The 123,165-nt window shown below is 44.0% G+C and overlaps 1 protein-coding gene across 2 annotated transcripts; it reads right to left on the bottom strand.

The window, feature by feature from the left end:
• Positions 1-2,397: 2,397 nt before the first annotated feature.
• Positions 2,398-105,356, bottom strand: IL2RB (interleukin 2 receptor subunit beta). Of its 2 annotated transcripts, XM_040359430.1 has the most exons (12): positions 105,268-105,356; positions 104,726-104,811; positions 100,272-100,352; positions 73,316-73,433; positions 60,892-60,973; positions 57,419-57,527; positions 36,205-36,344; positions 18,287-18,461; positions 13,117-13,143; positions 12,683-12,764; positions 11,068-11,152; positions 2,398-5,123 (listed from the first exon to the last, which is right to left on the bottom strand). In XM_040359430.1, the coding sequence occupies exons 3-12, from the start codon at positions 100,333-100,335 to the stop codon at positions 4,497-4,499; spliced, it is 1,509 nt and encodes a 502-aa protein (XP_040215364.1). In that variant the 5' UTR covers positions 100,336-100,352; positions 104,726-104,811; positions 105,268-105,356; the 3' UTR covers positions 2,398-4,496. The 2 variants fall into 2 exon arrangements, with proteins under 2 accessions (XP_040215364.1, XP_040215365.1); XM_040359431.1 differs by lacking the exon at positions 13,117-13,143.
• Positions 105,357-123,165: the final 17,809 nt, after the last annotated feature.

The following is a 123,165-nucleotide window of genomic DNA, read 5'->3' as shown; positions in this document are numbered from 1 at the left end:
AGAAGAATATTTTATATACATGGGACATACTATATACACACATATATATATATATGGGAAATACAGTACTTTTTTTATACAGAAAATCAAATCCTACATCATGCAGCAAGGAACCAGAGTATACAGCCACATCATCTTTTCTCAACCATGGAACCTTAGGATTCCTCCAGAGGCTGCTAGAGAGCAATGAGCAATTTCATCCTCTAAGGCCCCGTACACACGGCCGAGGAACTCGACGTGCCAAACACATCGAGTTCCTCGGCCAGTTCAGCCCTGAAGCCGCCGAGGAGCTCGGCGGGCCGAGAGCTCCCATAGAACAACGAGGAAATAGAGAACATGTTCTCTATTTCCTCGCCGAGGTCCTCGTCGGCTTCCTCGGCCGAAAGTGTACACACGGCCGGGTTTCTCGGCAGAATTCAGCCAGAAACTCGGTCGGAAGCTGAATTCTGCCGAGGAAACTGGTCGTGTGTACGGGGCCTTAGATAAGTAACTGCTGACACCAATTTTATTCATCTGTGAGGAGGAATCCTGTCCTATGACTTCAAGGACATGACACATTGTTCCCAGTGTCCATCACGCTAATGTACCATGAGCTGTAAACATAGTAATTATTTACAGGGGTTCCTTGAGACCAGAATGTTAATTAAATGGTTGCTACATGTTAAAAATGTTGAGAAAGGCTGTTCTATATAGTCATTCCAAAGCTTTTGCAGTATATGAATACAAAAACTTTATCCAGAAGTTGTATTACATTCAAATAAAACCATGTTTTTAGTACGCACAGAGTCCTTTATCAAGAAATTTATAGATAATAATTGATAAAGCAACCACCTATAACAGTCATATTGGTTTTTCCATATGCAATAAAACTTTGTTAATAATAAAGACTCTTTTGAGGTGCTGGTTCTCATTACTTACATACATACAATGGTGCCATGTGTTTGGTGCTCAGAGCTCATATTAGTGGCTTTTTTAGATTAAGGTGTATAGTATAGACCAGGGATATGCAATTAGCGGACCTCCAGCTGTTGCCAAACTACAAGTCCCATGAGGCATAGCGAGACTCTGACAGCATCAAGTATGACACCCAGAGGCAGAGGCATGATGGGACTTGTAGTTTGGCAACAGCTGGAGGTCTGCTAATTGCTTATCCCTGGTATAGACTGTTATATTACCTAGTAGACACGTGCAACGTGCAGAATCCAATATCCGAAAGATCCGACATTAAAAAATGCTTTATTTTCGTTTTCATTGCTACAACAGTTTGGTATAGATAAGAGATTCGACATGACGCTGACAATAGCAATCTGTGTCTATCGAACCTGTGGTCGAATGTGCGCAACCTTAACTCTATTAGTCTAAGATTATTCTACATAGAGAGGAAAGAGACAGTGTTGGGGTAGACTATTCGACGTGAACGACCAAGATTCGAAGTAGCGAAAAACATACAAACGTCATATCCATTATTGAAGGCTTATGGTGTCTGTCGAAAGTTCTAAGAAGATTCTACAAGCAGCTAAACTGTACGACGCCGCAATCGTACATTTCCGGTCAAATGCTCAGTCCATAGGCTATAGAAGAATTTGAATGTTGGTTGACTAGCAATAATAATTTATAAATATAATTATTACTAGTGTCATACAACATTAGAATTCTATTAGAATTCTACTATAGCTTGTAGGCGGAACATTCGACCGGAAATATACGATTGTGGCGTTGTACAGTTTAGCCTGTAAGGTTTCAGGGAACGCATTGACAATAAAAAAAACTCCCAGAGGTTCTAATCCTTTCCGATTCAATAACACTCACATTGGTATTTAAAGAAACAAGAAAAAAAGATGCAAGAAATGTGGATCCAATAGTAAACCTTGAACAATAATATTGTATGCAGTTTTGGTGCGAATGTGTTTTCCAAACCAATAAAATAAGTCTTTAGTGATCAGTTTGAAATCCTCCTGAATGTGCAAATGCTAAATGCCCATTAGATTAGACATGTTTCAGAAGGCAAGGTTTAGTGCATAACAGTATATCTCCTCAAATTATTTATTATCAAATTTATTCCATTTATGTTTGTACAGGAGTGAATGCTTTTTCAGCACATTGCCTATTTGCTATTGCTTTTCACAAGCTGGTATTGGCTACATCTTTTGTCTGGGAAGGAAAATATCACAGTCTGGATTTGGTGATTCATAAGTCCATACTCTATTATATTGCCTTTACTGTATAGAGATATAACTCCTAGAGCAGGGGTCTTCAAACTACGGCCCTCCAGTTGTTAAGGAACTACAATTCCCATCATGCCTAGTCATGTCTGTGAATGTCAGTGTGTTACAATGCCTCATGGGATGTGTAGTTCTACAACAGCTGGAGGGCCGTAGTTTGAGGATCCCTGTCCTAGAGTAATAGGTCTCTCCTGGATGCCTTAACTTGACTCACTGTTTCAAAACACAGAAACAATTAACTTCTCAAGCTGTGCCAACCATTCAAGCCTGCAGTAATGTATATTCTTTGGATACCGCTGAGCTAGATTTATCATTCGGGTATGATAGGGAGTTCTATTTTGGATGTCAAAAGGTGGTGCATCTTGACATGGTTCAGACGGTGTAATGCCTTGAAGATGACAGTCCTCCCGAGGATTTTGTATATACTCCAAGCTATGCCAATCCCTATCCCTTTGGTATTTTTCAAACAGCTTAGAGCATTAATTAGGGACTTTATTTGGTCCCATAAGTCACCAAGGATTAAAATGCAATTATTATCTATGCCGAAGGAGAAAGGGGGCATTGGTGTCCCCGACTTCTTCAAGTACTACAGGGCGGTGCACCTTTCGAGGGTCATGGATTGGCATTGCAATGCGGACTCCAAACAGTTGGTGGGGATGGAGATTGAGGTTGCCTCCATTACTCTATTGACGTCACCATGGCTCACTTCCCCACCTCCAGAAGATATGAGAAGTCATCCCCTAATCGGTGCTACCCTTACAGTGGTTAGGTCGATCTTCTGAAACTCGGGTCTTTCATCGTTACCTTCCCCTATGACCCCCATTATAGGAAACCCTGACTTCATACCGGACTTACCAGCAGAAGTATGAGATGGCTGACTCTATCAGGGAAACATTGATTAGTTGATGTTTGGTCACAGGGGGGCTCCCCTCACTGACAGCCATTTCCAGGCTCTCGGATCCACCACTAGATAGTCTAAGCACCAACCAACTCAGACATTTTTTGCAGTCTCTGCAGAAGGCACCATATACCCCACATGATCTCACCCCTTTGAATCATTATGCAGGGTGGGGGAACCTTCTCGACACATGCTGTCTCTGCTTTATAGCTACTTGACAACCCAGACTGATGATCCGGCCCTGACATTTGTTCGCCATTGGGAAGTGGACTTAGGGATTCAGCTTCCACAACGGCAACGGCCAAAATCCTCATTTTGGTACATAAGTCCTCCATGGTGAACCAGTACCAGGAAATCGGGTACAAAATGTTATCCCAATGGTATAGAATTCCTTATATACTTCACAAAATGGATAGGGCTTCTCGCGGTGCAACGCGGAAGGTGGTACGATTTTCCACATCTTTTGGTCCTTCCCCATTCTGGGATCTTTTTGGGAGAAGGTAACAACTACTACTAAAAACTTGACTTCAGTAGAGTTGAAAAGTAACCCGGCTGCATGTCTCCTACACCTGACAGAGAGACCTATTCAGAAATACAAGAAGATGCTCACAATGCAACTCCTCAATGCAGTGAGGGCGTGTGTCCCTGCGTTGTGGAGGCAGCCTCAACCACCAACCAGGGACCTGTGGTACTCCAAAGTCAATTATATTCTCCAAATGGAGGAATTGACAGCTACTCTCCAGAATACGGAAAAAAAATTCCAAGACAATTGGAGGCCCTGGAGACATTTCACATGCACAGACGCGTACCTGCAGGAGGTGGCCAGCTTAAAGCCTAATTTTATTAATTTGCCAGCAGTTTAGAGCAATGTGTCAGGCTTTTGTTAACTTTGTGGGAGTACGACCCCCCCTCCTTTTTTTTAATTCCCCCACCCCCTCCTCTTTCTTTATTTATTTCTTTTTCTACTACTTTTCTGCACCTCAGTCGTTTCGGCTGTTATAAAATTATAGTGATCATAGAAATTTGTGGTCTTTCAGATTATATATATTACTTGATATCATTAGAGTCACTCCCTCAATTGATGAAACTTCATTGTTTGGTTAGAATGGTATATGTTTCTATGGGCCCTTTAGGCCCCTTTGTTTCAATGTTTATAAGTGCTACCGTATAGGCAAATTCATTTTTAAATTGTCAACAAACGATCTCTTAAGTCCTGTTTGTTTTCGGTTATTGGTGTATGCCGATTGAATATATCATTGTTTACGAGAATGACATGACTTGTTGTATTTGACAAACTTTGCCATAATAACAATAAAGGAATTTAAAAAAAGTGGTGTATCTAGGCTTCAGTGATGGAAAGGATTTGGGTGAGACAATCACTTCCAGTGGCCAGCATGCTTCTGATGAAGCTCATTTAAGGAGAGGTACCCTGCTGAATTATCAGATAATTTTGATGCAGGTTGAACATCATGAAACACCAAAGCAGCTGTGGAGGAAGCACCTGGTGACTCAATAAAATCTTCACTTTCTTCAATCAGTTCCTCAGTTGATGGTAAGTCTGATGAGCAATCATCTTGATTTTCTGCATTGTCTATGATTTCCTCAACAAGTATCGGCCACTGCAAGTTTCTTTTGGGTGAATCCAGCTGAAATGACTTATTGTGGAAGCCGAGACCTGCTATGGAGAACGGGGCACATAGGTAGTCATCATGAAAAAGAGGCATTTCTTCAGTTGGGGATGACAAAGGCTCATGAGGTGTACTTGTTTGAAAACTTTGGTGGTCAACATGGTCATATGTAAAACAGTTAGGGGTGAAGTACCCCCTGTTGGAGAAACTTGATCCACAATGTATGCTCTTTGCAGTCTGAGTCTCATGTGGGTAATCAAATAGAGATTTTGGATGATGTTCCTCCTTATTCCAGTTAACAGCCACAGAAGAAATATCAGGAGGACATGGTTCTGGAGAAAATGAGGAGAATGGGAAAGGAGAGGACAACCATTTCTGTAGAGATAGAATAAGAACAGACCGTTAATAATAGCTGTATTCTGTATAACCATTTGCAATCTTTCTGGTTGCTAAATCAGGGGTCTCCAATCTATAGCCCATGGGCCACATCTGTCCTGCTACAATATTATAACCAGCATGAAGCACCCCCAGTAGGTTAGCAATGGATGTGCCATCTCCATATTATAATACACAGACTGGCACATCCATTGTCATTGCCAAACCTGTACCTCCCCCAGTATGTTTTCTCCCCTCCGTCTGCCCTGGTTGCTTGATAAAACTCCTGCCTGAAAGGGTAAGGATGGTACTCATGAATGTAAGGGGGGAATCTCATGGGCACTTGGGAATGTAAGAGGGGACTCTGTTGGGTATTCCTGGATGTAAGGGTGGGGTGGGGGGAATCTGCTAAACATTTCAGAATGCAAAGGGCAGCTAAATATTTAATTTACATTTTATTCATTCATTTATAAAACTGTTTTTTTTTTGGCATGTGAATATATGTAAAATAAGTGGTGTGACCCTAATACTGAAAAGTTTGGAGACCCCTGAACTAGATTATGCATCTATATTTTAGAATTTCACAATTATGGAGTTCACCAAAGCAGACCATGATGTACCATAAGTATGTTAGCGCTTCCTAAAATAACTTACTTAATACAAACCTCTTCAAGTATAACTTTCTGATTCAACCTATGCACTGTACTATAGCTGTTGGTGAAGGAAGGTGACTGTAAAACTAGTCATGGGTTTAAAAAGGGAGTCAAGTGTGCAAGCTTAGTGCACCTAATGGAAAATCTTTTGCTGAAATGTGGTTCCATAAAAAACAATACTTACATTGTACAATTATAGGTGTAGTAGTAATAAAGGTAGTCGAATGAAAATATGCATCAGAGCCAATTATTATTTCCCCTGACATTGACTGTAGGCTGTTTCTAATGGAGCCCATAGACCCTTGTTCTTTTAGACAACATGGGTGAGGTGGATTCAAATGACTATAATAGGAAATCTTGTGGCATCCTTTTTTCACAGAACATTGAAAAGTTAAAAATGGCTGAAAGGTTCACTCATAGGAGAAATCAGCACACTTTAACAGTTTAGTATAGTTAGACTGGACCCTGCTCTGTGATTGGTTGCTGGTAATTACTGCATAACACCATGTTATTCTGGTTTTGTTAAAAATTGAGTTCATCATTCAAATTCTCACGAATCAAAAATGTTGTATTGCCCACAGCAGTTTGTCAGATTACAATTTTCTGGCTTGGACCTTAGCTTCCAGAACAGTAAATTATTTTTATTTTGTGTTTTTCAGAGTGTAATGCCGCACACTACCGTTTTTTGGGTTGTAAAAAATTACGTTTTTTTTTTAATGTCATTAAAAACGATCATGTGTGGGCTCCAGAGCATTTTTCACTATGTAAAAAATGGGCATTAAAAAGTTCGAACATGCTCTAATTTTTCACAACGTTTTTAACGTTGTCATTTTTAGTGTCGTGGGAGCACTCGTTCTGGTAAAACTACCGTTCGTAAGCACATTCATCACACTGTAACAGAAAAGTGTGAATCGTCTTTTACTAACACAAAATCAGCAAAAGCAGCCCAAAGGGTGGCGCCATCCGAATGGAACTTCCCCTTTATAGTGCCGTTGTATGTGTTGTACGTCACCGCGCTTTGCTAGAGCATTTTTTTTCACGATCGTGTGTAGGCAAGGCCGTTTTAACGATCAAGTTGAAAAAAACTTCGTTTTTTCTAGACCATTAAAAATGAAATTTTTTACAACCCGAAAAATGGTCGTGTGTACGTGGCATAACTATTGGATGTTGAAGCAAAATGTATCTGCAAAAAGTTTTGAGTAAAGCTAGGCTTGGATAGGGATCTGGACTCACTTTGCTGGGGGTTGGTAGCAGGGTCGATCCACCCTATAGGCTCACTATGCAAGCCATTTAGGGCCCCCACAAAGCTGCAGAGGGCCCCCCAAATTACTAGAGGCCCCGCCTGATGAGAAGTCATTTTTGGCCCCTCACCTCGCTTCTCAACTCGCTGGCTGCATGGGAGAAGAGGTAAGAAGACAGCACCCCCCGCTTCTCACTTCTCACTTTAATGTAAGATGTCATTTCCGACAGCAGAACACCCCCTCCCCCCCGCTTCTCAACTTTAATGTGACATGTCATTTTCGGCAGCCCCCCCCCCCTGCTTCTCAACTTTAATGTGACATGTCATTTTGCTTAGGGCCCCAGGGAGGTCAGGATCGGCATCTGGTTGGTAGAACCCAGTATGATGTATTCAAACCCCAAACATAGAGTAGAACCCCACTGAAATTTGTGTGAGGTGAACGTTATTTCATTCTGCCCATTTTCAAGGATAAAAAGGGTGTGGGTAGTTGGGAACTGCCATGGTGGAAATGTACAGATACAAAAAATAAATGGTACAGTGCTAGGAGGACAAATATATATATATATATATATATATATATATATATATATATATATATATATATATATACTGTACATCCATTGCAAATTTAAATCTGTATAGTGAATAATACATTCTATTAGTAAAGTGCTGATGTGCTTATACATTTATAATATCTTAATCATTTAAGTGTAGTAAACACAAATATGAAAAAGTCCTTCGAAATTTTTCAATGTAGTTGTAACTTTGTGATCCTTATAAATATGTTTTCTGGAAACTTTGTGATGGTGCTCCAAACTTAATCCAAACGTGCCAGCAAACTTGTGCTCCCCCTTCCTGGTTCTCCTCACCTCAGGGCGTGTGACCGCACTTTTAAGTTTGGTCACACAACGCAGCTGAACCACCTCTGGGTTCTATATTGTATAGGCTCTGCAGGATCCTGGGCTATTCAGTGATGTGATCCTCGGTACATATATGGAAGATAAGGCTGGATAGTGCTTTAACGTTTTAGACAAATTTATTAAAATATAATCATTCAGGGTACTCCAAAGCTAACATGAGCAGCTGCGGAGGAGCGGAGGGACATACGACCCTATTGGATTTTTATTATCTCTGTTGCTGAATCACCCACACTGTGTGAGTTCCCTGAATTAATATATTTTAATAAATTTGTCTAAAACGATAAAGCATTATCCAGCCTTATCTTCCATATATGTATTGAGGATCACATCACTGAATAGCCCAGGATCCTGCAGAGCCTATACAATATAGAACCCAGAGGTGGTTCAGCTGCGTTCTGAGACCAAACTGAAATGTGCGGTCACACGCCCTGAGGTGAGGAGAGCCACAAAGGGGGAGAGCACGAGTTTGCTGGCACGTTTGGATTAAATTTGGAACACCATCACAAAGTTTCCACTACAGAAAGAATATTTATAAGGATCACACTTAAATGATTACGATATTATAAATTTGTTATTAGCACGTCAGCACTTTACTAATAGAATGTATTATTCACTATATAGATTTTGATATGCAATGAATGTATTTTATATTTGTTGCACTACAGGATTTCTTTTAAGTGTACAGCGCGGCACATTGGTCTGTATTATTCACTATTGAGCACACATGTATGGGATTGTGATTAGTGCCAGCAGCTGAAATTACTGCAGTTATCTATATTATGGTTATCTGAAGTGAACATCTCTGGCAGCTCGCAAGGTTTTTTCATGGAAAGGGTGGTAGTATGGCTTGGTGACAAAATCAAGACAAGCACCAACATCCCAGAGTAGTCAACATATATATACACAAGGATTTTTAAGGGGATTTTTTGGGTGCTGAGATATTAAAACACAAATTGTTAGAAAAGGTCATTATTTTATTACAAATAGAAAACAGGTTTGTTCATAAAGGACAAACATTAAAATCAATACAGCTTGACATTCAATACAGTGTGGGATTATTTTATCATAATGGTGGTGACAATAGTGTAATTATCCCGACAGGTTTTGCCACCTTGGGTTTCCTCAGAAGATATGATTTGTAACACAATATCCGTCACCGACTCTAGCTCCCAGAGACTCTCAAAACAGGCCAATGGCAATGCGGCAAGCCCCAAGGGCGCACACAGAATGGTCAGGAAAGGCCCAGATGGAACGAGTAACAAAGCTGTTGATATTTAAAAAGATCAAGGGTGCCGTATAGTGGAAAGATCGTTCTCAGCCTCCCTTTTTCCCCCTATTTTCCCAACTGCTGCATATCAGATAATTAGTGTTCTTTACATTATACGGCACCCTTGATGTTTTTCAATATTAACAGTTTGTTACTCGGTCCATCTGGGCCTTTCCTGACTGTTCTGTGTGCGCCTTTGGGGCTTGCTGCATTGGCGTTGGCCTGTTTTGAGAGTCTCTGGGAGCTAGAGTCGGTGACGCAAATCGTGTTACAAATCATATCCCCTGAGGAAACCCAAGTTGGCGAAACAGGTAAGGTTTGTTCATATTTAGACAGTGCTAGGAGGGTCTTTTCATGCGACTAAAAGGTCAATAATGAAAATTTTCACAGACAGTATTAGCAAACGGGTGCACTAGCTGTGCATATTTGACTGTGAAATATTTTTTTTTACAACTAGTTTGATTTACACTTCTGCTCTTTGGCTGTAGCGTGGGTGCAGCACAGTATACCTGCCGTTTTTCATGTGGGTTAGCTGCACTTTCTCATTGAGTTCTATTCTATTATGTCCTGCCATTTTGGTGCGTTTTCTAAAAGTGGATAAAAGTCCTGCATTGGTCCTTCTAAGCCAGCTGCCCTGCATTGCATTAATTTATGAATTTGGACAAGGGAATTGTTGCATTGGTTTGGTGGGTCTGCGAACCATGAAAAGGCAGGGTTCGTCTTGAACCCATAGTAGACCTGAATGTGAACCTCATCCCTAGAGTTATATTATTGTCATGGTACAGGGGGTCCCCTAGTTACAAACATCCGACTTACAAAGACTCCTACTTACAAACGGATTGAGACAACAGGAAGTGAGAGGAAGTCTACCCCTAGGAAGGGAAATTCTCTCCTGTAAGAGTTATTTGGGGAAAAAGGTACCTTTACTGATGCTTTATCACCAAGGCTTGTTTCCACAACAACCCAACATTTTCAAAATCTAATTGTCACTGGGACAGAAAGTGAGGTGAAATCTTCTGAACAGGGGCACAGACAGCAAAACAAATGTTACAGGGGTGTTAACCCTTCCCTGTGCTATCTAAAAAGCTTAAAAATCGTTTTTGGGCTGGAGTTACACTTAAAAAATGGACCTGTTCCGACTTACAAATATGTTCAACTTAAATGGGTGTTCCAGTCATTTTTTATGTTTATTAAAAGTCAGCAGCTACAAAAGTGTAGCTGCTGGCTTTTAATAAACATACACTTACCTACTCCATGTTCCAGCGATGCGCCGGCCGGGGCTCCGCTCCTCTCCCCCCCTCTCCGGCCGGCGTCTTCATTCCAAGTGTGGGCACCCGGCCGTGACAGCTTTCAGCTTCACGGCCGGGCACCCACTGCACATGCGCGAGCGTCACTGCGCATGCGCGAGCGGCGTTGCGCCATCCAATTGGACAGGCGATCGCTTGGGACCTGTCACGTGTCCCAGACGATCACCTACAGGGAGGGGCTGCAGAAAAGCGATTAGACTATTCGCCTTAGCAGCCCCTCGGCGGAAGGAGGAAGTGGGACAGGAAGTCCCACTCCTCCTGAAGCCCCCACTCCCCCCCAAAAAAAATTACATGCCAAATGTGGCATGTAAGGGGGGCGAGGAGTGGATTAAGCGAAAGTTCCACTTTTGGATGGAACTCCGCTTTAAGAACAAACCTACAGACCCTATCTTGTTTGTAACCCGGGGACCCCCTGTATATGGTTGGTGGGTTAAGTTATAAGGCTGATTCAGAAGCGATATTTTTTTTCTTGTGCACCAGAAGCCCCACATTGAAGCTACCAGCATCTCAGTACTGAATGAAATGTACCACACTGACTTTATAAATGTAATTATTACCTGAAAGTTTCCTTTGTATTCAGACATTAAAGGGTCAAAAAATGAAGAAGGACTTGGTACTCCAATCCAAATGATTTTCTTAACCCTGCAAGATAAGTTTATTTTGACATGTGAGTTACAATTGTCGTGTAACATACGCTATGTACTGAAATGAACATTAGACATGAAACACATTTTCAAAAAGAAAATTTGCAGCATTATGTACAATATAAAGTGTATCTGAAGCTAGAGTTTTATTGAAAGGCTGTTGTTGCAATCTGTGAACCTACTGGGGAAATTCATCTTCTCTAATTCTCCTGGTAACTATTGTCACCGAAACAAAAAATGATGGGATTCATAATTTACAGTGTCACTAGAACAGGAATACAGAGTATATTTTCCAACTGGGACAAGTTATGGTGATAGCTTTCCAAGAGGGGATTTCTACTCACTTAGCAGAGGCTATTTTCGCACTTTCAGTTGGCTTTAGATAAATATGTTTTGTGATTTTGTTGTGCCACTGCTGTGACAGGGTGCAGTGGATTGAACCACTAAGTGCAGCAATGGACCATGATTCAGAAATTTTACATTTTAGAGTTGTCACCCAAGCAATAGGTGATATATGGAGGTTCCTATAGCAATTCTGTAAACTGAGAATTCTGTTAACTTTGGATAGATTTGTTTTAATTTCCTGTGTTACTAGGACAGGAAATAAGTAAATCTGTATGGGAGTGGTTTTATAATTATCAATCAGCTACTGCACCTGCAGGGCTCTAATGTAGAAAATTGCAGGATCCGAATGAACCCCTTTAGACTTGATTTTTTGGTAGTTCATCAAAAATGCAATTTTTGTTGCAGGGGTTGCTCAAAATCGAATTTGTATCTTAGTGCAGACTTCTGGGAAAATCAGTGAGCCAATCACACAAGCAGGAAATGACATATCAGGGGAGCGTTCTGTACACCATCTGTGCACAGAACACTTCCGGGTAGCCATATTGCATTGCATTTTATAGAAAATTACAGAGCTGCAGAATGAAAAGGAATATTGAATTACAATATGACTTGTGTCGCAATTGTATATGATATATATTTATTTTTTATTTTCAATTTATTTTTTCACCACAAAAGTGGAGTTACCATTTAACCACTTGACGACTGGCGCACGACTATGTACGTCGACAACATGGCACAGGCAGGCAGATTGGCGTACAGGTACGTCCCTTTAAGTTTGCCACCCAGCGGGCGCGCGCTCGCCTCGTGAGTGCGGCCGCGGGTCCTGGGAACTCAATTTTCCCGGTAGGCCCGCGATTGAGGTCGGCAAGGGCAGAACAGGGGAATGCCTTTGTAAACAAGGCATTCTCATATTCTGCCTAGTGACACTGTCACTGATGACCGTTCCCTGTGATCGGGAACAGTCATCAGTGACGTGTCATGTGTAGCCACGCCCCCTAACAGTAAGAATCACTCACTAGTACTAACTTAACCCCTGCAGCAACTCCTTCATTGCCAGTGTAATTTGTACAGTAATCAGTGCATTTGTATAGCAATTGACAGATATCAATCTTTGTGCAGTCATAATTGTAATATATGTTTTCAAGAAAAAAATAAATGAAAAAGGCAAAGTCTTGTTATGTACCTATTCTGGTAGAAGATGATCACCACTACTATAAACACGACCACGAGGACCATAGCCACTATCAATGATGTCATTTTTGAGTCTGTAAGATATAACAATTGACAAACATTATAATTTATATATACTGTATAAATATATATTTGTATATATACAGTGGGTAAAATAAGTATTGAATACGTCACTATTTTTCTAGGTAAATATATTTCTAAAGGTGCCATTGACATGACATTTTCACCACATGTCGGTAACAACCCATGCAATACATACATATAATGCAACCAATACAAATAGGTTCAGAATTAAGTTATGTGTAATAAAATTAAGTGTCTGTTGTGCACAACATTGTCAAGAAGTTTACAGTTCATGGGACTGTAATAATCTTCCTAGACATGGACGAAAGAGAAAAATTGATCAAAGAGTTTGCCAAAACTTACCTGAGGAAATCCTTTCTGGAGAATGTGCTGTGGACAGACGAAACAAAATTTATAGCTTTTTGGTAAAGCCCATCAATTTACTGTTTTCAAAAAAAGAAAAGAATACAATGGTTTCCTCGCCCCTTCGCTAAATCAAAAGTCATGGTGGAACAAGATCTTTCTCCTCTGGATCTCAGGGCCCTGCTTTGGGGGTACTTTCAAGATCTACCCAGACTACACTTCTCACTTCTAACCCGTGCGCAACTACATATATGGTATCGGAGAGGCCTACAGAACCTCTTGTTGTCTAAACCCCTCCCCCTTACAGCTCTCTTCGATAACCCCGCTCTCCCCCAGGGCTTGGGTTCGCCTACAATGGGTACACTGATGAGAGCCATGTGGCCAGTGGCACACGCGATTGTGCACCAGACTACTGGGCAGCCGGTTGACCTAGGGGGGTGATGTTAATTGGCTCACCGCCCTCCATCTCTCTACCTTCTGTACTAGATTATTCCACTCTACCCAGATTCACCGCCCCCTAACTGAATACAAGCGACTGTGCTCCCTTTTTCGAAATGGCCAGACATCTGTTATCAGCGATTTATCAACTACTCAACGCATTGAGCTCCCTACTTACACGAGGGTGTGGTCCAGGGACTTGGGTAGGGAACTCACGACAGCCAACTAGCAGACCTCCTTCCACTTCACCCACAAATCCACTATTTCCTGCTATGCTCAGGAAAAAAACTTTAAGCTTATGTCTAGATGGTACAGAGATCGCTCCTCCTTACATAGAATATTCTCATCCACGATTGCCAACTGTTGGAGATGTGGATCGGCAGAAGGGACCTACATACACATCTAGTGGGAGTACAGCAGGATATGACCCATTACAATGTAAGAAGAAACTCATTGATGGTTACAGGAAGCAATTGATTTGTTATTTTTTCCAAGAGGTGTGCTATTAAATATTTTATTGAGGGTGCCAATAATTTTTGTCCAGTCAATTTTTGTAGTTTTGCATGGAATGTGTCAGATTTGGCTTTTTGTGTCTCCTCTTTTTTGTGTCATATCAATACAAACAATAAACATGAGAATACCTAAACATTTGTAATTACAACAACTTTCTGGGCGAAGTGGTGCATTATCTGACAGAAATGCAGGGGTGCCAATATTTATGGCCATGACTGTATGTCAACGTGTTTGTTACCCCAGAAATTCATATTCCTGATATGTGCCTGCTGTACCATGTACTTTATATGTAACAGTATCGTGTTCTCTTTGTATTGCTACCTTTGTGTGAAATCCCTGGTGTTCCTGCCAGTCCCTATGATTTCCTATTAGAAACTGACTACACTACGCAGGAGAACACACCGTGGTCAGTTCTCTAGCTGTGCTGGGAACTCAGCCTGCTCTCCTCCAATGATCAGGTTGGGTTGTTTTACAAGGTGATCACATAAAATCACTTTAACTTTATATCCAGGTTTCCTTTTGTCCTTTTCCCACCTATACTTGAATTTTTAATGAAAGGCAAAACTTTTTTTAGTTTTGGATAGAATGGAGATGGATTAGAACCCACTCTGTTTTTTTTATTGCTGTCTGTGCCCCCTATTAGAGAGATTACCCCTCCCCTTTTGTCCCGTTTACCATTATCGTTGAACGTGAAAGGAAAAAATATAATTTTTTTGGTTGTGCCCGGAAAAGTAGGCAATATGCAATCGAGCTACTGGCTTGTTCTGCATCCAGCGTGCTTTCTGAATGCACATTCAGTGCTGCTAGAGGGTTTGTAACTGATTAAAGAGTGCGCCTGTCCACAGACTCCATTGATAGGCTCACATTTATAAAAATTCATCAGTCCTGGAGCTATCAAGCCTCTGATGCTGATGTAACTGATTGAATTTGCTAGGGATCTGGGATGCCTATGCAGGCTATCCTATTGCTGAATCTTGGTGATGCTAACTTATAAAATATTTTTGGTTTAAGGCACCACCAACACACCAATTATTCTGCATCTGTTGGATTGGGGCATGTAATTAAAAAAAATTAAATAATATTTACCAGCAGGGCCCATTCCTGTGCACAATAAGAGTAACTGTGAGGGGTTACAGTGTTCTGGCACCACCAATACCCAAGGCCTAATTTTTCAGCAGAGTATATAGTGCGGTCCGTATAGTATATATACTGCAGTTCAGAGTATATAGTGCAGTCAGTGTAGTATATATAATACTGTGCAGGGTATATAGTGCGGTGCAGAGTATATACTACAGTGTATTGAAGTGGTTAAGGGGGTCCCTATGACCCTTTGGGTCTGGCATAAATTTTAAAGGGAACTCCATGCCAAAATGTTAAAAAAATTGTTATGAGGTCTCCCAAAATCCATACCAGACCCTTATCTGAGTATATAGCCTGGAGGACAGGATGGGGGGGGGTGACGAGCGAGCGCCCCCTCCTGAACTTTACCAGGCCACATGCCCTCAACATGGGGAGGGTGCTTTGGGGGACAAGGGCCTTGACCTCGACAACCCTGGCCATTGGTTATTGGGGTCTGTGGGTGGGGGGCTTATCAGAATCTGGAAGCCCCCTTTAACAGGGGGGCCCACCCCCCTATGTGAATGGGTATGGGGTACATTGTACCCATACCAATTTACCAAAAAGGAAAAACCCCAATAGACAGTTTTTGACAAATCCTTTATTAATTGACTGACGATGGATGGACATCGCGGGACACTTTTTTTTTTAAATAAAAGAATTATCCAAAACAGTCTATTGTGGTTTTTACTTTTTGGCACTTTTTTTGGTGAATAGATCTGAAGGGCCAGGTGTGGACTGGGGGGAGGGGGAGAACCCACATCAATTTTTTCCTTGATTTTTCATCTATATTTCCAGGAGTCTGAAAAATTACATGCAAGTTTAAATTAAATTTTTTCCTTTAGAAATGTAATTTGCTGAGGCACTGTTGTACACATCACACAGATGCACCACTTTACAGGCAGACTAAGGGAACCCCCAGGGATGATATTTAAAGGAATATTTATTTTTTATTGTTTCACGTTAAGCATTATTAAAATCACTGCTCCTGAAAAAACTATTGTTTTAAAAACTTTTTTTGCATTGATACATGTCCCATTGAGCATTACTCTGGTCCCATACACTTTTTATGGCAATGACTTGCATACCAGCCTTTAAAATTTGCATTTTTAATTTTTCATGTTCATGTCCCATAGACTTTAATAGGGTTTGCATGATCATGCAATTTTTTGGCCTGTTCACATGATCTATGCAATATGGAACAATCAGCACAAACAAATGCCCTGTACACATGACCAGTTTTCCCGTTGGAAAAAGTCAGATGAGAGTATTTGGCCGGGAATCCCGACCGTGTGTATGCTCCATCAAACTTTTTCCAACAGGAAAACTGCTGGGGGAAAAAAAAAGAGCAGGATCTCTTTTTTCCCGTCAGGAAAAAATCCTAGCGGGAAAACCGTTCATCCGTATGCAATTTCTATGCGCAAAAGAATGTGCATGCTCAGAAGTCAAGTCAAAGCATGCTCAGAAGCATTGAACTTAATTTTCTTGGCTCGTCATAGTGTTGTACGTCACCGCGTTCTTGGCAGTCAAAAGTTCACTGAACTTGAGAGGAATTCCATTGGGAAAACTATCGTTTTTTTCCCGACGTGTGTACAGGGCAAAAGTTGTATCAGAAATGTTGCAAGCTGAACACTTTAGGCTAATCACATCACCTCATAGAATATACAAAATAGAAATAAGTGCAGCGCAATACTAAAAAGTCAGTGAACATAGTGTTCAGAAAAAAAATATAGGTCCCAGGCAATGCATACTAGCTCATTATAACTTTGTCTTGCAGGTTTTTTTTTTATAGGGTTTACAACCACTTTAACCTTACCAAATAGATATTATAGGATGTTGAATACCTGCGGCCATCGTAACCGAATTGCTCTCTCAGTGAGAAGGGAGAGAGAGAGAGCAGCGCCACTGCTCTCGGGAACAGCGCGAGATCGGGCTTAGGTAAGTATTTAGAGGGGGCTGGGGGGAAGCTGCACCTAAAAGTTTTTTTTTACTTTATTTACAGAGAATGCATTAGGGTAGAAACATTTTGCTTTTAGAACCACTTTAAGGCTTATATGATCATCTTGTATAAATACAGTAAATGGTTTATTTAGTAAACTTACAACAAAATTGTTCACTTTAAGATTATTGCAAATGACAAGAGGGAACTTTTTACATCTGAAGATAATAGAAGTTATTCTCTGCATATGGAAAGGCTTTTATACAGTAGAGTTGGAAAATGTGGAACTTCCACAGGAGCTAGTTCTAGCCATCTCTGTAGTTCATTTTAAAAAGTAGTTGTATTTCTAAATGTACATAATATAAGTGGCTGGTATTATTTAAGTAAGGCCTCATGTACACTGCTGCTGGTAAACGGACATTAAGGAGAAGTTGGGAGTTTTTTTCAACTGCCCCTGAACTCTCCTCTATATCTGTCCATGTACACAGCGTCGTCGTTTATAGTAATTTCTAGGCAGTTAAGTTTATTAGAGGCATTTTTTGGAACGCAAAAGAAATGTGTTCAAAAGCTGAGTTTACAGGCATTTCAAGCGCCAAATGCGGCTAAACACGGTAACTCGAGTTTAGCCGCATTTCGTTTACAGGCGTTTTTAATTTTTGGCTATTTAAAAAATATATATATAATTTTTTTTTAAACGCTTCTAAATGCAAACGCGGCAAAACGCTGCAAAACGGACGTTTTAAACGTAGGTTACTATCTGTCAAATTAAATTGTTCAGGAGAGGTTGTAAATGTCCCGTGTACATGAAGCACAATAAGACTACATATTGTTGATTCAGGGGGTATCTTTTCCTGGCTGAAGTAAATTACACCATACTTTATAAGTACTTTATACATTTTTGTATTTCTCTGGGTCAACAGTGGGTTTAGGGTCCTGTGGATGTATGTTTTTTTTTCTGTTGGTTGAATTTGATTGATGTGTTTTTTTTACCTATGTATCTTTCTGGAATTTGAAGGGTCTCATCATGATTTACAACCAGACTGTGAAGTGCTATTTAGAGTGTTTTTGTATCCACAAATGTGAAATAAGATCAGAAAAGAGGTACAATTGTGACGTATCTACTCCATGACCCTCCATCACAACAATGCATACAACACACAGTACCTTCACTAGGAGTTCTCCATTCTACAGACTTGCTCCAGTGACTCCATATGGCTCCTGGATCTTCAGTACCATCCCTTGACTTTACTCGTACCTTGGCTTCATATGATGTGTCGAGTTGGAGGCCACGCAGTAAAACGAAAAGCTCTTTTTCCCAAAGTGTGATATTGTTTGCTTCCTGAGAACAGTAAATATTTTAATTTTAATCTGTAAAAGTTAATACGCTTAATTTATCAACATGCAGGCCCATTAGTATAAAGTGTACTCAATTCCACATGCTTCCTAAAATCCTACTGCCAGTCTGCCACAGATCTTAAAATACTTGGTTGTGACAAATCCCACTACATTTTTGATTTGAAAATTAGGAAAGTTGTAGTAATATAGTGCCAAATGAAAGTATCACTCCTGGTCTTGCACAGCAGGCGTTTGTAACATATCTATTCACAATTTATTTTTTTACATTACCAGTGTCTTTTGGAATTTATTAGATGGCATTATCTAAAGATTGAGGCAGGCAACACAGATTGAACAGGTTAGAAAATATTGTTCCCTCGTAAGGTGGCATCAGTAGTGGCATCAATAATGTCTGCCTGCATCAGTCTACTCTTGTTAACTCTGTTCTTATAACTATGAATGCTCATCGAATTTCATGTTTATAGAAACCCTGGCTATATAAGGTGTAAGGGAATACACCTTATGGGCACCTTTTAGATACAGTATCTCACAAAAGTGAGTACACCCCTCACATTTTTGCAAGCATTTTATTATATCTTTTCATGTGACAACACTGAAGAAATAACACTTTGCTACAATGTAAAGTAGTGAGTGTACAGCTTGTATAACAGTGTACATTTGCTGTCCTCTCAAAACAACTCAACACAGTCATTAATGACTAAAACGCTGGGAGTAAAACTGAATACACCCCTAAGTAAAAATGTCCAAATTGGGCCCAATTAGCCATTTAACCTCCCTGATGTCATGTAACGCGTTAGTGTTACAAGGTTTCAGGTGTGAATGGGGAGCAGGTGGGTTTGGTGTTATCACTCTCATTCTCTCATACTGGTCACTGGATATTAAACATGGCACCTCATGGCAAAGAACTCTCTGAGGATCTGGAAAAAAAACAATTGTTGCTCTACATAAAGATGGCCCAGGCTACAAGAAGATTGCCAAGACCCTGAAACTGAGCTGCAGCACAGTGGTCAAGACCATACAGCGGTTTAACAGGACAGGTTCCAATCAGATCTGGCCTCGCCATGGTCGACCAAAGAAGTTGAGTGCACATGCTCAGCATCATATCCAGAGGTTGTCTTTGGGAAATAGACATATAAGTTCTGCCAGCATTGCTGCAGAGGTTGAAGGGGTGGGAGGTCAGCCTGTCAGTGATCAGACCATACGCTGCACACTGCATCAAATTGGTCTGCATTGCTGTCGTCCCAGAAGAAAGCCTCCTCTAAAGATGATGCTCAAGAAAGCCTGCAAACAGTTTGCTGAAGACAAGCCGACTAAGGACATGGATTACTGGAACCATGTCCTGTGGTCTAATGAGACCAAGATAAACTTATTTGATTCAGATGGTGTCAAGCGTGTGTGGCGGCAACCAGGTGAGGAGTACAAAGACAAGTGTTGTCTTGCCTACAGTCAAGCATGGTGGTGGGAGTGTCATGGTCTTTGAGGGAACCTTGAATGCCATCTACTGTGACATACTGAAGCCAAGTATGATCCCCTCCCATTGGAGACTGGGCCGAAGGGCAGTATTCCAACATGATAAAACCCCAAACACACCTCCAAGGCAGCCACTGCATTGCTAAAGAAGCAGAGGGTAAAGGTGATGGACTGGCCAAGCATGTCTCCAGACCTAAACCCTATCTTCAAATGGAAGGTGGAGGAGTGCAAGGTCTCCAACATCCACCAGCTTCGTGATGCCGTCATGGAGGAGTAGCAACCTGTGAAACTCTGGTGAACTCCATGACCAAATGGGTGAAGGCAGTGCTGGAAAATAATGGTGGCCACACAAAATATTGACCCTTTGGGCCCAATTTGGACAATTTGACTTAGGGGTGTACTCACTTTTCTTGCCAGCGGCTTAGACATTAATGGCTGTGTGTTGAGCTATTTTGCGGGGACAGCAAAATTACACTGTTATACATGCTGTACACGCACTACTTTACATTGTAGAAAAGTGTAATTTCTTCAGTGTTGTCACATTAAAAAATATAATAAAATATTTACAAAAATGTGAGGTGTGTACTGTATTTAAGAGTAACTGTACATTACCTCAGGGTTCGACAAATTTGCTTGGAATCTAGGAGCCAGAAGCGAACGCATTCGTGAGTAGCGCCCATACATGTAAACAGTGTTCAAACCACACATGTGAAGGTACCGCCGCGATTGGTAGAGCGAGAGCAATAATTCTAGCCCTAGACCTCCTCTGTAACTCAAAACATGCAACCTGTAGAATTTTTTCAACGTCGCCTATGGAGATTTTAAAGGGTAAAGGTTTGTTGCCGTTCCACGAGTGGACGCAATTTTGAAGCGTGACATGTTGGGTATCAATTTACTTGGCGTAATATTATCTTTCACAATATAAAAAAAAATGGGCTAACTTTACTGTTGTCTTATTTTTTAATTAAAAAAATTGTATTTTTTCCCAAAAAAGTGCGCTTGTAAGACCGCTGTGCAAATTCGGTGTGACAGAAAGTATTGCAACGACCGCCATTTTATTCTCTAGGGTATTAGAATAAAAAATATATATATTGTTTGGGGGTTCTAATTAGAGGAAAGGAGATGGCAGTGAAAACACTGGGGAAGCACCATTAGAATTGCTGTTTTACTTGTCATGTCACTGGCCACCGCAAGATGGCGCCAGATCGCAGAAGGAAGCTTAGGCCTGCAGAAGGCCGCAAAGCCGCGGCCTCAATTACCAGCCGGAGGTGCCTGCCGCGATCGCGTGGCGGGGGAGGTGGGGGCGCACAGAGACACAAGATGAAGCACGGAGACACAGGTAATTGAGGCCGCGGCTTTGCGCCCTTCTGCAGGCCTAAGCTTCCTTCCCCGGCGCCAGGTCTCTAATTCTAATCTTAATTTGCGACCGGCCGCCCAGATTTTTTCGAACCTTGCATTACATGAATTGTCCCTCTGAAGTTGAATTTTTAGCACGTGTCTTCAGGTGCAGGTAGGTATAAACCAAACCAGAAAATATAGGGGATTTAGAGGGGAGACATATATATTTAAAATTATGAAATGTATTGATGTTTTTTAATCATCATTATTTAAAAAAGGAATATTCCATCAAGGATGTGTATCCATTTATACCAGATGGGATGTGGTGCCAATATATACCAAACAGGTGGATGTGAGAAGGAAGAGAGATGGTGTTTCTAATTGGATGTGGACTTGTATTTTGCTAGGAATCCCCTCTACTTTTTAGAGTTTGATCAAGAAGAATAAAAAAGAAAAATATGTTGTGCAGTTTATTGTATCATCTACTCTTGACATGCCAGTCTGTGCCAATGTCACTATCAGTGGCGGCCCGTCCGTAGGGGGCGCACCCCCCAAGTTTTTGACGAAAAAAGTGGCCAGTCTATGAGAAGCTTCCCAGCTTGCAATCAGCTGACTGCAATCTGGGAAGCTGTTTTGCCCGTGTTTAGGGAATGTTCGGGGCGCAAGCTATGTGCCCACAAACACTCCCACTACACTCATTTGTCCCTTGCTCCTGTCCTTTTTCTTTCATTGGCCGTGATTGGAGGTGACTGGGCGTTGCATTTTCCTCACTGCGGCGTCACTTCCAGTTTCCTGGCTGGTTCACTGTGTTGTGGAGTGCAGAGACTTGACTGTAACTGTCTGGGACCCTGCGATGTGAAGCGGGGAGCAGATCACATATGCAGTGGATGGGCGCAGAGCTGGCAGTACTGAGCCTGAGTGCAGTGTTACAGAGCACCAGGTGAGTGCAGGGATCGGAGAGGATTGCAACAGCTGACCTGCCATTCTCTATTTGCTGTTGGCATATCTCTCTCCCGGCATCATGCTCCCCCCTCCTCGGACGCCTCTGCAGGGTGGCTACCAAATGACTGCTCCCCCCGTTAAATAGTGTGTTCTGCTGTGAGCCTGGCTCCCCTCCCCCCACCTCTAATCACTGGGTGGGGCTGCTAAGTGCTTTGGTGCGTGGCAGTGACTGGCAGCTGTGGGGTTCCCAAACTCCAAATCCATCCATGCAGTTCCCCTCCCTGCCCCCTCACCCTGAATCAAAATGACTCCCTCCAACACCACCCTAAACAACCCTTGCCCCAGCCTCTCCACCCTAAACGATAACCCCCCCTGCCTCTCCCCTAAAACAATAACCCCCTTCCTGCCTCTCCACCCTAAACAACAACCCCCTCCTTGCCTCTCTACCCTAAACAATAAACCCCTCCCCTTCTCTCCACCTTAAACAAAAACCCCTCTGCACCCTAAACAATAACCCCCTCCCAATCTCTCCATCCTAAACAATAAACCCCTCCCCGTCTCTCCACCTTAAACAATAACCCCTTCCCCACCCTAAGCAATAACCACCTCCTGGCCTCTCCACCCTAAACAATAACCTCTCCACCCTAAACAATAACCTCCTCCTGGCCTCTCAACCCTTGAAAAAAAAAATGCCTCAAGTCCCTCCACTCTAAACAATAACCCTCTCCCTGCCTCTCCATCCTAAGCAATAACCCCCTCCCAGCCTCTGAACCCTAAACAATAATCCCCTCTTTGCCTCTCCACCATAAACATTAACACTAAACAATAACCCCCTCCTGCCTTTTTACCCTAAATAACCCCCCTTCCCTGCCTCTCCACCCTAAACAATAACTCCCCTCCCGCCTCCCCACCCTAAACAATAACCCTCCACTCCCTGCCTTTCCACCCTAAACAATAACTCCCCTCCCTAAACAATAACCCCCCTCCTGCCTTTTTACACTAAATAACCCCCCTTCTCTGCCACCCTAAACAATAACCGCCTCTCCATCCTAAACAATAACCTCCCCTCTCTGCTTCTCCACCCTAAACAATAACCTCCCCTCCCTGCCTCTCCACCCTAAACAATAACCCCCCTTGCCTCTCCACCCTAAACAATAGTGCCTCCCTGCCTCTCCACCCTAAAAAACAACCCCCTTTCCTGCCTCTCCACCCTAAACAATAACCCCCCTTTCTGCCTATCCACCCTAAACACCCCTTCCCTCTCCACCCTAAACAATAAACCTCTGTGTTTAATGATGGGGTTAGTATAAGGGAGGGGGTCCTGTGTAACAATGGGGGGTCGTGTTGAGGAAGGGGTCCTGTGCAATGATGGGGAGAGGGATGGTGGAAGGGGGTATTGGTTTTGTTTAACCATGCCCCTTAAACCCCTTCCACTGTTAACAGACTGGCCACACCCACTTTTGGCATGATGAGCCACATGCTTACATTAGCCTCAAGTTTCCCTCATTCTTATGTTTTAAAGTTAGGAGGTATGTACTCTGCCCTGTGATTCTGGGGCTGCATACTCTGTCCTTTGATGCTGGGGCTGCATTCTCTGATCTGTGATGCTGGGGCTGTATACTCTGTCCTGTGATGCTGAGCTGTATACTCTGCCCTGTGATTATGGGGCTGTATACTCTGTCCTGTGATGCTGAGCTAAATACTCCTGAAAAGCTAGTAGATTAGAGGGGATGGAGTAGGTGGATTCTATAAGGCATGGGGCTTAGAAGAAGTGGGAGGGGTCAAAAGCGAGGGGTGTGGTCTGGCGTCCCCCATCCTAAAACATTACCAGTCACCACTGGTCAATATCACTCTCACTACTAATTATGGAGTCAGGCAGGTTATATCAAACAATATTAATTCAAGATGTGTGGTTGGTTTGAAGACTCATTGGGCCAAATTCTCAAAAACGCCGCCTAACTTAACTTTCAGCAGTTAAGTTACACAGGCGTTAAATTTCTACCTAAGTGCCCGATCCACAAAGCACTTACCTAGAAATTTCAGGCCGTGTAACTTAAGTGCCTCCGTCGCAAGGCGGTCCTCCTCTCTGGGGGGCGATTACAATTTAAATGAGGCGCGCTCCCGCGCCGGCCGTACTGCGCATGCGTGTGACGTAATTTTCCCGACGTGCAGCGCGCGAACGTAATTTACGCCGGGCTTTGTTGATTGTGACGGGACAATAAAGTTGCGACGGGTGAAAAAAAAAATACGCGCCGGGAAAAAAAATTCAAATTTAAAAAAAAATCGCGGTGAACGAAAAAAAGGTCTGGTTTTACATGGTGTACTAACTTTACACATTGTAAAACCAGCCCTAATTTAACGCGTGCAAATCGTAACTTATGCAGAAAACACAAAGCTTAAATGCTTTGTGGATCTGCTTAAGTACTCATTTGCATACGCTAGCCGGCATTTCGACTCGAAATGCCCCCAGCGGCGGATGCGGTACTGCATCCTAAGATCTGACAGTGTAAGTGTCTTACAGATGTCAGATCTTCTGCCTAACTTTGGAAAAATCCTTTTGAGCATGGGTGCTCAACCTGTGGCTCTCCAACTGTTGCAAAACTACAATTCCCATAATGCCTCAGCCTTTGGGAGACATGCTTGTACCTGTCAGCGGCTTGCAATGCCTCATGGGAATTGTAGTTCCGCAACAGCTGGAGAGCCACAGGTTGAGCACCCATGCTTTTGAGGATCGTTTCCAAAGTTAGGCACAGAGATACGCAGGCTGAACAGCAGTTCCGCCTGCGTATCTCTTTTGAGAATTTGGCCCATTGTAATTATTTATGATATTGTGAACTCACTGGAGATTTTAACTATCGCTGAAGCTTTCTTAGCATAAAGCCATTTTTGCTTTTACAAATTTAGTATCAAAATGCAACATACCATTTTCATATAGTTGTTACATATTTCCATATAGTGCATATTTTTGGGTAGAAGAAATTATACAGGAGCTTTGTCTGGTTCATCTACTTTCCTATCCAAATATAACCTACCAAAATCACACACACCTCTGATCAGAGTTTTTTCAAGTATATACAATTAAAATTGATGATGGTCCTTTCCAGTCTCTGTTCCTCCAAAGACCATTAGGCCTCGTACACACAACCGAACATGTCTGCTGAAACTGGTCCGCGGACCAGTTTCCGCGGACATGTCCGACCGTGTGTAGGGCCTACCGGACTGGATTCCTGGGCTAGCGGACAGGTTTGCAGCGGACAAAAGTTTCTTAGCATGCTAAGAAACTTGTCCGCTGGAACCATGTCCGTCGGACATGTCCGATGGTCAGTATGACTCATCGGACATGTCCGCTGGTTATGCCGTATAACCAGCGGCCCGAAATCCCGCGCATGCATCGAATTGATTTGACGCATGCGTGGAAGCATTGAACTTCCGCGTCAGAGAACGTCGGTGTTGTATACGTCACCGCGTTCTCTGTCCGCGGGGATTTTGGTCTGATGGTGTGTACACACATCAGACCAAAACCTCCCAGCAAACATGTCTGATGAAAACGGTACGTGTCTGGCCTTTTAATTTTATAGTAAAATTTATGTTTGAGAAAGCAGGCAGAAGATCCAATTACCAAAATATCATTATAACATTAGGATGGTCTTACATAAATCAAAATTTGGCAACAGGGGCTTATTAATTTCGATCCATTTGTTGCCAGTGCAGTTGAAAAAAAGTCAATATACCAATTAACTTCTGTTCAACCAGATAAAAGTCACTTGGGCATCAACTTTAGCCAATAGCTGCAGCTGCTGATCTGTGTATTCTGACAGCGGGGGAGTCTCCCCCCTGTCAAAATACAATAGCACAGCAAGAAGGATCCCCCCCATCCACCTTAAATGTGTGCATAGGGAAACAGTTCAGTCTTTTTCGTTCAGCTTGATGGCTAAATGAAAAAACTGTACGGCCTATGGCCAGCTTAAGAGCTTTCCATACACATGCAAGACTTTTTTGGCTGAAAATGCATGCTTTTGTACTAAGCAGACACCCCGAGCAACTCCTGATGTGCAACCAGGTTAGTGACACAATTGAAGGCAATGGAGCTGCATTTTTAAAATGAGAGGTCAGCAAAGGAAATCTACATGTTCCCTCAGTACTGGCTTCATTTAGGGCTTCTAAACATGGATGTTTGTTTGCTCCTGAGCTGCTGTTCTTCCTCATAAATACTCATTGTGACTGTAGAAAAAACTCAATACAGCTCCAAAGTAGCTCGTACACAGCTCAAAGCTGAACTAAAACAATCAAAAGCAACTCAAAAAAGCCTGAAAGCACACCACTTTTGAATCACTTCTGAGTTTGATGCCTGTGTATACAGGTGCATCTTATAAAATTAGAATATAAAATGTCAGTAATTCAATTTGAAAAGTGAAACTCATAGGCCTTGTACTCACGACCGGATCTGTGCGCTGGAAACTGTCTGCCCGACAGTTTCCGGCGTACAAGGCTGATTTGTGTTTGGTTCCGCTGGCGTGTACACACCAGCGGACCAAATTACCGTCGTACCGGAACGCGTGCACGTAAACTACGTACGACGTCACTATAAAGGGGAAGACCAAACTTAATGGCGCCGCCCTCTGTTCCTCTTTTGCTAGTTACGGGTTTGCTCGTGTTAGTGAAGGTTTGGTTAGAGCTGATTCGCGCTTCTCGGTCTCCAGGCTTTGACAGCGTGTATTCACGGGTTCAGTGCGTGTGCTTGCGGTAACGTAGTTGTCATTCGGCTATAGGCTAGCAGGTTGTTTCTGCTTTAGCAGTTGCATCCTGTGCGCTCGTATCTGTTTGTCACGCGTTTGTCGCAGGTAGTGCTGGATTTGCGAGTGCTTTCTGTTTCAGTGTGTTCTTGACTGACCAGCCGGCCGGTTTGAAGCCATGATGGAGCAGCAGCGTCAATTTTCGCGAGTTGGTGCTGTTTATGGGATGGCTGCTGGATATGTTCATTTGTCCAGTACTTTGGCCAGAAACAGGGGGCGGAGGCGTTTCTGGACCAAGAATTGGTTGCGCCAGCGTGACCAGTTCTCACATATGCCTCTGCTTAGGGAACTCCAGGAGAATAATCCTAATGACTTTAGGAATTTTCTCCGCATGACGGACCCCGTATTCAACAGTCTGCTGGAACTTCTGTCCCCCTATATCACGAGGCAGGACACTGTGATGCGCCAAGCCATCACGGCCGAGCAGAGGCTTATTGCCACGTTGCGGTACCTGGCGACTGGGAGGAGCCTGCAGGACCTCAAGTTCTCAACAGGCATCTCTCCGCAGGCGCTTGGGGTCATCATACCGGACACGTGTGCTGCCATCATCAAAGTTATGCATGAGGAGTATATTAAGGTAAGTTTCCTGGCTGTAATAATGTTGCTAACTAACTTAATTTTTAATTTCCCAGATATGCTGTGTGTTTAACTAACGTTCCCTTTTCTCCCTATGCATGTTGATATAAGCTTTACATGTTTTATTCTTGACCTACCTGCATATTTGTCCCTTACCCAATATTAACCTGTCCAGCATGCTATCCTAGTGACAAACCCACCTTGCCATTTTTTAAAACAGGACTTTTTGGTTTTTGTGTCCCCCCCCCCCCCTTCAAACTTTTATTGTCCCCATCAGAGGGCTGTGGAGTCTCTTAATGAAGTGGCCCTATATATTTCATTTCCCAAATTCTCCATGCACATTTTTGTAATGCAATTTTAATACTGTGAACTGTCACAAGGATGCTTGTAGAATGTTTTTGTTACAAAGTACTAAATCTATTTTTTTTGTTTGTCCCCACAGCTACCCTCCACACCACAGGAATGGCAGTCTGTGGCTTCCCAATTTGCCCAGCGGTGGGATTTTCCAAACTGCAGTGGAGCAATAGATGGGAAACACGTCCGCATAGTGCCCCCACCCCACTCGGGGTCCTACTATTATAACTACAAGGGTTATCATAGTATTGTGTTGATGGCGGTGGTGTCGGCACAGTATGAGTTTCTATATGTGGACGTGGGGAAGAACGGCCGGATGTCTGATGGGGGAGTGTTCGCACGGACTGATTTCTATGATCGTCTCCAAGCTGGTGGTCTGGCATTGCCACCAGATGAAGAGAATGTGGAAGGACTTCCGTTTGTGTTCCTAGCGGACGAGGCTTTCGGGCTTGGTCCTCACCTCATGCGGCCTTTTCCCCAGAGGACCCTCACCTCAGAGAGGAGTGTCTTTAATTTTCGGTTGGCCAGGGCTCGGAGGGTAGTCGAGAATGCCTTTGGGATACTCACCAACCGGTTCCGCCTGTTCAGGACATCGATACATCTGGCGGAATATAAATTGGACACCGTTGTATTTGCCTGCTGCATTTTGCACAACTTTTTACGCAGGCACTCCCAGACGTACCTACCCGACATCGGTTCTGAGGCAAGACTACCCTCAGATCCCCTTCCCGGGCTGGACACTGGTCGCGCTGGCTTGGCCCCCCAATCAGCTCGTGAGGTACGCGACAAATATGTTGAGTACTTCATGGGTCGGGGGGCCATTGCTATGCCAGATCATATTTCTTTCTAATTCGGCCCCCAAAGAAAGGAATATTCTCTCAAATAATAAATAATTAGACCATTGGACTTTATACAGTTGTTTGTCATTAATGCTTTTTCTCTTTTTATCTGTCTTCCTGGTTCTCTAACTAACTTCTTCAATTTTAATGCATAATTGATTTCTCCACTTTTAGTAACTAACCACATTTTGCACAGTATTCACTCATCTACAAACAGGGTATTGAGTCTAGAAATAAGAAGCAACTCCATTTGTAAATTTTGAGGTCAAGTTTTTTAATTTTTGCTTGTTCATGACCCCAAAAATTATTTTATATTTTTTTCATTACTCCCTGCTTTTGTACTTAGGAGTCTACCAAAAATTTATTTATTTTTTTTTTTTTTTCAGGTAATTCAACCAAAAATATAATGCAGATTATACATTTTTTAACAAGTTCACATTTTTGTTTATCAAATATAGTTAGATTTATTGTTTACATATATATATATATATAGACTATTTTGGGTGTGGTGTTTACCGCCTTATTTTTTTTTTTTTTCGGCATATTTTTTATGCACAAAAACCATTATTTTTTTAAACATATTTTTTTTTTTTGGGTGTGTTTTTCAATAAGAAAATTTTTTATTGAGATTTTGGAGTCAAATCTCGACTTCACTAAATTCAGTGATTAGAGAGATTTATAATTCTATATATATATATTTTAATTTTTTTGGCGTTGTTTATTCTTTATGGTCTAAACTTTATAGTATCCCAAAATTTTCAACATGGTCAAAAAGTAACAAAATCCAATTATAAAAATATAAAAACTCACAACAGCAGTCAGTCATGGTGTGCTTTCACACTGGAACACGCCAAAATTTAAAGATACACACATTCAGTGCAAACTCGCCAAATGTCATTGGTTCAACAGACAAATGGCCACATGTGCTATCTGACATCATGGGTGATCAATGTCTGTGTTCTGTGGGAGCAAACCCTTCCTCTCAACTACTTGAGGATGGAGGAGGGGGTTGGACCCACAAAGCACAGACACTAGATATTCTGTGATGGCAGATAGCACATGTTGGCACACTGTGTGTGTATCTTCAAATTTTGGCGTATTCATTATTAAAACAGTAAAAATGTTTGTGGGGGCGGGGGATGGGCGGGGGGTGTTTCAGTCTTTGACACGGCCCATCATGTCAATAATATTTTTAAAATTAGATTCGATGACCATCATTCTTTGCCGCATATTGTCCATTTCCGTGCAGCATTCCAAAAGGACATTTGTTAAATTCTCTTCCATGACAACCATCCTTTCACGCATATTGTGCATTTCAGTGCTGCACTCCATTACGTGCTGAATAATTATAGCAGCACTTGCACGTGAAAATATTGGCACACCATCCTCCTCCCCTAAAAAAAAAAAATAAAGTTTCATTTACAACATTATTTTTCGATGAGGCCTATCTACATATGTTTTTTTTTATCAAGCTAGGGTGACACTGACCTGATGGGCTTCTCCTTTCCACCTCTTCGACATCTTCTATCACTCCTCCTTCTTCCACCACCTCCCCATCATCTTCTATCACTCCTCCTTCTTCCACCACTTCCCCATCATCTTGGACTCCTCCTTCATCCATCAATCCACCTTCTTTCAATTCGCCAAATTGTTCTTCCGCCACTTGCCCTTCATCTGCTATAAATTCTAAGTCCAAAATTACTTCTTCCTCCTCTCTTCCTTCCTCCTTTCTTCCTTCCTCCTCTCCTTCCACATCCTCTTCTCCTTCCACATCCTCTTCTCCTTCCACATCCTCTTCTCCTTCCACATCCTCTTCTCCTTCCACATCCTCCTCCTCCTCCACATGTTGAGATGGAAGATTTTGGCCTTGTCTGGCCCTCTCTGCCTCCTCCAAATGCTGGCGACTTCTTTCCCCTTAAATAACCAAAAAAAAATGTAGACTCATCAGCACACAGATATTGGAGAGCATAAATCGCACACATTGCTTAGAAGATGCTTTCATTTAGTTACTTTTATCTTTCACCAAACCTACATTTTGCAATTACTTCTATATGGCAAGCTCTGATCCTGCCCCTTTTTAGCAAAGTGACACACATGGATGTCCCCCCTAAACAGTATTTCTGGGAGACCCTACCAAAACCCTTTTTTGGTTTGGGGAGACACAGGTGCTCTGCATTGCAGATGTGAAAACATCTGCTTTATTACCACTGTTTTTAGAATGAATCCTGTTTGCCTTTCCCATTCTCATAATTTTATTTTCTAGAACTAGCTTTTACACAATGTTTACAAACAAAGTTTTTGGCCAGTGAGCCATGTCCAGGTGTGTTGTTCCTGGAATAACCGAGCCTTTCTGAGAAACTATGTGATGTTACGTGGTTTACTAATAACACTATTTGTAAATATGTAGGTATTTATGTCATAAAAAATAAATGACAACATGTCTTTAAAATTACAAGCAGGCCAAGGAGGCAGATGGTGAAATATACATGGCAACACATTATTGCAGACAATCACCCACCCCCCCCCCCAACCCCAATATATATTTACTTACTTTTACGCAGAATTTTAAGTATTTTCTTCATCTGATGTGGCTCCCTCAATTTTAAGTCTGACCATCGTTTCCTCAGCTGTTCCTTGGACCTGGTGATCCCAAACATCCTCTGCATTCTCCTCGCCACCTTGTCCATAATATGTGCCTTTCGGCGGTTAGGGGTCTTGTATGGCCCTAATTCACCATCATAGTCCTTCTTTCGCATGATGTAAACTAACTCCACCATTTCCTGGAACCGCATATTAGTGGCTTTGTATCTTCTTTGCCTTGATCGGGACGTCCCTGCCTCTGTCCCTTCACTTGTGGCATGAGAGCATCGTGCCCGCTCGTGTGACATCGCCATCTTTCCTTTCCCACAGAGATTATGGGCGTGGAAAAGATGAATTCTTACGCCATGGGCGGAGAAGAGGGCGGCGTTTAATACATACGCGGAGTGTAGAGAATGCAAACAACGTGTTTACGTAGGTTACGCGGAGAATTATCGAGCGCATCCAGAACATACACAGTTAACGCCATATTTCCTAAACTCATTGATTAGGGGCCTCGCAAAGGTGACGAGGGCGGGGTTTAATAAATACGCGGAGTGTTTAAAAGGTGCACGCCGTGATTACGCATCTTACGCGGTAATTAGGCGAGCGTGAGAAACGAGGAGCGAGAGACAGGAAGGTAAGGAAATTATAAATGTGATCAGCAGAGGCCTTGAAAATGTAGACACATGGGATGAGGGTTTGGGCTGTTGGTTGCACCCTTTTTAAGCTATTCTGTCTATGGGGTACCACAATGTTATTTTGGTATCCAAATGCTTTTGGACAACTCACAAAATAGAGATGTGAACAATGCTGTACCTCATTGACACATTTTTGAATGGTGTATTCAGATCAGGCAAAGTATTGTTCAAGTGTTGGTTGTACAGAGGTCATTAGGAAGTGTCTTTTATGTCATCCATTGTCAGGGGCATGAGATTTACACATGAAAGAGTGCCTAGATGAATACTGTCATTTGTAAGCATTGTTTATTTTTCTATATTAAAAATATTTACTGCAATGTTAACAATGGCTCTGCATCTAGCAAATCAATGTTTGGTACAACCAATGCGGCCGAGCTGCCAATCATTGTTTAAACAAGAGAGACTGTGTTTGTAATTAGATATAGGTAATAAATTTGAAGACACATATTATATCAAGGTCAACGCTGATCCTTTTGAATATTTATTTTGCTGTGGTTTATGTTTTTGGAATCTAGACTCAAAAAGAAATATAATTTTTCAAACAATTCAATGGACCAACTACAAACCAAGGAAGCTATAGAGGCCTTACTCCAAAAATATCAGGAGACGCCCATCCTGTGGAATTCCAAGCACTCTTTATATTGTAATAAAGATGTACGAGCGGCAGCACTAGAAGAGCTAGCAAACTATATGCAAACTTGGGTGCCAGGATGCACTGCCAACATGGTGAAGGATAAACTTGCCAACCTCAGAAGCACATACAGGAGAGCATACAAAGCTAATAAAAGCAAAAAATCTGGAGCAGCAGCAAGACAAGCAAAGGAACCCAAACTGTGGTATTATAAACAGATGGCTTTTTTGCGGGACGAAATGGAAGGCAGGAAAACGATGTCGAGTCTTTCTTCCAACCTTTCCTCCATGCTACCTTCCAGCGGACCTTCCCCAGATGACCACAGCCCTGCAGAGTCGGAGGAAGAGGGCCTGGCTGACAGAGATGCAGATCTGCCACCCTTCGATGAGGAGGTATAGTAGTTTCCTCTATATTTCTGGCGTAAATAATTCTTGGTGGATTAATGATTTGATATTGTAAAAGAAAAGCCAAGCTGGGAAAAAGCCAAAAAAAAGGTGTACAGACAAATAGGTGTCAGAGATGACAACTGCAGGGGTCAGAAGTAGAGTGTATTCAAGTAATAATGAACAGAAAATACTAAACGAAAAACATGAAAATGAGTGTGGTTTTATTTTGCGAAATTGTAAAAAATGTCCTTTTTTTTCCACACAGGAAGAAGAGATCAGCCAGGAGGTGGCAGATCCTCAGGTGTCTGTCAGCCAGGAGGAGGCCGGGGTCAGTGGCAGCCAGGAGGAGGCCGGGGTCAGTGGCAGCCAGGAGGAGGCTGGGCCCAGTGGCCTGCAGCAGGTCCCCCCGGCCAGGAGAACCACCACCAGCCAGTCTTCTCCCCCCCAGGTGAGGCCATCAAGCCGAAGGAGGCAGTTGAGGCCTGTGGAGGAGGCAAGCCTCCGCATGATACAGGAGGCAAGCGCCATCATGAGGGCCCCCCTCAACCCCACAGAGGCCTTCAGTGCCTCATTGGCCCACGATTTAAATGAAGGGGAGGAGGACCAGAGAAGACTGGCAAAGGCCCTGATGAACCAGGTCCTTTGGTGGATGCAGAGGGGCCTGCTGACCCCAGAGACTGGGCTATGTGACCCGGCCCGGCTTGCGGAACACCATCCTCCTGCTGCCACATCGACCCCACCTGCAAGACCCCGTGTTAGATCCGCTGGAAGGCTGCCTGGAGGGAAGGCTGGAAAGAGGAGGAAACGTTGATTTTCTGCCTTCCATTTCCTTCCACATAAAGGACATATTGTTTGTACTACCACAGTTTGGGTTCCTTTGTTTGTGTGCTGCTGCTTCATATTTTTGTGTTTGGCTCCTGAGGCTTGGAAGTTTATCCTTCACCATGTTGGAAATGCAAGTTTGCATATAGTTTGCTATCTATTCTAGTGCTGCCGTTCTGTTTATTTTTTGTGATGACATTTGCCTGAATAAAAGGCTTTTTGCTTTCAGTTGAAAACATGTCTATTGTTTGTTATACTGTGGGGATTATTAGGCAGCAAACCTTTAATAAATATACAATGGGTAATTTACAAAGGACACACTCCTTGGGGGGGGGGGGACATTTGGTGTGCCAACATGGTTTAATATTCTCAAATGAAACACAAAAAATAAAAAAAATAAAAAAATAAAAAAAAATGTAAAACAAAAATTTTTTAAATGGTGACATAACTAGAAACAACAAAAAAAAAAAGAAAAGATGCACATTCCTTTACAAAAATGACTACTATAAATTATGGAGGACCACCAACCAAAACACACGTCTGGCATAGAAAACATTATTAAAGGATTACATCACAAGCAAGAAATGTGACATTTCAGTATGGGACAACTCTATTGAAATTGCATCAGTAAGAGAACGGGGTTATTCTAGCAAGAGAAGAATTAATAAAACGAGGCAAGAAAATGTGGTTTAGTGCGCCTTTTTAAGACATTGTTCTCTTGCTAGAATAAAAGGGTTCTAATGACGAATGTGCCATATCCCAAACAAACGCGAGTTTTACCTGAACGAGCGCTCCCGTCTCCTCATTTGGACTGAGCATGCGCGGGGTTTTTGTACGCTGCTTTTGTGTACAGACGACCGAACATGTCTGACGGACACGATTCCAGCAGACTGTTTTAAAGCAAGACCAGGAAACAGTTGTTCGTTGGAAAACGGTCTGGCCGACGATTGTTTGCTGGAATCCTGTACGTTACTGCCTACACACGAACGAACATGTCCGCTGAAACTGGTCCGCGGACCAGTTTCAGCAGACATGTTTGGTCGTGAGTACGGGGCCTTAGATTTTACATAGATACGTTACATACAGAGTGATATATTTCAAGCATTTCTTTCTTTTAATTTTGATGATTATGACTTACAGCTAGTGAAAACCCCAAATTTCGTATAGCTGAAAACTAGAAATTTTACATAAGACCAATAAAAAAAAGGATTTTTAATACATAAATGTTGGCTTACTGAAAAGTATGTCCATGTACAGTATAGTATGCACTCAATACTTGGTCAGGGCTCCTTTTGCATGAATTACTGCATCATTGCGGCGTGCCATGGAGGCGCTCAGCCTGTGGCACTGCTGAAGTGTTATGGAAGCCAAGGTTGCTTTGATAGTGGTTTCAGCTCATCTGCATTGTTGGGTCTGGTGGCTCTCATATTCCTCTTGGCAATACCCCACAGATTCTCTATGGGGTTTAGGTCAGGCAAATTTGCTGGCCAATCAAACACAGTGATACCATGGTTATTAAACCAGGTATTGGTACTTTTGGCAGTGTGGGTGCCAAATCCTGCTGGAAAATGAAATCAGCATCTCCATAAAGCTGGTCAGCAGAGGGAAGCATGAAGTGCTCTAGAATTTTTTGATCGAGGGCTGTGCTGACTTTGGACTTGATAAAACACAGTGGACCAATACTAGCAGATGACATGGCTCCCCAAATCATCACTGCCTGTGGAAACTTCACACTGGACCTCATACAACTTGGATTCCGTGCCTCTCCACTTTTCCTTCAGGCTCTGGCACCTTGAGTTCCAAATGAAATGCAAAATGGTCCACAGTCTGTGATGATTTAGGGAGCCATGTCATCTGCTGGTGTTGTTCCACTGTGTTTTATCAAGTCCAAAATCCTGAGCGCCTCCATGGCATGCCGCATTGATGCAGTAATTCATGCAAAGGGAGCCCTGACCAAGTATTGAGTGCATACTATACTGTACATGGACATACTTTTCAGTAAGCCAACATTTCTGTAATAAAACTTTTTTTACTTTACTTATGTAAAATTCTAATTTTTGGAGATACTGAATTTGGGGTTTTCACTAGGTGTAAGCCATAATCATCACAATTAAAAGAAAGAAATGCTTGGAATATATTACTCTGTGTATAATGCATCTATATGAAAATATATGAGTATCTCTTTTTGAATTGAATTACTGAAATAAATTAACTTTTTAATGATATTCTAATTTTATAAGACACACCTGTGTAGTCTATTAAGGTTTCGATCAAAGACAGATGCATAATTTGATTACCTGCCAGGATGCCCTTACAGGTTTATAGAGGACTTCAGTCTTTGTATAAAATATATGATGTAAAAAAATGACCCAGGTTAGATTCCATATACCATCTTTTGACATCTCAATTTTTAGAGACTCTGGTGGATCCAGGCGCACTGTAAATAATAATAATAATTATGTTAATACTTTTTGTCATATGAAAACAAAGTTGCAAACATCCTTTTAGGACCCAATGTGAAAAAGCTTAGACTGCACCTCTGTCATCCCTGACCCATGCATAGATACACCCTGAGATGAGGAGTATTTTTTGAAGTGCCACTAACAATAAAAAATATATATATATTCTCAACCAAAGAAAAAACACATTCTATTGCTCAAAGCCTCCTCCAAATTTCTTTTCATTGTTGCTGTGATCCAACTTCCTGGTAGAGGGTGGTTACGTCTGCTCTCCATGGTCATATTCTATGTAGGAACGTAGCCACTCACTCTTTCTTGCTCCTGAGATGGAACAGGGACTGTGAACTATGGCATTTCTTGTGTGCATAGAGTAGTGCAGATAACCACCACTAATGTACACTGCTTGTTCCAAAGAAAATAATAAGAGCTCACAGAGGATGTTACTAGGAGGCAGAAATATACAGTAAGAAACAATTTAATTTAAGATTACGGGGCCACCCGTCACGTGACCCGTCCCCCTTTGACGCACCTCTGACTACGTCACTGGGGAAGCCCAGGCTTTCCCTTGGGTCAGAGGGGGCAGGGTCACGTGACGGGTGGCCCCGCCTCACCTATATAAGAGCTGTCACTGACTCAAGCCGCATCATTCGCCAGGCTGTCTCCGGTGGAGACAGGCGGCCGGCAATCCGTGCGCTCTGGATCCCGGACCTGGATGGATCTTCTCATCACTGGACCCCGGCGGAGAGGAGATCACCAGTCGCTGGATACCGACAACGTTGGAGCGGGGATTGAGAGTGGATTAACAACCGCTGTATTTTTTTTTTTTTTAATAAAATACTTTTTCCACGGTGTGTGTGTTTTTTTACTATTATTTACACTTCCTTAGTGAATTGGTAGAGGTACAATGTACCCCATTACCAATTCACATAGGGGGGGCCGGGATCTGGGGGTCCCCTTTGTTAAAAGGGTCTTCCAGATTCTGATAAGCCCCCCACCCGCTGACCCCCACAACCACCGGCCAGGGTTGTGGGGATAAGGCCCTTGTCCCCATCAACATTGGGACATCCTCCCCATGTTGAGGGCATGTGGCCTGGTACGGTTCAGTAGGGGTAGCAGCTCTCTCGTCCCCCCCTCCGGCCAGGTTACGTGCTCAAAAAAGGTGTCTGGTGTGGATTTTTGGGGGAACTCCACACCATTTTTTTTTTAAATTTGGGGTGGAGTTCCCCTTAAAATCCACACCAGACCTGAAGGGTCAGGAATAGATATTTGGGGGGAACCCCACATCATTTTTTTTTTATTGACGGCTGGGTTTTGCCCTTAATATCCATACCAGACCTGAAGGGCCTGGTAATTGAATTTAGGGGAACCCCACCCCTTTTTTTTTTTTTTATGAATTTTCTCTGAATTGCCGGGAGCCGACAATTCATTATACCCGCGAGTGATTTTTAAATTACTTTTTTTCCTTCAGAATGACACTTTGTGCAGGGACAGTTCTAAGCACGGGAAACATGCACTATTTCACAGGCATACTTTATACCCCCCCAGGTACGAAATTTAAAGGAATATTTCACTTTTATTGTTTCACTTTAAGCATTATTAAATTCACTGCTCCCGAAAAAAATGCAGGTTTTTTTTTTCTACTTTTTTTTAATATAAACACTTTCACACTTTAGTTCCTTTATGCCCTCCTACCTCCCCATCTCTCCCCACCCCCCTCCCCACCCCCTGTACCTCCAGTTACCTTTCTGTATCTTATATTCGCTCTTATTTTCTATCTTGTTGCTTTCTTAAATTGTGTCCCGCCCTGGATATCTTAATTATCTTGCAAAGTCATATCCTATGCCCTATGCACCCATTAACTGAGCAAATACCATGGAATGTTTGAACTCTGACCACTTCGACCATGTCTTTTCATATTCCTCTAGGCCATCTGTGTCACTTAGCCTTAAGAATTCTAAATTTTGAATGGAGTTTATTTTGTTGCACCATTCTTTAATGGGGGGACTTTCCTTGTCTTGCCAGTGACTGGCTATCAGACTTTTAGCAGCTGTTAAAAGATGGGGTGAAATACTTTTTTGATATTGTTTCATTGGTAATCTAATCCTTTGGTGCAAACATCCCCATTGATCATCTGGAATCTCTATACCTGTTACTTTGGTGATTAACTGTCTAATCCTTCTCCAAAACCACTTAATTTTTGGACATTGCCACCATATATGCGCCAAATCTCCGATCTGTCTACATCCTCGCCAGCACAATTCTGAGGCTTCCTTCTTATATTTATGAGCCTTGTCTGGGGTGATATACCATCGCGTCAGACATTTGTAATTTAGTTCGATTATTTTGCTATTAGCTGACGAGGTATGCACTCTTCTCCATATTTGTTTTAATTCGAGTAGACTCACAGAGGATCCCAATTCTTCCTCCCATTTTTTGATATATGGTGGAATGTCCAAGTGACCCACTTCTATTAGACATTTATACATTTTTGAAATAACTCCTTTCCCTGGTTCCCCCTGACTAATTCTCTCCAGAGGACGTAGGTTTTCCACAGATCTATGTGGCTGTGGGAGAGACTCAAAAAAATGTTTTAACTGGCCATACCGCCATTCGTTTATCTCTATTACCTCCCCTCTATCCTTTAATTCCTCATAGGTACCTAATTTGTCTTGCATCATGACATCCTTCAGCTGAGCATTTTTTTTCTTAATCCATTTCCCAGAAATTTTCTCTAACCCTGGTGCAAAATATTTTGAGTCATTTAAAGGCATAAATGGTGAGTTAAAATCCCATTTTTCCCTCTTGTGAACTCTGTCCCAAGTTTTGATAGCGTGCCGTGTTATGCTATGTGATTGTTTATCTAACTCCCTATATTTATCTGGAATCCAAATAATACTCCCTAAATGAGCCTTGCTCATATGGTATTCCATGCTTACCCACCTTTTTTGCTAAGTGTCCCTAATCCAGTCTATCACTCTTGTGAGAATTATTGCTTCATAATAACTTCTAATATCTGGTGCTCCCCATCCCCCTTGTGTCTTATTTTTTTTTAAAGTTGCCCAACTGATACGCGCTTTTTTACCCTGCCAAACAAATTTTAATAAAATCGTTTGTAGGGTCTTAAAGTACTTCTGAGGTAGAGCGATCGGTAACATCTGTATCTTATACATGATTTTGGGCAAGATTACCATCTTAAAGATATTCATTCTCCCCCCCAGGATATCTGTCCTGCAGAGAGTCTACTAAGTTCTGTTTTAATATCATCCAGCAAAGGTACACAATTTTCTTTATAGATCCTGTCTTTTGAGATAGCTATTTTTACCCCTAGATATTTTATTTCCTTTTTCCCCCACACAAATGGAAACTCCTTTTGATAGGTATTTTGGTCCTTCTTAGCTATGTTGATAGAAAGAGTTTCAGATTTAGTTGGATTCATTTGCTCTCCATATTGTTTCATTAGTTTTAATAAATTTGATAACGTTGGGCCAAATTCTCAAAAGAGATACGCAGACTTAACTGCTGTTCAGCCTGCGTATCCCTGTGCCTAACTTTGGAAACGATTCTCAAAAGGCTTTTTCCAAAGTTAGGCAGAAAATCTGACATGTGTAAGACACTTACACGGTCAGATTTTAGGATGCAGTACCGCATCCGCCACTGGGGGCATTTCTCATTGAAATCCAGCTTTGCGTATGCAAATGAGGACTTAAGCAGATTTTCAAAGCATTTCAGCACTTTGATTTCTGCCTAAGTTCCGAATTTGCCGGCGCAAAATTAGGGCTGGTTTTACAATGTGGAAAGTTAGCCAAACCTTGTAAAGGCCCATTCCAGCGACGGCATTTGGTATGCATTCCTGAGGGAGAACTCCACGGCAATTTTTAAATTCAAAACCGGCATGGGTTCCCCCCCAGGAGCATACCAGGCCCTTAGGTCTGGTATGGGTTGTAAGGAGACCCCCCCACGCCGAAAAATTGACGTAGGGGGTCCCCCTACAATCCATACCAGACCCGTATCCAAAGCACGCTACCCGGCCGGCCAGGAATGGGAGTGGGGACGAGCGAGCGTCCCCCCCCCCCTCCTGAGCCGTGCCAGGCCGCATGCCCTCAACATGGGGGGGTTGGGTGCTCTGGGGCAGGGGGGCGCACTGCGGGCCCCCCCACCCCAGAGCACCCTGTCCCCATGTCGATGAGGACAGGACCTCTTCCCGACAACCCTTGCCATTGGTTGTCGGGGTATGCGGGCGGAGGCTTATCGGAATCTGGGAGTCCCCTTTAATAAGGGGGCCCCCAGATACCGGCCCCCCACCCTAAGTGAATGGATATGGGGTACATCGTACCCCTATCCATTCACCTGGAGGCAAAAAGTAAAATGTAGTAAACACACAACACAAGGCTTTTTAAAATATTTTATTATTCTGCTCCGGATGCCCCCCCTGTCTTCGTTATTAGCTCAATTACCAGGGGGGGCTTCTTCTTCCGCTCTCCGGGGGTCTTCCGCTCTCCGGGGGTCTTCTCCGCTTTCCGGGGGGGGCTTCTCCGGACTCCGGGGGGCTTCTTCCATCTTCTCCCCTCTTCCGCTGTTGACTCGGCGAACCCCGGTTCTTCTGCAGCTCTCCGGTGCCTTCTTCTTCAGCGCTGGCTGCCTGCTATGTTTGTGTGTTAGCTCGATTTCAAACAGGCAGCCAGCGCGGTCTTCTGTGGCGTCAGGGTCTTGTCTTCCTTTCTTCCGATGTTGCCTCGTCGCCTGTTGTCGCTGTAATGATGGAAGCGCGCCTTGCATCCCATTTATATAGGCATCACCGTCCCATCATGCTCCGGCAGGTACCCACGTGGTGGGTGCCTACCCACGTGCACCCACCACGTGGGTACCTACCGGAGTCCGGAGAAGCCCCCCCCGGAAAGCGGAGAAGACCCTTGGAGAGCGGAAGACCCCCGGAGAGCGGAAGAAGAAGCCCCCCTGGTAATTGAGCTAATAACGAAGACAGGGGGGGCATCCGGAGCAGAATAATAAAATATTTTAAAAAGCCTTGTGTTGTGTGTTTACTACATTTTACTTTTTGCCTCCAGGTGAATGGATAGGGGTACGATGTACCCCATATCCATTCACTTAGGGTGGGGGGCCGGTATCTGGGGGCCCCCTTATTAAAGGGGACTCCCAGATTCCGATAAGCCTCCGCCCGCATACCCCGACAACCAATGGCAAGGGTTGTCGGGAAGAGGTCCTGTCCTCATCGACATGGGGACAGGGTGCTCTGGGGTGGGGGGGCCCGCAGTGCGCCCCCCTGCCCCAGAGCACCCAACCCCCCCATGTTGAGGGCATGCGGCCTGGCACGGCTCAGGAGGGGGGGGGACGCTCGCTCGTCCCCACTCCCATTCCTGGCCGGCCGGGTAGCGTGCTTTGGATACGGGTCTGGTATGGATTGTAGGGGGACCCCCTACGTCAATTTTTCGGCGTGGGGGGGTCTCCTTACAACCCATACCAGACCTAAGGGCCTGGTATGCTCCTGGGGGGGGAACCCATGCCGTTTTTTTCTTTGAAAATTGGCATGGAGTTCTCCCTCTCAGGAATGCATACTGAGCGACGCTGACATTTTTTTTTATAATTATTTGTTTTCCCGGCGCGTCTTTTTTTTTCACCCGTCGCAACTTTAGTGTCCCGTCGAAATTCTCAAAGCCGACCGGCGTTAATTACGTTCGCGCGCTGCACGTCGGGAAAATGACGTCACACGCATGCGCAGTACGGCCGGCGCGGGAGCGCGCCTCATTTAAATTTTAAACGCCCCCAGGAGAGGAGGACCGCCTTACGACGGCGGCACTTAAGTTACACAGCGTGTAATTTCTACCTAAGTGCTTTGACGATCAGGCACTTAGGTAGAAATTTTAAGTCAGTGTAACTTAACTGCTGAAATTTAAGTTACGCAGAGTTTTTGAGAATTTGGCCCGTTGTTCTTGGGCATGTTAGGTAGAACAGGATGTCATCCGCGTATGCCGCGAGTTTGTGTTCCTCCCGTCCTACTTCTATGCCCTTTATGTCAGAGTTCTTCCTTATTCTCCTTAAAAGGGGTTCTAATGCTAGGACAAACAAAATGGGGGATAGGGGACAACCCTGTCTTGTGCCGTTGTAAAGTTCAAACGCCCCTGAGAGAGTCCCGTTAATTTTTACCCTAGCAACGGGTTTATTATACAGTACTTTGATCCAGTTTAACATTTTTGGCCCTATTCCTATTCTCTCTAGTGTCTTGTATATGAAGCCCCAGGCCACTCTATCAAACGCTTTTTCCGCGTCTACTGATAAGAGTAGGCCTGGGGCACCACCATCACTGATTTTTTGAATGGCTAACAACGTTCTTATCCCATTATCTCTCCCCTCCCGTCCTGGTACGAAACCCACCTGGTCTGGGTGGATCAGGTCCTTCATTATACCCTTCATTCTCTCTGCTAAGATTTTGGAGAAGATCTTGGTGTCACAATTCAATAAAGAGATTGGTCTATAATTCGCACATAATGTGCTATCCTTCCCCTCTTTCAAAATTAAGGTGATAGTAGCTTCAATAGCTTCTTTACTCATGTCCCACTTCTCGCCTAAGCCATTAAAATACGAACACATTTACGGGGCCAGAATGTCGATAAACTTTTTATAATATAGCACCGTTAAGCCATCCGGTCCTGGGCTCTTGCCGTTTGGCGCGTTTTTGATTATTTCTCTGATTTCCCTTTCTGAGATCGGGGCTTCGAGCTTATTGAGATTGTCTTCAGATATTTCCTCCCATTCTATTTCCTTTAAAAATTCATATGTTTTTTTTCCTTTTAAACTTTGCTCATCCTTAGTTTCCTGTTTATTAATTGAATAAAGTTTTTCGTAATATTCCTTGAAGCTCTCCACTATTTCACTAGATTTATGCACTACTTCCCCCTGACTTGTTTGTATTTTCTCGATAAAGTTAAGATTTTTTTTCTTTTTTAATAATTTTGCAAGATGTTTCCCTGGTTTATTATCCCATAGGTACCTCTCTTTCTTTACTTGATTAAATGTACTTCTAGTTTCTTGTTCTATTTCCTCTCTTAACTCTTCTCTCTTAATGTTTAATTTTAACAAAGTTTCTTTATTTCTATCTTGTTTGAGTTGCTGTTCTAAATTATAAATTTCGTTTGTGAGAGTTAATCTGTTCTCATTGTTTTTTCCGCCCCGATCTTAATTAGTACTCCGCGCACAAATGCCTTATGGGTATCCCAGACTGTAGCCTCTGAGACATCCTCTGTCAGATTAATTTAAAAAAATTCCTCCAGTTCCCTTCTTACTCTAATTTCTATATCTTTGTCCTGAAGGAGTTCTTCGTTAAGCCTCCACTTCATATTATTTACCCGTTTCTCCCCTATTTTTAATCGTATTGAAACTGGCGAATGGTCAGAAAAGGTTGCTATACCTATACTGGAATCACTTATGTTTTCCAAAAACCTATGCTCTACCAAAAAGAAATCAATCCTCGAGTAGGTCTCATGCACTGGAGAACGGAATGTATACTCCTGCTGTTTATTATGTTGTATCCTCCATACGTCAACTAATTGAGACTGGTGGAGTTTTTTTTTCAGTTTATTTCTCCAAGCCATTCCGGTCCCCTGTGCACGAGACGTACTATCTAAATCTGGATCCATATGAAAATTAAAATCCCCCCCTATTATGGCGATTCCCCGTTTAAATTCCATAAACTCCGTTATGATTTTCCTTACATAGCGGATAGGATTTTTATTTGGGGAGTATATGTTTGCCAGTGAGATCTCTGCTCCATTCAGTTTTCCTCTCAGGAACAAATATCTGCCTTCTGGATCTGCCCTTCTCTCGTCTATCATAAACCTGATCTCCTTAGCAAAACCAATAGCGACCCCTTTCGCTCGACTAATTGGGGAGTCTCCAAAATACCATATCGGATAAGATTGTGTCATATTTTTGCAATTTGCTTCTATAGTAAGATGGGTCTCCTGCAACATAATCACATCCCCCTTCAGCAAGCTAAGCTCCTTCATTATATTTGCGCGCTTAATGGGTGCATTTAGGCCTCTCACATTATAAGATATTATATTTAACTCCGACATTTTTTATAAGATATTCTTGATATTTCGTGGATTTCTGAGGTACCCTCTTCCCTACTGCCATTCTCCCCCCCCTCCTCCCCCCTCCCACCCTGCCTACACCCCCCTCTACTTCCATCCCACTCCCCCCTTCCCCCCCTCCTCCCTCCCCTCCCTCCTTTCCCTTGGAGGAAATACTGGTCTCTCTAAGACCATTGGCCGTGGCCCTCCTTTCCTTTTCCCGACCCCCGGCTTCTCCTCCTCGAGGTTGAGCTCTGAAGGAGTGCAGAAACTGATCACCCCGCCCACCCGTGTCCACCCTCTCCTACTCCATCCCTCCAAAGCGTCCTCGTATATGCTATCTCCACCTGTGTATCCCAGAACAAGCATATTACTTTTTTTTTTTTTTTTTTTTTTTTTTTATGTTTTATCTTTTTTACTACTTTTTTTTTTTCTTTCTTTCCTCCCCCTCCTCACCATTGCCCCATACCCTTTCATACCCTTTCTATCTCTCCCTACATTTTCTTTCTGCCCGGTGGTCTCTTCCAAACCGGCTGCCATTCCTGTGCTTCCTCTGAATTATCCATTTGCTCATGATTCTCCCACCATCCTGGAATCTCAATTAGATCTATGTTCAATCTCGTACATAAATTTGGGGTCTCCTCTGGAAATCTTAATGTAGCCGATCGGCCCTCCTTACGCCCCGTCAAGCAAGCAGGAAAACCCCATGTGTACTGAATATTTTTTGATCTAAGAAGCTCCAGCAGTGGCTTCAGTATTCTTCTACGCGATAGCGTTTCTCCTGATAGATCTGGGAAGATCTGTAAACTGGTCTCTCGATATTTAGTCGGTTGGTTCGCTTTCATATAGCTATTTATCTGCTCCTTGTCTTGATAATTGTGAAATCTAGCTATCACGTCTCTTGGGGCCTCTACCCCCACTTCTGGTGGCTTTCTGATCCGGTGTATCCTTTCAAACTTAATTTTTCTTGGGGCATCTTTATTTCCCAGCATATGACCAAATATCTCGTCCATTTGTTCTTGTAAGTTTTCTTCTCCTTGTTGTTCCGGTATGCCTCTAATCCTAATATTCTTTCTTCTATTCCTGTTCTCCTGGTCCTCGATTTTATATCTCATATCTCTCTGTTCTTTACATAAATCTTCCACTTGTTTCTTTAACTCTTTTAGTTCTGAACTATGGCTATCCATTCTTTCTTCTACTTCCTCCACTTTTGCCAGCATATGTTTCATGTCCTCCCGTAAACTGTTTATTTCCCCTTTTATAGAGGATTCCAATCTTAGTTCCATATTTGCTAGCATTTCTGCCATCTCCCCTTTAGTTAGTTGTTGCTTTTTTTGTCTTGTTTCCATTTCCCCGTCGTCCTCTAATTCCTCTCTCAGCAAGCTGGCCGAATCCGTATGTGTTTTAGTGCCAGCCTTATTACCAGGGCTAGCTTTTCCTCCCTCCTGTACTATATATTTCCTTATAGATCTGGGGCTCGCACTTGATCTCGGTATATTTGCCGCCGCTCCTCTCCCCGATCTCCCCCTCATTTTTAAACTCATGCAAAGAGTAACCTGTATGTACCCCTTTAGTCGGGTAGGGCTAGGGATGACGGGGGGGTGTGCAAGCCCAATATACAGAATTAGGCCTCACTTAGATTAGTCTAACGTAGACTCTTTACATTCTCCCTGCCCCTTCGTTACTCCAGTGCTGTAGAAATTTCCGCTATCTACACTTGTAAACTTACAAATTAATATATAAAAAACAGGGTGCAATCAGCGCAAATATATAGATCAAAAAATTATGATATTAAAAGTGTATTTATGTGATACAGACCCCCAGGGTTCAGATCACTGGTAATGCCAGCTGAACACTAAGGGAAAATCGCAAAAATCCTAAGCAAGTAAAAAATAAAATAGAAAAAGTGCAGCGCAAAACTCAAATATATAAATTATACTGGTATACTCAAAACCAATACCATAAGTGTGAATATGAATATGCAGAAAAAATGAAAAAAAAAAAAATATTAAAAATTAAATACAATTCAAACAAACAGTCCAAAAGTCCATAAGTGTCAGAAGATGAGTGAATTAAACGAAAATAAATCTCCACCACGTGACAATCCACCAAAATTTTGAAGTGATCCCTCCACCGTTGTAGATGGCTACTCTCACCTTCATATATGGACCACTGAGTTAACAGATGGTCAATAAAGCAAATCAAATAGGCAGGTCATGAACAGGAACCAGGCTGATGTATTAGATCCTCATAAGACAACCAAACCGCAAAGGACAGGTGCATGTAAAGAGATAATCACAGACTAAGTGCTCACTGTTGCAATGTGTGGATTTATTCTTTAAAAGAAGCAAAAGTCAGGCTACTCACATTTGGCCAGACAAAAAACGGCATGAAGTAACAATCTTTAGGAATGAACAGCAGATGAGCGACGTGATGTTTCAGGCTCCTAAACCACCGGACGCGTTACGTTATATCAACTTCCTCAGCGGGGCGGCTCTTTTACCAGGGGGAGCTTCTTCTTTGACGTCTTCGGGTGGGTGGGGGCCGCCGTCTGGTTCTCTTCCACCGCCGGGGGGGGTGGCTTTTAAAAAAGCCCCCACCCCCCTGGCGGGTTTCCTCCGGCGTCTTCGGCGGGGCTCTTCTTCTTCCGCTATCCCGATGGGTCTTCTCCGCTATCCGGGGGGTCTCCTTCAATGTTCGCCGCTCTCCGCTGTTGACCCCGGTTGTTCGTCTCGCTGTCCGGTCCCTTCTTCCGTGCTGTACGTCTTCTTCCGTGCCGTGAGTTCTTCTTCCGTGCTGTGACGTCATGTTCTTCACTTCTCTTCTTCTCCCGATGTTGACACGCCGGTCCTTCTCGCTGAAATGACGGATGCGCACCTTGCATCGGACCTATATAGGCCTCACAGTCCCATCATGCTCTGTACCTACCCATGTGATACCTACCACGTGGGTAGGTATCACATGGGTAGGTACAGCGCATGATGGGACTGTGAGGCCTATATTGGTCCGATGCAAGGCGCGCATCCGTCATTTCAGCGAGAAGAGCCGGCGTGTCAACATCGGGAGAAGAAGAGAAGTGAAGAACATGACGTCACAGCACGGAAGAAGAACTCACAGCACGGAAGAAGACGTACAGCACGGAAGAAGGGACCGGACAGCGAGACGAAGAACCGGGGTGCGACGAGTCAACAGCGGAGAGCGGCGAACATAGAAGGAGACCCCCCGGATAGCGGAGAAGACCCGTCGGGATAGCGGAAGAAGAAGAGCCCCGCCGAAGACGCCGGAGGAAACCCGCCGGGGGGGTGGGGGCTTTTTTAAAAGCCACCCCCCCCCGGCGGTGGAAGAGAACCAGACGGCGGCCCCCACCCACCCGAAGACGTCAAAGAAGAAGCTCCCCCTGGTAAAAGAGCTAATAAAGAAGACAGGGGGCGGCCTCCGGAGCAGACTAATAAAATATTTTAATACCCTGTGTGGTTTATTTGTGTTTTTACCACTTTTCTTGCAGGTGAATGGGTAGGGGTACGATGTACCCCATACTCATTCACTTAGGGTGGGGGGCCGGTATCTGGGGGCCCCCTTATTAAAGGGGGCTCCCAGATTCCGATAAGCCTCCCGCCCGCATACCCCGACAACCAACGGCCAGGGTTGTCGGGAAGGGGCCCTGTCCTCATCAACATGGGGACAGGGTGCTCTGAGGTGGGGGGGCCGCAGTGCGCCCCCCTGCACCAGAGCACCCAACCCCCCCATGTTGAGGGCATGCAGCCTGGTACGGCTCAGGAGGGGGGGGGGGCGCTCGCTCCTCCCCACTCCCTTCCTGGCTGGCCGGGTAGCGTGCTTTGGATACAGGTCTGGTATGGATTGTAGGGGGACCCCTACGCCGTTTTTTTCGGTGTAGGGGGGCTCTCCTTACAACCCATAACAGACCTAAGGGCCCGGTATGCTCCTGAGGGGGGGACCCATGCCGGATTTTTATTTAAAATCCGGCGGGGACTTCCCCCTCAGGATTCATAACAAACGCCGCACACGTGTAGAATTGGCGGGAATCCAAGTTGGATCTCCCGTCGCTTCTATGACGCGCTTGCTGGGATGTGCTGTCACTATTCCAGTGAGTGCGAGATGTCGGCGAGATCTCGGCACCATGTCGCCGAGTATCAGCGCGACGCTGTCGTGCTAAAAACACAATATCACAAACACCTACTGTAGTGCCAGTAAAAAATTTTGAGTATATACTTAGTAAATGACTTATTATGGAGTCTGCTGGCACCTATCCACCAAAATAATAAAAAATAAAAATAAATTCCTTTCCAGCAAGGGACAGGGTGGATCGATACACAATGTTCCGTGAACTAATCGGTACATAACCATATGGATCAGTGCGGATCAGCACAATACAGCATAGTTCATGAAATAAAACAAGCAAAAAAGCCCAGGCAGAAATTGTCATTGGTATCTGTCACAATCTGGCTCTGAACCTAACAGTATCTTAGTATTAGGCAATACTCTGCGGAGCTCTACCCCCAATTGATGCCGGTATCAAACAGTATCAGTCAGTCTTGCACTAAACTTCCGTATAACTTACAATTGACAATTGATTTAGGCAGTATTCTGTAGAGCTCTGAAATAAAGGATCTTAAATTGGTCTCTCTGGGTAAACCAGTGACTATAGCCGCAATAGCAACAGGAGTGGCAAAAAGTGGCAACAGTGACAAAACAGCACCCCATCAAAAAATCTCTAGCTTTAGATTCTAAATTCTAAATCTGCAACTAGGATTATAGATCGATAGGACTCACAGGGCTCACATCACCCCGCATGGCACTACTGCTACGCTCATGATTAAAGCATTCTCAGTGACCCCTGGAAATGGCTGTAACAGCAGCGGGCGCAGTGGATACATGGATGTATGGGATGTGTGGGATCCCAAGAGCAATACACAGCCCAGCCCAGACCGACCCAATCTCCCACTCTCCACCACGCGTATCCCAAGTACAATGAGCCTATGCCTGTGTCTGAGTCTGCAGCGAGCCCGCTGCGGGTTTGGGAAAAGAAAAAAAAGGGACGTGCTAGTATATGAAAGACTAAACCTGTTGCCTGGGCTTGGACACAGCGGGTACAGGGAATACAGCGTTAGGCAGAGTAAAGCATAGTTAGTTTGTCACACTGTCACACGGCTTGTCATACTGCTTATCCTCCCAGCTTATCTCATCTTATCTTACGATACCACACAGAGATAGCAGCATGGCGGCTCCTGGCTCCCAGCTCTCCCAGCTTCAGATCCCTTCTGTTCCGCCTGAAAGCCCGGACGTTGTGGAGGACGAGGAGGATGTAACACTGCGGTTACACTGCGATACAACACTGTGAGGACGCGAGGACGCCTGGACTGGGTGGCGGCGTTAGATCTCCATCCCGCCCGGAGGTGGTTAGGACACGCTCAGCAGCAGCGGCGGCGTCTCTGCTCTCTCATCAGGCCCCTCTCTCCCTCCCCGGAATTTATTTATGAATTTTCTCTGAATTGCCAGGAGCCGACAATTCATTATACCCGCAAGTGATTTTTAAATTACTTTTTTTCCTTCAGAATGACACTTTGTGCAGGGACAGTTCTAAGCACGGGAAACATGCACTATTTCACAGGCATACTTTATACCCCCCCAGGTACGAAATTTAAAGGAATATTTCACTTTAATTGTTTCACTTTAAGCATTATTAAATTCACTGCTCCCGAAAAAAATGCAGGTATTAAAAAAAAAATTGCATTGATACATGTCCCCTTGGGCAGGACCCAGGTCCCCAAACACTTTTTAGGACAATAACTATTAGCCTTTAAAATTAGCACTTTATATTTCAAACGTTCGAGTCCCATAGAACGTTTGGTCTGTTCGCAGGTTCTAGTGCGAACCGAACGGGGGTGTGTTTGGCTCATCCCTACGTGCCACCAGCATCTGCAGCTCTCCTCTCTGCTCTCCCCAGTCCTCTATCCCCTCCCCTTCCTGCCAGCTAGTGACCGTGTAATGCCACTCCAGTGGCTAAAATAACATTTACATTTTATATATTCTTCAGGTTTTTTTATCCTGTGTGCCCCTGTGTGTGCGGACCAAAAGACACACAGGGCTTTTGTGCATTTTGCACCGGAGCTGCTGCAAAGATGTTGGAACTGGCTCCATAGAGAGCCAGTCACAATCTCCTGCCATGAAAATTGGATGCAGGGAAATCCGTATCCAATTCGCATAGGTGTGAACCCAGCCTAATATTAAAGTAAAATTATCATGGTTTTTGGTCTATTTTATTATTTCTGAAGTTCATTCATTTCTAAACTGATGTTTTATATGTTTTTCATGATTAAATCGAAATACAATGGAACCTTGGATTACGAGCATAATCCGTTCCAGGAGAATGCTTGTAATCCAAAGCACTCGCATATCAAAGCGAGTGTCCCCATAGAAGTCAATGGAAACAAAGATAATTTGTTACGCATTCACTTCTATTGCATGCAATACCACATGTTGCCAGAGGTGGGGGTGCCGTAGAGCCTTGGAAATACTTGGGGACAGCTCGGCTGAACTCGGAAACTCTCGGAAAGGCTCGGGAACAGTGTATTTCTGAACGGCTCCAAACTGTTACGAGCATCACCGGCGCCCCCGCACCTCTGGCCAAATGCGGTACTGCACACCCCATTGGCTTAAATCCTGCTCATTTTGCGAGACAACAATCACAAACCGAGTCAGGATTTATTTTTTAAGTTTCTTGTCTTTAACGTTTGTTAACCATCTTACTCATTAACCAAGGTTCCACTGTAGTTATTTTACAAATCCAAGGAACTCCCATGATGCTAATGGGACAAACCATTAAATATTTTTCAAACAGCAGTAGATGTTTGCTTGCCAGCTGTCTTTCTCTAATTGACACTCTATATGGAGATGTTTTGAAAAGAGAAATATGGCAGAAAAATTAGTCATTTGATTTGTCAAAACTGCAAATCAATTGAAACATTAAATGGTGGTTTTGATTGACTGCAAGACAATGTTATCGAAACTGCTTCAATTAAACCTGCCAGGAAAAATGAATTGATTTAAATTAAATTGTCATAGGTCTTTTTATGATTTTGATTGAGCCCTGGTTCACACTGGGTACGATTTGGAACGATTTGAGATGCGATTTGACATGTCAAATCGCATCTCAAATCGGCGGCAATTGTCGGCAATGGCACTGTCCTAATCAGTGCGACGCCGCATCTGCGATTTCAAAAAGTAGTTCCTGTACTACTTTTTGCGATTTCGGGCCGCGATTTACATTAAATTGCGGCCGAAATCGCGGCAAATCGCGGCCGCGAAATCGCGGTAAAATCGCGCATTTTACCGCGATTTTGAATTCGCAGCAGTGTGAACCTAGGCTCAATCTTTCAACAAACTATATTGAAACTGTGAAGGTTTCTGCTTCACAGTAAACAGAAAATTGGTGGTCAATTGAACATGTGGATGGCAGATATCTTGGTTTCTGATGATTACGGTACTTGTGATTCTATTGGAATAAAAACCAGAGTTAAAACCAGATGTGGATCTCTTAAACTTTTCAGCAAACCAGTTAAGATTAGCTCAGTAAACTTGTGAAAGGGAGCCTAGATGGGCACCTGCTGGCTAGAAATAGTTTTTTAATGAACCATTTATATGCCATATTTCATAATTATTTCATCAAAAATGAAAGCATAATTTTAAAACTATTAATTTTAAACAAAGAAGAAAATATATATATATATATATATATATATATATATATATATATATATATATATATATATATATATATATATATATATATATATATATATATATATATTCAAACACTATACATTCCCTGTAAAGAATCTTAAAGCTCTGTCAGTTAGATTCAATATGGAAAGATGACAGTTGGCATCTGAATGTTTCTTTTTGCTTGGTGGAGTAATAACCATAGTTTCTTAGTACCGACTCTTGCATACATGAGGTCTATTCATTTATCATAGTTTCTGAAATCAAAGGTGTCAACCACTTTCAAACCTTTCATTGAAAACAGAGGGCCAAATTCTCAAAAGAGATAGGCAGGCGGAACTGCTGTTCAGCCTGCCTATCTCTGTGCCTAACTTTGGAAACGATCCTCAAAAGCCTGGGCCAAATTCTCAAAAGAGATACGCAGACTTAACTGCTATTCAGCCTGCGTATCTCTGTGCCTAACTTTGGAAACGATTCTCAAAAGGCTTTTTCCAAAGTTAGGCAGAAAATCTGACATGTGTAAGACACTTACACGGTCAGATTTTAGGATGCAGTACCGCATCCGCCACTGGGGGCATTTCTCATTGAAATCCAGCTTTGCGTATGCAAATGAGGACTTAAGCAGATTTTCAAAGCATTTCAGCACTTTGATTTCTGCCTAAGTTCCGAATTTGCTGGCGCAAAATTAGGGCTGGTTTTACAATGTGGAAAGTTAGCCAAACCTTGTAAAGGCCCATTCCAGCGACGGCATTTGGTATGCATTCCTGAGGGAGAACTCCACGGCAATTTTTAAATTCAAAACCGGCATGGGTTCCCCCCCAGGAGCATACCAGGCCCTTAGGTCTGGTATGGGTTGTAAGGAGACCCCCCCACGACGAAAAATTGACGTAGGGGGTCCCCCTACAATCCATACCAGACCCGTATCCAAAGCACGCTACCCGGCCGGCCAGGAATGGGAGTGGGGACGAGCGAGCGTCCCCCCCCTCCTGAGCCGTGCCAGGCCGCATGCCCTCAACATGGGGGGTTGGGTGCTCTGGGGCAGGGGGGCGCACTGCGGGCCCCCCACCCCAGAGCACCCTGTCCCCATGTCGATGAGGACAGGACCTCTTCCCGACAACCCTTGCCATTGGTTGTCGGGGTATGCGGGCGGGGGCTTATCGGAATCTGGGAGTCCCCTTTAATAAGGGGGCCCCCAGATACCGGCCCCCCACCCTAAGTGAATGGATATGGGGTACATCGTACCCCTATCCATTCACCTGGAGGCAAAAAGTAAAATGTAGTAAACACACAACACAAGGCTTTTTAAAATATTTTATTATTCTGCTCCGGATGCCCCCCCTGTCTTCGTTATTAGCTCAATTACCAGGGGGGGCTTCTTCTTCCGCTCTCCGGGGGTCTTCCGCTCTCCGGGGGTCTTCTCCGCTTTCCGGGGGGGGCTTCTCCGGACTCCGGGGGGCTTCTTCCATCTTCTCCCCTCTTCCGCTGTTGACTCGGCGAACCCCGGTTCTTCTGCAGCTCTCCGGTGCCTTCTTCTTCAGCGCTGGCTGCCTGCTATGTTTGTGTGTTAGCTCGATTTCAAACAGGCAGCCAGCGCGGTCTTCTGTGGCGTCAGGGTCTTGTCTTCCTTTCTTCCGATGTTGCCTCGTCGCCTGTTGTCGCTGTAATGATGGAAGCGCGCCTTGCATCCCATTTATATAGGCATCACCGTCCCATCATGCTCCGGTAGGTACCCACGTGGTGGGTGCACGTGGGTAGGCACCCACCACGTGGGTACCTGCCGGAGCATGATGGGACGGTGATGCCTATATAAATGGGATGCAAGGCGCGCTTCCATCATTACAGCGACAACAGGCGACGAGGCAACATCGGAAGAAAGGAAGACAAGACCCTGACGCCACAGAAGACCGCGCTGGCTGCCTGTTTGAAATCGAGCTAACACACAAACATAGCAGGCAGCCAGCGCTGAAGAAGAAGGCACCGGAGAGCTGCAGAAGAACCGGGGTTCGCCGAGTCAACAGCGGAAGAGGGGAGAAGATGGAAGAAGCCCCCCGGAGTCCGGAGAAGCCCCCCCCGGAAAGCGGAGAAGACCCCCGGAGAGCGGAAGACCCCCGGAGAGCGGAAGAAGAAGCCCCCCCTGGTAATTGAGCTAATAACGAAGACAGGGGGGGCATCCGGAGCAGAATAATAAAATATTTTAAAAAGCCTTGTGTTGTGTGTTTACTACATTTTACTTTTTGCCTCCAGGTGAATGGATAGGGGTACGATGTACCCCATATCCATTCACTTAGGGTGGGGGGCCGGTATCTGGGGGCCCCCTTATTAAAGGGGACTCCCAGATTCCGATAAGCCCCCGCCCGCATACCCCGACAACCAATGGCAAGGGTTGTCGGGAAGAGGTCCTGTCCTCATCGACATGGGGACAGGGTGCTCTGGGGTGGGGGGGCCCGCAGTGCGCCCCCCTGCCCCAGAGCACCCAACCCCCCCATGTTGAGGGCATGCGGCCTGGCACGGCTCAGGAGGGGGGGGGACGCTCGCTCGTCCCCACTCCCATTCCTGGCCGGCCGGGTAGCGTGCTTTGGATACGGGTCTGGTATGGATTGTAGGGGGACCCCCTACGTCAATTTTTCGGCGTGGGGGGGTCTCCTTACAACCCATACCAGACCTAAGGGCCTGGTATGCTCCTGGGGGGGGAACCCATGCCGTTTTTTTCTTTGAAAATTGGCATGGAGTTCTCCCTCTCAGGAATGCATACTGAGCGACGCTGACATTTTTTTTTATAATTATTTGTTTTCCCGGCGCGTCTTTTTTTTTCACCCGTCGCAACTTTAGTGTCCCGTCGAAATTCTCAAAGCCGACCGGCGTTAATTACGTTCGCGCGCTGCACGTCGGGAAAATGACGTCACACGCATGCGCAGTACGGCCGGCGCGGGAGCGCGCCTCATTTAAATTTTAAACGCCCCCAGGAGAGGAGGACCGCCTTACGACGGCGGCACTTAAGTTACACAGCGTGTAATTTCTACCTAAGTGCTTTGACGATCAGGCACTTAGGTAGAAATTTTAAGTCAGTGTAACTTAACTGCTGAAATTTAAGTTACGCAGAGATTTTGAGAATTTGGCCCCCTTTTTCCAAAGTTAGGCAGAAGATCTGACATGTGTAAGACACTTACACTGTCAGATCTTAGGATGCAGTACCGCATCCGCCGCTGGGGGCATTTCTCATTGAAATGCAGCTTTGCGTATGCAAATGAGGACTTAAGCAGATCCACAACGCTTTTAAGCATTGTGATTTCTGCGTAAGTTCCGATTTGCTTGCGCAAAACTAGGGCTGGTTTTACAACGTGGAAAGTTAGTAACACCATGTAAAAGCCCATTCAAGCGACGGCATTTGGTATACATTCCTGAGGGAGAACTCCACGGCAATTTGTAAAATCAAAACCGGCATGGGTTCCCCCCCAGGAGCATACCAGGCCCTTAGGTCTGGTATGGGTTGTAAGGAGACCCCCCCCTACGCCGAAAAATCGACGTAGGGGGTCCCCCTACAATCCATACCAGACCCGTATCCAAAGCACGCTACCCGGCCGGCCAGGAATGGGAGTGGGGACGAGCGAGCGCCCCCCCCCTCCTGAGCCGTGCCAGGCCGCATGCCCTCAACATGGGGGGGGTTGGGTGCTCTGTGGCAGGGGGGCGCACTCCGATAGGTACCCACGTGGTGGGTGCACGTGGGTAGGCACCCACCACGTGGGTACCTACCGGAGCATGATGAGACGGTGTTGCCTATATAAATGGGATGCAAGGCGCGCTTCCATCATTGCAGTGAGAAGAGGCGTCGAGTCAACATCGGAAGAAGGGAGAAGAGAAGAGAAGAACATGACGTCACAGAAGACCGCGCTGGCTGCCTGCTAGTAATTGAGCTAACACACGAAGATAGCAGGCAGCCAGCGCTGAAGGAGAAGGCACCGGACAGCTGGAGAAGAACCGGGGTGCGCCGAGTCAACAGCGGAGAGCGGCGAAGATAGAAGAAGACCCCCGGAGAGCAGAGAAGACCCCCGGAGAGCGGAGGAGACCCCCGGAGAGCGGAGGAAACCCCCCCTGGAGAGTGGAAGAAGAAGCCCCCCCTGGTATTAGAGCTAAAGAAGACAGGGGGGGCCTCCGGAGCAGACTAATAAATGGTTTTAAAAACCCTTGTGTTGTGTGTTTAATAACTATCACTTTGCCTCCAGGTGAATGGGTAGGGGTACGATGTACCCCATATCCATTCACTTAGGGTGGGGGGCCGGTATCTGGGGGCCCCCTTATTTGAGGGGACTCCCAGATTCCGATAAGCCCCCGCCCGCAGACCCCGACAACCAACTGGCCAGGGTTGTCGGGAAGAGGTCCTGTCCTCATCAACATGGGGACAGGGTGCTCTGGGGTGGGGGGGCCCGCAGTGCGCCCCCCTGCCCCAGAGCACCCAACCCCCCCATGTTGAGGGCATGCGGCCTGGCACGGCTCAGGAGGGGGGGGGCGCTCGCTCGTCCCCACTCCCATTCCTGGCCGGCCGGGTAGCGCGCTTTGGATACGGGTCTGGTATGGATTGTAGGGGGACCCCCTACGTCGATTTTTCGGCGTAGGGGGGGGTCTCCTTACAACCCATACCAGACCTAAGGGCCTGGTATGCCCCTGGGGGGGAACCCATGCCGGTTTTTTATTTGAAAATTGGCATGGAGTTCTCCCTCTCAGGAATGCATGCCGAGCGACGCTGTCATTTTTTTATTTTTTTTCCCGGCGCGTAGTTTTTTTTTCACCCGTCGCAACTTTATTGTCCCATCGCAATCCACAAAGCCGGGCGTAAATTACGTTCGCGCGCTGCACGTCGGGAAAATTACGTCACACGCATGCGCAGTACGGCCGGCGTGGGAGCGCGCCTCATTTAAATTGTAAACGCCCCCCGGAGAGGAGGACCGCCTTGCGACATAGGCACTTAAGTTACACGGCGTGTAATTTCTAGGTAAGTGCTTTGAAGATCGGGCACTTAGGTAGAAATTTAACGCCTGTGTAACTTAACTGCTGAAAGTTAAGTTAGGCAGCTTTTTTGAGAATTTGGCCCAGAATGTGTAGAATGAAGGTTTGAACCTGATTAGCTGTTGCTGGGCAATACAAATAATTCATTGCTTGAAAATGAAATAAAAAAATAAAGAAATACAGAAAGCATGAATACAGTACAAAAAAGAGGAAGAGTGACTTCTTACCATGATCATATGGTAAAAAACGTTTACATGTCACGATTTTCTTGGTATGCGCATCGCTACAGTCCACAGTCATGTTTACGTAATGTCCAACTGTCAAAGGATGGTCATTCTAAAACCAAGAAACAAACAGGTCAGGCACAATGCCAAAACCCCATGATGAACTGTTATTCTTTCTCACTTTATTAACCTCCCTGGTGGTATGATTCTTTCAGATTTTAGGTGCTGAAAGCGGTACATTTATTTTGCAAGGAAATTTGACGTTTTACATTGTAGGCCTGTCATTTTTAGGAATAACTCACTTAAATCTGTCCAAACAAGAGTCTAGTAGACATCTCGGGTATGATAAAGTTTGAAAAACAAAATGATAAATTATAATATAATAAATAACTATAAATAATTATAACAAATAATAATATAATTATAATAAAAATGATTCAATAATGTAATCAAATCAAAAACACTGAAATTTGCTCAGTTGCAGAATTGTCGCTGTCATTACTTTTATTTTTTTACGACGAATTTCCCCACAAATCACTATCGCTCAATTCTGCAAGTGATTATAATTTATTATCGCTGTTTTCTAGCTGCTTTAAAACCACTTTTGACATAAAGGGACAGTTTTTGGTTGCTATGGACAATCTACAGTTTACAAAAGTACATGTAGGGCACTGGGCAGACCACTAGGGACAAAGGGGGGGGGGGGTGTATTTTTTACATACAGTACTGTAATCTGTAAGATTACTGTATGTAATGTGTTTATTTACTTTTTTGAATTTGGCGCCGTTCTCCGCCGCCATGCATCGTAACGTCGCAGGAAACAGAGATCGGCGGCACACAGGCACTGTGTAAATCGAACGAGGACGCCGCTCGCTCACACAGCGGGGAGGCATCGCAGGATCCAGGGACAAGGTAAGTAAACCATGCCTGTGGACACTGCGAGGCGATCCCGAGTCTGGTTCGGGGATACCGCTTTTGGTCCTGAAATCTTACCCCGAGCCAGACTCGGGAATACCACCAGGGGGGTTAAAGAAAACCTGTGCTGATACCTTCCCTTTTAAAAATGCTAGTTGCCTGAATCCTTCTGACTTCAATATGTTGAACCAAAATGAGAAGATCATAGTGTTGTCAGCTCCAAATTTTCTCAGATAAGCCTAGAGATATGCATATCAGCCTTAGAAAATTCTGTCTTAGGACCACTGACATGGTCAAAGTGACCACATACCAGTTCACTTCCTGGCCCTCAACCAGAATTCTCTCTGCCCCCTGGAAACATCTGGTCATTTAATAGGATTCATTAGCATTATATTTTTAACAGGAGCATGACACCACTGTTTGGTGAACAGGTCAAAATTCAACAACACCACGTTTAACTATGCATTGAAAGAACAATATACCATGCCTCATGTTACTTTTTACATATTTATAAAAATACTTTAAGATGATACTTTAAGAATTCCAAGATTTAACCACTTTAAAATTTGTTGTTTACAAGTTAAAATCATTTTTTTTTGCAAGAAAATTACTTAGAACCCCCAAACATTATAAGGCCCCGTACACACGATAGAATCCATCCGCAGATAAATCCCAGCAAATGGGTTTCTGCGGATAGATCCTATGGTGTGTACACGCCAGCGGATCTGTTTCCGCGGAGAAATCTCCTCTGGGATGGATTCCAGCAGATCGGATATTTGCTGTGCTGCACAACATATCCATCTGCTGGAATCCATTCCAACGGATGGATCCGCTCGTCTGTACAGACTTACCGGATCCATTCGTCCAAAGGGATTCCCCGCACGCGTCGTAATGATTTGACGCATGCGTGGAATTCCTTATATGACAGCGTCGCGCCCGTCGCCGCGTCATAATCGCGGCGACGGCGCGACACGTCATCGGCAGAGGATTTCCGCGCGGATTTCAATGCGATGGTGTGTACACTCCATCCCATCGAAATCAGCGGATATCTTTGAGAGGATTTATCTGTGGAAACGGTCCGCTGGACCGTATCTGCGGATAAATCCTCTCGTGTGTATGGGGCCTAACACTCTAAAGAATAAAATAAGACAACAGTTAAGTTAGCCCACATTTTTTTTTATATTGTGAAAGATGATACCCAACATGTCACGCTTCAAAGTTGCTCCCGTTCGTGGAATGGCGACAAACTTTTACCCTTAAAAATCTCCATATGCAACATTTAAAAAATTCTACAGGTTGCATGTTTTATGTTACAGATGGGGTCTAGGGCTAAATTTTTTGCTCTCACTCTAATGATTACGGTGATACTTCACATTTGTGGTTTGAACACTGTTCGCTTCTACACGCAAGTTCGGCAGGAGGAGTCGTGTTTAACAAAATTATATATTTTTTTGTTATTTATTTTACCTTTTATTTCACATGTTTACACTATTCATTTAAAAAAAAATTGTGTGACTTTTATTCCTATTACAAGGAATGTAAACATCCTTTATAATAGAAACAAGCATGACAGGACCTCTTAAATATGAGATCTGGGGTCAAAAAGACCTCAGATCTCATATTTACACTAAAACGCAAAAAAAAAATCATTTGAAAAAAATAAAAATAAATGTTGCTTTAGTTTTGACGTTGCTTTAATGCCCTGCAATGGTATGGAGATGGGTGGGGGCCATCTTCCCCTCACTCAGCTCCATACCTAACAAAGAGAAGGACCTGATCACCTCCATCGCTGCCAGCGGCTCCGGTAAGCGGTGTAGGGCACCGGAGAGTGGCGGGAGGGATCTCTCCCGCTGGTGATAAAAGTAATCTTGCAGCGAATCTGCTGCAGAGACCACTTGTATATGAAAGTGGACCGCCCGCTAAAGAAGAGGATACAGAGAGGAGCTGCGGTGGCTCAACGCGATTGGCACTGCGCTGACAAGCCATTCACGTCTGCAGCTAGGGGTTCGGATCCCGGTCTCGGCTACATGTGAATTGAGTTTGGTGGTCTCAGCCCGGCTCCCGGTGGGTGTGCTATGCGAGGTAAGCCTGCGCTTAGTACGCCCACCCCCCTCCCACAAAAACCACCACACTTACACGCACTCGATATTGGGTTAACATCACGCACTTTGACCACGCGGTCTCTAAAAAGAGAGGCGAAGGACTAACGGGGCTGGTTGAGTGGGCTAATCCTCTCACTCCCTTATAGGGAGTCCCTCTGCCCCGTTGGGCTTCAAAGCGGAGCAGGTAGGGCGGGCTGTGTGGGAGGACCCCCTCACACACCTGCCATTGCCACCCGGGGCATGGAGAAAGGTGGCAGATTGCCTCTGGGGGAGGCCTGCCTACTCCCAACTCCTGCAGTCTGGCTCCTCTCTCGAGTACACGCACAAAATACACTTTAAAAAAAAAAAAGAAAAAAAAAAAAAGAAGAGGATACAGGGGTTAGCTAGCTGCTGCCATAACAACGATATCCCTCTTCAAACAGCCGCCGTAAGTGGTTAAGAAATAGCAATTATACTTACATATTTGCCATTATAGGTTAAACGAACTGCACAATTTCTTGGGTTTTCGTTGAGTGAAAGAGTGCATGATCCTGATATATCCCTGTAAGACAGATAGAAGATTGCTTTATAGGGACATGTTATATATATTCCAAGTTACTGTCACAGCTGCCAGCTCAGTGTTTAATTGCTTGTTGTTATTTCCTCCATTACACTTTTGTGCAAACCTGAAATTTACATGTGCTGAACTAAAGAAGGGGACTGTGCCAGGGAAATCGTAGACATAATCGCGCACAAAGACGTGCACGAAGATGTGCACTTGCTAATAGGAATTCTCGAATGACAACTAGAGGTTCCGTAACTCGCACGCATGCGCATAAGAAGTAGCAACTAGGCACCCATGACTCGCTAACGTATTAGCACATGTGCATTAGCGTGAGTGTGCATAAGTACTTGGCGCCCTCCTGCCTATATAAACTGGCTCCATAAACCAGAAGATCGTTGAGTGGTCTTCAGCTTCTACCGTCTGTGCTTGTTCCTGTGTATACCTGGCCTGTTTGACTCATTCTTGATACCCAATTGCTGCCCTGGCTTATGACCCAACTCTGCCTTTTGCCTACTGTTTCAGGGCCTTCTCTGTTCGCTTGATACTGACCCTGGTTTAGCCCTGACTCTTCTCTGGATCCGATTCTATATCTCTGCTGCTTGGCCGTTACCGACTTCTTCCTGCCTGGTCACCCTGCATTGGTCTGCTCACCAGCTTGGTTCCTGTATGCTGTCCTGCACCTGCTGCTCTGATACCCCTAACTAAAATTTTGTGGAACCAATTATCTTGAGAAGTCATCTAATTAACGAATAGCGTCCACCTGTGTGTAATTGAATCTCAGTATAAATACAGCTGTTCTGTGAAACCCTCAGAGGTTTGTTAGAAAAGCTCAGTAAACAAACAGAATCATGAAGGCCAAGGAACACACCAGACAGGTCAGGGATAAAGTTGTGGAGATGTTTAAAACAGGGTTAGGTAATGAAAAAACATACCAAGCTTTGAACATCTCACGGGGCACTGTTCAATCCATCATCTAAAAATGGAGAGTATGGCACAACTGCAAACCTACCAAGACATGGCTGTCCACCCAAACTGACAGGCTGGGCAAGGAGAGCATTAACAGAATAGCAGCCAAGAGGCCCATGGTGGAGGAGCTGCAGAGATCCACAGCTAAGATGGGAGAATCTGTCCACAGGACAACTATTAGTCATGCACTCCACAAATCTGGCCTTTATGGAAGAGTGGCAAGAAGAAAGCCATTGTTGAAAGAAAGCCATAAAAAGTCCCGTTTGCAGTTTGCAAGAAGCCATGTGAGGGACAGAAAACATGTGGAGAAGGTGCTCTGGTCAGATGATACCAAAATGTAACTTTTCGGCCCAAAAGCAAAACGCTATGTGTGGCGGAAAACTAACACTACACATCAGTCTGAACACACCATCCCCACTGTGAAATATGGTGGTGACAGCATCATGTTGTGGGATGCTTTTCTATAGCAGGGACAGGGAAGATGGTCAGAGTTGATGGGAAGATGGATGGAGCCAAATACAGGGCAATCTTAGAAGAAAACCTGTTAGAGTCTGCTAAAGACTTGAGACTGGGGCGGGAGTTCACCTTTCAGCAGGACAACGACCTTAAAGCAGAGTTGCGTCTGGGTAATTTTTTTTTTTTAAAGTCAGCGGCTACATGTACTGCAGCTGCTAACTTTTAATATATGGACATTTACCTGTCCAGGGAGCCCGAAATTTCACCACCCGAAGCCTGTTTCCTACTGCACATGTGCAGGTTGCTCTGTACTTTCTGAATGGTCCCTGCTGTCTTCTGGGACATGTGTGTCTCCCAGAAGGCAATGGAGGGGGAAGGTGGAGGGGAACAACATTGCGTAGTTCTCCACACAAGATTGCAGCGATCTTTCCCCAGAAGTGGGAGCAGGATTTGACAGGTATCCACTCCCCCTACCCCCTACCCCCTGAAAGGTGCCAAATGTGGCATTGGAGGGGGGAGGAACCATATATGCAGATGTTCCATTTCTGGGTTAAAAGCCACTTTAAATATACATCCAGAGCTACAATGGAATGGTTTAGATCGAAGCATATTCATATGTTAGAATGGCCCAGTCAAAGTCCAGACCAAAATCCAATTGAGAATCTGTGGCAAGACTTGAAAATTGCTGTTCACAGACGCTCCCCACCCAATCTGACAGAGCTTGAGCTATTTTGCAAAGAAGAATGGGCAAAAATGTGACTCTCTAGATGTGCAAAGCTGGTAGAGACATACCCAAAAAGACTCATGCCCTGTACACACGAGCGAAATTCCAGTCGGAAAAAAACATCAAACTTTTTTCCGACAGGAATTCCGCTCGTGTATACAGGAAATTTCGCTCAAGCCTGCCCTGCATACACATGGTCACACAAAAGTTCAGTGAACTTTTGACTGCCAAGAATGCGGTGACCTAAAAGACTACGATGAGCGGAGAAAATTAAGTTCTATGCTTCTGAGCATGCGTCGATTTGTTTCCGAACATGCGTCTGAATTTTGCGCGTCAGAATTTGTACACACGATAGGAAATTCTGATTTTTTCCTGACGGGAAAAAAGAGAACCTGCTCTCTATCTTTCTCCAGCAGTTTTGATGGAGTCTGATGGAGCATACACACGGTTGGGATTCCCGACCAAAAGCTCTCATCAGACTTTTTCCAATGGGAAAACCGATCGTGTGTACGGAGCATTACAGCTGTAATTGCAGCAAAAGTGGTTCTACAAAGTATTGACTTAGGGGGGCTGAATACAAATGCACGCCACACTTTTTACATATTTATTTGTAAAAAATGTGGAAAACCATTTATCATTCCTTCCATTTCCTTCCATTTTACAATTATGTGCCACTTTGTGTTGGTCTATCACATAAAATCCCAACAAAATTAATTTATAATTTATATTTTTGGTTGTAACATGACAAAATTTGGAAAATTTCCAGGGGTATGAATAATTTTTTAAGGCACTGACTGACATATTAAACCAGAGAGGTCATGCACTGAGCACATATCATCATAATGGATATTCCATAATGTCTCAGCTGCCACAAACAGATTGGGACAAATTCATAAATAGTATCATAGACTCTTTAGAATTCCCTTGCACCTCCACACCAAAATTATCCATGTTTGCAACAGATTTATGTACCTTTCAGGTAAATTATTTTAACTTAGGAGATGGAGGCCAGAGTGTCCATACCAGACATTCCCGTACTCAGTCAAGTTCAAACATACAGGGCCACTGCACCAATCACACAGACAGACAATCACACTCTCCCTCTAAAGTCAGCATGGAGGTCACGTGACCGCCGTGCTGGGAGCTGGACCCCTTACACTGTAGCCCTGGAACATAGTAGGAGAGCGGCCGGGAGTCATGTGACCGGCATGAAGATATATAAAATAAAGGTATTTAGAGGCTTTGTTTTTAACAAACAATTACACTGTGGATAATGGCAGCTTAAAATAGGGGGCTGGCAGCAAATGTTTGAAAACTTCAGTTTTCTACGAACAAAAGCAGGGGGGTGGAGTCATTTCACACAGACTCCCGAGCTGACAGGCAGGGAGGGAAGGGGGAGAGGATGGGGGAGAGCAGAGAGGAGAGCTGCGGATGACGGAGGCAGGTAAACTGACCACGGTGTCAGGGCTCAGCAGCCATGATAAACTGTGGTCAGTTTACAGAGGGGAGGGCAGAACCAAGCAGGATCAGTCAAGTTATTTACATCTTCCAGAGGGACAGGTTAGACAGCACAAGTACTGTGCTGTTTAACCTGCTATAAAAGAACAGGATCTCTTTTTTTATTTAGGGTTTCAACCACTTTAACTATCACCAGTTTCTTAATCTGCATACAGTATTTGCAGTAACTTTTTGAATCTGTTGCAGGTTCCTAAGGTGGTGGAACCTGATTGTGTTGCACTTGTCAGTACTGTTATCCGAACTTTTGTAAATGCTTTTCTGAATTAGGCACAGGCAAATGTTCCAGTCTTGACAGCTCATTTATTTCAATGGACTGCCAAACGAACGTAACAATGCAAAAAGTAGTGCAAGCAAATTGTGTCGCACCAAACCATATGGTACTGTAGTACCATGCAGTTTGGTGGTTGCAAACATGTTACCTTTGCTAGATGCATTTGTGGTAGCATTAATAATTAATGGCACCCGCACCAGTCTCGCATGTGCAGCGTGGTCACATGTAGTATGTGAAATGCGCACCAAACGCATCTTTCTAGCTGCAAATTCTGGTGTTATAGGGCCCTTAAAGTGAACGACTGCCAGAAACATGCAGCAAATTCTTTATTTACATAGTAACATAGTTAGTCAGGTTGAAAAAAGAAACAAGTCCATCTAGTTCAACCCCAAAAAAAATATACAATCCCATATACACAATCCTTTACCCACAGTTGATCCAGAGGAAGGCGTAAAACCCCAGCAAAGCATGCTCCAATTTGCTACAGCAGGAGAAAAAAATCCTTCCTAATCCCCCGAGAGGCAATCGGATTTTCCCTGGATCAACTTTACCTATGAAGGTTAGTACCAAGAATCCAGATCTTTTTTAAAGCAATCTACTGAACTTGCCAGAACCACCTCTGGAGGGAGTCTATTCCACATTTTCACAGCTTTTAAGGCAATGGATCGTTTTCATCGGTCCAAACTGATCATGTGTGGGCGCCACTTGCTTTAAAATTTAACAGATGGATTGCTAACCGATAGGTCGAAACCAAACGTTAGTATGCAAAACCATTGGTTAAAAACCCGCGCATACTCAGAATCAAGTCGACGCATGCTTGGAAGCATTGAACTTCGTTTTTTTTCAGCACGTCGTTGTGTTTTACGTCACCGCATTCTGATACGATCGGTTATTTAACCTATGGTGTGTACGCGTGATGGACCATTAGTCAGCTTCATCGGGTAACCTATGACAACTGTCCTTCAGACCATTCTCATCGGATGGACTGATCGTGTGTACGAGGCTTAACAGTGAAGAAACCTTTCCGTATTTGGAAATATATACCTAGATTCAAAGACGCCGCCGCAACTTTAAGGCAGCGTAGCGTATCGTATTTACGCTACGCCGCCTTAAGTTAGATAGGCAAGTACTGTATTCACAAAGTACTTGCCTCCTAACTTACGGTGGCGTAGCATAAATGTGGCCGGCGTAAGCGCGCCTAATTCAAATGAGGATGGGAGCGTGTTTTATGTTAATTACTCGTGACCCGACATGGTTTGACGTTTTTTACGAATGGCGCATGCGCCGTCCGTGTACATATCCCAGTGTGCATTGCTCCAAAGTACGTCGCAAGGACGTATTGGTTTTGACGTGAACGTAAATTACGTCCAGCCCCATTCCCGGACGCAAACAATGTAACATTTTCAAAATTCGACGCGGGAACGACGGCCATACTTAACATTGACTACGCCTCCTAGGGGCAGCTTTATCTTTACGCGGCGTATCTCATGTACGTTCGTGAATAGGTGTTTCTAGTCATTTACATATTCTACGCCGAACTCAGTGGAAGCGCCACCTAGCGGACAGCCTAAATATTGCACCCTAAGATACGATGGCGCAGACTGTCGTATCTTAGCTAGGTTTAAGTGTATCTCAGTTTGAGAATACACTTAAACTTATGACGGCGCAGATTCCGAGTTAGGTCGGCATATCTACTGATACGCCAGCCTAACTCTCTCTGAATCTAGCTATAAATCTTTTTTCCTCTAGACATAAAAAGTGCCCCTTGTCCTCTGTGATAACCTTAGACGGGAAAAACTCAACACCAAATTCACTAAATGGACCACTTATGTATTTGTACATGTTGATGATATCCCTTCTTAATCTACTCTACTCAAGATGGAATAGATTCAGTTCCTCTAATCTTTCCTCATACAGTAGCTGAGCTTCTCCATGCCTCTTATCAGTTTAGTTGCCCTTCTCTGCACTTTGTCCAGTTTCACTCTTTTTGAGAGCCGGTGCCCAAAAGTGAACTGCATATTCCAGATGCGGTCTTACTAATGATTTGTCTATTTGTACAGGGGCAAAATGATATATCTCTCTCTCTCTGGAGTCATACCTCTCCTAATACAAGAAAGAAATTTGCTTGCTTTGGAAACCACAGCTTGGCATTGCATGCTAGTATTGAGCTTATGATCTCCCAAAAAAAAACAGATCGTTCTCCACCATTAATTCCCCCCAGTTGTACTCCCCCTAGTATGTATGATGCATTCCACATTCTTAGCCCCCAAGTGCATAACTTTACATTTATCTACATTAAAACTCATTTGCCACTTAGTTGTCCATTTAGACAGAGCATTGAGGTCGGCTTGTAAATTGGAGACATCCCATAAGGACGTTATTCCACTGCATAGCTTAGTGTCATCTGCAAAGACAGAAATTTAACTTTCAATCCCAGACCCTATATCATTAGATATTAAAAAGTAAGGGTTCCCAACACTGAACCTTGGGGTACACCACCGATAACCTCTTAGACCATTCAAAGTAAGAATCATTAACCACTACTGTCTTTTAGCCAGTTTTCTATCCATTTACAAATTTATCTTTCCAAGCCTGTAGACTTTACCTTACACATGAGCCGTGTGTGGGGAACTGTGTCAAACGCTTTTTCAAAATCCAGGTCCACAGCCACCCCTCTGTCCAAGGTTTTACGTACCTCCTCATAAATTCATAAAATTGAATTCCCCAGATTATCTGTTGTACAGTGATTACTAGGATGAAACTTTCTGTCTGTACTTTATAATATATTGGCATTTACATACAATATAATAAACCCAATGAAAACCAACTGCATGAATTCTCATATGCCCTGCATGAATATGTGAGTTTGCTTGCAATGAAATGATTTTGTCTGAAGATAGGAAATAATCTAAACTCCAAGCAATGCACCTGCTCAATCATTTAATTAAACAAAAGCGACAAAAGACATGTTGTAACACAAGCCTTCACAATTAACTTCTCAGAAATGGTTCCTCAAGGGATCATCCAGAATGACGTTGTGTTCTATGAATGTTCAACACATTTGCAGCTTGATTGTGCTACATGCTTGAACATGAAGAAATATGAAAAAAAAAAAAATGGAACAGTTTGCCTGGTATAAAGCTGTTTTATTGCTATATTATTAATGTCATATTTAAAGGGGTGTTCCAGGAAATTTAATGTGACACGACAGTGGAAAGAAATTGTAATTTGTTAGAAAACAGACTTTTGCTGAAATGCAAGATCCTCATTGTGCATACGGGCAGAACAATCTATTTTTTGCCTACAGCACATGTACGTTGTACTCATGTTTACAATACAATCACCATATATACAAGCATACCTCCCAACTTTCTGAGATGGGAATGAGGGACACCTATCAGCAAAAGTATGCAGACATAGGACACACCCCTTGCCACGCCCCCTTAAAGGAGAATTGTACAAACAAATAAGATTGGTTAAACCCACAAGTGCTTTTTTTTACCACTACTTCTCCTTTATATTGGCTTTTGGAATTTACAAATGCAGCAATTTAGAAATCAGATGAAAGTTTAGTGCTGGGAAACATTTTTTGATAGATAAAAAGTGCATTTTATATACATCTATATAGATCAGACCAAAATGAGGGACAAATGAAGAGAATGATGGACAGAGGGACATTGCTCCAAATCAGGGACAGTCCCTCGAAATCAGGGACAGTTGGGAGGTATGTACAAGTACAGCATGCTTTTCATGTTAGTAAGAGGCTGCATACTGCACCTGGGCTGCTTGGATGGAGGGAATATGCTGACAATTATATTGAATAGGCTTAGCCACCCATGTGCAAGAGCCCTTACATATTGGCCTACCCTATCTAAAAATACTGAATTATACCTGTGGAGGAAAATTAGACAACATACTTAACACCCTCCTTTCGACTGTGGTACCTATGTGAGGGAAATGTTACAGCCCTTCTGGAGAGGTTTTAAAAGATCTGAGGATCCCAAATCAATAGCTCCTACAAAGACCTGAGCTACTACACACTATGATTAGCTTACACCAAGCCTGATAGAACAATGATGCAGCGTACACACGATCGGTTCATCTGATGAAAACGGACCGTTTTCATCAGACGAACCGATCGTGTGTGGGCCCCATCGTTTTTTTATCCATCGGTGAAAAACCTAGGAACTTGTTTTAAAATTATCTGATGGTTAAAAAAAACTATAGAAAAAAAAACATTGTCTGTGGGCACGTCCATCGGTTAAAAATCCATGCATGCTCAGAATCAAGTAAACGCATGCTTGGAAGCATTGAACTTCATTTTTCTCAGCATGTCGTTGTGTTTTACGTCACCGCATTCTGACACGATTGTTTTTTTAACTGATGGTGTGTAGGTACGACTGATGAAAGTCGGCTTCATCGGATATCTGATGAAAAAATCCATCAGTCCGTTTTCATCGGATGAACCGATCGTGTGTACAGGGCATGACTGTTGTTTCAACAAGGACATCGTCATGATTATTCAGGAGTATATTTGTGGGTTGTCAGGAGTGGGTTGTGTGTTGTAAAAGCATATAGACAATTCATACCTTGCAAAGTTTTTAAAATAGTGTCTGTCTGGTTGTTTTTTGTTAATCAATTTATAATAAAAATATTTTTAATTTTAACATTGTCTATCTCAGTGATTATAAAGTTCTGTACCAAACCCTCCAATAGTAGCTTCTACAACTCCAGTGAGGCCCGAAGTGGACAGAAGCAAAGTGACAAATAAGGGAGGGCCGGGCATGACAAGGTGTAAAGGAAGCAAACAAGGGATTAAAAAGTCAGAGTGGTGTGAAGAAGAGGTGACAGGATGGAAACTGTTGAGGAAGGGGAGGAGTGGTATAAAGAAAGGGGCGGGGATTCCCGAGAGTGTCAGTTCAGCAAGAAGGACACAGGAAGAGGCAGTTTTTACACGCTGCTCCTCAGACAATGGGGGACATTGACCTTATTTTTCGCGTGCTTGTGAGCCACTGCAGCAACTCGGGGAACGGACTGGTTGGAGGCACAGGTGGGGGCGTTGATCCAGGACCAGGCAGGGGGTCGTAGGCCAAGGGTGAGCCGTCATCACGCGCTCAGATGTCTAGGCCTCCGGAGCGTTGTTCTCCCGGCCCATCATGCAGAGCACAGCACCACCCTAGGAGCCCACATGTGGACCCGTCGCCCCCTCCTGCTAAGCGAGCATCTGCTTCAGTCGGCAGGGGGTCCTGACGGAATCCTCAGCAACGGCGGAGCACGGGGCGGGGCTACGGGCCGTAATGGCGCCCGGTCCTCACCCGCAGTATGCCTGCCATGCCTGGTACAACGGGGGGTATTCAGGAATTGTTGGGGGTTACGGGACCTAGTGCAGCATTTTGCAGGGGGGACAGTTGCACCCTCGCAGGTGGCGTTGTGGGTGGGGGAGATAAGGGTGCAGGTACCCCCGCGGTGGTGGTGGACATCCCCCTTGCCACTGGGGTGGGTGCAGTTTCAGGGAGCAGTACGTCGGGGGACAAAGGGGGGGAGCAGCCGGCTTCCACTAGAGCAAATATAGCCAGAATTTCAGATGCAGCTAAGTGTGAAGTTTATGTGTGCTTTGAGGGGCCGTTAGGGGCACATTTGAAACAAGAGGTGCGGGACAAGATCGGAAAGGGTGAGTACGTAGAATTTTTTTCCTTACTCTCGCTTGAAAAATTCAGTCTTGATAGGGTCAAGCCCGATGACTCAAAAAAGAAGGATGAGGAGAAGAGGAGGTACAGGTTAATCCCCCAGACATTTGGGAACTGGCTACAGGCATTCACTATAATGGCCAGCGTCATAGGCACCGAGTCAGTTTCTTCGGGGGGGCGGGGGGACGGGGGGACATCCGCCTCTGGACTGCCGGCCGGAAAGAAATGGGGGGTGTTTTGGCAATTTAACGTGAGCTCCTGCAAGTTTGGGGGAGCCTGTCGTTTCAAGCATGAGTGCTCCGGATGCGGGGGTAGTCATCCCTTGTCCCATTGCTTCAAGAAAGGGGCGTATGGGGGGACCATTTAAGGAAAAGCCGTTGCATGACTTAGTGGTATCTCCTCTGGGAGTGGTGCCCAAAAAAGAACCAAATAAGTTTTGGCTCATTCATCACCTTTTCTTTCCTAAGGGGGGTCGGTGAATGATGCCATAGACCCGGAAGCGTGTACAGTGCCCTACACATCATTTGATGCCGCAGTGCTTTGGGTGCGGCGTTATGGGCATGAGACGCTCATGGCGACGATGGATATTTAGTGTGAGTTTCGCCTGTTACCGGTACACCCAGACAGCTTTTGGCTGCTGGGTGCTGTTGGCAGGAGGAATTTTATGTGGATCAGTGTTTGCCCATGGGTTGCTCCATTTCGTGTGCCATGTTTGAAACATTCAGTTCCTTTCTGGAATGGGTGGTTAGGGACGTGTCAGGCTTGGATTTGGTTATCCATTATTTGGATGACTTCTTATGTTTGGGGCCTCCTTCCTCTAATGTGTGTACGATTCTCCTAGCTACATTTGCAGCACATTACGGGTAGGTTCAGCTTGCCACTGGCAGCTGAAAAAACGGAGGGCCCAACCACGGAACTTAGTTTCCTGGGGATAGTGATCGATACCATGGCAATGGAATGCAGGCTGCCTAGGGACAAGGTAAAGAATATTCTGCTGGAGATTAGGGGGTTGTTGGGACACAGCAATGTGCAGCTCAGGTCCTTACAATCCCTGTTAGGCAAGTTGAATTTTGCCTGTAGAATCATTCCCATGGGCAGGGTGTTCTGCCGACGGCTGTCGGCAGCTACGTCAGGACATTCGCTTTGGATGGAAGGGCTGGTGAGTAACTTTGATCTAGATTTGGGTCACGGACGCGGTTGGGTCCATGGGTTATGGGGCTTTCTTCCAGGGGCGATGGAGCGTAGAAGCTTGGCACAGCTCCTGGGTGGAGGCGAGGTTTGCGCGGAACCTGGTATTACTGGAGATCTTTCCGGTGGTATTGGCTATGGAGCTGTGGGGGGAGTAATGCAAGAATTTGAAGATCAGACTGAACTGTGATAACATGGGGGTGGTTCAAGTCATCAACCGTATTTCTGCATCATCAATGCCGGTGGTTCGGTTGCTGTGCCACCTAGTATTGCGATGTTTACAGTTTAACATCTTTTTGTATGCTGTTGACAACAGGCCTGCTGATTCCTTATCTCGGTTTCAGTGGGACAAGTTCAGGGAGCTAGCCCCGCATGCAGAAAAAGAAGTGATGCTTTGCCCAGGGTGGATGTGGGAGATTGCATTGGAGTCGCCGCAGGGTGGATCAGGAGGTCGGTGAGTGGGCCGACATGGGTGGCATACGCCAGGGTATGGGAAGAATGGTCTGAGTTCTTACGGCTAGCGGATGCTGAGCTGGGGGAGGCAGAGACAGGATGGATGGTTGTGTATTTCATTGCCAGGCACATGGAGGGTGGTGGGTCTGTATCGGCCATTGATAGGAAGTTGGCGGGTTTAGTGTTTTTGTTCAAACTGCAGGACAGAACTGATTTCACAAAGGGATTTTAAAAAGTATTGGAAATTATCTAATCATTTAATTATTTAATCAATTGTTAATAAATAGGCTGTTATGGCCATTTATACTCCAAAATCTGTGTGTCTCTTCTCTTTGTTAATGGTAGGGTAAAGGTTATGGGAGAAAAGGTAAAAGGGAAAAGGTTGGGTTATCTGGACTACACTAGTCATGATGCATGCATTTTGTTTGGAGGTAACCTGAGCACCTAATCTGGTCTTTGGCCATACCAAGAAAACTGCATGCATCGTTCAAATGGCTTGCAGATATCTTATCACCAATTCATTCTCAGTGGTATACTCTTTTGTCTATGGCCACTGTAATGCTGCGTACACACGACCATTTTACATGACAAGAAAAATGCAATTTTTTTAATTGGTTATTAAAAACGATCGTGTGTAGGCTCCAGAGCATTTTTCTCGATGTGAAAAATGTCCATTAAAAATTTAGAACATGCTCTATTTTTTACGTTTTTAACGTCGTCGTTTTTTACGTCGTGACAAATGGTTGTGTGTAGGCTTTAATGACAGGGGAAAAAAACGTGCATGCTCAGAAGCAAGTTATGAGAAGGGAAATTTGTGTAATTAAGCCCAAAGGGTGGCGCCATTCGAATGGAATTTTCCCTTTATAGTGCTGTCGTACGTTTTGTACGTCACCGTGCTTTGCTCAAGCATTTTTTTTTCACGATCGTGTGTATGCAAGGCAGGCTTGACAAGAATCATGACATTAAAAACAGTCAGGTGTACACGGCATAAGACTCTTACACAAAAATAAACTCTACTCTGCAAAGATTTCGAGGTCACCCTCCTGCAACCTTTCGCAAACTGTGCACTGATTTACCTACGTCTGTCCTCAGCTTTGGCCGACACATTGCACGGGGCTGTGTTGTACTGGCTGTCTGCATTCCATGAACAGAACAAAATTCCTCTGGTATTGTATGAACAGTCCAGATCTGCTGCTGCAATTTAAGATAAAAAGTGTTATGTATCTGATACCTTTTGAAAGCATATGAAACATTGTTTTGTTGTGTATGTGATGTATAAAGAGTTAATGGCTTAAATGGCACATTTAAATTACCAGAATTAAACAATGGGCTAGATTCAGATAGCCCGCCTTAACTTTGTGCGGGCGTAGCATATCTATCTGTATTCACCAAGAACCTGCGCCCTAAGTTACGGCGGCGTAGCGTAAATCTGCCGGCGTAAGCGCGCCTAATTCAAATTGTGAAGAGGTGGGCGTTTTTTATGTAAATAAAACATGACCCCACGTAAATGACGTCTCTAACGAACAGCGCATGCGCCGTCCGTGAATGTATCCCAGTGCGCATGCTCCTAATCACGTCGCAAATAGTCAATGCTTTCGACGTGAACGTAATTTACGCTAAGCCCTATGCGCGAACGACTTACACAAAGGACGTAAACAACGTAAAATTTGACGCTGTCCCGACGTTCATACTTAACATTGGCTATGCCTCATATAGCAGGCATAACTTTACGCCGGAAAAAGTCTTACGTAAAGGACGTAAAAAAATCCGACGGGCGCACGTACGTTTCTGAATCGGCGTATCTAGCTCATTTGCATATTCTACGCGGAAATCAGTGGAAGCGCCACCTAGCGGCCAGCGTAAATATGCACCCTAAGATACGATGGCGTAGGAGACTTACGCCAGTCGTATCTTAGCAACATTTAAGTGTATCTCAGTTTGAGCATACGCTTAAAGTTGCGACGGCGCAGATTCAGACTTACAACGGCGTATCTACTGATACGCTCGTCGTAAATGTTACTGAATCTAGCCCATTGTGTTGTTTCAGAAAAAGTCTAAGTGATCCTTAAAACTAAGCAAAACTATTTTGAGTGTGTGTTGACTGCCATGCATGACTGTAGGTAGAGGTGTAAAGAGGAATTACAGCAGGTAATCAGAGGATCAGGCAGAATCATATGACACATATACTTACATAGAGATAGGTTGCATTTACTATGTTGTATAAGACATTACTCATTACATATGGGGGAAAACTTCAAACTGTCTTTATTTGGCATGGGTTATATATTTTCATTTATGAAACCTCTATATGATAACTGGAACTGTATGGTAGAGATGTGGCAGTTGTTTTTACATCAGATTTTAGAGCATACCAGTTGGAAATTGTTGTTTCAGATTGGATACATCAGGGTGTGTATGAATATGTACTGTATATGTATTTTTGAAGGTTTCTTGACTATGCTTTTACACATCCGCTGCTTCTCACAGTAGCTAGAATTGATACTATGAAACCAAAAACATTGCATATAATAATTATGTAGTATTCTATTCATCCAGCAGATGGAGCTAGTATGTCCTTTTCGCATGTTTTCTGGGACTCTAAACCTTTTTTTTTGTAAAAAGGCTATTGCTCACAGAGCTGTATAACTTGAGCTAAAATCTATGCACCACAGACATTCCTTATTCCGTATCTTTAGAGGTAAAGCTAGTTATTAGGCATGTTGCTTCTGCTTTTTTTTCTGACTAGTCTATTGTGTTCAATAATCCTTTATCATTAGCATTTTTATCATTTATTAAATAATATATATATATATATATATATATATATATATATATATATATATATATATATATAAAATTAAAATATAAACATCAGTTTTGAAAGATAAGCCCTGTCTTTGATCAGCTGATGTATTGATAAAGCTATCGGATTGATATCAGAAAGAGAGAGCGAGAGCTATGTGTCAGAGACAGCTGTTTCTCTGATCATTGACTGGATATCAATCCTGAATATTTACAGGTATCTGTGCTTCTTGAGTCTGTGCAGCTTTCTTCTATTGAGTGAGAGTTTAAAATAAAAAGGTACCAAAAATGCCAGTTTCGTAATACAGATTTTTAAAGTGGTTGTAAACCCCTCCTTACAAATTGCACCTACAGGTAAGCCTAGATTAAGGCTTACCTGTAGGTGCAAGAAATATCTCCTTAAAGGGGTTGTAAAGACAAAAATATTTTCCTCTTATATTGAAGTCTGACAGTAGCTGATAAAGTAAAAAGTAATGTTTTGCATTATAACTAGTTTGATACCTGTTGAAATCGAGCCGTTTTATCCACCTCCAGCACTCCTGAATCGTTATTCTCACTGACTTCCTGGTTTGCGGTGCGCATTCATTCTTGCTACATCACGGCCTAATAGGAACTACAGTTCCCATTAGGCTTAGCCTCCATGCCTGTGACGGATAAGAGAGCATCTTCATGCAGGGCTGTAGTCATAGGGAGGGGGTGAGCACATTCTGCTTTCCACCATGCAAAACGGCTCAGATGCTGGTGGAAAGCATAAAGAGGAGAGACAGGAAATGGCATTTTCAAACCTGGATTACTGTATTTTGGAGGTCAAAAGGAAAAACGAGGTAAGTGATATTTAAATGCTCTAGCTTACAGCAATCAATTGATCTAATAAAAAACGAACCTTTAGTGTTCCTTTAACCTACACGGTTAAGGAGATATTTGCAGTAAGGACTGCACCGATGTTTACGGCGCATGCGTGCCGTAGACAACGGCGCAGGCACGCTGAGCTTGCTGTTTTTGTGAATGGGAACATGGGGGGTTAATGCCGTAATCCCGCGCATGCGCAGGGATCTGCCGGTCCCACGCGCATGTGTCGTCATCGCCGCTCCGGCCAGTCACAGTGCCGGAGCGGCGATACAAGAAAGAAGATCGGAGGAGACATGGCGGCGGCAGAGGGGACTGAGGAGAACTTCAGGGGCTTCGATCTCAGGTAAGTCAATCATAATGAGCTAGTATGCTATGCATACTAGCTCATCATGACTTTTGCTTGCAGAGTTTTTTTTTTTTTTTATTCTTGAGGGTTTACTTCCTCTTTAAAGAAATGGTTGCTAAAATATGAACCAGAAGTTTTCCTCTAAGGCAGGGGTTTTCAAACTTTTCAAACCATGGGCCAGTTTACTGTTCTTCAGACTTTAGGAGGGCCGGAATGTGGCCAGCCGGGCAGAAAATGTCCTGAGCCCAGCATCAGTGAGAATAAATATGGCCTTGAGGTTGGTGGTCAGTAGGAGGAATAGTAGTACCCCTATTGGTAATTCATTGGCTGTATTCATTCCTATAGTAAGCCATACCTCCAGCTGTCCTGTCCTGGGGGGAGTAAAGCTCCCCCCATAAAAAAATAGATCCACTGCAAATGCACAAGGCAAAAAGGATTCAGTGCGGATGATTTCCCAAAAAAGGAAGATCGATGGAATGAGGGCAGGTATATCAGTCCCGGTGGGCTGCATTAAGGGGGGTAGAGGAAATACCCTAAAGTACAACTTGTACCAGAGGTACAGTTGTCCTTCAAAATGTAAAAGTAAGAGCAATGTATATGTTATTTCAATATGTTCTACAACCTTTTGCATATATGACACATGCCTTTTACAGTAAACTCTGTTTTTTTTTTTGCCACATGACCAGTACCCAGTAAAGAAAATTAAAGCATTTCAGTTGATAAGCCTTTTATTTATACCAAGATTTATGTAGCAGCATATTGTTAGGCTGCATATGATGAGTTCACTGATTTACAAAAATGATATCTGCGATATCTGTCAAACGTCATCCATCTCTGGACCACATTTTCACTGAAGGAATTATATTCCTTCTTTCATTATCTGCTGAATTTCAGTTTCACAGGATTGTAAGAAAACATTTTGAAATGCATTTACTTGAAAGTTTAGGGCAAATAGTTGGGTTATCTAGGCAGGCAAACGTGCTTAGCTGAACCTGATAATAATAAATATGCCCCATGGTTTTAAGTTAAAGGGTCACTAAAGGAAAACATTTTTTTTAGCTGAAATGACTGTTTACAGGGTATAGAGACATAATAGTTAACTGATTCCTTTTAAAAATGATTAAAAATAGATAAAAATCAATCATATAATGTACCTACCGTTTAGTTTCGTTTTTGCTGTTGTTTCCTGGTTCTCTGATGTACAGAGAGCCAATAGAGGGCAGTGAGCCAATAGAGGGCAGTGATACTTTGTCTAAAACTCCTCAGCACCAATCCAGTTTCGTTTTACACACAGTAATCGCAACTCCTTGATTGGTCACCACAGTGAGAAATCTCCCAGACATAAATCCAGGACTGCAGTAAGGTAAAGAAAGCTATTTAGCTAAAAAAAAATTCCTTTAGTGACCCTTTAACTTTTGAGTAATAGTCTAAAAGATAAAATCTGCCTATCATGTTTTCTTTAAATATTTTTTTGTTTCCTAGAGTAAACAAGAGACACTTGGATCCTACAAATTACAGTGGTTGACTATAACCACAATGGGTCAAAAGGAAAACATACTCCCACCCTATCACTCCTTCCACCCCATTACAGAATGTACATAAATTAATAGATTCATGTTTGGTTATGCTTTCTTTTCCTTTTAGCATCTGTCAAGTTTTCTTTCAGTACTTGTCCATTTACAAATTGCAGTACACGCTGCACTGATTTTACATTAATTATGTTCTCGCAGTAAATCAAAACAGAAAAAAGAAGACTAAAAACTCAAATTACAACATATGTGCATAAAAGCATATTAAATGCCACATATCTGCATAAACGTATAACGTATAATTTCAGTGCCCTTTGTTTAATATGTAAATGTAGCGCCCTGCTCCTGTTGGGTAGGCGCTATTTGTAAATTTAAGTTATCCGAGCTGCAGTTTAGCTCGGAATGATTATGTCAAATTATTGGTTTCTGTTCCAGTTCAGCTGCGTTGCACATTTTCCACTTGACTGTAGGTGTCGCTGTCACCACGGGTCTAGGTTGGAAATGCAGCGGGCTGGGTGTATTGAGTATTCTTTGCCCAGAAGCAGCCTAGTGGGCGTGGTCCCGCTGCGGTGCATTCTGGGAGAGGGTACTTAAGGGACAGACACCATTCTGGCGGGGCCTTCCGATCCTGACCTGATGGCCCTCCTGGCCTCAGGGATGTGTTAGCAGTTTTTTTCCGGCCTCTGGGCCTGCTGGCCCGAGGCTCAGCTACTGAGAGTAGGCCCAGGAGTTTCTGGGGCCTACTGGTCCAGGGGTGGTCCTGTGCTGTCTTGCTTGCACTAAGAAGCCGAACAATTAGGCACTCAATTGGAGGACGCATCCTGGCCAATCTACTACACAGTGCTGCTGGCTGGCTGAAAGATCCCAGTACTGTGTAGCTGTGTCTTTGGAACTTTGCAAAGTGTGTGTGTGGTTACACAGTCTGGTGGCAGAGGACTGTGCAACAACTCGACTGCACACATTTCCCCATAGGGGAGAGCGGAGCAGAGACAGGGCGGTCTCTGCACTGTGTACGGGGACTGCCCTATGCGCCGACAGCTCAGCGGGGATGACGGATGATCCCCGCTGAGCTTTTGCGGACACACGGAGCGGACACAAAAACGGTCCGCTCCGTGTGAAAGGACCCTAAGTGTTGGTGCAGACATTTGTGAATAACTCTTCAAGGATGACCCCTAAGACGAACGTGGTGAACGGTGAGGTAACGGCAGGCCCAACTTTAATCCAGCAGCTCCTTCAGGGGTAGTGCTACATTAATATATAGGTTTCAGAAACGTTTGCACATAATGAATGGGGGGAGGGTTCTGGGGGCACATACTCCAAGTTTTTCAACCAGCCAGGGTTGTGAACATAATAGATAACGACCAAAATGTGAACATCTACAGAGGGGAAAACAGCAGTGTCCAGTTCAAAACTAAACAGGTGACAACTTCACCTACATTCATTTTTGCACAAGAGGCTGGCTGGTGTCTGAGCTGTGGCCCAGCATTATCAATGTCTTTGGAGACACCTGCTATGTGATACATTCATACCAGAAGTTTCTAGTGACAAATTCAGCATTCAATTTTTTTTCCAAGTGGATAGCATAATGTTTATTATGCTTTTGTTATGGATAGCAAGGTGCTCTTGGAGTAAATGGGTGAATGGTAAATCTTGTGTTTAAGCTATATTTTTTTTCCATACAGAAAATTAATAGTAAGATCTAGAAATGCATACAGTATGTACAGATTCCTTATTCATGAATAAATACAGTGGAATTAATGATTTCCATCAAGATGTTTTATATACTGTAAGGTTGAGGTTTAAAACATCAATATGGTTTTTATGCAATAATGTGAACAGACAGGAGTCAGGAAGTCAACTGCAGGCCAGCAGAAAACAGTGTAAATGTCTCATTGTGGCCTTAATTGGATAATCAAACTGCCAACCTCTATAAAACTTTGGGGACATTACAGTGTTATTGGGCCATTTTGATGTCACACAATAAAAAATATTTTACAAGGTTTAATAAGAGGGACTGGCAGCTGGGCCCAGAGCCTCTAATAGAGGCCTTGCCTGGACACCTGCTAGTCAAACAGGAGGGGGGGGGGGGGTCTGGTGGTTTCCCAACCATGGTGGTGCTGTGATCAATATGTGGTACAATAGAAATTCCTACTCTGGTGCTCTGTAGTGCCTAAAGTAGCATCACTTCCTCTCTCTAACAAGAACACAGGTTTTTATTTTATTTTTTTATGACATTTGTGGTCTTCTAGTGTAACAGGGCATATGGGCAGTAGCATTAACCCGTCACTCGCTGCCGCAGGCCAACACTTGTTAACCTGTAGTCCCTTATAGAGTGGGACCCTCCCAGGGTCCCCTCTATAGACAGAGTGGCACACAGGGAGGCTTACACTGTTTGAAAAACACTAAGGGTAATCCAGCCTGACATAGCCAGAGTGGAGAACTTTTATTTTCCCACAGCTGGTCCTCCCTATGCCCCGTTTGCTTTCCCTGCAAGCATCCATGTCTCGGGAGATATCCCCCAGTAGAGCAGATTAACTCAACTCCACACAGAGAATAATGTTTATTGCTCTTTACTAACAAACTAATAAAGATACTGTTTGTGGGCGGTACTCAGACTGACTTGCACATGACAGCTGCGAGCAGGTGGGTTACACTCAAAATTCACAGGTCCAGGGCCCCTAATAAAGTTCTCCACCTAAGCTCTACTATCCAGTTAGTGAATGGTGTCCAGAGGCCAGATAAACTCACTAAGTTCCAGGAGTACTCACATATAAAGTCTAAACACCAACTTCCAGGACTCAGCAGCCAGGTCTGCACTGACACTCACTTCTCTGGTTTTCCCAACCCGACATTTCTCTCTCTTATACACTGCTCAAAAAAATTAAAGGAACACTTTGAGAACATATCAGATCTCAACGAGCAAAAATCTCATGCTGGATATCTATACTGATATGGACTTGGTAATGTGTTTGGAATGAAAGGATGGCACATCATTTGATGGAAATGAAAATTATCCACCTGCAGAGGGCTGAATTCAAAGACACCCCGAAAATCAAAGTGAAAAAATTATGCAGCAAGCTAGTCCCTTTATTCATGACATTTCATTGCAACAACTCAAAATGGTCCTCAGTAGTTTGTATGGCCCCCAAGTGCTTGTATGCATGCCTGACAACATCAAGGCATGCTCCTAATGAGACGACAGATGGTGTCCTGGGGTATTTCCTCCCAGATCTGGACCAGAGCATCACTGAGCTCCTGAAAAGACTGAAGTGCAACCTGGCGGCACCGTATGGACTGAAATACCAGTGGCCTGCTGGAGGTCATTTTGTAGGGCTCTGGCAGTGCTGATGGGTTAAGCACCTTCTAAGGCTCTGTCCAGCTCTCCTAGAGTAACTGCCTGTCTCCTGGAATCTCCTCCATGCTCATGAGACTGTGCTGGGAGACACAGCAAACCTTCTGGCAATGACACGTATTGATGTGCCATTCTGGAGGAGTTGGAAAGCTTGTGCAACCTTTATATGGTCCAAGTATCGCCTCGTGCTACCAGTAGTGACACTGACCCTAGCCAAATGCAAAACTAGTGAAAAACAGTCAGAAAAGATGAGTAGGGAAATAAAATGTCAGACACCGCCACCTGAAAAAACATTCCTGTTTTGGAGGTCGTCTCATTGTTGCCCATTTAGTGCACCTGTTGTTAATCAGTTTAAGCTGCTTTGCTGTTAATTGAAATTAACAACCCCTTCTGTATACACCCCTCCCCCTCTGCTACTTAACTGACCAGATCAATATCCCAGGAGTTCTGATTCAAAAGTGTTCCTTTAATTTTTTTGAGCAGTGTATATTCACATGGATGCCAAATCTTGCAATAAACTTTTTTTACTTGCTTAGTTTAGAAATAAAGAAAAAGAGTCCACTAAATGGTAATGTTACAGTCCAAATAATTGTTTGGATCAAGGAGTATTGTAGCAATCAGGAGGCATGAGGTATCTTGTGGCTCACCCAGATGATATACAGTCCTTTTATCTGCCCCTTTTCCTCACTGATGGAACTCCACAATTTTCAGAGGAGACAGAGGGGAGAATGATGGGAAAATCCAAGTTTCCTTCTCCTTCAGCCGTCATAGTTCCAGTCTGGGAACCCAAGAAGCACCTCCAGCAAGCCTTTTTCTAGGCAGAAGATTCAGTGACCAGCACCACTCACTTTTAATAGGGACTCCTATAATACTCCAAAATTAGGAGTAGCAGACCTCGAAGGGAACCTGACCCAACTCCACCTGCTTAGAGGTTGACTATAGCATATTAGGCGACACATAGTTTGAAAAAGGTTACAAAAATCTCTACATGCAGTAGTAACGAGATGACAATAGTAAATGGAAGGGAGAGCTGAGACCTGCACCCAGAGCCTTGGTAAAACCTAGTTCCTTTCTTTCCACCAATCAACCAAAAATATTTCACTGAAATTCACAGGGTGAGGAGGAGACTTGCGGGTGTTACTTAACTGCAGCAGAGAAAAATCAGGTATTTTACCATGGCAGATAAGGCTGTGATTTGTAGAAGAGCTATGTAGATCTTAGCATTGGATGGACAGTGCAAATATAAAAAAAAAATCTGCGCCAAAAAAAATATTTATTTATATTATTAAACAATAATTTGGGTGCCCATGTAAAGGTCCCAAACACACAATGTGTGCTAAGCTGCTCCCCTAGAAAGTGATGAAGTGTATGTGACTTCTATCTGATGCGTGCTAGAAAGTGTACTTTGGGCGCTATGGAGTAATATGTAATTACACAACTTATTCTATAATATGCAATAACAAGTAAATTAATAAAATGATGTCCTGTTGTTGCGTTCCACCAGCTGCTGACACTATCCAGACGATCTGGAAGTGACGTAGGACATAGTACACGTGACCAGGTTCCGCCGCCGACGTACATTTTGTATAGTTACGTTTTCAAGGGGCTTACCTGGTCACTAAGCATCACGATATATGTAGACTAAATAAGGGGAGTGGTTTCAGATCCACACCTAATTGGCCAATCAGAAGAGAGCAGCCTCAGTGCCGGTTTACATTCCAGTTTCTCTACAAAGGGCTGGCATATTATAAATCGTAACATAATCTGTTAAAATTGAAACATAATCTGTTAAAATTAGCATCTTCAAATCTCCACCAAGATAGGTAAACATTAAAGAATCTCTCTCCTTTTCGCTATATTATCTCCCACTCTTCATAAGCTAAATGATGTATGCTGAGAGGAAGATTAAGGGGCTAATAAAATGAATTCCTTCAAAATTGTAAAGGACAAAAAAACAGAGTTAAAATATTAAGTACATCACATAAAAATGAGTGTGAGTACACAAGGATTTATAAGGAATGAAAGTTGTCATACCCTAATTCATGACTAAAGTGGATTTAATAGATCCATTGCATGATAATGGATTCGGCAATAACAAACTTGGTAGTCAATAAGTGTATTAGCGGGTTTCTCAAAGAGGAGCACCCACATCTTACCACTCCAATAGTAAACAATAGAAGGAAGGCTTAAGGAAAAATAATTGGGACCAATGAATTAATCATTAGACAAAAAACAATTGAGATCGAGTTCTATATTCATACCTCTAGGCTGCATACTCTGCAATTTGTACAGCCATCTGGTTTAATTTCATTGGGAAATAGCTTGTCTCATATGGGTCCCCCTCCAGTGCTGGGTTATCTTATCTATCCCATAAAAGGTACACAAACTGCGATCACTATTTTGATGACTTTTAAAGTGTCTAGATACACTGTGGTTGGGGAACTCCTTTTTATATTTGTAAGATGCTCATTTATTCTTGTTTTAGGTTTCCGTGTCGTCCGACCTACATATTGGAGTTGGCAGGGACACTCCAAAACGTAGGTGACATTCTGACTTCTTCTTCAGATCTCCCGACCTCCTAGTAATTTTACAAGCCTTGCATCTAATGCAATGGTGGAACCCGGCTCCGTCTAGAAAAGTGCCAAGTTTCTTAGGGGGGTCTGGTACGTTATGGCAATCCGATTTCGCAATCCTGGTGCCCCCCTATATATAAACTTGGGTTTGGACGAAATGGCGCATTGAAAATCTATGTCTTTAAGGAGTATAGGCCAGAATTTTTTGAAAACTGCTTCTACCTGCCTTTTATTGTTTGTGAAATCCTGATACAAAAGCTACCTCACCTCCAAATTCCTTTTTTGGCTTGGTTGCCAACAACATTTGTCTATCCATTGATGACACTTGGCACAGTACCTTAGTTAATATTTCTAGAGGGTAACCTTTTTCTACAAATTTTGATCTTAGAATATTGGCTTGTAATAAGAAGTCATCAGTGTTACCACAGTTACGCCTGAGTTGCATATACTGTCCTTCGGGGACCGCCCCTATCCACTGAGGGTGATGGCAACTGTGGGTAGGCACAAAGCCATTCCGATCAGTGGCTTTAAAGTACGTTTTCGTCTCAAACACATTGTCTTTTTTAACAATGGTTAAGTCCAAATAATTCACAAACGTGTGACTCACTTCTGCTGTTAATTTGAGACCATACTCATTTGTATTCATTTGTACTAAAAAAATCTCCAAATTTGCCTCTGTTCCTTCCCAAAATAGGATCACGTCATCTATATATCTCCGATATAGAATGAGTGATTTGTTCCTCTTTTTGAAGATGGTTTCCTGTTCCCATCTATTTAATACTACATTCGCCACACTTGGGGCATAACATGCCCCCATCGCCACTCCTCCAATTTGATTGTAAAATTGATTATTCGCCCAAAAAAAGTTGTTAGTCATGGCTAATTCAAGGCCTTTAATCAAATGTTTGATCTGCACTTTTTTGACCTTGGATTCTTTAACTAGGGCCCATTGAAGTGCCTCAAGGGCATCAGTGTGGCGGATGTTGGTATACAATGACTCAATGTCTATTGTCACCATCAGTGTGGTTTCAGAAGCACTAACATTTTGCAATGTTAATATTAGATATCTGCTGTCTTTGAGATATGACGGACTTGGGGAGACCAATGGTCTGAAAAAAACGTCCAAATATTCTCCCAGTCTGGAAAATAGGGAATTACTTAATAAGAAAGAAGCCGAATATATGATCTTACACGCCCCAAATGTCCCTGTAATGTATATTTTGCCCAAGATACACAAGAATAGAAGAGTTCCCACCAGGAAGACCTATAATTAGTAGGATTGAATCTCTATTAACTAATAACACACAAAGAAATGTTACCATGTTTTTATTGCACACACCATGTAAACATTCACAGTGCAGGTGGTAAAAGTATGTGAACCCCTAGACTAATGATATCTCCAAGAGCTAATTGGAGTGAGGTGTCAGCCAACTAGAGTCCAATCAATGAGATGAGATTGGAGGTGTTGGTTACAGCTGCCCTGCCCTTTAAAAAACACACACCAGTTCTGGGTTTGCTTTTCACAAGAAGCATTGCCTGATGTGAATGATGCCCCGCACAAAAGAGCTCTCAGAAGACCTACGATTTAGGCCACGTACAGATGAGCATACATGTACGATGAAACCCGTCCGCCGGACCGTTTTCACCGTACATGTCTGCCCGGGGATTTCTGTATGGTGGCTGTACTCACCATCATACAGAAATCCGCGCGTAAAAAATACGCGGGGCGTGTCCGCGCCTGGCCGTGGCGATGACGCAGCGACGTGGGCGGCCCTGCCAGTTCAATGCTTCCACTCATGCGTCAAAGTCATTCGATGCATGCGAGGGATGGCGGGCGCTCTGACATGTACGGTAGGTCTGTACAGACGACCGAACATGTCCGAGCGGGCAGGATTTCAGCGGGCTGTTTTAAAACAAGTCCAGAAATATTTGCCCGCTGGAAAAAGGCCCGGCGGGCAAATGTATGCTGGAATCCTGTCCGCTCGGGCCTACACACGACCGAACATGTCTGCTGAAACTGGTCCACGGACCAGTTTCAGCAGACATGTTCGTTCGTGTGTACGGCCCATAAGGGTTATAAAAGTATCTCCAAAAGCCTTGCTGTTCATCAGTCCACGGTAAGACAAATTGTCTATAAATGGAGAAAGTTCAGCACTGCTGCTACTCTCCTTAGGAGTGGCCACCCTGTAAAGATGACTGCAAGAGCACAGCACAGACTGCTCAATGAAGTGAAGAAGAATCCTTGAGTGTTAGCTAAAGACTTACAAAAGTCTCTGGCATATGCTAACATCCCTGTTAGCGAATCTACGATATGTAAACCACTAAACAAGAATGAATTTCATGGGAGGATACCACAGAGGAAGCCACTGCTGTCCAAAAAAAAACATTGCTGCACGTTTACAGTTTGCACAAGAGCACCTGGATGTTCCACAGCAGTACTGGAAAAATATTCTGTGGACAGATGAAACCAAAGTTGAGTCGTTTGAAAGAAACACACAACACTATGTGTGGAGAAAAAGAGGCACAGCACACCAACATCAAAACCTCATCCCAACTATGAAGTATGGTGGTGGGGGCATCATGGTTTGGGGCTGCTTTGCTGCATCAGGGCCTGGACAGCTTGCTATCATCGAAGGAAAAATGAATTCCCAAGTTTATCAAAACATTTTGCAGGAGAACTTAAGGCCATTTGTCCACCAGCTGAAGCTCAACAGAAGATGGGTGTTGCAACAGGACAACGACCCAAAGCATAGAAGTAAATCAACAACAGAATGGCTTAAACAGAAGAAAATACGCCTTCTGGAGTGGCCCAGTCAGAGTCCTGACCTCAACCCGATTGTGATGCTGTGGCATGATCTCAAGAAAACGATTCACACCAGACATCCCAAGAATATTGCTGAACTGAAACAGTTCTGTAAAGAGGAATGGTCAAGAATTACTCCTGACCGTTGTGCACGTCTGATCTGCAACTACAGGAAAAGTTTGGTTGGAGTTATTGCTGCCAAAGGAGGTTCAACTAGTTATTAAATCCAAGGGCTCACATACTTTTTCCACCTGCACTGTGAATGTTTACATGGCGTGTTCAATTAAAACATGGTAACATTTAATTCTTTGTGTGTTATTAGTTTAAGCAGACTGTGATTGTCTATTGTTGTGACTTAAATGAAGATCAGATCACATTTTAAGACCAATTTGTGCAAAAATCCATATAACTCCAAAAGGGTTCACATACTTTTTATTGCAACTGTAACTGACTTCACCAGGTAAGGAAAAGTTATCAGCTGGCAGGGTGGAGTGGGAGGGAGAGATGGGAAAATAATTTTGTGGAGTTGGGCTTTAAGATAGCCTTGATATTAGCAAACACCTTTTTGTGATCCTTGGATATTTTATTTTGTCTAGTATTGATATAATATTTATTGGAAATACATTTTAAAGTAGATTTAATGATTGCCCTTAGTACAATTTGGCTCACTAGATACAGTTTTCTGAATCATCCGGAGATAGATTCATGACCCCACTGGGTGGCAGCATGCATCTCTATGATTTTGTAAACTTATTCCATAGCTCAATCCTCTTCTGTACCAGGGTAATCTTCAAAGTATTCTTCAGGCAATACATTTATAAATTCAAAAATGATTGTACAGGAGCAAAGCTGCAAGCTTCACGTTTGACGGATTACATTTTCTGCTGTCAGGGTGCCTATTATAATAGCTGTTGTTGGAAAATATGAGTGCTGGTCATTGAGCAGCATCATAAAATATACAATGCAAACATTAGATGCCATCCTAGACAATGGGCTTGACCTTCAAAATGGTCAGCCTCTGGGCGATGGGTGTAGGTGGTGGGTAGGGACCTACTTGTATAATATATGCCCTTGACCCAATTTAAACATCTAGTAATTAATATTGCCATGGGTCTTCCTGAGGTGAATAAAGCAGAAAAGAAACACATCAAAAAAGCCTTCCTATTAGACATGTGCACAACAAAAAAAAAATCGTTTTTTTTTTTTGGTTTGTTTCGTCTCGTTCTGTAGATTCGTAAAGATTCGTAATTTCGTAAGACGCAAGTTTTCCTATTCGGAACCGTTCGTATTTTCATAACAGTTTTATTTTCGTTTATACTGAATGATTCGTAAGTCTGTCTAATTTATTTTCGTTGATTCGAAATTCGTAATTTTGTTAGATAATAATTTTCGTTTAATGGATTCATAATTTTGTACTTTTGTAAATACATTGCAGCGTGGCCATTCGCAATCTCGTATTTTAGTTTCATTTTCAACACGCGGCTAAGCTATATTAAAGCCTCGTACACACGGTCTGACTTTTTGCCAACGAACTTCAAAATTAGCATGTTTTCAAAAAAATCCGAGCGTGTCTACGCTCCATCGGACAAACTGTTTCGGTTTTCATCGGACAAAAGTTCGCTCTGCAAACAGACAAACTTTTCGGCAGCAAAAGTCCAGTCAACTCCCTTCAGACAAAAATCCATGGAAAAGTTTGTTTGAAGTCTGATCGTGTTTACGAGGCTTTACACTGTCTAATGTGACTCAGCACAAAAGGGATAAGCTGATTGGCTAAGGCCGCGTATACGCGGTCGGTCAAAACCGATGAAAACGGACTGAAGGACCGTTTCATCGGTCCAAACGGATCGTGTGTGGGCCCCATCGGTCAGTTATCCTTCGGTCAAAAAAAAAAGAACTTGCTTTAAAATTTAACCGATGGACTAATAACCGATAGGTCAAAACTGATGGTTAGTATGCAAAAGCATGTTAAAAACCCGTGCATGCTCAGAATCAAGTCGACACATGCTTGGAAGCATTGAACTTAGTTTTTTTCTGCACGACGTTGTGTTTTACGTCACCGCGTTCTGACACAATCAGTTTTTTAACTGATGGTGTGTAGGCACATCAGACCATCAGTCAGCTTCATCGGTTAACCGATGACAACAGTCCTTCGGACCGTTGTCATCGGATGGACCGATCGTGTGTACGCGGCCTAAGATATTAAGTAAGATACATCACTCACTAACTACACTGCCCAGTGCCCATTCGAAAGAACGATTTGAGTACACAAATTAAGGAACAAAGAAACGGATTTACAAAACACACAAATGAAAATACGAACGTACGAATGAAAATACGAATATACGAAATTACAAACAGACAAAGGATTTAAAATACGGAATGCAAATCGTTCGTTATGTCATTTTCGTTCTTTTGCTGTTTCGGTGTTTCGTATTTTAGTAAGTTTGTCCAATCGTACGTTCGCATTTTCGCTTGTTCGTTATTTTGCTTATTCGTAATTCCGCAATTTTCGTATTTTAGTACTTTCAGCTATTCGGATGTTCGAATTGATCCGAATGTACGAATACTAACAAATTTGTACGAAAATCCATTAGTTACGAACGGAAACCCACATGTCTACTTCCTATTGCAAGTTGTAAAGTGCTAAAGCTGAACTGCAGGAAAAGTAAACATCTTCCCTTGCAGCGGTGCTGTCCCTGCATTGCAAGTTTTAACTGCTTGTTTATCTCTTGTGGGCAGGAAATGCACTTATACCTACCTTGTTCTCCGCTCCCACAGACTCTTCCATGTTACAGACTAGTTCCCACAGACTCTTTCCCTATGATATGGCATTTGGATTCCCTCTGACATCATCAAGCCTGATGCAGAGCCCATATGGACTTGAGGGCTCTAAGGGAAAGTCCCCTGCTGGAGTATAGGAGGGCACTGTCTGCCAGGGGAGTGTAGGATGGGATAAGTAAAGCCTGGGCATAAACAAGCAGTTAACTTTTGAAGCCCCCCCACCCAGTTAACCTCTTGCAGTTTGTTCTATTCAATCTTGTCACTGCAAATTTTGTTTTTAATGCAGTTTGGCACAACTGCAGTCCCTACCACAGACAAACAATAATATTAATGCCAGGCTGTATTGCCCTAAGAAGGGTCAAAAAGTAACCTTCAGCATCGGCATTGCAAGCACATATGGTAAGGTTACCAAAATATGAAAATTAAATTTAAGGACACCCCACTGACAATCGACCATTTGTACCCAAGAAAATATGCTTGTATTTTTAATATGCTCTCCAAAAATAGGTCACAGAACTAAAATGATACATTAAACTACCGGTATATGTGATACACAAATTATGAGTGGCCATATTGCAGTAAGAGTAAGAGGGGCTTAAACAGGTATGCTTAATGAGGAAGTGAACCCCCAAGTTTTTATTCTTTTTTTTTTTAAATATTATCAAATAACTAATTATTTACACGTCTCCCACATTTATATGCATTTAAAAACTGCTTTGCAAGAACCTTTTTATTCATTTTTGAAACTAAATCCTCTTCCCGGATTCGGCAACACCATCTTTACTCTTGTTTTCTTTCTCTGGTGTGGAGGGCATTTCTGCCCTTCCTTTGTTCCCCTGCCTAAATCTTGCGCATGCGCGATCGCATGCACAAGGGGAGAACCAAGATGCTGAGGAGGAAGTGACTGATCTGGCATGCTGTTAACCCTGAAATGGCACACATAGAATACTGCGAATTAAGCGGTGGACTGCGCACGCGCCAGTAACATCATTAGAGATTGAAGTAAGGATTGCAAGAAGAATGTCCAAGTAAGTGAGATTTCACAGGCACTGATCAGTAGAGTTTTCAATGTAGCTTACAATGAGCTAAAGTTTAATGAGAGAGTTTACAACCACTTTAAAGCGGTGGTTCACCCTAAAATGAAAGTTTCTACCATGAAATACAGCATAGTAGCGTGAGCTACAGTATGCCTTTATTTATTTATTTTTGCGCCATACTCACTGTTTAATCCCGGAGATAAGTTTCAGACTCCCCGCGGGGAATGGGCGTTCCTATGCAGAGGGGACAATGATTGACGGCCAGCAATGGCGCGTCACGCTTCCCGAGTAGGACTCAGCTCTTCACGGCGCTTTACGGCGCCTGCACACAGACTAGGAGCTGACTGCGCAGGTGCCGTGAAGAGCCAAGTCCTATTTCGACTATTTCCATGAAGCGTGACGCGCCATAGCTGGCCAACAATCATGTTCCCCTCTGCATAGGAACGCCTACTAGACTGAAACTTAACTACGGGATTAAACAGTGAGTGCGGCGCAAAAAAATAAAATAAAGGCATACTGTAGCTCGCGCTAGTATGCTAGATGGCATGTTAGAATTTTTTTTTTTTTTTAGGGTGAACCCCCGCTTTAAGTAGCGCTTCTTCCGTAAGAGCAGCAGGAATACTGTCCAAGTATTGCCCACTAGCTTCTCCACCCAGCCAGGAACACAGGCTCATTCACACGTTCCTTCAGTGATCAATCTAGGGGTGTTGTTTTTTTTGTTTTTTGAGAACTTGCATAGGGTTAAGGGAATTGAATGGGATACTCCAAAAACAGGAACTATGTACAACTTGAGGACTTAGGTATTCTTTCTGAACAAGCTATATTAAAGACTGTGCTTGTAGCAAACAGTAAATTTCAGCTTTCAGGTAGCAGTAGTAGTAATTAACTGTAATCTCCTTTCTTAGAGCCATAGGAGCAGATCCTCACGACACCAGACATAGCAGCATTGCCTGGGAGGCATAATTTAATCCTCTATCATCCATAAACTTCTCAAGCTTTCTGGATGCAGAGCAAGCTAGCAGACTGGCAGCAGCTGAGAACACTGAGCAGATCTAACTAACAGAATGCAGATGCACAGATTACAGTGAGCAAACTATGCTTTTCCCTAACAAACAATTACAACCACACTGCCTACAGGGTGGCAACTAAATGTACCTATCAAAAGACATACTAATTCAATCTATCTAATCCTAGCACCTTTCTAGGAGGGTACTACATGCAAAAAATAGAAGTTTTGGCTCATGCTGTGATTTAAAGCGGTGGTTCACCCTCAGTGACACGATTTTACCATCGAGACAGGCATTGTAGCGCGAGCTACAGTATGCCTGTCCCGATTTTTTTACCCCCGTACTCACTGTGTACTCGTACATTATAGATTTCGGCTCCCGCGGGGAATGGGCGTGCCTATGGAGAGGGAGGATGATTGACGGCCGGCCCTGGCACGTCACTCTCCCCGAAGACAGCCGGAGTAGGTCTCGGCTCTTCACGGCGCCTGCGCACAGGCTATGCGCAGGCGCCGTGAAGAGCCAAGCCTATTTCGGCTATTTCCGGAGAAGCGTGACGCGCCAGAGCCGGCCGTCAATCATCCTCCGTCTCCTTAAGGCACGCCCATTCCCCGAGGGGAGTCGGTATCTTCGATGTACGAGTACACGGTGAGTACGGGGATAAAAAAATCGGGACAGGCATACTGTAGCTCGCGCTACAATGCCTGATTTTATGGTAGAAGAATTTTTTTTTTTCTTTGGGTTTATAGGGTGAACCCCCGCTTTAAATACTTTGATCTCTTTGGGAAAAGTATGAGAGTGTAATACTTCTTCTGGGCCTAATTTCTGAAGTGAAATCTACGGTCCGGATTCACAAAGCACTTGCGCCGACGTATCTCGAGATATGCTGCGTAAGTGCAAATATGCGCCGTCGTATCTGTGCGCCGTGCCCACAAAACTAAGATACGCCTAAAAACAGGCTTCATTCCACCAACGTAACTTGCCTACGCCGGCGTAGAGTTGGCGCATATTTACGCTGGACGCATGTGGCGCTCCCATTGATTTTCTATTCCAATATGCAAATGAGGGACATACGCCGATTCACGATCGTACTAACGCCTAACGCAGACTACGACTGGTGCGCGTAAGTTGTACGTACGGCATAAAGTTATGCCCCATAAAGGAGGTGTAACTCAGCAGCATCCATGCAAAGGGCTGCACCAGGGAACACAAGCCTGCGTATTTTAAGTAGTTTACATTGGACATGAATATGACTAGGCGTAGGTTACGTTCACGCTGTAGGCAGTGATCCGGCGTATCTTAGGCAGTTGTTCCGACGTGATTGTGAGCATGCGCACTGAGATGCGTCCACGGGATGGCGCATGCGGCGTTCTTTATGTCTGGCGTTATGTCTGGCGCTCGGCCCATCATTTGCATGGGGTCACGCCTCATTTGCATGGCTCACGTCCACTTCCACCTACGCCGGCTTACGCCTAGGAAACCCAGCGCAGTTTTGGGAGGAAGTGCTTTGTGAATTCCATGCTTGCCTCTCTGCGCTGCGTCGGCGTAGCGTAAAGGAGATACACTACGGCTGTATAAATGTGCGCCGCTGTCTGTGAAAACGGGCCTACGTGTTTTGTTAGAAATTAACATATACTGTACATATTTTGGACAACGATTATTCAGTATCAACACTGGTGACAAGGGTGAACTCTCTATTGAGGTCAGTGACCAGGACTTATTATTTCTATCTGGTTGGATTGAATAGAGATAGGACTTTTGGTCCCCAAAACCAAAGACAGAGAAAACGGGGCAGTTGGACTATTGCAGTACAGGTAAATAGATCAACTCAAATATGTGGATACATATATGAAAAGGTATAATTTTTTTATTAAAACACAAACAAAAATATACAATATAAAAATGTTGTGACAGACCATACGTGTCACCAAACGAATGATCCCCAAGAGGCGAAAATCACGGTGGAGGTAGGAGTCACAGCAAATGTAGTTTTGCGGCCAGTTGCCGCTTCGTTAGGAGAAATTCTAAAACCCTGTCAGTTCAAAAGGCCAGGGGCCACCGGTGAGGGTCTCCCACAGTGACCAAGGGGGACGTATGTGGAGATGGACCTACCAGCTGTGAGGATAAGGAGCAAAAGTAAGGGCTCCCAGGAGAGGGGACCCAGCTTGAGCTGGTGCTTCAACACATGGAAAAAAGTTACAAAGGGCAGCAATTGCTGCTGGTGAGGTGGGGTCAGATACAATCTATCGCACTTGAGCCAAAGAAGGTGGTAGCGGGTCCTGGGACCCAGCATCCATCAGGATATCTGTTGCTTCACCGAGCACTGAGCTACCATTTGGCTACCTCCTTCTTTGGCTCAAGTAGGATAGATTGCATCTGACCCCCACCTCACCAGCAGCAATTGCTGCCCTTTGTAACTATTTGCCATGTGCTGAAGCACCAGCTCAAGCTGGGTTCCTGTCCTGGGACCACTTACTTTTGCTCCTTATCCTCACAGCTGGTAGGTCCATCTCCACATACGTCCCCCTTGGTCGCTGTGGGAGACCCCCACTGGTGGCCCCTGGCCTTTTGAACTGACGGGGTATTTTAGAATTTCTCCTGACAAAGCGGCAACTGGCCACAAAACTAGTGTCTCCTACTTCCACCTTGATTTCCCCTCTTGGGGATCATTAGTTTGGTGATACATATGGTCTGTCACAACGTTTTTATATTGTATATTTTTGTTTGTGTTTTACTTGATGTTTTATACTTTTTCATATATCTATCCACATATTTGAGTTTATGTATTTACCTTTTGTCGCAATAGTCCAACTGCACGTTTTCTCGGTCTTATTGGTTTTGGGGACCAAAAGTCCTATCTCTATTCAATTCAAATTTTTGGATGATGGTACTATTAGTTAACAATGTTATGCGCTTTTCCTAGAGGCTAAAATTCAATCCATCTGGTTGGCGTTAAAAAGTATGTAGCAAAGCATATAAGTACACATGACAAAATTAGGCTGATGGATCGCCATTTGACCTGGATTGCTTATTTCTATTTGTGATATGTTCACATCATGTTTTCTTACATATCTGTTCTTCATTAAGAAAATATACCGTTAATGTTTTTTTAACATGGAAATAATGTGGAGGTAACCTACACGCAGATATGAGTGAACTTTGAAAACTGGCTGTGCTTCCAAACAAGCTAACCAGGCAACTCTAATAACTCTAGATGAGGTGAGAAAAGGTATTAATTTTTGAAGTGATAAATACTGTACAAGCCAGTAAAGATCTTAATGAGAGCTGGATGTTCATCATAGGTAGCAATGCCAGTGTTGTCATGGAGTAGAATGGTGGATATAGAAACTAATTTACCATTTATTAGTTTGTATTTTATTGTATTAATATAGATGTCTGATGATAACTACGGTGGCCGTGTGTCTAGTCTTGTTTCTATTTGTGATATGTTAACATCATGTTTTCTTACATATCTGTTCTTCATTAAGAAAATATATCGTTAATGTTTTTTTAATATGGAAATAATGTGGAGGTAACCTACATGTAGATATGAAGCCTCGTACACGCGACCGAGGAACTCGACGGGCGAAACACATCGTTTTCCTCGTCGAGTTCCTTGTTAGGCTGTCGAGAAACTCGACAAGCCAATTTTCTCCATTCCCGTCAAGGAAATAGAGAACATGCTCTCTTTTTGGCTCGTCGAGTTTCTCGACAGTTTCCTCGACGAAAATGTACACACGACCGGTTTCCTCGGCAAAAAAATATCTCCCAGCAAGTTTCTTGCTGGTTTTTGCCGAGAAACTCGGTGGTGTGTACGAGGCCTGAGTGAACTTTGAAAACTGTCTGTGCTACTGATTTCCAAACAAGCTAACCAGGCAACTCTAATAAAAATCCTAATTAGCTGTGATCAGTTTCATTGTCTCCTCTCATTATAATTTCTTAGCGGAGATGAGTGAACTGTTGTCTGCCAGACAGAATACCAGAGCAATCCAGGTCAAATGCGGATACATCAGCCTAATTTTGTCATGTGTACTTATCTGCTTTGCTACACAGATACCAAAATGAAGCTTCTGGACTGTTTATTAGTGTCCCATGTGCACTGCTATGCTTATATGAATAGCTTACTTTCCATTGGCCAATCCTTATGCACCTTTGCCTTTCTTTGATAGTTCTTACATACTAGCAGAATATAGATTATTAACACATGTAAAAGAAAATCTAGCTCTGAAAGACCAGTTGATGACCCATGACCCCTATCTTTAATTCAGGGATTAAATTGGCCACAAGACGTATGAGAATCTGTATTTGCATTCAATATTTAGGGGGCTGTAGTTGCACATACAAGGAGAAGTACAGTAGATAGCTAATGCTAATATGTGTCAGCAAAGGGTGCCTGTTAACATTTTATTTAGTAGTAAATGCTGCAATATACGCTTGAAGTTCTTAGGTTTGTAGAGGTTGTGTTTTATAACCTTATATCTTTTGAAAACGTAAAAACTCAAAATAGAAATGAATCGCAAAATGTTAACATGGAGATTTTCAAATCCCATTGGACTTTGTGAATATTGGATCTCATTGGGATGTCGAAAATATAAAGTAATTTTCTGTGTGGGCGCTTTGTGAATAGAGCCTAATGATTAACAGTGTCTTTTGTTGAAAGTTGAAAGAAAGAAAGCCATAAACAAATTAAAGCTCTTTTGAGGAGCAAATCTCTGACAAGGGAACTATTTTATTTTTTGATTAGAACCGCACAGGGTATAATTTTCGAACAGCAGACAACCCTCCAAACCCTTTCTGTGACCTGTATCTTGTAAAAAAAAAAAAGACTTTTTGGAAAGTTTTATATGGTTCATTTGTTACTGAGCAGAACAATTTATAATTTTTTGGCTAATTAGTCCAGTAGCAGAAGACCAGAAACCAACAAAATTTTCTATAGAGCAGTGGTCATCAACCCTGTCCTCAGGGCCCAATAACAGGCCAGGTTTTATGTATTACCTTGGGGAGATGCAGACTAGAATACTGCAATCACTGAGAAGCAAATGATATCACCTGTGATGTATTTCAGTTATCTTGCAAACCTGGCCTGTCAATGGGCCCTGAGGACAGGGTTGATGACCACGGCTATAGACTATTCTGGTCTAGTCCAGACCTTTTCAAATACCTCTAGGCTGATCATTCTCAGAGGAAGAATAGCCAGCTTGAATTTCTCTGGCTGGTCTTCATTGTTTTTCTGATATAAGACTATCAAATGAGGCAGTGAATATACAAGGCAAGAACATGAACACTTGACTGGTGAAAGTATGCTCATTTTAGCGATTATCATTCAATAGAATGAAAACCTTACCAATGTCTTATGTAACCCTAAGGCCCCGTACACACGACCAAACATGTATGCTGAAACTGGTCCGCGGGCCAGTTTCAGCATACATGTTCGGTCGTGTGTAGGCGCGAGCGGGCCGAATTCCAGCAAACATTTGCCTGCCGGGCCTTTTCCCAGCGGGCAAATATTCATGGACGTGTTTTAAAACCGTCCGCTGGAATCCTGCCCACTCGGACATGTACGGTCGTCAGTACAGACCTACCGTACATGTCCAGGCGCCCGCCGTCCCTCGCATGCGTCGAATGACTTCGACGCATGCGTGGAAGCCTTTAAATGGCAGGCCCGCCCACGTCTCCGCGTCATCGCCGCGTCATCGTCGCGGCGACGACGCGGACACGCCCCGCGTATTGTTTACGCGCGGACTTCTGTACGATGGTGTGTACAACCATCGTACAGAAGCCCTCTGGCAGGCATGTACGGTGAAAACGGTCCGACGGACCGCTTTCACCGTACATGTTTGTTCGTGTGTACCTGGCCTAACAGTTATCCCAGTCTGTAAACCAGGGGTGCCCAACCAGTGGCCCGCGGAGCCCTCTGATGTGGCCTGTGACCTCCTGCTCTGGCATGGAATAGAATAAAATACAGTTATTAAAGGTAATTTTATTACTAAAATCACAGTGTATAGTGGGCTGTGCATATGCAGAGCGGACATCCCGTCCACCCGATCTGCTCATTGTGGCTCGCGACCGTTTACCAAGTTGCTTAAGTGGCCCTCGCTCTATAAAAGGTTGGGCACCCCTGCTGTAAATAGTGTTTTTTGAAGTTGGGAAAACTCCATAAAGAATATGGGCCCGGATTCACAGACACTGGCGTATATTTATGCCGCCGTAGCGTATCTCCTTTACGCTACGCCGACGCATCGCAGAGAGGCAAGCACTGAATTCACAACGCACTTCCTCCCAAATCTGCGCTGGGTTTCTCAGGCGTAAGTCGGTGTAAGTGGAAGTGGGTGTGAGCCATGCTAATGAGGCGTGACCCCATGCAAATGATGGGCCGAGCGTCAGACAGATACGTATCGCCAACTGCGCATGCGCCGTCCCGTGGGTGCATCTCAGTGCGCATGCTCACAATCACTTTGGAACTACTGCCTAAGATACGTCAGATCACTGCCTACAGCGTGAACATAACCTACACCTAGTCATATTCATGTTTTACATAAACTACGTAAAATACATCGGCTTGTGTTCCCTGGTGCAGCCCTTTGCATGGATGCTGCTGAGTTACACCTCCTTTATGGGGCATAACTTTACGCCGGACTTATGACTTTACGCGCACTGCGTCAGATGGACGTACGTTCGTGGAACAGCGTATCTCCCTCATTTGCATATGTGAATAGAAAATCAATGGGAGCGCCAAATACGTCCAGCGTAAATATGCGCCCACTCTACGCCGGCGTAGGCAAGTTACATCGGTCGGATGAAGCCTATTTTCAGGCGTATCTTAGTTTCTGAGTCCGGCGCATAGATACGACGGCGCATATTTGCACTTACGCGGTGTATCTCGAGATACGTCGGCGCAAGTGCTTTGTGAATCCGGGCCATGGTCTATACCCAATAATGCAGTATATATCCAATAATATTGTGGAATTACCGTAGTTAAAGGAAAGTAACATTTAAGTGAATGAACAAAGGATCTAGCAGAAGATAGGTAAAGGTATTTTTAAATTTGCTTAAGGAACCAGTACAGTAGATGACACCAAAAGCCTTTAGATAAATTCACCTAACCATGCACCTTCTGATCAGAAAAAAGACATCAGACAGACATATTGGCATCTCATAGCCAATATGTATCTCTCCACCAAGATATGGCTGGTTCTGGGGGTTTGTTTAGAGCAGGGGTCCCCAAACTGTTCAGTAGGAGGGACAATTTGTATATTTTACAGATATTTGCAGACTGAAAAAATAATAAGAAATTAAATTGAAATGTGCTCCAAGAATAAAGGGCCAGATCCTCAAAAGGGATACGCCGGCGTAACTGCTGTTACGTCGTCGTATCCCTGTTTCTAACTATGGAACTGATCCACAGAATCAGTTTTCCATAGTTAGGGAGAAGATCTGGCATGTATAAGGGACTTACACTGCCGGATCTTAGGATGCAGTACCGCATTCCCCGCCGGGGGCATTTCGCGTCGAAATGCCGCCTCGGGTATGCAAATTAGCACTTACGGAGATCCACAAAGCTTTTCAGCTTCGTTTTTTCTCCGTAAGTTTTAGTTTGCAAACGCAAAATTAGGGCTGCTTTTACAAAGTGTAAACTGTTTACACCTTGTAAAAACAGACCCTTCTGTCCAGCGACGCGATTTTTTTTTTGTTTTGAATTTTTTTTTTTGCGCCGTATCTTTTTTTTTTCCCGACGCAACTTTATTGACCCGTTGCAATCCACAAAGCTCGGCGTAACGTAATTTCGCGCTATGCACGTCGGGAAAATGACGTCACGAGCATGCGCAGTATGGCCGGCGCAGGAGCGCGCCTAATTTAAATGGGAATCGCCCCCATGAAAATAGGAACGCCTTGCGCCGGCGGAATTTAAGTTACACAGCCAAAAATTTCTAGGTAAGTGCTTTGTGGATCGGGCACTTAGGTAGAAATTTTAAGGCAGTGTAACTTAAATGGAAAAAATTAAGTTACGCCGGATCTTTGTGGATTACCCCCAAACTTCCTATCAGAAGCCCCCATCACATCTGGAGTTCCCCCTTCACATCAAAAGCCTCCCTATCATTTCATAGCCCCTCTTACATATCAAACTTCCCCTTACATCAAGGTACCTCTAATGCCCTGTACACACGATCGGAATTTCCGATGGAAAAAGTCAGACGGAAATTTTTCATCGGATATTTCGACCGTGTGTGTGCCCCATCTGAGTTTTTCCATCGGAAATTCTGACGGACTCAGAAAGAGAACATGTTCTCTTTTTTTCCGATGAAAAAAATGTATATTTTAAAATTCCTTTCGTCTGTATGAAACTCACATGGAGAAAAAAAACAAGCATGCTCAGAATCAAGTCGACGCATGCTCGGAAGCATTGAATAACATTTTTTCCCGGATCGTCGTAGTGTTGTACGTCACTGCGTTTTGGACGGTCGGAATCTGGTGTGACAGTGTGTATGCAAGACAGCTTGAACGAAATTCTGTCAGAAAAATTTGTCTGAGTTTATCCGATCGTCTGTACGAGGCATTAGAGTTTCCCCATATGTAAGGGTCCCCACCAGAGTTCCCCCTCACATCGGGGACCCCATCAGAAGCGGAGATCAGCTGGCCTGAATCGCCAGTCTGTGCAATGAATCTGAGTATGCTGACTCTGACCCTAGCTATGGGTTGGATAAAACCTTTTAATGTGCCAGCTGTGGCCCACGGGCCATAGTTTGGATACCCTTGGCTTAGAGTATAAATATAACAGTCAAAATGATTTTCCATATTTAGCAATATAACTGTTTAAAATAATAATCTTATGGTTTTATTCAACTGCCATATTATGTCTATGTCCAATTTTTCATTCCACCAAAGCGATCTCTTTAGTTTAGAGTGGAGTTACAAATGCATGTATGCAATGTGTGTCTGCAGATAATGGGATACTTACCAAGTACAAGAGTCTGTGGGAAGAGAATGAGGAAATGTACCCAAGCATGAGATGGAACTGACATCCTGCAATGTGCAGATCCTTTAAAAAAAAAAAGGTTATTCAAAAACTGAATTTTAATTATTACATAGGAAAGAGATTAACATAGCTTATCATTTAGCTGTTCAAATGCAGCACACAAATACTTCCTTGCAAGTCATCTCAGTCTCTACCTTTCTATAATACATGTCACATTTCTCAGTCTGACTCAGATCAATGGCTGTTAAGTGCTATACATCCTAACCGACCTTTATCCTTCCCATAAGAGTGACTTCAGTGATCGGACAAATCATGTTTCTGTTAAGTCTTTTGGTTAACCTCTCTCTTATCTTATTCATCTGTTTTCATAATCTTTTATCATATTACTCCCCTCACTTTTTTCCCTTCCCACTACATGTATCACCAAAATGTCCCTGCTACCCATAATTCAGTGTGCACACATCATTGATCTGTAGCACTAATTTCAAGTTTGTGATCTGTGGGTAATATTTAGTTCCTCTAGCATTTCTTTCGAGAATGTTTTTGGTTCCATTAACACCTCCATCTCCTTTCTCTCCATTTTTAAAGGGGTTGTAAAGGTAAAATGTTTTTCCCTAAATAGCTTCCTTTACCTTAGTGCAGTCCTCCTTCACTTACCTCATCCTTCGATTTTGCTTTTAAATGTCCTTATTTCTTCTGAGAAATCCTCACTTCCTGTTCTTCTGTCTGTAACTCAACACAGTAATGCAAGGCTTTCTCCCTGGTGTGGAGTGTCGTGCTCACCCCCTCCCTTGGACTACATGAGAGTCTGGACGCCCACTAACACACAGCGCCTTTCTCTATCTGCAATGTAGAGAGCGTCCTGACTCTCCTGTAGTCCAAGGGAGGGGGCGAGCACGACAATCCACAACAGGGAGAAAGCCTTGCATTACTGTGTGGAGTTACAGACAGAAGAACAGGAAGTGAGGATTTCTCAGAAGAAATAAGGACATTTAAAAGCAAAATCGAAGGATGAGGTAAGTGAAGGAGGACTGCACTGAGGTAAAGGAAGCTATTTAGGAAAAAAAATTGTACCTTTACAACCACTTTAAGGATGGATCAGTAAATAAGGTGGAAACTTCAGCACCGAACATTAAATAAACCTTATATAAACCTGTTTTAATTCTATGACTGGGTTTTAGTAGGGTTCCTAGTTCATTACCAAGCATTAGACATATTAGTGACATCTAACATAAAGCGGGGGTTCACCCAAAAAACACATTTTTAACATTAGATTCAGGCGAGTTGTTAGAAGCACATTCGGGTGTTTTTTTTTAAATCATTGCCGTACATACCGTTTTAGAAATAGATGTTCTCCGCGGCTTCCGGGTATAATCTGCGGGGACTGGGCATTCCTAATTTATTGACAGGCTTCCAACCGTCGCATACAGCGCGTCACGAGTTGCCAAAAGAAGCCGAACGTCGGTGCGCAGGCGCCGTATAGAGCCGACTCGCAGTCCGGCTTCTTTTGGCAACTCGTGACGCGCTGTATGCGACGGTCAGAAGCCTGTCAATCAATTAGGAACGCCCAGTCCCGCAGATTATACCCGGAAGCCGCGGAGAACATATATCTATAAAACGGTATGTACTGCAATGATTTAAATAAAAACACCCGATTGTGCTTCTAACAACTCGCCTGAATCTAATGTTAAAAAAAAAAAAATTCGGGTGAAATCCCGCTTTAAAGTGGCTAAAAAGCATGTGTGCTACATTCCATACATATTTCACATATTGAAGATCCTGCAAGGACAAAAATAAAAAAAAATGTTGATCTGCACTTATCTTGTCCTGTTGTGGGCTGACAACACAACATTCTTGTAGACTGAATGGTGTCAGCCCTGCCCAGTTGTCTTTTTTAAATTTCATCAAAAGTATTTAACTTCTCTACAACATAGAGATTTATGTAAATATTTTGTAGTCAATGATAAGTAGGGAACCCAAGACAGCGCTGAATTTCTATAATGATCAACAGGTATTATTTTGCACCTATTGAGCAGGTAAAACAATACGCTTTTAATGGTATATTTTCTAGACAAAAAGGTTGCAAATGAGAGAAGTTAATTGTTATGCCGCGCACACACGATCGTTTTTCATGACGTGTAAAATTACATTTTTTTAAATGGTCATTAAAAATGATCATGTGTAGGCTCCAGAGCATTTTTCATGACTTTAAAAATAAAAAATTAGGAACATGCTCTATTTTTTCACGTCGTTTTTCACGTTGCCGTTTTGCACGTCACGAAAAACGGTCGTGTTTAGGCTTTAACAACGTGAAAAAAACGTGCATTCTCAGAAGCAAGTTATGAGACGGGAGCGCTCGTTCTGGTAAAACTAGCGTTCCTAATGGAGATAGCACATTTGTCACTCTGTAACAGACTGAAAAGCACGAAGACTGAAAAGCGTCTCTCACCAAACTTTTACTAACACAAAATCAGCAAAAGCAGCCCCAATGGTGGTGCCATCTGAATGGAACTTCCCCTTTATAGTGTCGTCGTATGTGTTGTACGTCAACGCACTTTTCTCGAGCATTTTTTTTTCACGATCGTGTGTAGGCAAGACAGGCTTGACAAGAAAAACTTTGTTTTTTCTAGACCATTAAAAACGGTTGTCCTTGTGGATGCTAACATGTAACGTTCAATCGTGGCATATGGGCATCCTTGATATCAAGGGGAAGTGAGTGAACTAGCTGCCCATTGATCAGTGAAGAGACAAACTCTATAAATCTTGTAATGTATGAATTTTTTACCAAGATTAAAGCCATTTTTGAAAAAGTTAAAACTTTGTCAAGTATGTATGTGTTGTCTCCAATTCTGTAGGGATGATTTTCCATCACTTTTTCATTCTTATGCCGCGTACAGACGATCGGAATTTCCAATGAAATGTCAGACAGATTTATTTCATCGGATATTCCGACCGTGTGTGTGCTGCATCTGAGTTTTTTCTTTGGAAATTCCAACGGACTTAGAAAGAGAAAATCCGTTCGAACTCTGATGATGGTCGGAATTTGGTGTGACTGTGTGTATGCAAGACATCTTGAACGGAATTCCATCTGAAAAAGCCATCAAAGTTTATCCCGACAGAAATTCCGAACGTGTGTACAAAGCATAATGACTCCAGGACAAGAAATAATGAAATTGGGGGCCTTGGGACAGGAAGGCATACACTGCGATAAAAAGCCAAACTCTTCACTACCCCTCTAAAAAAGTGTATTGTTACTGTCTCTATGCCAGATTCACGTAGAATCGCGGTGGCGTAACGTATCGTAGATACGTTACACTGCCGCAAGTTTTCATCGCAAGTGCCTGATTCACAAAGCACTTGCGATGAAAACTACGCCGGCGGCCTCCGACGCAAGGCGGGCCAATTCAAATGGGCGTGTGCCATTTAAATTAGGCGCGCTCCCGCGCCGGACCTACTGCGCATGCTCCGTTTCGCAATTCCCGTCGTGCTTTGCGCGCCGTGACGTAATTTTTTCGAACGGCGACGCGCGTAGCGTACTTCCGTATTCCCGGACGTGTTACGCAAACGACGTTAAATTTTAAATTTCGACGCGATTTCGATACTTTAGACAGCAATACGATTGCTGACTAAAGTTAGGGCACCCAAAACGACGACTAAATTTGTGACGGGAAACTAGACGTAGCGAACGCGAAAATCCGTCGTGGATCGCCGTAACTCCTAATTTGCATACCCAACGCTGGTTTACGACGCGAACTCCCCCCATCGGCGGCCGCGGTACTGCATCCTAAGATCCGACAGTGTAAAACAATTACACCTGTCGGATCTTATGGATATCTATGCGTAACTGATTCTATGAATCAGTCGCATAGATAGAAACAGAGATACGACGGCGTATCAGCAGATACGCTGTCGTATTCCCTTTGTGAATCTGGCCCTCTGTTCCCACTGGACATATTGAATATCAATTCCTGTCTCATGGATTTGCTGTAACCAAGACTGAAAGTGAGGGGAAATAACTTTAACGAGCATACACGCAGTAATAATAGATGGCAAAAATTGTAACACTTCCCCACTCCATCCAAAACCAAGAGAACACTTTTAGCTACTGTAGGGTTGGGCTTTAATAGTACTGCCACAGATGCCCATACAATGCAGCATCACAGCAACCATAGTGGATGCTAATGCATTTTGATTCTCCCTTTTTCCATGTGCTAAAAGCAGTTTTTAAAGACTATAGTAAGCTGGTTGGGGGGCATTATATTTCAGCTGCTGCACATGAATCATCCATGTCAGTGGTTGATCAAGGCTCAGTCAGCAAACCAAGAGATGTTTTTGCCTTTTTTTATTTAAAGTACTCCTAAATAGAATTTTCAAAACGTATTTTTTAACTCAAATAATAGGAAAACAGCAAAAGCAAAGCAGGGATAACGACTTACCACTTCATTCCACTGATGTTGCCAATTCAGAACGATGCCAGGATTTCAGCTGCCGTTTGTTCTCCACTTCTCAAGAGAACCTAAGGCTGGGAAACAAAAAGTTGAGCTTTGATTTTTTACCAGAGCTCCCCCTGGTTTAACCTCTTTAATTCTTTCCACAGTTTCTAGCCAAGCTTGGACAGGCATTCAATCAGGGGCACATGGATATTTTCTAAATCGGCCAAAAAATCAGAAAGATGGATACATGGTAATTATCCATTGTGCTAGTGTAATTTTTTTTTTCTTTATTTTTAATGATATACAAAATTAACACTGCACCTCAACCTATGTCTCTTGTTGTAATTTTCCCTCTTATATACAATACCTGTTTCACAACCATTTCACATCTGAGTCCTCCTCACTCTGATATGCCTGGCTGCTTTGTGCTGTCAATTACGGTATCTGTCAAAAATCTATTTATTTCAGCTTTTCCCCTGCTATTCAGCGTAGACTTTCTGTGTCTAATTCTGTGAGTTCTCAGAAGTCACAGTTAGTTTCCTTACCAGTTCCCGCACACAGCTGGTGACGTTGTCTTTTGTTGTCCAGTGTTCTCTATGTGTCTGTCCCCTTACTTGGGGACCTAAGTCATAAATGTCACAGTTAAACCTAGCTCACTATCACAGGAAACTGTGGGGAGGAGGAGCACCACACGTGTGTATTTTGGGGAGCTGTGGCCAAAAATACTAACACTGTCACTTGTAGCTCTGCTTAAAAAAATGATATACATATATATATATATATATATATATATATATATATATATATATATATATATATATAATGCTTCACTTAAACAACACATATTACAGAAATTAATATATTTATGATTAGAAAATAAAATAATCTGTTAATAGTTCAAAACAATAGCATCAGTATGTGTTTAAAAAATACTTTTTCCTTTGATGGTACCATGAAGCTTCCCCTGTGATTCCCCCACTGTTCTACAGTTTACTATTAAGGGGGAATATCCAATCACTGAGAGGGGCAGCAGGAAAATGAACAGCAAGATTTAAAATTTCCCAAAGGATTTTTAAATTGGGGCTGCAAAGGAAAATATAATTTTACATATAGATTGTAGTCTCCATTCTGCCCTTTATCACCCTTCTCGGATAGTTTTTTTATGCAATAATTCAAGTGACCATATGTATGACCCTTTAAAAGGAAACAAAAGTGATTTGGGGCAATTTTACATTTCTTTAATTTATTTATTTTCTATGTTTTTTATATCTGTTTCTTACTATCTACTGTACATACAGTATACAATCAACAGTATATAAAGTCCTCTGTCTCAATAAGGTTTGTATGTAAATATTAGATTTGGCTATTGAGCTCAGTAAACCAAAATAGCTATTAATAAACAGGTAAACACTTGAAAAGAAACCCAGAGCACCATCTGGATAGAAAAGAGCATATACATAAGCAATATTTCATATGTATTTCAGTAAACAAATAAATAAGAAGTGTCTTTATTTAGTCCTGACTATACTTAAAAAGTACATATATACAGAACCACCATATAATACCTTTACAGCTAAATGCCAGGCAGATATAAAAAGATCAACTAGATGCAGCTCTATATTGATAATTAATGCATCATTAAATGTATGTTGTATTTTCTTAAATGCAAGCAGTATAAGTACCTGAATTTGACTCAGTATCAGTCTCTTGCAATGTTGATAGGAGAGAGTAGGGTGACAAAATGTTGATCTTATCAGTCTGCTACTTCTCCTGTCCAGTCAGAGAAAGAGAAGGGATGAAACCTGTATTAGTATGGGTTTCCAAAAAAAAAAAAAAATGATACTCACCTAGGCAGGGCTATCTATATTAATGTTGATTAGACCATGGGCAAAAAAATTCTTTGGGTTCCCCCCCATGCAATTTTGCTCTCCACCTGTTCTGAGACATACAATAAATATCAGCTAGACTTAAAATCAGTTTACTGTATTAGATCAGGCAGTGATTGGTTGCCATAGGTTACAGCATATCATTACCACTTACTGACTGGTTGCTAGAGGTTATAGCCCACGTTACAGCTCACTGATTGGTTGCTAGAGATTACAGCACATCATCTCTTCACTGCAGAGGGGCATGATATACATACGAATGCCGCATTTATTTACATATGAATGCTGCCGGCCTCAACTATTTACATATGAATGCCATCCCTATTTACATATGCATGCTCCTGTTATTGTACTGTACACAACAATAGGGCAAAGCTGCGCAGCATTATTAGCAGCACTTCACACTGAGATATCAGGACACAACACAGGACTAAAACCTCAAGGGACAAGGGAATTTAAACTGGGATAGTTGGCAAGTATGAGGCAGCTGCTTTGGGCCCCACAACAATGACAGTGCCCCTTTTTCCCTGCCTGAAAGACAGCCCTGCACTTAGGTGGATGCAGCATTGATACAATATGTTGCAGCATCGATATGATGCTGCATCTGTCCCCCACTGGCTTTCCACTCAGAATTGAGTGATGAAACACTGCTGATCACTCAGTTCTCCCCTCTGCTCTGAGCAGAGAGTGATGACTGTCAGGCCTGGTACACACGATAGGATTGATCCGCGGATACGGTCCGCCGGACCGTATCCGCGGATAAATCCTCTGAGGATTTTGATCCGATGGAGTGTACACACCATCGGATCGAAATCCGCGCCAAATTCCTTTTGCGGTGACGTGTCGCGCCGTCGCTGCGATGATGACGTGGCGACGTGCGCGACGCTGTCATATAAGGATATCCACGCATGCGTCAAATCATTACGACGCATGCGAGGGATGGGTTCGGACGGATCGATCCGGTGAGTCTGTACAGACCACCGGATCGATCCGCTGGAGCCGATTCCAGCGGATAGATTTGTTAGCATGCTTACAAATTTTTATCTGCTGGAATTCGGAAATATCCGCGGATAAATATCCGCTGGAACGTACACACCAGGGGATGTATCCGCTGAAACCGATCCGCTGAGATTTTTCAGCGGATGGATCCTCTCGTGTGTACGGGGCCTCAGTCACTGGCTTTCTGCTCTGCCCCTCCAGTGCACACTGGAGCAACAGACTGTGCAGGGGCAGGAGTGGTTGGCTCAGTCTACCAGCAGCTCGCTGAGACAACTGCATGTCCAGGCAAAATTTGGGATCAATCCAATGCCTGGATCAGATGAGTGACGTCAGCGACAGCAGACTTTAGCATGCTGTCAACTGAAAACAGGTCACGGGAATGCAGAATGAACTGCACTCCAATGAACTGCACTCCTGTGATCTTTAGCATCCCAATTTTTTAAAATGGGAACAAGGGACACCTATTTGCAAAAGTATGCAGGCATAAGACACACCCCCTGCCACGCCCTCTTAAAGAATAATTATACAAAAAAAGATTAGTTAAACCCACCAGTGCTTTTTTTTTACTACTACTATTCCTCTATATTGGTTTTGAAATTTACATATGTAGCAATTCTGAAATTGGATGAAAGGTTCAGTTCTGGGAATCACTTTTTGAATGATAAATAGTGCATTTAAATACAACTATACCGATCAGACCAAAATGGGGGAGAAATGAGGAAAGAGGGACAGAGGGAATTTGTTCCAAATCAGGGACAGTTGGGGGCTATGTCTGTAGGAGAAGTAGGGTCCTACTTCTCCTTTAACTGCAACAGAAAAAAAATCTAAACTTCTGCCCTGCCTGACAGACCTGTGCTGTATTGCAGAACTTTCTAAAATCTAAATCCTAATACTAAATGGACAGAAATTGAAATCCTCTTCTAGGTAAGCTATTTCTTAAAGAACATTTCATTTGCATATTTAGCTGTTTACTTGCAGCTCAGCTGTTCAAGTCCAAAACAGTTTATTTCAAACATATTTTTAATTGCACTGGAATTAGAAAATTGGTCAAAGTTGATTAAAAGTCACAATATGCTGCATTATTACATCATAAAAAGGTATCAATTATGTAAATGTATCAAAGATGTACAATTTATTATTGATAATAAAAATTAAATATAAATGGTATAATGTTGAAAGTACAATTGGTATGTATTTGAAATTTAATTGATGATGATCATGTTTATCAGACTGCTCTTATAATGGCCTGGGAATCCAGTAAAAAATATATAATAAACTGAATAGGATAATGGTACTACACATTAGATGACAGACACAATGGGGCAGATCCACGTACAGCGGCGCATTTATCCGCCGGGCGTAGCGTATCTAAGATACACTACGCCGCCGTAACTTACTTTTTTTTTTCAAATCCACAAAGCATCCTGGCGGCGTAATGGCGCGGCATTCAAATCTCTGTGATGGGGGCGTGTTTTATGTAAATACGTCGTGACCTGACGTAAACAACGTTTTTTTTAAACTGCGCATGCGCTGTCTGTGGGGGTTTTCCAGTGCGCATGCTCGAAATTAACCCGGAACAAGCCAATGCTTCCGACGGTGACGTCATTCTACGCAAATCCCTATTCGCAAACAACGTAAAAATTTCAAATTTCTACGTGGGAACGACGGCCATACTTAACATTGAGTATGCCTCATAACAGTAGCTTTAACTATACGACGGAAAAAGCCGAACGGAAACGATGTAAAAAAATGCGCCGGCCGGACGTACGTTTGTGGATCGCCGTAACTAGCTAATTTGCATACTCGACGCGGAATTCGTAAGACGTACGCCTGTCGGATCGACCCGAGATGCCGTCGTATCTTGTTTTGAAGATACAAAGCAAAGATACGACGCAGGAAATTAGAAATTAAAAATTATTTTGTGGATCTGCCCCAATATTTATTAGGTGGTGTGGATAATGGTCATAATGATGTAAATGATAATGGACAGAATAATGCAATGTAGTTGAGTGGAATAAGAACTGGCAGAAGGTAGTCACCCAAATAGAAACAATGGGCCAGATTCAAGAAGCAATTGCGCCTGTGTAACCATAGGTTACACAGCGCAATTGCTTACTTGCTCCGGCGTAGCGAATGCTCCTGATTCAGGAACATCGCTACGCCGACTGCAGCCTAAAATCTGCGTGGCATAAGGCTCTTATGCCACGCAGATTTTAGGCTGCATTCTTGCGTTGGCCGCTAGGGGGCGCTCCCATTGTGATCTGTGTATAGTATGCAAATTGCATACTAACACCGATTCACAACGTTGCGCGAGCCCTGCGTACGCAAATTACGCAGTTTGCGTACGTCGGGTTTCGCGTAAGGTTACACATCCTAATAGCAGGCGCAGCCAATGCTATAGGATACCCACGTTCCCGCGTCGTGATATTTAAAATCTACGTCGTTTGCGTAAGTGAATTGTGAATGGCGCTGGACGCCATTCACGTTCACTTTGAAGCAAATGACGTCCTTGCGACGTCATTTGCCGCAATGCACGTCGGGAAAGATTCCCGACGGAGCATGCGCTCTACGCTCCCGCGGGAGCGCGCATAATTTAAATGATTCCCGCCCCCGGCGGGATCATTTACATTGCGCATGCTTGCGCCGGGCAATTTTGCCGGCGCGCCCTCGCAATTTACGGAGCTACTGCTCCGTGAATCGAGGGCAGCGCAAAATATTTGCAGGGGCGCAGGGCAAAATCGTTGCCCTGTGCCTCCGCAAATAAAGCGCAAATGTACCTGAATCTGGGCCAATGTTAAAGCGGGATTCCGGGCATCATTTTTTTTTTGCAAGCTAAAATTCAACACCTTAAATAGTCCCTAAAACATATTAATAGCTCCCCAAACACTTGCCTTATATCCTCCAGCTCATGTTGTGACCGTATCCATCATATTTGTGGGCATGTGAAGCCCAGTTCCTTTTTTCTTCCTGTTTTTCAGGGAGAGGTGCATGCTAGGCGATTTTTAGGCACAGTAATGCCCAGAGACTCCTGGGAAATGAGTGTCATCATTTCCCAGGAGGCAATAGGGTCTTAGGACAAGAAGTTGAACCACCTAGAACCATGAACTAGGAACTAGGCAGATTACGAATACTGCCTAGTAACAGCCAGATAGAAGCGAGTAAAAAATATTTTTTTTTATTTTTTTTTTTATGTTAACGGCAAGCTGTTAATAGAAAGTACATTTTTAGGGTGGAACTCCGCTTTAACATTTGTTGGTATGGTTATTTTGAATAAATAAAAGCACACAATTTAAAGTAATTTTAACCCCATCTATATATATACATTTTAAATAAAAAACATGACATACATATCTGCTTTGTGCAATAGTTTTGCACAGAGCAGCCCTGATCTCCCTCTTCTCGGGTCCCTCATTGGCACTCCTAGCTATTCCCCCCACGAATGCCAACCATAGCAAGCCGCTTGCTATTGGGGCATTTGTGCGGGCTCGCTCCCAAGCCGCAGTCTCTGTGTCCATTGACACATCTGTGCCCTACCCCCACTCCCCCCTCTCTGAATGTCATTGACAGTAGCAGGAGCCAACGGGGAGGGAGAGAATGAAGAGAGCCGCCCTCTCATGCACAGCGTTGGATCGAGAGGATCAAGGGAGGGCTATAATTCCTGTCAGATTTTTTTTCTCCATCTGTGTCCCATTGCAGAAATTTCCCTTTACTTCCTGTCCCATGGTCAAACAGGAAGTGAGAGGAAATCCCTGCAACATTAAGGGGATTCCTTGATGACCCCCAGGTCACCAGAACTATTGTCCCCATTGGAAGATTTCCCCTCTATTACTTTTCTGGGGACAATCCAAAATATGGGATTTTCCTTTACTTTCAATGATAATGGTGAACAGGACAAATAGAGAGGGTGAATCCCCTTGAAGAGGAAGTAAACGTTCCCCTATTCTTTGTACCTATAGGTAATCCTATAATAAGCTTTAAATATAGGTAATGCAAATACCTCCTGAACTTTGGATTTGGATTTGGAGATACAGGGGTAGATTCAGTAACAATTATGCATTTTTTACGTAGGCGCAGGGCACCGTTTTTGCCCTGCACCCACGCAAATTTACTACGCTACCCGCGATTCACGTGTGCGCTCTTTAAAATTGCCCGGCGTAAGCGAGCGCAATTTAAATGATCCCGTAGGGGGCGGGAATCATTTTAATTAGGCGCGTTCCCGCGCCGATCGTAGAGCGCATGCTTCGTCGGGAAACTTTCCCGACGTGCATTGCGGCAAATGACGTCGCAAGGACGTCATTTGCTTCAAAGTGAACGTGAATGGCGTCCAGCGCTATTCACGAATCACTTACGCAAACTACGTAAAGTTCAAATTTCGCGACGCGGGAACGACGGGAATATGTAACATTGACTGCCCCTGCTAATAGCAGGGGCAGCCTTACGCGAAAACCGCCGTACGCAAACAACGTAAACTGCGTACGCAGGGCTCGCGTAACGTTGTGAATCGGCGTTAGTATGCAATTTGCATACTATACGCTGAGCACAACGGGAACGCCACCTAGCGGCCATCGCTAGAATGCAGCCTAAGATATGCGGGCATAAGAGCCTTATGCCACGCATATCTTAGGCTGCAGTCGGCGTAACGAGGTTCCTGAATCAGGAGCATTCGTTACGCCGGCGCAAGTAAGCAATTGCGCTGCGTAACTATGGTTACGCAGGCGCAATTGCTCTCTGAACCCGGGCCACAGTATTTACTGTATACTGCGCCTATGACTTAAGATTGCCTGTGTCATTTCTTCAGAGCCGTGTGCCGTGAACGGGAGTGCCCGTTGACCCAGAAGGAAGACAGGCAAAGATGGAATGCGGCCTCCAGCGGGGACGACCAGGACTTTGTTGGCAGGTAAGTTTCACATAATGTGCCAGTATGCAATGCATACTGGCACATTATGCCTTTACTTTGCAGGTAAAAAAAAAAGTTTACTTCCTCTTTAACAGGGGCACAGACAGCGATAAAAACTGACAAGCATTCTAATCCTTGTCCACTCTATCCAAAAGTAAAAAAAGTTTTGCCTTTAGTTATACTTTAAGGTAAGAAACCTTCAGCCTGTAGAACCATTGTAAGGATTGGGATTTTTTTTAAAAAGAGGAACAAATAAAAAAACGGAAACAAAAATGTGAGAGGATGTGTGAGAACACAAACCTGCCGATCTACATACTGAGACTAGTATAATGACGTAGAAAAGTTTATCATCTGATTGGAGCAGCCACCTGTTTTTCTGATGTTTTGTTTTTAAAAGAGCGCCTTTTTTCACTGGGAAAATTGGAGGGGAAGGGATTGTAAACAGAAGGTGTGAATATGGGTGGGATGTGTAAGAAGATATATATGAAGTTACATCAGAGGGGCGGGGTCACCCGAACGTCACTGGGAAAGCCTGGGTTTTCCCTTGCGTCTGAGGGGGATGGAGTCACGTGATGGGTGGCCCCGCCCTCAACTACATAAGAGATGTCACTGCTGAAGCCACGTCATTCCCGGGCTGTCTCCGGTGGAGACAGGTGATGCACTGTGCTGGATGGACATCTCTTAGCTGGATCCTGGACCTGGATGAAGAGGAGATCTTATCATCGCTGGACCCCCGGAAGTATACCGACAGCGTTGGAGTGGAGAACGAGAGTGGATTACCACCGCTGGAATTTTTATTTTATTTTTTAATAAAGGACTTTCCCAACGGTGTGTGTGTGTTTTTTTTTATAATTTTTACACTTTCTTTGTGAAATGGTAGGGGTACAATGTACCCCATTACCAATTTGCATAGGAGGGGGGGCCAGGATCTGGGGGTCCCCTTTGTTAAAGGGGTCTTCCAGATTCCGATAAGCCCCCCCCACAGACCCCCACAACCACCGGGCAATGGCTGTGGGGATGAGGCCCTTGTCCCCATCAACATAGGGACATGGGGCCAGATCCACAAAAACCTGGCGCAACTTAAAAAATCCCATTTAAGTTACACTGCCTTAAAATTTCTACCTAAGTGCCCGATCCACAAAGCACTTATCTAGAAATTTCAGGCCGTGTAACTAAAATTCCGCCGGCGCAAGGCGTTCCTATTTAAATGGGGCGAGTCCCATTTAAATGAGGCGCGCTCCCGCGCCGGCCGTACTGCGCATGCGCGAAGTTACGCTACGCCGAGTTTTGTGGATCGCGCCGGCTTAAAAAAGTTGCGTCGGAAAAAAAAAAAAAATTGACAGCGTCGCTCGGCATGCATTCCTGAGGGAGAACTCCATGCCAATTTTCAAAGAAAAAACCGGCATGGGTTCACCCCCCAGGAGCATACCAGGCCCTTAGGTCTGGTATGGGTTGTAAGGAGACCCCCCTACGCCGAAAAATCGACGTAGGGGGTCCCCCTACAATCCATACCAGACCTGTATCCAAAGCACGCTACCCGGCCGGTCAGGAAAGGGAGTGGGGACGAGCGAGCGCTCCCCCCCCTCCTGAGCCGTGCCAGGCCGCATGCCCTCAACATGGGGGGGTTGGGTGCTCTGGGGCAGGGGGGCACACTGCGGGCCCCCCCACCCCAGAGCACCCTGTCCCCATGTTGATGAGGACAGGACCTCTTCCCGACAACCCTTGCCGTTGGTTGTCGGGGTCTGCGGGCGGGGGCTTATCGGAATCTGGGAGTCCCCTCAAATAAGGGGGCCCCCATATACCGGCCCCCCACCCTAAGTGAATGGATATGGGGTACATCGTACCCCTATCCATTCACCTGTAGGCAAAAAGTAAAAGTTAGTAAACACACAACGCAAGGGTTTTTAAAATAATTTATTATTCTGCTCCGGAGGCCCCCCTGTCTTCTTTATTAGCTCTAATACCAGGGGGGGCTTCTTCTTCCACTCTCCGGGGGTCTTCTTCCACTCTCCGGGGGGGGTTTCTTCTTCCGCTCTCCGGGGGGGCTTTTCTTGCTCTCCGGGGGTCTTCTTCTATCTTCGCCGCTCTCCGCTGTTGACTCGGCGAACCCCGGTTCTTCTGCAGATGTCCGGTGCCTTCTTCTTCAGCGCTGGCTGCCTGCTATCTTTGTGTGTTAGCTCAATTACGAGCAGGCAGCCATCGCGGTCTTCTGTGACGTCAGGTTCTTCTCTTCTGTTCTTCTCCCCTCTTCCGATGTTGACTCGTCGCCTCTTGTCACTGTAATGATGTAAGCGCGCCTTGCATCCCATTTATATAGGCATCACCGTCCCATCAATCTCCGGTAGGTACCCACGTGGTGGGTGCACGTGGGTAGGCACCCACCACATGGGTACCTGCTGGAGCATGATGGGACGGTGATGCCTATATAAATAGGATGCAAGGCGCGCTTCCATCGCTCGTCCCCACTCCTTTCCTGACCGGCCAGGTAGCGTGCTTTGGATACGGGTCTGGTATGGATTGTAGGGGGACCCTACCAGACCTAAGGGCCTGGTATGCTCCTGGGGGGGAACCCATGCCGGTTTTGTTTTTACAAATTGCCGTGAAGTTCTCCCTCAGGAATGCATACCAAATGCCGTCGCTGGAATGGGCTTTTACATGGTGTGACTAGTTTACACTTTGTAACACCAGCCCTAGTTTTACACTTGCAAACTAAAACTTACGGCGAAAAAACGAAGCTGGAAAGCTTTGTGGATCGCCTTAAGTGCTAATTTGCATACTAGAAGCGGCATTTCGACTCGAAATGCCCCCAGCGGCGGATGCGGTACTGCATCCTAAGATTCGGCAGTGTAATTCAATTACACATGCCGGATCTTCTGCCTAACTTTGGAAAACTGCTTCTGTGGATCAGTTCCAAAGTTAGGACAAGGGATACGATGGAGTAACAGCAGTTACTCCGTCGTATCTCTTTTGTGGATCTGGCCCATGGTGCTTTGAGGGGTCACAGACCCCCAAAGCATCCTCCCAATGTTGAGGGCATGTGGCCTGGTACGGTTCAGGAGGGGGGAGGTGCTCTCTCGTCTCCCCCACTTTTCCTGCGGCCTGCCAGGTTGCGTGCTCGGATAAAGGGTCTGGTGTGGATTTTTGGGGGGAACTCCACGCCATTTTTTTTATTTGGGATGGAGTTCCCCTTAAAAATCCATACCAGACCTGAAGGGTCTGGAATGGATATTTGGGGTGAACCCCACATCATTTTTTTGAAAAAATTTGATGCGGGGTTCCCCTTAAACTCCACACCAGACCTGAAGGGCCTGGTAATTGAATTTGGGGGGACCCCCATGCATTTATTTTTTATTTTTTATGAATGACTTTTCTATGTTTTGCCTGGAGCCGACAATTCATTATAGCCGCAAGTGATTTTAAATGACTTTTTTCCCCTCAGAAATGACACGAAATTTAAAGGAATATTTCACTTTTATTGTTTCACTTTAAGCATTATTAAAATCACTGCTCCCGAAAAAACAGCCGTTTTTAAAACTTTTTTTTGCATTGATACATGTCCCCTGGGGCAGGACCCAGGTCCCCAAACACTTTTTATGACAATAACTTGCATATAAGCCTTTAAAATTAGCACTTTAGATTTCTACCATAGACTTTTACAGGGTTGTCGGGAAGAGGTCCTGTCCTCATCAACATGGGGACAGGGTGCTCTGGGGTGGGGGGGCCCGCAGTGCGCCCCCCTGCCCCAGAGCACCCAACCCCCCCATGTTGAGGGCATGCGGCCTGGCACGGCTCAGGAGGGGGGGGGACGCTCGCTCGTCCCCACTCCTTTCCTGACCGGCCAGGTAGCGTGCTTTGGATACGGGTCTGGTATGGATTGTAGGGGGACCCTACCAGACCTAAGGGCCTGGTATGCTCCTGGGGGGGAACCCATGCCGGTTTTGTTTTTACAAATTGCCGTGGAGTTCTCCCTCAGGAATGCATACCAAATGCCGTCGCTGGAATGGGCTTTTACATGGTGTGACTAGTTTACACTTTGTAACACCAGCCCTAGTTTTACACTTGCAAACTAAAACTTACGGCGAAAAAACGAAGCTGGAAAGCTTTGTGGATCGCCTTAAGTGCTAATTTGCATACTAGAAGCGGCATTTCGACTCGAAATGCCCCCAGCGGCGGATGCGGTACTGCATCCTAAGATTCGGCAGTGTAATTCAATTACACATGCCGGATCTTCTGCCTAACTTTGGAAAACTGCTTCTGTGGATCAGTTCCAAAGTTAGGACAAGGGATACGATGGAGTAACAGCAGTTACTCCGTCGTATCTCTTTTGTGGATCTGGCCCATGGTGCTTTGAGGGGTCACAGACCCCCAAAGCATCCTCCCAATGTTGAGGGCATGTGGCCTTGTACGGTTCAGGAGGGGGGAGGTGCTCTCTCGTCTCCCCCACTTTTCCTGCGGCCTGCCAGGTTGCGTGCTCGGATAAAGGGTCTGGTGTGGATTTTTGGGGGGAACTCCACGCCATTTTTTTTATTTGGGATGGAGTTCCCCTTAAAAATCCATACCAGACCTGAAGGGTCTGGAATGGATATTTGGGGTGAACCCCACATAATTTTTTTGAAAAAATTTGATGCGGGGTTCCCCTTAAACTCCACACCAGACCTGAAGGGCCTGGTAATTGAATTTGGGGGGACCCCCATGCATTTATTTTTTATTTTTTTATGAATGACTTTTCTATGTTTTGCCTGGAGCCGACAATTCATTATAGCCGCAAGTGATTTTAAATTACTTTTTTCCCCTCAGAAATGACACGAAATTTAAAGGAATATTTCACTTTTATTGTTTCACTTTAAGCATTATTAAAATCACTGCTCCCGAAAAAACAGCCGTTTTTAAAACTTTTTTTTGCATTGATACATGTCCCCTGGGGCAGGACCCAGGTCCCCAAACACTTTTTATGACAATAACTTGCATATAAGCCTTTAAAATTAGCACTTTAGATTTCTACCATAGACTTTTACAGGGTGTTCCGCGGCTTTTCGAATTTGCCGCAAACACCCCAAATTGTACGCTGTTCGCCGAACAGACTCGAACTCGAAGCTCATCCCTAATGTTAACCAAGTTTAACACACAAGTAAAACATAAAGGGCCAGATCCACAACGAACTTACGGCGGCGTATCTATTGATACGCCGCGTAGTTCTACGATATGCCGTGGTATCTTTGTTTTGTATCAACAAAACAATATACGCCTGAATGTGGGGTAGATCCGACCGACGTACGTCTTAGTACGCCGTCGGATCATAGGTGCATATTTACGCTGGCCGCTAGGTGGCGCTTCCGTTGATTTCCGCGTAGAGTATGAAAATTAGCAAGATATGCCGATTCTCAAACGTACGTCTGCCCGGCGCATTTTTTTACGTCTTTTTCGTAAGGCTTTTTTCGGCGTAACGTTACCCCAGGCTCTATGAGGTGTACGCAATGTTAAGTATGGACGTCGGGACAGCGTCGAATTTTCCGTTGTTTACGTTGTTTGCGTAAAAAGTTCGCGAATAGGGCTTTGCGTAAATTACATTCACATCGAAAGCATTGACTATTTGCGACGTGATTTCGAGCATGCGCACTGGGATTCCTCAACGGACGGCGCATGCGCCGTTAAAAAAAAAACGTCATTTACGTGGGGTCACGATGATTTAACATAAAACACGCCCGCATCTCAGACATTTGAATTTTGCGCGCTTACACCGACACATTTACACTACGCCGCCATAGTGTAATTCTTTCTGGATAAGGAACCTGCCGCTATAAGTTATGGTGGCGTAGTGTATCTTAGATACATTACGCCTGCCTAAAGATAGGCAGTTCTTTGTGGATCTGGCCCAAAATGTGTGTTATCAAAAATGTCTCTATCGCTTCATTCAATCCATCAAGGACAACAGTGTTGGCGTCAAAGATCCAAAGGTCTCCCATTTGCAAAGTCTTGTGAATTTGTTATAGGTCTTTGATTCAGTGATATGCTTGATTATTGTTGCTGAGAGTAAATTAGAATCTTTGTTTTAGTACATCAAAAAGTGTCTGAACAGAGGTTGATTTACTAAAGACAAATAGGCCATTTTCTTTAAAGGGGAATTTCCTCCTATCTTAACGATTACCTAATCATGTGCAAGGGAAAGAAAAAAGAAAAAAAAAATCTTGCACAGAATTGGATGATGAAAGTCAGCAGAGCTTCACCTCATTCACTCAGCTATAGCTAAGTTCCCTTGCAAAGCAAAAATGTATTGACAAAGTGAACAGGTTGTCCGCCTTTAGTCAATCAACTCCACTGTGCTCCTTGAGTCCTAGTCAGATATTTGACCTGTGTTTGTTTAGACTTGGAGGCAAAAATCTGAATGCATTGTCCTAGAAAATGAAGATTGCAGTGGTATCTGAAAGCATAAATGACAAATTGTGAGGAACAGGTCAAAAAAGATCTGATGGGTCATTACATGTCAATGTTGGTAAAGATGATGATGTTAGTCTCTTTCCTAGGGACTAGAAGGGCAGGCATTTTGGAATACCACACTGGAAGCAGCCTAAAAGATTTTGGGCCTATTTTTTCCTAGGATAAATGTTTGTCTCCATTGGAGACTTTACTCGGTGCTAGCTGCTAGGTACAGTAGGTGTTTGTGATATTGTGTTTTTAGCACGACAGCATCGCGCTGATTCTCGGCGACATGGTGCCGAGATCTCGCCGACATCGCACTCACTGGAATAGTGACAGCACATCCCAGCAAGCGCGTCATAGAAGCGACGGGAGATCCGACTTGGATTCCCGCCAATTCTACACGTGTGCGGCGTTTGTTATGAATCCTGAGGGGGAAGTCCCCGCCGGATTTTAAATAAAAATCCGGCATGGGTTCCCCCCTCAGGAGCATACCGGGCCCTTAGGTCTGTTATGGGTTGCAAGGAGAGCCCCCCTACGCCGAAAAAAACGGCGTAGGGGGTCCCCCTACAATCCATACCAGACCCGTATCCAAAGCACGCTACCCGGCCAGCCAGGAAGGGAGTGGGGACGAGCGAGCGCCCCCCCCCCCCTCCTGAGCCGTACCAGGCTGCATGCCCTCAACATGGGGGGGATTGGGTGCTCTGGGGCAGGGGGGCGCACTGCGGCCCCCCCACCTCAGAGCACCCTGTCCCCATGTTGATGAGGACAGGGCCCCTTCCCGACAACCCTGGCCGTTGGTTGTCGGGGTATGCGGGCGGGAGGCTTATCGGAATCTGGGAGCCCCCTTTAATAAGGGGGCCCCCAGATACCGGCCCCCCACCCTAAGTGAATGAGTATGGGGTACATCGTACCCCTACCCATTCACCTGCAAGAAAAGTGGTAAAAACACAAATAAACCACACAGGGTATTAAAATAATTTATTATTCTGCTCCGGAGGCCTCCCCTGTCTTCTTTATTAGCTCTTTTACCAGGGGAAGCTTCTTCTTTGACGTCTTCGGGTGGGTGGGGGCCGCCGTCTGGTTCTCTTCCACCGCCGGGGGGGGTCGCTTTTAAAAAAGCCCCCACCCCCCGGCGGTTTTCCTCTGGCGTCTTCGGCGGGGGGGCTTCTTCTTCCGCTATCCCGACGGGTCTTCTCCGCTATCCGGGGGGTCTTCTCAACTCTCCGGGGGTCTCCTTCTGTCTTCGCCGCTCTCCGTTGTTGACTCGGCGCACCCCGGTTCTTCGTCTCGCTGTCCGGTGTCTTCTTCCGTGCTGTACGTCTTCTCCTTCCGTGCTGTGATGAGTTCTTCTTCCGTGCTGTGACGTCATGTTCTTCACTTCTCTTCTTCTCCCGATGTTGACACGCCGGCTTTCCTCTCTGCAATGACGGGTGCGAGGGTGCATCGGACCTATATAGGCCTCACAATCCCATCATGCTCTGTACCTACCCATGTGGTAGGTATCACATGGGTAGGTACAGAGCATGATGGGATTGTGAGGCCTATATAGGTCCGATGCACCCGCGCACCCGTCATTGCAGAGAGGAAAGCCGGCGTGTCAACATCGGGAGAAGAAGAGAAGTGAAGAACATGACGTCACAGCACGGAAGGAGAAGACGTACAGCACGGAAGAAGACACCGGACAGCGAGACGAAGAACCGGGGTGCGCCGAGTCAACAACGGAGAGCGGCGAAGACAGAAGGAGACCCCCGGAGAGTTGAGAAGACCCCCCGGATAGCGGAGAAGACCCGTCGGGATAGCGGAAGAAGAAGCCCCCCCGCCGAAGACGCCGGAGGAAACCCGCCGGGGGGTGGTGGCTTTTTTAAAAGCGACCCCCCCGGCGGTGGAAGAGAACCAGACGGCGCCCCCCACCCACCCGAAGACGTCAAAGAAGAAGCTTCCCCTGGTAAAAGAGCTAATAAAGAAGACAGGGGAGGCCTCCGGAGCAGAATAATAAATTATTTTAATACCCTGTGTGGTTTATTTGTGTTTTTACCACTTTTCTTGCAGGTGAATGGGTAGGGGTACGAATGGGTATGGGGTACCCCATACTCATTCACTTAGGGTGGGGGGCCGGTATCTGGGGGCCCCCTTATTAAAGGGGGCTCCCAGATTCCGATAAGCCTCCCGCCCGCATACCCCGACAACCAACGGCCAGGGTTGTCGGGAAGGGGCCCTGTCCTCATCAACATGGGGACAGGGTGCTCTGAGGTGGGGGGGCCGCAGTGCGCCCCCCTGCCCCAGAGCACCCAATCCCCCCCATGTTGAGGGCATGCAGCCTGGTACGGCTCAGGAGGGGGGGGGGCGCTCGCTCGTCCCCACTCCCTTCCTGGCTGGCCGGGTAGCGTGCTTTGGATACGGGTCTGGTATGGATTGTAGGGGGACCCCCTACGCCGTTTTTTTCGGCGTAGGGGGGCTCTCCTTGCAACCCATAACAGACCTAAGGGCCCGGTATGCTCCTGAGGGGGGAACCCATGCCGGATTTTTATTTAAAATCCGGCGGGGACTTCCCCCTCAGGATTCATAACAAACGCCGCACACGTGTAGAATTGGCGGGAATCCAAGTCGGATCTCCCGTCGCTTCTATGACGGCTCTGTCTCCATCGCGGCAAGCCAGCTCGGCGCTGGCTCCCGCGATGGAGCTCGTAGGTGCTCAATCTCGCCGAGAAAGAGAGCGAGATTGACACAAAATCGGGTTCACCTACTGTATCCTTCAGGGTAGGTGCTCTGTAGTAGGCAGGCCCGGACTGGCCATAGGGCACACCGGGCATTTGCCCGGTGGGCCGGTTGCCGCCGGGCCACGAGTTCATGTCTCCCCACTCTCAGCTGCTTGGCCGGCCTCTCAGCGACACGTTCGCGGCCGCCTCCGCGGCCGACTCTGCTGAGACGGCCGCATTTATTTCAGGCAGAGTTCCGGCCGGGTCCCCACTCTCAAGGCAGCGAGCTGGGCTTCTCCTTGTGCCGGTGCTGGCGCCGCTCACCACGGCCAGCTCCACGGCTGTCCATCCAGCCTTCTTCACAAGCTTAGAAGGAGGAAATTAAAAGGTCAAGACCGGTCATGTGACCATTAAGGGGGAGGAGATGCCTGGAGGAATCTCCTTCTGCCTGATGTCGGAAAGATGTACCTGCAGCCACAGATACCAGGGCCTGGAAAAGACTGCTAAAACGTAAGTGATGGCAGCATGTCGGTTTTTGCAAAAAAGTATGTTTTACACCCTCATTTACACAGCATGATGAGAGCATGCTTTGGTCTGGCCAGTGGTCTCTTTTACACAGTAAAAAATAGTTCAGCATCACTCTTTACTGTGTAAAAGAGACCACTGACCAGACCAAAGCATGCTCTCATCGTGCTGTGTAAATGCGGGTGTAAAACATTGTGTGAGAGAGGGACAGTTCTTGGGCACAAAATGTGTCCTGCATTTAAAGTGTATATGTGATTTTTAATTTTATTTTTGTGTTTGTAATTGTGGTATATTTAGTACTGGTTGGCTTGGTAAGTGTGGTGCAGTGTTAACAAAAAAATCATACAGTATATACACTTTAAATGGATTATTTTTTATATAATTTTGGGTAATATATTTTTAATGTGCCCTTAATTAACTGTTGTCTCTTAGCCTGGGTTCACACTAGATGTGAATTCACCGAAAATTTGCTGCCGTTTCAGCACTGAATCTAAAATCACAACCTGTCCATGTGAACCAATTGCAGAGTGTATGTTAAATTAACGACACCCCGCAATCGGTTTACAAAACGCAGCTCAGTTTGACGAATCGGATCGCATGGGTGTGGTTTGAATGCAGTGCGATTTGAGCCATACAAATCCATGGCTCAAATCGCACCCCAGAGACACCACATGTAATTCACGCAGGAATGTGCTGTGATTCCTGTGGGAATTACATGTGGTGTCTCACACCGCAGTAGTGTGAACCCGAGATGAGGCCCTAAAGCCAGCTGCAGCATTTCACTTGGCAGGAGTGAGCTCAGGTGTGTATGGATCCCAGTCTAAACTATCCTGAGCTTTCCAGCCAGGATAGCCCCACAGCTGCACACTCCTCTTGTATATGTACAGCTGCAGACCATGAAATGTCTCAGATGCTTACAATTGGGGCGCACTATGACAGGAGGGGGCCGGGGTTTGATTAACCACTTAACACCCACCCGCCGTCAAATGATGGCGGGCGGAATGCTCTATTGTTCTGACAGGA

Source organism: Rana temporaria, chromosome 7 (assembly GCF_905171775.1).
Source record: "Rana temporaria chromosome 7, aRanTem1.1, whole genome shotgun sequence".
Taxonomy (NCBI): Eukaryota; Metazoa; Chordata; class Amphibia; order Anura; family Ranidae; genus Rana; species Rana temporaria.
Note: the sequence above shows the minus strand (reverse complement) of the source record. Positions and strands in the feature narration are given on the sequence as shown.

Excerpts from the sequence above, each read along its gene's own strand:
- IL2RB (XM_040359430.1), bottom strand. The coding sequence starts at position 100,335 with ATGTCAGTTCCATCTCATGCTTGGGTACATTTCCTCATTCTCTTCCCA. Across the intron at positions 73,434-100,271 it reads CCCACAGACTCTTGTACTTG|CAGCAGATCTGGACTGTTCA; the intron begins GTAAGTATCCCA and ends CTTAAATTGCAG. Across the intron at positions 57,528-60,891 it reads TAACCTATAATGGCAAATAT|AATGACCATCCTTTGACAGT; the intron begins GTAAGTATAATT and ends TCTTGGTTTTAG.